Genomic DNA, 144,179 nt, shown 5'->3' on the forward strand with positions numbered 1-144,179 from the left:
TGTGGGACCCTTGGGTGCATATTGAGTGTTTTAATTGTAAAAGAAAATATGAAAGTCTGCCACACCTCTGATATCTGCTTTGTGCCTGGGGGGCTGAGAGCTGACAAAAGTAAGATTTGTGTTCTTGCTATAAAGTGCAATCGTGTACAATTGAGGTTACAATGAAATGGAGTAATTCCAGCAGTAATGAAATAGTCAAAAAGAGCCCTTTAGAATGTGGTGACCCACTGGTGCAACCTCAGAGCCATTCCAGGAAGTAACCTAAAGAAAAGTGATTTATTAAAAGATTGCAACCCATGGTAACCCCCTTATTGATTGGACAGTGGGGAAAATAGCCTGTGAATGGTACTTTAAATAAAAATACAATGTTACAAAGACTTGTATGAGTAAGATCTTCATGTTCATTTTTAGTCTTTCTAATACTTCAAGGGGTTCTAGAAGAGTGAGTGAATGTAGACTATTCACAAAACTGTGACCACTAACTTCATGTTCTCCTCTTTACATGTTTTTTATTTCTAGGAACTCAACACTTACAATCTGAGAAATTGTCAGAGACTATGCCATATTTTCTTTAAATTTCTCAAGGTAATGTTTTGTGTAATTGCACTTGGTGTGGGTTTTCCGAGGATGTGTGACGTTCTCCTGTATTTCTTTCTGATGGAGTAAGATTGAATAATCATGCGCTGCAAAGGGAGTGGGTGGGAGTGGAGAAGGAATATTCCCCCTGGAAGGCACAGTTTTCCAGGGCTTAACATCTATGCTGTCTCAGGGCCAGAATTAGTACTGACAGAAATGGTCTGTGCCTGAAGAACTATCATAGTTGTAAATTCCAGGGGATAAAGTGTTGGATTACATCCCAAACTGTAATGGCTAAAGGTAGGTGGTCCTGCAGGGGCAGCTGAGATGAGACCTCCTTACAAGTACACAAAACAAGGTAAATCCCAAGGGCTTGGCAGCAACAAAATGTGAGTGGGCTATTACTCCAAGAGGGAAAACTGCTCTCAGAAGGAAGTCAGGCTAACATTAGTCTTTAAATGACTACTTTTGTGCTTTGGAAAAGGAGTAGCGGGTGATTGAGGCTTCCTTTTTGATATATTATTTTCTGTGTTCCATGGAAGGCATTTTTAAAACCAATTTGATTCAACATTTGTAAGTGGATGAAGTACAGCTTGTTAAACAGCCAGCAGTAATCTCCTGATATGTCTGGCTTAGAAATGAGACTTGAGCTCATGCTTATTAATGACACTGAGAAATCAAGCTGCTTCATTATTGCTAATGAAGGTGGAAAGGTTAAATTTAGATCTAGAGTAAGCCTCTGGGAAGAAACTGCATGGGTTTCTTTAGTACATGTTATATGAGAGCTATACGAGATGTTTTTTTGTTGGGGGGGTGTGGATTTGGGGTTTTTACCCCCTTTTAAATACAATTTTCCTGATATGTTATCTAGTTTATTTCCACAAACTGTTCAAAACAAGGGAGATGGGGGTTTGGTTCTCACATAGTGTTCTTTTTCTCTCTGCTAGTATGTTCAGAGAACTTTTCAATGAAGAGAGAAGAATTTTAGAGATGTAAATCCCAAAATCTTAAGACTGTCCTATAAATAACTTGCCTTCTGACTTATGTGACTCAGACTCCAGTGATAAATACCACCACCATGAATGGTGAAATTGAGGTTTTTGTTGTCATGAGTTGAACATATTTTAGGTTGCAAATCTGGAATCATAGCAAGATATTACAATGAATATTTTAGCTCATAAAGTGTACTGATTCTGAAAGTGAACAAAATGAGTGTGTTTGTACTGCTCCTTTGAAATGGTAGAAGTGAATTTGTGCAGTGGTGTAAAGTACAAGACACATACTCTGTCCTAGCAAAATCTGACCACTCAGAGTTTTAAAAAGTGTCTCAATTTTATCGATGCATTTCAACCAATCTGTTTATTATTATATTTTTAACTCCATTTCACAAATAAGGAAGCAGAATGAGACAAGACAGATGTTTAATCAAAACCATCGTACAGATCAGTGGGAGATTTAGAAATAACCTTTTGACCAAGAAAGCCAACAGGGATGGTGTGATAAACAACTGTCTTTATACTTTATGTAGGCGTTCTTTTGCTTGAGAATGGACCAGCCTCTTTTGTTCCTTGAGGACACAAAAACCTTTGTAAATACATATTTGTAAGTCTATTGCATAGTTGCTTGTTTATCTAAAGTCTGTAGCTTACATAATATTCAGAAAATAAATGAGGACAGGCAAAAACGATAATAATTGGGGAAAAAAGAAAAAAGGAGCAGTTGATCTTAAAAAAAGGGATGGGGATATAAGTGCCATGTAAATGAGCACTGGGAGAGTGGTATATGGGTTTTACAGTCAGGAACATGCAGGTACTTACTACAGAGTAAAGGAGATAATTCCTCATGGCTGGCCCTCATGGCAGCCGTGGTCAGAAATCTGCATGACAGGCTGTCAGTTTTTACAGCTGGTTTATTCAGAGAATGAGGTGTACAGAAAAGTGATTGAGATTATCTGCCAAATGTATGCCTTATCATATCAAGGAACACTTAAAAGATTTGTTTGGCTTAGACTGGGTAAATAAAGGATAAGAAAAGATGATTTCTGCTGAAGAAATCTGTCAGAGCAATAAAGTACGGAGACCAGAGTAGTAAAATACTTCATAAGCTAAAGGTCAATATTAGCAGAGTCACCAGGAGTCATTAATAAATTCAGGTAGAGAAGAAAAAGTGAGAGTCTGTGATGTGATTTTCTACAGCATCTGGAGGGTAGAATGAAAGATTTCTAATGTTGTATGCATCCTATGCCCAGTTGAGTCTCAAATTGTGGCAAGATGGGTGGGTTACATTGTCAAGGCATCCCTCTTTTGAAAGGTGTGAATCCAAGATGCAGTTCTGTTTTAGCCCATCACCATAGCAAGAGCTTCTGTCCTTAGCTTATTTTGAGAGAGCTGTGTAAGCTATGTCCCATGGCTCAGAGATAAATTTCCTTCAAATATTTGAGAAATTTACTCACTTCTAAATGAAACATAACTTCTACATTTTTTTTAAATCAAAAGGCAGAAGGAAGTGGGACTCATTTAGTGAAGGTGAATGAATGTGTGACTGCCTAAGTTTTGCAAATATGGAGTAAGCAAATCCAGGGAGCTTAGCAGTCATGTGTTACTGCCTGCACCTGGCTGTTGTGTTTCTTGGAGAGGCTGGGTCTCAGTGCAGAGGAGGGATCACAGCAGCACACTTTGCACTCTGGGCTGTGCTGGCCTTTGGTGTTTCATGTGAGCAGCCTGCTCTGGACAACTGAGCAAACCCAACTCTCCTAGGTATGCATGGAGGTTATGGAAGTGTTTTCAAGCCACTGGCAGTTGCCTAGGGAGTGAGTTACCTTGCTGCTCTCCCCTGATAAATGTGGTTTAATAATTAATGTCCATCTGGAGAAGATGTTACTTCTCCAGCTTGTCTAAGCCTGGACAAGGAATTTGCTGACCCAGGTGTACATTAGAGAAATAAGCTTCATTACTGCTAATGAACCAGTTAAAGACATATTGCCAGGAGTCTTTGTTTTTTGCAAGAGATAATTCATTGTAAGTTTAGGTGTGTAGCTGCACAGTATATTGTTTTTTCCTCTATATTATGCACATGACACAAAACTCAGAGCCTCAATTTTGAAGTGTAGAAACCATAATTAGAAGGAAAACTGTTATAGCAGCTACTACTACAAAGGGAAAATGTTGAGTATTATTAATAGGTTGTTTATCCTAATGGGGCAAGTATTATTTCAAATTTTATTTTCACTGTATGAAGTTTCAGTGTTTCCTGTAAGCTATGGAAATGTCTTATGTTCCAGATTCTTCTGACAGTCTCATTTACTTCCAAAATGGTGAGGGAACAAAGTTTTTTTGGGTTTGTTTTTTTAAAAGGGTAGATTGTAATTGTTTTTCTGCCCCTGAACAGCCTGTGGAAGTGATTCCTTTGCCTACAAAAGGCACTTGAAGAAATGGAAAGAACTTATTTACAGTGTAAGCACTGCCAGTTTAAAAGATGTTTAACAAAACCAAAAGGAACACTTGAAAGTTGCTCTATTTTATTCAAGACTTTGTGGAACACTTTACTTTCAAGGATCCTTACAAGGATTTACTTGACCTTTAAAACAACTTAACAAGATTTATGATGAAAAAATAATGTGTGGGAATCCAGGGCTTCCCTCTGGCTGCCATGGCAGGCCTGGGACCGTGGCAGGGGGTCAGGAACCCCCCTGGACAGAGCCCCAGAGACACTGGCTGTGATCTCTGTCCATGGAAAAGAGTTTTCAATCTTACAGGATGAATTACCAGCTCTGAGTGTTTGATATGAGTAATAATTAAGTGTGGCACAGGTGCAAAAGTAAAATTTTAGGATTCTAGATTAGGGGTCCAAAGGGGACAAGATGGAGGAAATTGGGTGTGTCTTGTCCTTTTTCTCCTCCTTCATGCCCTCCATGTTTCACTGTAGTGTTAACATTTTTCTATTAGTTTAGGTTGGGGACACACTGTTCAACATAGATAATAAATATTAGCAAACATAGATAATAAATATTAGCACATTATTATAAATATAACACACGTAGTTTTTAAATATAATGTTTGTAACATCCCACTGAAGTGCAGAGCCCCACATGCTGCCCTACAAAACAGACCTACAGCAGGGCAACAAAACATGTTAGTAATAAGCAAGAATAAACAACCTTAAAAACCAGCACAAACAAATTATGACTTCTTCTTTATCAACAAGGCAAAAAGACAAAGAGTTTTTGCAATCTCAGAATCATCAATACCACAGATTTCAACAATAATGGTTCTGGGACAGGGCATCAGGTCAAACAGGAGAAATCCCCATTTGTTCTGGAATTTATTTAGCACAAGTGGGCTTGTGTAAGTTCTGGGGATACACCACAGTCTCAGATAGAAAGCCCTGGTAACTCTTCATTTCTCAGTGTTGTTATTTCCTCTCCTGTGAAACACAAACTCACTTATCTTTAGTGTTCTGTAATCAAATACAGTGAGTTATCTTTCCCTAGTTCTTTGAAAATACTCTATAAAATCTTCTGTGCATATTTTCTAAGTCTAGACACAATGAACCTCAAGTAGTTTCATTCTTAACATGCTGTATATGCCTTAGCCTTGATGAAATTTCAACTTGGATGACTTTGATTTTATCAGCCTTGTGGAAAGAGCAGTGTTTTTTGTGATGTGAAATGAGTGAGATTTGATGGTGGCTTTGACAAACTAATCTTTAAAATTTTGACTGGATTTGGAGTTAGGTTGTTAGTCACTGTGGTGGGAAGAACTATATTTAATTTTTTTCCTATGACATGAAGTGATGAGGAAATTGAATTTATTATATTTTCATGATAAAATATAATATATTTATGCCTATAAATGAAGGAGAAGTTCTGCATAACCCAGTGTCAATGGTGACCTAGATTTCAAGCCCCCTATTTGTAATCATACTAGGAAACTTTTGGTCTCTCTTTTTAAAAAAAGTTATTTTCAATTTCCATCTCTCAAAATTCAAGAATTCCTGGCTAAGAATATACTCTTTATTCTTTCTTCCAGTTATATTTGAATCTTATCTTGATTTTAGTTTGCCATGTGTGCCAAGCAGTCTGTGTGCTCACAAAGCGAAGTCTGTGTGAGATTATGCAACAGACATGTGCTTCAAGTGTCTCCAAAGAGAATCCAGTGTTCCTAAATCCAGCTGTGTAGTACAGTACTGACTTTATTTTCTGTTTTCTACAAGCCCTAAGTTCAGATTAGTGGAAGTTTGACTCCTTGCCTGTCACTGCGTTTTATCCAGAATGGAGCACGGTGTTGAAATTCTGAGATATTTGACCATATTTTTCCATGAAGTGGAGTCTGAGGGGAGCTTTGCTGTGTAACTTGAGGCTTATGTCTGTCTTCTGTTAGAGCAGATGTTTTGCATTACTTTTTTTAAAGATACTACCAGTTACTCTAAACCAAGCTCTCCTTCCTAATCATCATCTGTCACTGCAAAGGAAGGAAGGAACATCCCCACTGGAATAAAGGTGAAGTAGGAGTAGGAGCCCAGCTCCTACTGCTCATTCCCATTGTTCTTCACAGTCTGTTATTGATTTGTTGGTATGATGAATAAGAATACTCCAGTAATGAATACTCCAATAAAGTCATCATTCTGGATGTTGAAATAATCCTCAGAAATGGATATGGACAATTCTAATATCTAAGGGAGGATGGAAGAGGGAAGCATTACAACTTCATTCAAAGAATTGTCAAGTATATGTAGACCCTGCATCTCTGGGATGGTGATAGAGGGCTTCTGAGATAAATGTTGGTAACAAAATGGCAGGTTTTTACTTTAACAATATGTAAAGGTCTCTTTGAATTGCTTTAACCTCTGGTCTTTTTTATTTTTTTTTTTTTTAAGGAACAAGCACTGAATGACAGTACTTGGGTAGATGGCTTTCTTCTTAAAAATCTCAATTTGTAGCATTTGGAGGTAAAGTTACTTTCCATTCTGCAGCAATTAATTCCAGAAAAGTAAGCTAATTATGAGTTGGAGCTAAGGTTATTATGTCTGCTGCTTCCTTCTGGTAAGCATAAACTTAAATTAAGAATGTATTATTCTCAGGGTTTGACAAGTACTGAGGATTTATCACAATAAGAACACTGCCTTCCTATTGTTTACAAAAAACACTGAAACAAGGCCTCTAGATTATAATTCAACTCCCTTACAATTTTCAGGCTGTCACTTTATAAAAAAGCTATTGAAGGAACCCTCATTAAGAGTGCGTTCAAAGCACCTTTGAAATATATGTGTGAAAAGTAGTTCAAAATACATTGGTGAGCATTACAAGAAAAAGGGTCCATGTTATTTACAGGGACCCTCATTCCATATTATGCAAGAAAGTTACTGAAAGGAATTGCAGTGATGCATTTAAATTATTGGGGGAGTGAGGTGGTAATCCTGAGATCTGAGCATATGTTAAGTGATACAAGTGAAACTTTCAATGTCACTTAACTTATATTTGCTGTGAACAGATGGGATTTTTGTTTTCTAATTCTCTGAGTTGCCTTTAGGAATTCCATCCTAGACCAAGTCCAAGATACTTTTTTTTTCCTCAGTCACTTAGTCACAGAAAAAACTGAAGGTGTGAGGATATATTGAAAGTTGTTCTCTTTTTCACTTCTTGCTTGTAGTTATTAGTGATATTTTCTAACTGGAGGAACTGTAATTAAAATCAGATGGCAAATATATCCTGAAATTTTTATGCATGAGAAACTTGCCAGCACTTCCAGCTGCTGATGCCATTTCAGAAACATAAGGGTTTTTTTGCTTGTTATATCTCAATGGGTTGTTGTGGAAGTTTATTTTCAATCTCAGCCTAATTCTGGGAAAAAAAATAGATAGAATACTTAGAAATATAGCTCCAACAATTTCCTCATTTTCCTCCATGCTTTAGAAGACAGAATATTACAGCTGCAGTTGGATGTTGCTCATATATTTTTAAACAGTAGTGATGTGTAATCACACATCATGAGCACATACCATGATGTTAATGATATGCAATTAGGTAGTCTGTAAAACCCCAAACCCAAAACTATTTGATGATCAAAAGACCATGTTCCACCAGGTCAGATAAGCATATTTTGACTACTGTTTCCAAGAAATTCAGTAGCTGGAATTTGGAAATGCAGTCTCTATAGAGGCTCAACTTAATTGCCTTTAATGATTTTGGGCCTTCTCTCACTGTACTGGAGGTGATGCATTGCTGTGTGTGTGTGAAGGAAATACTTCAGGTGGAATTAAACTGAGCATCCTCAAACAATGACATTTCCAGATCCTCAGACTCTGTGTGGAACTTAATTCACACAGAATGTGATCAGGTGCACTTCAGTGTTGGCAAATCTTCAACTGCAATCAATAAATCAGCCTGGGCAGGGAGAGAGTAGGCGAGTCAAACATATACTGTGGTGTTTGCTTTGGTAGCCTTTTTGAGAGGTCAGATAATGGAGACATCAATTAAAAGCAGGATAAACAGCAGGGTTCTTCCAGTGCAATAGTGTTTCCCTTTCTTAAATGGGAGTGTGAATTTGGCTTTAGAGAAAGCAGCCAAATCACTGGTTGTGTTTAAAGGCAATATAATCCAGACATGGCAGGTGAAAACTTCAGTGCTCAAACTTCTTTCATAGAACACAGAGTGTAGATTTGGAGCGAATATGTCAATGTCCAAGTCTTCTTTATAGAAAACAGTGGTTTGGTTTTTTTCAACCTCATTAATTTTCCAGTGTTTTTTTCCCAGTTATTTTAGCATTACTTCAACACTCAAAATGAAAGCTCATTGTGGTGCACATATGTGTGAAGGAAAAAACTTCAGTTTGGATAAAACTGAGCAAACTTCAATGTGTCACTTCCAGGCTCTAAAGGAACCTAAGTGTGTTATTTCCTAAATGTCTTTGCCAACAATGACCTTTTTGATGGTAGGTGAGACTTCAGTATTTATCCATTGACCTTTATTATTAATATCCTCTTTTCCTCCACTGTCTTATAATCTAACAGACTTGATAAATACCATGGTTTTATCTCTGGTTTTATTGAGTGTATATTTTGGCTTCCAGTCATGTTTCACAGGCCCCAAGCAATGATGTCTTCAGTAGGTAGAGGTGCCTTTGCTGAGACTGTTGTTTGACAGGAAAAGAAAGTGCTGAATCAGAACATCTGTTGAGAAGTGCTTTGGCAGGGAGTTTGTCCTCAAAACTAGGAAGTAGGTTGTTCTGACTCCAAGAGCTAATCTTGGGTTTGCAGAGGAGAGAAGTACCTCTTTATGGGGTTGTGTTCTGCTCAACAACAGATGTGTTCAGTTGGCTGTAGTTCAGAGGACTTACAGGAACCTTGTTAGAAAAGTGAGCTAAAAGACAACATACTCTGGTAGTTGATGGTGATTTCTTACATTGCACTGGATACTGCACAATAATTTTGCAAGAAGGCAGAGCCAGTTGTGAGATGGATGGAGCCACATGTTTCCACACCCAAGAGAGAGGTTTGTGTACAGAATTAAATCAGGAATAAGGCTGAGTGAAAGATATCAAAGGTTATTCCCACAGAGATGTCTGGATTGGTAGATAAACTCACTTAGATTGGTCATTTTTGTGTTAACTTTCTGACTATAAAATAGTTTTATTGCATTTAAGTCTATAAAGCAGTAAATAGTGAAAAAGTATTTGAAGATTATTTCATTCTGAATATTCATTCAAGAACCTTGCATGACTTGTGTTTGTGGTATCTTTCCAAAACTTGAAATGGTCATACCACTGTCTTCCCTTTTCCCCAATGGCACAAAACTGAAAAAAAAGAAATAAAAGAGAGAGAGAGAATGTGGCATTGAGGTATAGGTGCAGGGAGTCTAACCAGTGAAATTCCAATTTTCCATATAGAAGGGTGAAGTTACTAAATGTTATAAGAGACAAAAATAGTAGGACAGCTTTTGGGAGGTTCTAAATTTACAGAGAATTCAGGGTGAAGTGGGGCAGCTAAGATCTGACCTGACGTATTGCTTATCCTCTTTTCTTGGCATTTACTTTCAGATAAAACCAGCTGGCTTCAGAAAAGTGGTTCAGTTCTAAGTGCTTCCATGACCTGGAACTGGAGCTGTTCCAGGTCATGGAAGCACTCAGCAATTCCCTTTCATGTATTTATTTTAATAAACAAAGTCCTTTTCCTATCAGGGATGTTTTCAACTTCTCTAGATACACTGTTTTCATCAATATCTGTGTCTGTCCTGCTTGGAGCCCTTTGGACTCTGCACCATTCCTATTCACATGATGATCTAACATTCCTCCTGGAGACAAAAATATGTGCTCATGCAGCTAGAGAGTGGAAACTTACTGATTGTACAGAGCTTGGCAGGAGCTCCTGTTCCAGCCTCCTGACAGGAGCAGGGACAGGCTGCATTTCTCTAAGCCAGTCAAAGCCTTCTTGTCTCTGCATTGTCTCTGATGCTTATTCTCTCCCTGTTTGTTCCTTTCTCCATTCTTATGACAAGTATGCAAAGCAAGAAAGCTGCTTTTTTCTGTGCCTATCAGTGTTGTAGGCAAGGTTTGGAGCAAATGCAGACCCATTTGTAACAACATTTCTGCAAGAACCCTGCAAGTGGAAGTGCCTACAGCAAGAGCACAGATTCTTTTATGTCTGACACATCCACCTTTTTAGATATTAGAGCAGAAGATGGAAAGGTTCCCTTGGAGTCCCCAAATGAATTAGCAGTGCAAACTGGCTTTCTACTGCCCAGAGCTCTGTCTATGCTTCTTGTTTTAACCCTTTGCTAGCCAAAATCCAGACCACAGAGAAAACTGCAGTAAATTATGAAGTTCCTTAACTGTATGAATGTATGTTTTTATTGTAGTAATAATTTACATAAGCTACTGCCTGCAGTGGAAGTGTGTTGCAAAAGCAGCATCTATGTGGGGCTATATCGGAAGAGAATAGCTCAATGCATAATATTTTTTCCTATTTTCCTTTTTGAAGCATTCATACTAGCAAGCATTAAGGAAGTGATTCAAGCACATCTGGTGACCCCAAAGCCATAACTGTGCAGATGCTTTAGGGGAAGGTTTGGTGACTTACTCCTGAAGGTTCAGAGCAAAGGCAGCCTCTTTCTGCCCTTCCTTCCACTGCTTGATGCCCTTTTCATGAACTCTTATGAAACATGCATTTTGAATGGGTAATGTTATGGGCACTTAGTCAGGACTTCACATTGATTTAATGACCAGCATTAAAGGTATGTCTTCAAATTTTCATCAAAATATCCAAGCCTTGCTTTGCAACTGGGTTATGATAAATTTTATTTTGCAGGCATGCATTTGTAGCCAGTATGCCTGAATTTCTGGTATATTAAACCTACCAGAACAAAGACTTAGTTATCTGTAATTGTATTATTAAAACTGCCAGTCTGATATTTTGAAATTTAAGTCTAAAAGCAAATATTATAATTCTCACAGGTTCTAAAGAGTAAGGAGTTCTAAAGAGCTAAGTCTGAGTTTGGCTAGGCTGTAGTGCAGTACTGAGAATAAGTACACTGTCAGTAGATCTCTTGTAGGTATGAATGCCAAGGGAGAAGAGGATTAGTTATGAGTTATGTTGAGATGTGCTTTGAAGAATGAGAAAAACGATTTTTTTAATCAGCAAAACCCATAAGGCCTGGGTTCAGTGACAAGTTTCTAAGAAATATTTAAAACCCTATTAAGCACAGAGAACCAGCTTGTGCTTCCAAGAAGATAGGACAGATGAGATAATACCTTTTCCCTCCCTATCTTTCTGTTATCCTACTTGGCTGCTGACTGTGGCTATGCTGTGGCTCTTCAGCTGTTGTGCATGGGGAGCATTTGGACTGGAAGTGAATGTGGGACAGGTGAGTGCTTGGGGACTGTCCTCACACTCATCAGTCAGTTCCTTCCTCAAGGAAGTGCATAGCAACATGAGAACGGTCACTGCATGCTCTGCTGGACCTAAAGTTCAGCCATGTGTTCAGAGAAAGAAGGCACCAAGCTCGGAAGGTTTTCCAGCAGGACATTGATAAAACGTTGATTTGTTCCGGATTTTCCCCTTGCCCTTGCTGCTTTCCCTCTCCTATCCACACAGTCATTGCCTTGAGTCACAGTGCATTTGTTATTACCATCTGTGCTGCAGCACTTCTCTAAAAGGCAGTTTTCCCTGCTAGTACTTCTGCCGAGAACCCCAAGACTTTATAGACTGCAGTAATTTCTAAGTGGCAGAATTGCCAGAACATGCAATGATGAAGAGGCCAGCTTGGCTAAAGCTGGGTAGGATCTGGTTAAAACCTCTATATCTCAAATAGGAAGAGAGAAAATGTCAAGTAGAGAATGGACAGGAAGTCAGACAGCTTAAAGCTCAAGATGTTGGGTTTTTACTAGCACTGAGTATTTTCACTTTTATTGAAGATTGGTGGTTTTGGTTTTTTTTTTTTTGTCGTTGTTGGGTTTTTTTTTGTTGTTTTCTTCCTATTGGTAAATTACTTTTGCATTGTTTGATTTTTAAGAGAGAATTTTTTTTTTCATGGAAAGCAGTGAGTGGCATTTCAATTCTTAACACAAACCAAACTTGTTTTATGGACCAATATGAGAGATTATATTCAAAGTGTTTTCTTTAGCTGAAAATCCTGAGAACAGATAAATTAGCTACTCTTCAATGCAAAGAGTAGCTAGAGGCCTTGTATTGGTTGACTTGTTTGATTTCAAAATCAAAGAGAGATTTATGGAGAACAGTAATGATATGGAGACAGTTGTTTGAACTTTGGATTTGCTAACACTAACAGCTGCTGATATCCTTGAGAGGAAGATCCCTGCTAGCAGTGCAAAACAAGCTCACTGCTTCCATTTGCATTGGAAAAGCTTGGCTGAAAATATCACTACTGTGAGAAAGGAGCAGAGAAAAGGAGTGGTTCTATGGACTGCCTGGAAAAGTCACAGAGGTGAAGGACAAAATGTTCTCAGTCTGATAGGGACGAAGTTAAGAATAAGATTGATTGGATTTGATTGCCCTGTGGTGTGGTGAGTTCCCTCAGGTGTTAGACTTCATATTTATGTAAAGCTTGTATTTCATTCTGAAGTTAGATGGAAATGTTTCTCAACTGATATATCTTAGAGAAACTTCCTTATCTAGGAAAAACACATAGAGATTATAGGAAAAAATGAGTTTTTCAAAAAATTGCAAAATGGGAAATCAGAAGTCCTAGTTCAGGCTAGAACTAATGTTAACAGCTACTGTAGTCTTCCCCTCCTTTTGATATGTAGAAGGATTTGGATTTGGCCTTTATGTTCTGCCCCTGTTTGACCTGCAACAGCTCTGAAGAGAATTGTTGTGTTGACAGCTCATGATAAGGCAAAGCAGAACTTGTGCTGGGAAAGAGTGTTTTCCAGGCAGTTACCAAATTGTAGCTTTTCATCAAAGCAAATGAATCTACAGCAATATGAATTAAATATGGTAGTTGATCCTGAACTCTTTAACTGCCACCAGCACAAAGATACTGCCATATACTCTTTTGCTGATGTTATTAAATCCTAATGTACTTTCCCCACCCTTCCATGTTGCTTTTGAGTTCCTCTCTGCCAAGCTTTGAGCTGTGTTTAACAACCCATTTTGAGCCCAACTTCAGCTGGAAGCAAGTCCAACCTTTGGTGGAAAGGGCCTAAAATTAATTTGTTGTAGTAAAGATGTATTTGACCAAAAGCAGACAGGCATGTGCTTTATTGGTGTTTCATGGTGCCTTTCAGCAGGGCAGAGCTGGAAACTGCAGCCTTTTTAAAAGCAGTAATGCAATTATGTGTTGTATAAATTCTTTAAAAATCTTTTAATGAAAACCAGCCAGTTGTGTTGTTATCAGCAATGCTGGGGAAGGGAGTGTGAAAGCACAAAATGTTCTATTGCAAGGCTCCTCAGCACTGAGGTGAGTAAAACAGAAACACCAAGACCCCTGAGATTGGTGTGTGAGGTACATATTGAACAGATAGCTACAAAAGCATTGTAACACCACCTTCTGGTTACTAAATATGCATTTAAAAAAAATCAAATTACTCCTATTACAGTATTGCTAATACTACCACTATTAAGCAGGTCTGATCTCAAGGGTCTAGCATGTGTGGCCTTTGGAAAGTTGCTGCTTGTTTCTGCCAATGGCTAAATATGTGTACAAGCCAGAGTTATTTGACAGCATATTTTAAGACATTTGACCCATAATGCACATTTAGATGCTGTAAAAACAGTAGTTTCATCTATATGCTAACTTTGCTTCAAAAAAAGTCCCCTTTGAAAGGGCTGCAAAACTGTGCTCTCTGAAGTCCACCTGGAGTCTGTGCAGGCTTGCTTCTGCTGACTTCACAGGGCTTTGAGAGCAGAGCATATATGAAATGGAATTTGTATATTCATTAGTATTACTCACAGAGACATCTCTACAAGAAATTGGAAAAAATACACAGCCTCTCTTAGTCTGAGTATTTTTTATGTAAAAATGGAAACAGGCTTTTTTTTTTTTTAATAACCTCACAGTTAATTTATAATATTAGTAACAAATTATATAAACCCTCTTGTGTGAGTTATAAAGAAATCTGGATCAAAGATGTAATTTATCAAACAATGGCTGCTTAGATAGCTTTTATTCATGTGCTATCCATGCTTTTTCTGAAGATTTTGACTCAATGTAACCTTAATACCAGAATAATCAGATGCTACATAGTGTCCAAATATCAAATAGATTTAGCAATGGCTGGAATGAGAGAAACTTATCTTTTGGCAAGAAAAAAAGTTACCAACCCAACTCTGACTCAAAACATGCCTTGCATCACAAGCCTTTAAATTTTAAAAATCTAAAGCAATACTGCATGAATTTTTTGCCTTCAATCAGAGCAATACCAGCATTTGTAAGATGGTGTTACTGTGGGTTTCTAGCCAGACATAAACTAAGGCAGATGCAGCTGCTTTTGGAAAATTTCCTTGGCTTAGCCTGAGATCTGTCCAACTTGCTCAGTTCTTGACTGAGTTAAGAGCAAGGCAAGGAAAAAGAGTCATTTTGGTTGCTCAAAAATGTGCAGCTTGTGCTTTTCCCCTTCAGTCCTGTGGGGAACGTGCAGAAAGGAGCAGGTTGGTGCTGCTGATGAGTGCAGGCAGTGTATTTGCTGGAGCTGTTTGCTGGCCACAACAGCAGGGAAATGTAATAGTGCAGCTGGTTCTCAGTGTTACCAAAATAGACCCACACTTCACTGATCTCCAAGGCACTCTGAAATTGCTTTGATAACATCAGTTCTGCTTTCTGGTATAATTAATTTTCACTCATACCTGGTTTTATTTATATCACAAAGGTACTTCAGGTGCAAAAATGTGCTGCTGTGATGGCATTACCTGGCCAGCAGATTGGGAAAGAAATCAACCCTTGATAGAATATAGGTATGGGAAGATGGTATTATTTCAATTACATTTTTAAGAGATTATTTTTTAAAACTCTAGTTCCCTCCTCTGTTCTGCTAGAAATCAGAAAATATGTTTGAGGACAGGTTCTCTTTTCACTTGCTCTGATCAGCAGGTCTCCTTGCACAATAAAGACAGTAGCATAAATAGTATGAATGAAAACAACTACCAAGATTTGGTCTTTGAAGCAAAAAAGTTGTGTATGTAAACCTTATTCTTCTTAACTTCCACTGCAAATTTTCAGCATTCCCAGGTGCTGAGGTTGTCTTGTCTGTTTTATATCATAAATTAATGGAGAATGGTCAGAGAGCCACATTCTCAGCTGTTTCAGATCTCTACTAACTTTGGAAGCTATGCCAAGTTCACAGGGCTGAATTTGGCCTACTCCTATAATTCTCAGTTTTGCATATTAATTTGGCTACTGCTGAAGGGGGGCTTAAAAACTGAGTCACTGAAATAAATTCAGTTAGGAGGATGGACATTCTAAAAGCAGTATATGACTGATGCCATGGGCCCTGCAAGCTCAGGGTTATTAGGTTTCATACTTCCCTTCTACAGCTGAGCTGTTGCCTAAGGGACAGCAGAATTTCCTCTAGTGTTTATAAATTCAGTCCTGGCTGCAGAGTCTCTGGACCATTCACTTGGCAACTTCCCAATATTTTGTTTTCCTGCTTCTTTAATACAGACCCTAAAACCTTACAGATATTTTAATTAACCACAGCCACCTCCTTTAAATCAAGAACATCAATTATTTGACTTTCAGAAGTAATCAGACCTTCTCAGACTTTCCTTTACTTTTTTCCCTAGAAGTAAAATAGAAGTGTCTTTAAGAAAGGTTATAAATTTAGCAGAACAATTCCTTTCTGTGAAGAGCACTCATCAGGGAAGAGTTTGTGCCAGCTCTGTGCAAAGCCACACACTTGGGTGCAGAGAGGAACAGAGACAGAAAATGGTAATGCATTGAGGTAAGGCATTGAGAAGGTCTTGAAGCTGGATCTCACTTATATGTACAGAATCCACTGCTCTGTGGGAGACTCTTTCATTTCCAATACCCAGCTTTAAAAAGCAGAGTCAGATTTCTTCAAATAAACATGTAGAATGCATATTCTAGAGAAAGTGAGAGCCTGTTCAAAATCAAATCAGTGGCACTCAGTAAGACTTCCATGGGAGTGGCTTTCAGCTCAGCCACAGTTGTATTTCCTGTCCTTTTTCTATCTGAGTAATTAATATTAAATAATGTAATTTATTTGAAAATAATTATAGGGATACTGTTGGTTCAGGGAAAAAATCCCTTTACTCCAATGTTATTTCCCCCTTAGAATCTCCTGTTCTTTTTAATTGATTTAAGCTAATAAGATCCAGTTTTCATGAAGCAGCCACACCAATTTGAATCAATCACAGGCTGTCAGGCACCATCCTTGAAAATACACTACACCAGGGAAACTACATAAATAGGACAGAGAAAGGGAAGGAATTAGCAAAGTTAAGGTCAAACTTATGTGGGAATACTTTCCTTTTATCAAGCAAGGTAGCCAACAATCCTCCCTGCTGTGTTAAAGAACAGAGGACAATGCCACTGGTTCTAGAAACTGTACATGATCACTGTAGTTCTAGGAATTATGCACACCTGGGAAATATGCACTCATCTTTCTCATCTATTTATTTTCCCTTATATTTACTTCCTGTTAATTAATTTGTATCCTTGGGATGCAGAGACCATAACTGCATGCTGTACTTAAGATATGGGTAAGGCAAGGATTTCTACAGCAGCGCTATGATACTTTTCAAAATGTTTTCTCTTTATATTGACTCAGATATCAGAGTCCAGATGTTTACACAACCTTATTTCCTATGATTCAGATATAGGAAGCAGAAAAGCATCTAAAGATTGACTCAGATTGAATTAGGCAGCAGTTATACCTCGTGTTGCAGGTCTTACGTCAGTAATTGCAGGAGGAGGTGAAGCAGCAGCTGCATTTTTGCTGTACTTGGAGTGAGTAGTTCCTCATGGGTGCCAGTGCTGAGATCCACTCTGAATTGCACTATTTCCCAGCAGGGCAGTCCATCTCATGAGGTATCTAGAAGATAATATTTTTTATTTTGGTGAAAGTATCCCACATAAAGACGACACCTAGGTTCATGGCTGTTCTGTGATGTTGAAGCAGCAGCCAGCACTCCTAGTGTCAAGAACTGGACCACTGAAAGTACAAGTCATCCCTGTCTGCACAGCCTTAATGGAGATGTGCATCAGTTATCTCACTGATCTGGGTATGAGTGATACAGTAGAAAGGAGCTTAGTACCATAAATTCCTGAGAAATCTGCCAGGGAATTATTAAAACCTGTGTTTAATTAAAAGATGGACTCAATCTCATGGCCAGAGAAGCTCAAAGTAGGACGTGTGAATGACTGAGAGCCAGTTCAGACCAGTTTTCTCAGAACACCACTCACAAAAGTGCTGGTAGGGGAATTATTCTAGCAACACTGCTTTGTAAAGTGAAAGAAATCCCATTTTTTCTTACCAATGGAGGGCCTATTGTTTTGAAAGAGTTTCTGAAAGCTCTTAGACCATTTTATGGACTAACATGATTAAACACATTGGATACATGCATGTTATTATTAAACACATCAGATATAGTTTATTTTTCCTTTACCATTACTACAGGAACCAATTTAAATGTAAAACTTTACTAAATTGGATTAAATAGGACTTCTTCTCAATCCAGTCCTCCTCCCTATGCTGCTACATCCAAACTTTCATTCCAACTGATCATTTGAGCTCACTCTTTTACACAAAAGCCATGTGGGAGCACCTGCATGAGTTCCAGGCCACTTTCCTTTGAGAAGAATTCTTCTATCACTTTTTCAGATGCAAAACATTTATTTAGGTTAGAATTTTTCTTTCTGTCTTTTTCCCCCCCTCCCCAGTATTTAGGATGGAGAAGGGTAAAAGATTGCCCTTAATGGGCAGCTCTGAATTTACTTTTACATGTGCAAAGTCTCTGTAGAACTTCATGTGTGGGCACAGAGAAAGTAAATGTTTAAGAAAGGAAATTAATTCTAATGACTAAAATTTCTGTATTGGTTTTATGTTGGTTACAGAAAATGAATGAAAAAACTATTTAAGGAGGACTCAAACCTTAAAACTATGATAAATTTTCTAGGTAGTACTGGAAGAAAATTTTTCAGGTGGTAAGTGTTGACTTACCAAGTAACACTGATTTCTTACTACTTCTGTTGAATCCTTAAATATTAATTGGCTTATCCTCATCTGGGGAGAATTCTTTGAGGCAAAAATATAGGTGAATTCACATTTCACTTTTTGATGCTGCCAAAATGCCACACATTAACACAATCACTGGTGGAGTCAATTGGTCTCTGTAGGTGAGGACAGCCCTTCTCAGGTGCTGAGAGAAAGGGGAACGTCAGGATGTCCAAGCACTCCTGGTCTGCATATGTGTTAATGGGAAAGCAGGAAAAACCCTTTCTTCATCTATTCTGGCCCTTAAGAAAATACTTAATAATGAAAGGAAAAAATCTCCTTACATCTGTGCAGATTTGATTTAGACTCTGCATTAACAGATAGGAATTGTGTGTAGGAGCTCTGTTTATTAATGGCCTATTGATATTTTGAGCATTAAGTCATTAGCAAAGAACAAAATATAGTGTACTAAAACTATTTTCCTGAAGTTGAGACAGACATGCATCCAACAGGGCATCGTTATTTGTTTGCAGTTATAGAAGAATTGTATTCTAATTTGATAACTCTAGAATAACTGAAAAATGCAGACAGAGGATCTCAGGCTAAAGACGACACATGGCTTTCAAATATACAATTCTATTTTGTCTAAATTTTGGGGACTGTAATATCTCTCTTTCCTATTTTTGTAATACTTTTTTTTTCAGGACTTTTTGTACTTTCAAAATTAATATAGTGAATGCACTTTTTCTGTCTTTTTAAACAGTTCTGTGAGAGCATTTTGCCCTCTAGTGGTGCAGAGAAGTGAGATTGAGCTCAGTCCTTGCAAGACCTGTCAAAAATATTAAAAGGTATAACACTGAAGATTCAGCTCTATAGATCATCACCTGTTTGAGCTATGTTTCAAGGACAAGGAGAAATAATGAGTTTTGAAAATGTTCTAAATACAGTTGATTGTTTTATGCAATCAATTGTGAATGTTGATGTATAATAATGAAAATTGTTCTAAAGTGTTCAAAGTGCTTCAGTATCCACAGTAATTTGTTTTTCTTCTTTGTTATAAACCAAAGGGAAAGGCTAATAATAAACAGCCTTTAACGTATCCTAGAAAGAAAACATGCATGATATACCAGTGTTGAAAAAAAGGCTATAGGTTGGAAAAGGAGAGGTTTAATCAAATTGTAGCCAAAAAAATTATAAATACTTCCTTTGAAAAGCCTTGCCCTGAAAGATTAATATGTTAATTTAGAATAAATTTAATTTAATTAGTCGAGCTCAGAATTCAGCTAATTTACACTACAATGCTTCTTACTTTATGTGGCATTTTAAAATATCTCTTCATAATCAGAGAGGCATTAGAGAAACTCCAGCATTACTGAAATGCTTTTTTTGCCACTGATGATGCTCCTGGCCTCCACAACATCCTTTGGCTTATTCCAAAATATTCTCAGGCTTGAACAAGTCCAAAGAACGAATTGCTTGGGCAGTCCGATTTCCTCTAAGCTGTGAGGACACGTTGTGATGTGCCAGGACAGCAGTAACCACAGGGAGGCAGGGCACACCAGCGTTAGTGAGCAGGGAAACTACAAAATGCCAAGTGTTTCTGCACTTACCACATTCTAAACCACAAAAGGTGGTCCTCTTCCTACTGATGGCACATTTTGCTTGTGCATTTAAGAAAGACACAGAAAATGGTTGTAGACAAGTGATCAGAGGTCTACTGAAGCAGTGAGATGCTTGATTTTAATTAATTAATTAATTTATTTATTTATACAGAGCTGAACAGTAGCTGGTGTACAAAGGAAATGACACATATGAAGCAATGGTGATGTGCACTGTGGTTTGGACACCACAAAACCAGTCCTATTCAGTTTTTCCATGCCATGACAAGCATTTAAAATTTACATGCAAGGAGAGGCAATCCCAAGGGAGCTGGGGCCTGGGAAGAGTTCCCCCCTGTGCAAGTTTTTATTTCTTTTTTAAACTGTCTGCTCAGTATTGCTGAAGCAAACAGCAAGGTTCCCTCTCACACATCATAAAAATAACTGCTTTTACAAAGCACAGTTTACTCTAGCTTCCCCTTAGCTAAATTAGCTATAGCTCTAGTGTTTCCAGTTTTAAATTAACTAAGGCCAAGATCTGCAGCACATTGCCCTCATGACAGTAAATCAGGTGCCATTGAAATACAGCCTCTTCCAGAGCAGCTTCCCTCACTCTATTGGGAAATGACAGCCCCATCTAATATTTTTGAGGACAGTTCTGTGCCATGGTGCAACAAGGGTTTTCACTTGCAAACAAAGCAGAATCAGACAGAATTCAGAGTGGCCTTCAGCTGCTTCAGTTTTCCCTGCAATTTGCTTGTTGGGCTGAGAATATGTAAGTGTTTGCCAGAGGGATGTTATTTTTGGGAATCAGTGCTGGTGGTTGTGACGGGTCCTTCTACCTATATTAATGCCATGGAAATTAATTTTTCACTTTTTTCCCCTCGGCTTGATATACAAAAGGCTTGAGTTGAGATTCTTATCTCACTAGTCAGTTTATGTTATATGTCTAAATTTATTTTATTCACACTGAATGATGGGAGGGAAATAAACTGTTCATATGAAGGAATCCTATGAAACTTCAGGCAACAGGGCAGGCTAAGCTGTACAATTAGAAATTCAGTTTTGATTTGCCAGAGGATTGAAGGAATGGTTCAGTTAAGTTTTGCTTATGTATTCCTTATTGTTCAGTGTTTTTCTATAGGCACAGCACCATCTTAACCTGTCTCAGTCATAGTGGACTAGGGAGGTGTTACATGAGGATTGCTCTAGAGAGTGTCACTGTCCTCCAAATCTGGGGGTGTGTTAAACTGCAGTGGTAAGGAAAATTTCCTCAACATCTTGACTGTTAGAGTACAATTCTTGAAACTGTTTGGACCGGCTGCCTCAGGCCTTTCTGATCTGGTAAGATTTGTGGCAGAGTTCTAAGTTGAATGACCAGGATGCTAGTATTTTTTTAAATCAGAGAAATTTCACTTCTACAACCTTTTTCTGAAGCTGGCAATTGACTTTCATTCACAGACTTTAGCTACCTTGGAAGTAGCATGAATCCTCTTAACCGCATAGAAAACCAACCCACCAAACAACAAAGACCAAACTAACCAAGAACAATGTAAAATATTGCCTGAAACCTACAGTATTTGAAGATGAATATTTACTCCTGTGAAAAAAAATTCACCAGTCAGAAGCTGAAAATACTTCTTACAAACACTGAGTGGTAGATTTTTCAATATATGTTTACAATAAATAGTCTTTTTAAGCCTTTTCATGTATCATTTAGTTCCAGAAGTGCTTCTTCATGTTTACCTTTGCTTACTTAACTGAAGTTAAAATAGAGTTGCCAGGTGAATAAAATTTATTTTACAATGAAATATCAGTGTATTAAGAGGGCCACAGAAAATACTGCTTTTCTTACTTTTCCTGGTCTGATAACTTCAAATTCCAGTAGTTGTCCATAGATATGCCAGCTTCTAAAAGAAAAGGTGTTTCCTACCTCAAGGGAGGATAAATAGTAAGGAAAATGGACAGAATTGTGGTTCTCATTTCTTTTTCTGACTTACTATCTATTCAAATTGGTCTCACTAAGGAAGGCCACCTACAATCCCCTCTTCTATCCATATCCACAGTGCAACAGGACATTTTTATATTTGTCCTTTAGAGCCAATTTCCTCATAAACCCCCTTCTCCCTCTTTCATCTCATCTTAAAAAATGGCTACTTCCTCATTTTCCAGAGAAATGTTTCTCTTGGTTGAAAACCAGCAGATTGGCTTTCACTTCTGGGAAGAAGTTGTCAGACTGAGTAATTTACCTCTCCAGCAGCTTGAAGTGGTAGCACAGAAGCTGGCAGCAGGGCCATGGGAGGCTGTCTCCTGTGCTGAAGGAGACTGGGGTTAGCACAATCCAGACATTGCCCCAGCTGAGGGAGAGGGTGCTTTGGGAAATGGGCAGACACCTTCCTCCTGGCCCCACTTTATTCTCAGCTCATAGAGCAAGCCCCAGCTCCTCTCAGGGCATTGCTGGTAGAGGAGCAGTGTTGTTCACAGAACAGCACAGAGAAGAGCAAAGAGATGGAGCTCCAGGAGAAGCATTTTTCTTACTCGAGTCATTAAAAGCCTTCTACAAACCCCAAAAAACTTGCTGATGACAGAGCACTTGTCTGAAAACTTATGGGCTGATGCTGCTGTTCACAGTTTTCAAGCTTATCCCAAGGTCCCAAATGAATCCTTTTTCATTTTTCATTTCCTGTTAAACCCTACTGACCATTTCTGTTCTCTTGGCCTTGTCTTATTGCCACCCCAAACCAGCTTTATGACAGCACTGAGGCTTTGCTGCTCAAAGGGGTTTTGGGCCAGCAAAATAATCTGTTCTGTTTTAGGGAAGTTTTGAACCTGCTCTGACCTGTAAGAAGCACTGTCTCCTGGAATAACCCAGCTCTGCCCAGGTGGCTATTCAGGCTGTTACACAAAGGAGAGGCCATTGGCAGATAAGTGTGATCTGTATGTTCCATGCAGACTTCCATGTGTGCTCCCCAGGCGATGCTCCTTGCTCAGCTTGCCATTGCTGTGGAGGAAGCCATGGTTCATGTTTGCCCTCACCAGTGATGTAGCAGGGATGTGTCTGTGTGACCCATCCAGCCCTGCACATTACTAGAAACGTGTCACATTCATGGGGCCCCTGCTCTCTTCAGGAAAGAAAGGCACAGTAAACAAGGAAAATACTTCACAGGGTTTTTTTCTGCTTCACTTTCGGCCCCTCTACTCTCAGAACTGTTCTGCCCTAGAAGAACAATTTGCTCAAATTCAGAGTTCCTGTTTTCTGCTCTGTTGGCCCTCTGAGAGACTAAGACATAACACAACTGTCATTTCTGCTCATTTCCTGCTTATAGTACTGAGACCTTTCAGGTTCAATATTCACATTTGCCTAAAGTCATTACTGCATCTGCTAAGTAGTGAATAATGAGGTTGCCAATAGAGCAGCACTTTACTCATTTCATCAGGAAAATCTGCACTGACACTTAGCTGGGAGTCTATTTGGAATTTTTCTGATTATTGATCTCCATTCTGAAGTGCACCCCAGACCTTCTTGACCTGACCATAATTTTTAGTCCTTCATTTACAAAGAATTAAAAAATCATTTCCAGTAAACCCAAGTGTCCCCCTGGAATGTTGCCTAATTTGCTGGAAAGTAGTGTAACTGCTGTTTGCAGAAAGACATTTGCACTTACAGCCTGAAACCAGAGACTTAGGGCCAAATACTGTCTTCAGCTGTGCCACAGTAATTCTAATCTAATTATTCTGCTTGTAGTGAAGCTCCTCTCTTGTCATCCTCTTCCTGTTTGGGATTTACAGAGTATTTTTCAGGATTAGTAACAATTTCTTCTGAAAGATCTCCAGGAAATGGTCAGGATGACAAATCTTACATGAGTCCACAGATTGGCCAGTGAAAAGATGGAAAAAATCAAGTAAATTATTACTTGGCCAAGGTAAGTGCTGTGTAGAGTTTCTCAGAAACTAGAAAAATATCTGGCATTTCTCTAACTCTAATTTTAGCAAAGAGGCTCTTTCTTCACCCTCATTAAATTAATCCCAAGCAAGAAACTCTGTCTTCTCAGAGAAGGAAAGGAAAAAGGACAGTTGTAGGCATATGGTTGGGATATCAGGAAGCACTGCACCTTGGCTGAACAGAGGGTGACTTAGCACAGATCCTTAGCTGTCTTTTCAAGGTAAGTTACTTGGAGAGTGAAGGGAAACAGGGTGCCAGTGCAGAGGGCACTGACAAGCCAATGCACTCATTAGAATTCCAAGCACTCCTGTGTGCCTTCTGTCCCTTTGAGAGCAGGCCACAGATGGCTTGTAAAATGTACTTCAGCCTTTGGAATATGAATTTAGAGCTGCCAGCTGATGCCTTGCTTCCTGCTGTTGGTTGCAAAATCTGGTTGGTGGAGATCAGACAACATTACAATGTCAAATTGCCTGATATACCTCCACCACATGCTTGCTCTTTAAAAAATACCCTCAAAAGCACTGATGTAAAAGTATCATCACATATTCCCTGGGCTAAATCATTGCAGTTAGTGAGCATGGCTAAGAGATCAACTTGAAGAGTTTTGTTTTCCCTGTCAGAAACACTATTTTAATTATATCTCCTGTGGCCAAGCAGCACCTTGAATACTGCCTTTAAACAAACATGTCAATTGAGGGTTTTAAACTAATGCTTGTAAGACTATTTTGGCTCACTCCCTGGCATTTAAATATAGGGTTTGCTCTGATAATGTTTCTAAGTTTTGATCTAAATCCTTGAGAGCTTGAAAAGATCAGAAATGCATTAGCTAGGTCTGGAAATCTGGAGGACCCTGGAACCAACTTAAATTTACATTACTGCCTATGGATGAAATACTCCATCATCTTTTAGAAAAATACTGCAAATACAGTAAAATTGGACACAGAAATTTAATCTTCCTCGTAACAGGAAAAAGAGACTGCATTGACAGAAAGAAATGGGATGAGACTATAACAAAGAAAACCAACCTCTTTACACATGACATGGAAGTGGGCTAAGGGAAAGGGCTTGTTCTTAGGGAGGGAACTGTGCTGCTGGGGAATGAAGCACCCAGAGGGGCAGAAGAGATTTCATTGTGCCCATCCATCATAGGAACCAGCCTGGCCAAACCCAGTCTATTGTAGTCTAGGCAACAGCACAGGGTTAGAGATAAAGCTGCCTAAAATCCTGCTCTGTTGTAGCTTACCCCACCTTGGAATAGGAGTAAAACTAGTTAGTGGCTGTCCCTGCATGGATGAAGGTGAGATGCCAGGTGAGATTAAAATAATTTACGAGATGAAAATAATAGTAAACAGCATTGAGAAAAACTGGCAGAAAAATTCTTTTTTTTTCTCCTACATGTGATAAAGTGGGCCACACTAAGCCCCTTATTTCCTCTGTGTGCCTTGCACCATCCCTGACCAGTCCCAGCCTGCAGCAGAGGCCTGGCTGTGCCTGGCACCTCTCACATCTTGATGCCAGTCTGGAAACCTTTGAGTGCCTCACACAGAGTCCTGGCTGCTGTCTGCTTGCTTGGTAGGGAGGGCAGTTGTAACCTATACAAAACCAATTACATTCTCTAGGTTTGGTTCAAGTTGTAAGATTTTTTTTTTTTTTTAATTTGGGATGGGGAAACCATTCAGTTGCATAAGGGAGGAGGTGATGCCAAGACATCAGCTGCACTTCAGCATTTGGTTTTATCAATGCAACTGAGAGGTAGGCATCTAAAAATTCCAAACTAGCAAACTAGTCTTGTTTGTGCTTTTTGTGTTAGAAATTTCTGATAATTTTTAGATCTGCTGTTTTAAAGGCAGCACTGCAAGTGGATCTGTGTACCAATGCCTGTCTTTTCATTCCTGGCTGTCTAAAACCAGTGTTCTGTACAGCTGCAGCCCTTGCACTTGCTTTGTTGTCTTCTCTCCCCACAATCCCCATCTTGCTCCTGCCTTGAGAATGCCTGCAGAATACCAGTTAAAATGAAGAGTACTAAAGAGGTAGGAGCCACTTCTAATAAAACTGTTACAATTTTGTGGTGTGGAATCCAACAAGATTCAGCCAATAATGCTACAGCTTACACTTCCCATAGATGGCAAAGTTTAAAGCAAATTATATGGTCGAAATGGACTGAGCCACAGAAACACATTTTATTCTTTGCTATTTTTATAGAAAAAATAAAATTAAGGTCATTTTGGGATGTAAAACTAAATTGCATCTGGCAATTAGGAGAATTAGAGGAATGGTGGAGGGTCTGAAAGAAGGTCAGTCTGATGGTCACATTCTTTACTGCTTTCATTTGCTGCAGTTAAGGAGATTGGAACACAGCTGTGCTTAGCACTTGTTTACCAACTCAGATCCAGCTGGGGAAATGCAGTCAGTGCTCCCATAGAATGAGAGGTAAAGTTTCTGATGTTGATATATATTCTCTTTGCTAGGTGTTGAAGGTCTAAAATGCCACCTCTGCAAGGTATTTTCTGTTTTTCAGGTGTATTGAAGATTTTTGACATTCTTTTGAAGGCTTCCTGCAGGAAAGATGAAATTTCAGACCTGTATATTTCCTGAACCTTGATCTCATCCTGTCTGCTATTGAGATATATGACCCAAAAGTGCTTCCCTATGAATTAGGCACTCATCATGCATTTTAACCTTCTTGGAGAAAATTATGCAGGTCTCTGAGTTGCCTGCATGAGTTATCTTTTATTCATTAGAATCCTAAATGTTATTGACATGCATTCTTAATTATTCCCTGCTGGCAACAGTAGTGTTCCTGAACAAGTATTTTGCATTTGTTATGTCCTGCTGCTAGCACAGTTAATAATGTATATAATAATAAAATAAGAAACTATCAGAGCAGAATAAGAGAACTTGTTAATATGATTCAGTATAAGAAAATTGTTACTTCTGACTTTCACAGCCTAACAACATTTTCTGAATACTTCAGGCATGCAAAATCTTTGGGATAGGTCTAGCATGGAAATGACACTGCCAAAAGAAAAAAGCTGGCAAGATGTCACCTGCTGTCCCTCCAAAAGCATTAACTGAAGTAGTTCCTTCCTTAGTGAAACTCAAGGTGTTGCCAGAAGCTTTCAAAAGCAGTATTTGGACATGTGTCTGGAATTAGTGTTGTTTATTCAAACAGAAAATCCCAACCCTAAACGTTATATTTGTACCTTCAGAGTTTCCCGCCTCATCTTTTTCCATCTCCTCCTCTGTGCACACACGTATATACATTTTGCTGTATGGAAAACCCAAAGTTTTCTAAAATATTAAAAGCTGGTTGTGAAAAACTGTACAATATTCAGGGTTGCTTTCTGGTAGGAAATCTAGAAGAATCAAAAAAGTGAGTAAAAAATTACAGCCTTTTCTTGTGTTGTACACCAGGTAGAGTCTGAATGATTTGCCAGTCCATATCTTTTTCCTTCGTAATTTCCAGCTGGCTGCAATTCCTTAAATACATGGCTTTGGATTCTGTGCAATTAAATATCATCCAGTTTCTATGCTGTCATCCCAAAGATTATTCCGTTCAGTCTGCAGGATATTTCAGTCTTCTATGATGCTGATACCATGTCCCACCTTTGACATTGACAAATATCACCTTCTGCATATTTTTAATCATAATGGCAAAATTAAATATTAAAGAGATGTAGTCCTAATTTCAGTCCTTGAAAAGACCATCTATGAGCCAATTTTCAGCCTTCTCATTTTGGTACGATTTATCAGTTCCTTGGTTTAATCAGGTCCCTTGCTGCTTTATACTTGCTGCACTAAATGTTTTCCTCAGCCTGAAAAACTGAAAGTGCTATTTAATCACAGCAGGTCTAAACTACCTGGAATTTCTTATCAAAGAAAATACCAGAATTATTTCAAGGGTGTGCTACTGGTAGTCTGATACAGGATATTATCTCATTGTCCATTCATCACTTCATCTTCAGTATTTCTTACCTTTAAAATGTATCCTAAAATCTTAAAACCTCTTAAAGATAGGCCAACAGGCTCATTGTTGATTAGATTGTTTATCTTGCTGTTGTTTTCCAGCCATTTGCAGGTTAAATGTCAACAGCTCCCTGTAGCTTTTCTTCACGTATCATAGTGTCTTAAAATAATTTGGGTTTCATTGTGACCTCCAGAGGTCACCTAGGCCAACTCCCTGCTAACAGCAAGCCTAATGAGATCAGATTGTGGTGGCATCTATCCAGGTGAGTCTTTAACACCTGCAAAGAGGCAGGAACATTCCAAAGCTGCCTGGGCATTTGAAAATTTTCTGTGTAATTGCTTTTCTTATGTTCCTTCTTGTGCCTGTTGCCTTTATCCTACTGCTGTGCACTTTAAGAAGAATCTGACTCCATCTTCCCTGCACCCTCTGCTCAAGGAAGCACAGACAAGGGCATCCTGTGAGTGTTTTCTCTTCCAGCATTAACAGACCCATTTCTCTTTGCACCCCTCTTCCATCATCCCCCTAAACCATCTTGGTGGCCACTTGCTCAACTCACTCCAGAATGTGAGTATCTGTCCTGTACTGGAGAGACCAGTACTGAATGTTACATCCCAGAGAGGTCTCACAGTGCCTCGTAGGCTCCAAGGACACGCTGCTGATCAATGTGAACTTGTCCACCTGGACCTTCAGGTTTTTTCTGTGCAGCTGCTTCCCAGAGATTTGGCTCCAGCCTGTCTGGGTTGTGCGGGGTCATTCCATCCCAGATGCAGGAATCTGTATTTGCTTTTGTTGTTTAACTCCCCAGGTTCCTGTCAGCCCATTTCCCCAGGCTGTTCACGTCCCTCTGATGGGCTTCCCTGCCATCCCAAAGCTGTGTTATTTGCAAGCCTGGCAAGAGCACACTCTGTGCCATCATCCAAATTGTTAATGAAGACATTAGTGCTGATCCCAGCACTGATCCCTGAGGGACACCAAGAGTGCCTGACTGCCGGGTAGACGTTGCATCAATAGTTATTATTGATGGTTTCTCTCTTGACATGCCAGAAACCAGCAGATCTGGGGGAGATTTGTGTCTTACATTTGTAATGAGAGCACCAGTGGAAAGACAGACACAGTCCACAAAAATTACTGGTTACTAGCAGTTTCCCAGTGGAGCTTAGTTTGAGTACAAAGCTCTGGGAACACCATTCAGATAATGCAATTTATATTGTGAATAGAAAACATTGTCTATAACTGTAGTCTTTAGCCTGAAGAAGCCTTTCCAATAATGATTTCTCATATTCCATACATTAATGTGAGTTTTTTTCAAGCAAAATATGTAAAATTAAATATATTTCCATACAATTCAGCTGGAAATCATTGAAAAGATTGGAAATAATTTAAAATAAAATATCAAGGTGGGCTGAAAACAAAATATTTTTATAATTGGCAGTACCAAATGATCCTCTACCTTTGTCTTGAGAAGAAAAAGGAAAGCATTAAATGTAAGAACTGAAAGCAAACCATGTTGTGTCCCCTGTGGACACTTAGGTAACTTTTTAGATTTATTCTCATGGCCAGAATAACTGGCTGATGCTGAAATAATCCCTTGCCAGAGTCACAATAATCACTAGCCTAAAAAGATTTTTTTAACAGCACATTTTAATATCAATATTATTGGCTCTGGGAGTTGTGTTCTGTCACTGGTTTGACAAAGAAAAGAAAGCAATTATAGAGCTGAAACATGTTTGCCATCAGCTGAACTTGAAAAGCCTTCAAGTTCAGAGTGTGTATGACACCAGATTGGGTAATGTATTAAAAGATGTTTAAAATGTACAGAAATAAAGGCTGAATTAAGCTCTTTTCTTACTGCACTCTTCAACTTCAGGAAGTGGTCACATAAATCCATACTTGATGTTAAGTAGTATTTCTGCTCTGCATCCATTCACAAATTACCTGAAGGTAAAATTCTGCAAGATGATGCAGACAGGAGGAGTTTGGTGACCCTGTGAAATTCTGGGTTAACATAACAATGTCTGAGCTGTAACCCATATCAGAAGAGCAAAAATACAAAGAGAAAATGAAATAATTAGAGGCAAGGCTGAGATAGTAAGGGAAGTTTTTTTACACTGCTCTTTTAAACAGCAAATTTGTAGAACAGCTGTTTCAGAGGTACTATCTGGAATCTGAGAAGATAAAACAGTAACCTTGTGGGCAGATCTGTCTGACCTGATCATGTTCAGATTTTTAAAGCAGTCAGACAATGAATGTCTCTTTTTCTCCAGGCAAGACATGCTTCAGTATACCACTCCTGTGCAAAATTTCATCTGTGTTTTACCAGGGAGCTCGCTAATGAATGTCTTTGTGCCTATGTTCTGTTGACACTGAGGGCAAGAACTGGACATAATCACATGTGACAAACAGGCTACAACTCCAACAGGAGTTTGTCCTGTAATAACAATGTTTTGATGAGCAGAGGCATCGTAATTCAGACTCTGTGTTTGGTAGGTTAAAGTGTAATCTTTATTCAATTTCTCCTGGATTTGGGTTGGGTTTTTTTTTTGTTTTTTTGCAGGGTGGGGGCAGGATGTGTATGTGCTGATTTACAGTAAACTGTGCAACTTTAGACCAAATTTGCCAGACTGCAGTTCTAGTATTTACTGCAGTTCTAGTATTTATGCACTGCTGCTGCCTGACACAGAGCAAAGTCTTTAGGGGATGAGATTAAACACACTGTGAATCTCCATTTCTGATGAAAGCTCCATGGGAACTCCACTGGGATCCTTGCTACTTGGCTGGAGTCAAAGTTGTGTGAGCCCCGTTGCCATCCCTTTGTGCCTTAGGGAGACAGCAGTATCATGGCTACAATGAGCGTGCTCTGCTTTCATGCTTTAGGGCATTCATTGCAAAGAATAGAAATGCTTTCCTCTTGTCCTCAAAGCCACTTGTTTACCCACCTCCTTTGTTCAGAACTGAAATATTTCACTTTAAAACCAGAGAGGAAAACTGTCATTATTTTTATTTAGCAGCTGTAGGAAAGTCACACAAAATCACTGTCTCTTTTAATCAGCTTATTTGTTTAAGCATGCAGGGTGGTAAATTGACTTTCTCTTCTCTGTGTGATTTAGTACTCCACCCATTTATTGGCTGAGGACAAAACAGTCCATAACTGAGTTTTGCCTGCTGTGACAAGTGCTGAGATGAATTAGATCTCAAAGACCTGAATTATGAGATTCAGTATCACAAGGACCTAAAGTGTAGTGAACCCTATACTGACTGGACTATGAACTGCACGTTTGTCATTAGAGTGAGTAATTATATACATTTGAGAGGGAAAACAATACACCCAAGACTGTTAGTGCTAGACTTTTGTGAAATAATGTCTTTTACTGATTCTACTGCTTATTTAGCAATTTCAGTGAGGAAGCTGTTAATATACTGAAGACTGCTACAGTTAATTGACAGTTTATTCAGTGTAAAAGTTTGAAGGTGCCCTGGTTTCAGCTGGGATAGGTTAAACCACATCAGAAGGTTTACGAAAAGTCTACAGTTAAATATTTTCACCACTGCAGGGGGTTTCTAATTTGTCAGAGTAGAAAAATCCAAGCATACTTACAATGCAGTGTAAATAGGGGCCTCTAAACATTACACAGTACCCTTAGATAAACACAGATTGTTTTAGAATCTACTAAGAAACAAGTATTTGTTCCTGGTGTGCAAGTTAGCAAATAAAAAACCCACATACAAATAGTGCAATGTCATTTTACTCAGAGAAGGTTTACGTAAACCCAACACTTATTCAGTGGTTTTACTTCTATAAATACAAGCAGCCATAAAAATAGATACTAAAGTATCATCCTGTACGTGTTTTAGTTGTCCTTTTTTCCAACTGTACATGGTCTCTCTAAAGAGCCATAAAGTCTTAAAAGCATGTGCTGGATTTACCTGGCATAGTTGGTGTGTCAGGTTTTGATTTTTTTTGAGATAACTCAGGTCATCTCCATCATTCCCACCTGGCTTGGTTTTACTTCTCATGCTTGGAGGTGGGGTAAATCTGACACCAGTGTAACTGAGAATAAAATATGAGAGGCAGTTTGTGTTATATCTGAGCCCATTTAAAGGATTTTTTTTTTAATTCTTTGAACATGTACCTAATATTAGCAGAATCAGTAGAACTCAAATATGTATTAAATGTAAGAATGCTTTCTTCATTCAGAACTTGCATTTGAGTCTGGGCAAGAGGCTTGCATTACTATCTTGCTTTTTAAAAGGGCTAATTCTCCTCCTCTTAGTCATGCTGATGTAAACCTGAAAAAACCCCACTGAGGTCACTGGGGAATGACAGAGCTCTTTTTGTGTCTGAAATCAGCTTGCAAAATAAGCACAACCAATATAGACTATTTTAAAAACTCTCACAATCTACTAAGACTGACATTACATGGGGGGAAAAGAAATAACTTAAATGCTTTGAGTTCAATCTTAGCGCTTCCGTTTTTGAGGGGGGAAAATAGACAAATTTCAGTGGTTATTACTATTTTCAAGCTTCTAAAAAGAAATATCAAACTACCAGGAGTGGGGAAGGGTAATGAAATTCTCAAAATAGAAAAAAAAACTCTTCACTTGAAGGCTGTCAGGAAAACAAGCCTCTGGTTTCCTGCAGCTGCAAAAGCAGCCAGAGCTTACTGTAATGACAGTCAGTGAGAGGGAGGCAAGTTGCTCTATTTTCTCCACATTTGAGCTGCAGTTTACAATGTATGCAGATGTTTGGTGTTGGGATACACAGCAAATTCCCAGTTCTCCCACAGTACAGAGAGGGAGAGGAGGTTCCACCCTGGGAGCTGTCTGTAGACCTTTGTATAAGTGTCAGACTGAGAGAATTCATGCCCTGCCTGTCTGGTTGGTAAGGCCCTGGCATGTATTCCTTACCATGCTATGTGTAAGGAAGTATTTTGGTGGATCCCTCAGATCTTGATCCTTAGACAGCAGCTGAGAACCCTCAAGTGGGTTCCCTAATTCATTTTTGAGAGAATTCATTTCCAGCTGAATTGTATGGAAATATTTTTAATTTTACATATTTTGCTTGACAAAACCTCACATTAATGCATGGAATATGAGAAATCAATATTTGAGAGGACCTGCAGCTTTTTGTGAGTAACAGTAGTAGCAAAATTCTCCCTGTCTGTGCAATAGCTGAAAATGAAGCTTTCCAATCTGCTGCAGCTGGGTCACTCTTCACTTGAGATGTGGGATTAATCCTTCCTGACATCTCCATGCATATGAATATGTTTGTTTTCAGACATGTACTTGAGCTAATGAGCATTTGGGCTCTGTTTTTGCTAATTCTTTTCATTATGGGTAATCTGATGCCCATCCACAGGATTTGTGCTATTTAGCTACTCTGCAGTGACTATGATCAAATGGTCTCTTTTTGTCATCATGCACTGCACATTATTTGCCTTCCTTACATTTCAGACTCAATACCCTCCCATCTTTGCTTGATCTTGTCCTGCCCTTGAAACATGCTAGTTAGCTGTATGCAAAAACTAACAAGACAAAAATACCAGTTTTTCTGAAAAGGAAAAAACAAGTGAATCCTCAGAGTGACAATGACAAATAATTTACACTGGCAGGCACTCTTCATTAACACTGAATGCTGAGAATCTGCATTCAGCAAGGTAGAGGTGACCTCTAGGACCATCATTTGGCTTGATAGTTGCTCATTTAACCTAAAAAATATTACCCTGTCTTTAATATACTAAAAATAGAAAAATTACATTCCCCCTCATGATATATGCAATAAAGGGCAATCTCCGAGTAGCCTTTTTAGCATCAATAATTTTACAGAGCACTCTAAAAGTTACAGTTTTTTCCCAGCCATCATCAGACCCATTGAAGTAAACTTTGCTGCCAACACATTGCACATGCTGGTCCTTAGGCTGTGGGAAAGTGTCATTCTCCTGACCCAGGATGACATCCCAGCTCAGTATCCTGGCCCTTGCCTCTCTTGTTGGTGTTTGCCATGCTTCACATGTGTCTGCACTGATAGTGGAAATCTTGTAAGAGCTGATTGCTGAGAGCCAGGGATGCTCTTTGTAGAATATTAAAAGAGCTGATTAATACAGCACACAATTCACTGAGGAAGGGGCCTCTGTGAACAGCTGTAAACAAGAAATGTTGTTCATATGGAGAGGAAAGAAGCGTTGTGGTCCTAAGGGTGCTGACAAGCCCTAACAATGCTACCCAGCCTCACTGGTTGCCCCCACCCAAAGGCACCAGAAGATTTAGGAATTTACTGCCTAAGGGTATTGAGTAGAATGGGGGACTTTCTTTTATTCACAGAATGTACTCAGCAAAGATCTGTAAGAACAGGAGAATCCAAAAGGAATCAGACAGTGCTACAATTACAGTTTTTTAGATATTCTGGGAATACTGTCTGTTTCCTGCTTGTAACTTCTGTTCACAGCAAGTTCCTCCAGGCTGAATCAAGTATTAAAATATGGCTTTTTCACTTCCTTGTCTGAAAGCAAGTTCTCCTTAGACTGGAGCTACTCTTAAGGTTACTGGATTTGTTCCTTTGACAGACCTTAAAGTAGCAAGGAGGGAATTAATTCTTGAAATCCTCACCATATGTGGGTATAAAACAGAGAAACCTGGCTTAGCCAGACTGTTTTTCCTCTGACACACTGAGAAAATACTCCACAACTCATTCATCTCTACATTCTACACACTTCCTTATTTGTTCCTACACACTGGGGTAGTGCCTTCTCTATGTTAATGTAGAACTGAACCCTAAAAGTGAGGTGTATTCTGACATGAGTATCAAATGCAGCTAGAAATAAATTATATTGAAGCGTCTGGCTTTATAACTGCTTAGTATGTTGCTATTCTTGTCTTGGAGCAGTGTTGGTACTGGAAGTTCATCTGATACAGCAGGATGTGCATGTACGTGTGTTTAAATCTTCTGCTGATTCACAATATGTTAGTGTTAATTATAAGCAGGAAGAATTATAATTTTGGGAGGGTGGATCTTGCAGTGCTATTTATCTCTACTTAAACTAGGACATGGCTCCAGACTATATGTGCCTTGCATTCTCAGCCAATGGATTTGTGCACAGAAATAGGATGCTAAGATACTCAGATACCTAAATTATTCAGTGTTATTCATATTTCAAGTAGCAATAACAATATTCTTATTTGAAGGTGTTTTCTTCTACATCCACCCATGTTACCTGTGTTGATGTACACATTGTTTCCTGATGGAGCATCAGGTCTGGATGCCAGATAGAGCTGTACCTGCTGGCTTTGATGCAAAGTTAGTGCCTACAGCCCAAGGAGACTGACATTCCTGCTCCATATGACTTCTTTGCCTCTCTGGTGAAAAAGAAGGCAGTATGAAAAATATCTGTATGTCAACACCAGCTTCTGTGTGCGTGTGTGTGTGTCCATTAAGTTTTCCAAGGCTTCACGTTTTGGGCAGCAGTGTGGGACAAACAAGTGCCCTTGATTTTAATGGAAGAAGTTTGCATCAAAACCAGCAGGTACAGCTTCATTTGGCATCCAGACCTGGTGCTCCATCAGGAATGACTCAGGAGGAAACAGCCACCACTTTTCCATGTCTCACTGGGGTCCCTCAAGAGCTGGTTTGATGTGTATCGGAGAAGGGGTCATAAGGAAGCTGGAAGTAATGTTGTCCTTGCTGAAGACTATTTTTCCAGGTAGGTTTCCCTGATTTTAATTTTTAAGTTAGCGGTTTCCTTGAGAACTAAATACAATAAGGAAATACTATCATGTGCTTAAAATTTTCCTAACTTTATGGACAACTCTTTGGTTTTGTACTGCCCAGAAGGGCCAGAATTCTTCTCCAGCAAGATACCTGGGAATTCCTCAGAAGTCAGGAAGAATTCAGGCACTAAAGCCAGTTTTGCTGGCATCTCACCATCTGATCCTAACTCACCCAGCAACAGAAGGGCTAAGAGCTGTCACTCTGAATAACTTTACTGCCTACATCTTTGGCAAGTTGAGTCTGAATTTAACTAAAATCACAGCTTGCAGCAAGAATATTTATGAACTAGGAAACCCTCCTGTAAGTGTATAAGGGCAATTTTTTATATATATACATATATATGTATGTATATATATATATATATGTATTTTCACACCCCCTCCCCTTCCTCCTATCTTCATGTTAGCAGCTAGCAATGTGGCCACTCTGGTTGCCTAGGAAGCTGATTGCTGCTCCTAAAGGATCTGTTTAAAATTCTGATCTGGATTCTAGTCAGATATGTGAGACCCTGAGAATGGAGCTCTTGAAGTGATGGGTACTTTCCCTTTTCCCCCTGCTCCTTGGCTCCTCTGGACTGAGAGAAGGCAGCTGTGCTGCTTTGTGAGACAGAGCAGCTGGACTTGGTTACCCCTAGAACCAATTAAGTGCTGGAAGAATGGCTTGCCTTATTCCAGGGAGACAGAAGGAGCTGTTTGGGATCATAAATGACACTGGAGAGTAGCTGTGCATGCATGCAGTTATTTTAAGTGTTGTTTTTGAGGCTTTTTCTATGCACCTGCCTCCTATTTGGACATTTGTACTTTCATCTGCATTGTTTGAAATGCAAATAAAAGCAATGATACATATTCAGACAATCTGAGACCTGTGTTTCAGAGGACTGTGCTGAACCCTTTGTGGAGTTTCTTTTCAGAAGCTAATTCTACTGGAAAATTACTAAATTGAGCTTTAAATAGGTGAAATAGTAAGCTGGCCAAATAGGGCACCTATCAGAGAGGCAAGGGAGGGTGCTCTCATCAAGTTTCCATCCCATGGCCCTACTAGGAGAGACAAAGCAGGGCTTCTAAGAGGAAAGTTCCTTAGCATTTAATTTTGGCCTAAGGCTGTCCCAAAAGCTGTCTGTCACACGTCATTATATGTGCTGTTCAAATATATAGGCACTCAGAGTAACACCTGGGTAAAAGTCTATGAATACAGTTACTGATTATCAATGCAAGAGATAGTCACTAAAAGAGATCTTAGATTGTACCAAAAGTTAGAGTTTGAGTCACTTGTTTATGCTCTTAAATGAGTGTAGGTTCTCATTTAAAACTGCTTTGAAGTGTGAGTTATGAACAGGAGCCCTTTGATCAGAACTGAAGTATGATGTGGCATAAGGCATTATGCCAAAATAAAGGAGCCACTTAAGCTTTTTCTCCAGAGGCACTGAACAAAAGGAGAGTTATGGTTCCCCTACTGTGTCTCATGCTAGCAAGTCCATGCTGGAGAAATTGGGCTATGAAGATTACTGCTGAACCTCTGCAAAGTGGGAAATGGCATTTGGTTTTTTGCTGGGGAGAAATAAGAAATGTGCAATATAAGGGTTTTATTAGTGTACTTATAAAGCCTATTTCTACTGCATATATTCCTCCCCAGGTGTGGTCCCACATACTTCCTCTTTCAAAAGCTTTGACTTAAATTTGTGGTTATCTTCAAATTAAATTTGTGGTTACTGCTGCTTGCAGCAGTTTCTCCATAAAGAAGTGACAACAAGCTCTTTTCTTCAAAATATGTCACTCTGAACACTTAGAAAAAGTACAGCTGGAATGTGATGGGCAGCATTGCCATGTGGTAATTGCTGTCCCATGAGTGCTAAACTAACTTTGTAGGTAACTGTCTGCACTGCTGTTGGGTGACTTCACTGGTCTTTGCCATTCTGCCATGCACTGGCAATACTCTTGTGGCTCCTGATGGGATCAAACATGGACCTGCTGGGATCAGAGGCTTTTATTTTAATCCTATGGTTGATCTGCATCCAGCTTCATGGCAGTGGGATGTGGAGAATAAAAGGAGGAGGAAGTAATAGGCCAGATTAACTGTCCAAGTTACATTTGCCCAGAGGTCCTAATTTATTTTTTAAGTCCTGCAAATAAATCAGTAATTTTCCAGATGAAGGGGTATTATATCCTCCAGGACACAGAGTCATGAGCAAACAACATTCTTCTGTTCAGTCCGAAAAATAAATGGGGTTTTCTATAATGCTATCCAAAAGAAAGGGCAATATAGGCATGTACAGCCAGATAAGTCATATTCTTCTGCATCTTCCTTCACCTAGAAACAACGTAGAATTTGTAGTTATTATTTGGGATTTAATCAACCCATGAAAGAGTAGGGGAAAATAACGAGGTATGTGGTAATATTCCTAGTATGTACTTTAATTACTGATTGCTTGATTACTGCTGAAACTGGTGGGGCTGAGTGCAATGATATTATCAGGAACCAAAGCCTGATAGCAAGAGATGAAAACATAACATTTAATATGATCATGATATTCTGCAAAAGAGCATCTTTGAGGGTTTGGATTGAGTGACTCCCAGCAGAGATAATTTAAATACTGTAAAGCCATATATGTAGAAAAGCTGATGAATAAGATAATAGATAGCCTTTAAGGAAAACAGAAGCTCCTTTAATGCTACAGAAGGGTTACAGAAATCTCTGTGAGTGGCTCTGGCACCATATCCAAATCAACACTTACAACATTATTAAAATATTCCAGTGAGACTTAAAGTCTGGTAATTTAATGGGTAATGATATTTTCATCCTAGTAAGTTACAGGAATATAGTTCTGAAATATACATTAGCCACCAAGGTACTCAATGTGATAAAATCAGGGTAACTTTGACAGGCATTGGCCAGATCCACCACATGACACCTGGAATGACACAGGAACATGCACAAAGCAGCTGAAAGAGGTGACATCAGACTTCAGGTATGTGGTGGAGAAAAGAGGCATAAATAACTGTTTTCAAAGGGGTTTCCTTCCAGACCTGGCAGTTTCTGTAATATACTTGAAAGCAGTAGGACTGAAACAGAAAGCATCTCAGCCAGTAATTAGTAAAATTAAAATAGTGCTTGCTAAAAATGTCACCTTTTACTAGGTGCAGAGTGAGGACTCTCTGAAGCATCCAGACGTGTAGCTGAGAAGTTCAGCCCAAGTCAAACAATGGAACTGAAAGAATGCTTCAGATCACTGAAACTCCTCTGTTCCTAAAAGAAGAAAAAACCCCTACCCACAGACTTAGAGGGTCTGAAACTGTTAGTGAAGAAATAACCCTTGAAGTGAAACAAGTGCATGCAAATATTGCTTCATATAAAATATTCTCACACAATTCAAGGATACAATAGCTTAGAAGCGCCTCAAACCTTTCTTTATGCACAAAACTGGCTATAAACTTATCTATCAAGCGGTAGATGGGATCTAGCTGGTATTTTGGGTAAGATCTTTGAGCTTACTCCCTGATTCTCCTTTCTTGCAGAAGTATTAGCTGTTGGATTAAATAGAAAAATGAATTATTTTATGTTGTGAAATCGAATTGTGTACTATGTGTGTTAGAATTTGTCTGCAGGAAATTATGAACTAACCCCTAACTAATCCTTCTCCCAAGGATCTGCAATTCAAAGCTGGTAAACAGAAAGATGTGGAGCTGCTATGACTCAGTCACTAGAAATAAAGGAGAGGGAGAAAAAACCCATCTAATTGTTGGAATATACATAATTCCCAAAACAACAACATGACCATGATCTTGACAATCTAAGTAAACAATTATTTTAGAACTGTCCTCCTGTCTTGGTGTGAAAGAGAGGTGTCTGCTAAGAAAGGCAGGAGCCTCCCTTGGAATGGAAAATATAACCCCTTCCCTCTGAAACGTTATAATTTTGAACTTAAGAGGCTTTCAGGCAAAGATATGGGAAAAGGAATAACAGTTCTTGACTAGTATGTGTATGTATAGCAAGGCAAACAAACAACAGCAATGGCAGCGCCACCGAGCAGGAGCAGAAAACCCCGGCCAGTCTCTGCGGGCAGTTTCCCCTTCGGTGCAGTTCCGGGCACCGCCAGCAGGGGCGCTGCTGGCTCCCGGCCGGGCAGGGCGGGTGCGAGGCTGCCCCATGCCTGCAGGGGGCGCTGCGGCGCAGACAATGGCGGCAGGATGGGCTGCAGCAGGAGCTTCATCCTGTGGAGAGCTCAGGGACAGCTGGTCCCAGCGCTCCTCATCCTGTGGAGAGCCTCAGGGACAGCTGGTCCCAGCGCTCCTCATCCTGTGGAGAGCCTCAGGGACAGCTGGTCCCAGCGCTCCTCATCCTGTGGAGAGCCTCAGGGACAGCTGGTCCCAGCACTCCTCATCCTGTGGAGAGCTCAGGGACAGCTGGTCCCAGTGCTCCTCATCCTTTGGAGAGCTCAGGGACAGCTGGTCCCAGTGCTCCTCATCCTGTGGAGAGCCTCAGGGATGGCTGGTCCCAGTGCTCCTCATCCTGTGGAGAGCCTCAGGGACGGCTGGTCCCAGTGCTCCTCATCCTGTGGAGAGCCTCAGGGACGGCTGGTCCCAGCGCTCTTCATCCTGTGGAGAGCTCAGGGACAGCTGGTCCCAGCACTCCTCTGCGCAGCCCTGGGCTGCATCTGGGATCTTGGAGCAGCAAGCTGGGAAGGCAGGGATGAGCAGAATCCAGGAGTGGTAGATGAGATGTATCAGAAACTCCCCAGCTGTAGCTGGAACTGCAGGGTGCCTGACCAGACAGAGAGTGCAGAGCTATAATGTAACAAATACTGAATCGGTGGCAAAAACCAGCTGACATGGGTAGTCGCAGCAGGTGTGAGAAACCTTGCTCACTTCTTAAAATTGCAAAGGTTTATTAAACCTTAACAAAATACAGGAAAGGACTGAATAAGGAAAAATTACAGCGCTGGGACCATGGAACCAAGGTCCCATGTGCTCGTCCACCAAAATGGATGCTCCGCTTCTTATACCCTTGGATCTTCCCAAAATCTTCTCAGTCAACTGTTGGATTAAATTAAAAAATTACTCCTTTTCTGGCATCCATTCGTGAAGATCACTTTACATGATTGGAGATAAGGTGTTGCCGTGCGTGCTCTGCCTCCTAGTAACAAGCTTGCCTTCCCTCATATGCTCCGACTAGAGACTACAATACAAGGGGCAAGGGAAAGAGGATGATGGGGAGAGCATGCCAAAATAACATAATTACACATCTACAGAACTTCTCTTAACACACACATAATATTAATCTCTTCACTGTGAGAGCCAAGCATCACATTACCCGTTTATAACACCGAGCTCCTCCACAGCAGCTGCTGCCCACAGCCGGGGAGGTGCCCTCTGGAGTCCCGTTGTTCCCCCGAGGCACCCAGACAGATGGCACGGGTCCTTTTTTGCTGAGGTGTGGTGTTAACAAGGTCCCAGTGCCACAGCCGCTCTTCCGAGCAGGGCTCCAGTCACGGCAGGAGGAAGCAGAAGACAGAACCCCACAGCAATGCTGAAGGCTTCCCACGATGGCTGCAGCCTCCTTCCCCTCGGAATGCCGAGAGAGCAAGAGGAATAGGAGCTGCACACACCTCCATTCTCCCAGTCCTATTCTCCTGGTATCTGCCCCTCAGAGAATAAAATCTGAGGTAAGAGAGTAGCCAGCCGCGCTCTTCCCAGGGCAACTTCTGTTGTCTCTCTTTTAACTATTGGTAGTTATTCTTTCCCAGGACCTATGGGACAAAATTCCATGAGGGAGAAGAAACAGAAGGAAGGATCCTAACCCCCAACACCTTCCAGTCTGGTGGGGCTGCATTTCACCATGACCTATCATCTCTAACACAGTTTGTCAGTTTTCCTCTTGGGATTGAGGTCAGCTAGAGGAACACTGCAGTGCTCTGACCATATATTATATATATATATATATATATATATATATATATATATATATATATATACAGTGGCTTGTCTCAGCCATGGTTCGTTGATGGTAGTGAATGACCATGCACTTCTAACATCCAGACATGCTCAGGGCTACTGTCTAGTTAATGCAACAAAACTTTTGATAGTTTGTAGCTAATTCACTCTACTGAAAGAACAGAAGAGCAAATCTTGACACTATTAAATGTAATTTTCATTATCATTTGATGCATCATGGTATATATAGCAGAAAGTAGATCCATTTGACCAGAATATCAAATAAGGTGATATGGTGGGGCTGTGAGTAACTCAGAGTATGTCCCATGGACAGGACCTGCAGTTGCTTTGCCCTGTAAATACTCAGTTCATCTTCTCCAATTTTGTCTTTAAAATCCACGTGTATGTGGTTTCTGCAGAGAAATTTTCAGGATATTAACAACTTCGGAGTACACGGTAATTTATTTTAGAAATATCATAATGAATATCTCTAAAGAAGTTGATTTCTTTTGTGTGTATAAGCTAGCTATTTTAATTTCCAGAGCAAAAACATCCTGTGAAGAAAATTAAATCCTTTTATTCCATGGAGAACAGATTGACAGTTTCTGAATCCTAAATCCTTTTTGAACTGCACTTTTTTCTGGAGGGATGTGGAAATGCCACTGCCCTGGCAAACATTTGCCATCATGGCAAATCACTGTTTCCATACAGAGGCAAATGTTCTGTAAGGTATGTCTTCTGCTTTCTGGTAGGGTGTCAGATTTCTTTGTGCAAAGGTTGGGCATTTTGCTATCTGGTAAATTCCAGTCAGAGCTCACCATCCACATCTAGGAGCCCACAATTTGTCTTCCACTCCTCTAGAGCCATTCTTTTTCAGATGGTTGACACTGGTTTTATACAAAATAAACCAGCAATCAATTAGCTCTAATCTGATGTGATGCTGGTAGCAGGGAAGAACAGCTGTGCCTTCATTTGATGTACAGCAGTGGTTTGCAGGCTGCTGAGCAGCTCTGGGGATAGCTTTTGGAAAGCAGCAGTGGGTAAAGGCTCCATTCTTCTGATCTGCAGCTGAACAACCCCTTCCCACACTGCTCTGCAGTTTCTTGATTAATTCCTACTTTTTATCAGAAAATAGAAAGTTGGAGAACCTCAGCACATTTCAAGGTGAAATCATACCAGTCATACAAAAGTACAAGTTTAGCCAGGAAACCATGCTCAATATTTTTCCTGGACATGTTGGCTCTGTGGATGTGCAACATCAAAGAAAGAAAACTTGACTCCATGCTGCTGTTGGCAGGGCTGTGATCACCAGTCACTGTGACCCAAGAGCAGAGGCCACAGAGATGAATGTGTCTGCTGATCTGGCGGAGCAGTGTGACAGCACAGTTGGAAGCTGGCAGAAGTATCCAGAACTGCAAGTGGAACCATGGGCATGTGAACACCACAGACATTCTTCGAGGTGCCTCCTTACTGCAACTAAAGACGCTGGTGCCACATTTTTAGTGACAGTACATAGCTTTTTACAGAAAATCACTCTATGAAAAGGCAGTGTCCATAAAGGAGACAGAGGAGTCTTTATTCGAATAGAGGAGAATCCACTGGGGCACCCCTCCGTGCAGTTTCTCTCTCGGGGTTTTCGAGGGTGCAGCCTCTCTTTTATCCTGAACTCCTGGCCGCACATGTCTCTCTTCCCTTCCCCATCGGCTGAGCTGCTGGCAAGGTACAGCCTTCCCGAACCACCTTCCACATAGTCCCCCCTTAAAGCTGGCATTTTACCCCAAACTTCAGCCTTGTGCAGACCCTTTGTCTGTTCCAGGAGTTAAGCTGTCTGCTGTTCCGTCAAGGAACCTGCTTTTTGAAGTTGGCAGAGACATTAAGACCCATTCCAAAGACGTTAACAACCATACCTTTCCCCATCTAATTGTCTGTATAGACATTAGCACACATCTTTCCTATCACTGTTGATCACCTATCATTCCCATAGGCTGTGCATCCACATGCCAGAGTAGGTGTGTAAAGGGTATTAGGGCATTCTCTAAATCTGCAGAATTGATTTTAGGGTCTGCTTTAGGGATACATGAAAAATTGGTGTATTTGAAAGGTAATCAGCTTGCAGGATTGAACAGACACTCCCGCTAGTGGAGCAGAATTGGCTCCTGTGAGGGGACAGGCTGGTTAGCTGGGAACTGCTTTGTTTGGAGCAAATCCTGGTGAGTACCGTGCAAGTTATGGAATGAATTCACTTTTATCAGCTGCACAGGAGAAGTGTTATATCTTTGTACTGAAATCTGTGGCATTTCTTCCAAAGGGCCGTGACAGCTTCCAGCCGTACTCCCGGTGAGTCAGATAGCAGAAGAACGTGCCAGCGGCGTCAGCGGCAGTGCCCAGCTCGCCCAGCTGCGGGACGTGGTCGTGCCGCGCCTCCGGGAGCTGACAGCCATCCTCTCCAGCGCCGCAAGCTGAAAGCAGCGGGAAGTTGAAAACCAGCGCTGGGGCATGGGGAGCTCGGGCTGGGTGCCCGCTGCTGGCCCCGGAGCCTCTCGGTGCTCTCCGCAGCTGTGGCTGTGAAGGAAGGAGATTCAGAGGGCTGACACGTCCCGGCTCCTTGGCGGGCGGCAGCGGGCGCCCCGTCACAGGGCGGCGGGACCGGCCCGTGCGGAGCCCCGGGCGGTGGCGGGGCGGCGCGGCCGGCAGGGGGCGCGGGCGGGCGGCGTGGCCGGGGGGCGGCGCCAGGGTGGGCCGGGCGCTCGGCGGGCGCGGAGCCGCGGCCGTGGCGTGGCGGCTCCGGCGGCTGCGGCGGCTCCAGCTCCGGGCCCGGGAGGCGGCGTCGAGCGCGGAGACGCAGGTAAGGGGCGGCTGGGACACCGCCTGGGGAGCGCTGTGCCTGGTGCCCCGGTACGGCGCGGCCGTGTCCGCGGTGCTCCGCTCCCCCGGTAGGGCTCGGAGCAGGCGGGCGGTCGCTGCCGACGCCCGGGGTCGGCGGGGGTGCGGCCCGCGCCCGGCTCCGAGAGGGGCGGCGGGAGCGCCGCGGGAGCGCTCCGCGGCCGGCCCGGCCTGGCGGGCGGGGGCTCGGCCGGCGGCCCGTCCGCGGGGCCTCGGGGCGGGTCAGCCCTGCTGCCCTGCCCGGGCGGGAGCGCGGCCCGGACCCGGCTGTGCGAGACCCGCTGCGACCGTGTGCCGGCCGAGTGTGCCGGCCGAGTGTGCCGGCGTGCAGGGCAGGGGCTGGCAGGGCTCGTCCCCCTGCGAGTCCCCGCGTGCAGAGCCTGGCTCGCGTGTGCCCGCCTCGGCCGGCAGCGAGAGCAGCGGGGCTGGAGCGGGTTTGGAGCGGGGCTGCTCCGGCCGCCGGGACTCGCCATCCATTGTTGGCGGAACGCTGTGGCCGGAGTGGAGTAACTTCGTGAATCCACCTGTTTCCTGATGCCTCTTGTCTTTAGCGTGTCCCACAGCATCATTTTCAGCGCACGTACTTAACCCAGCTATTTCTAGGGCCTCGAACGGACTTCTTCTTGTATTTCTGTGCTGCGAGTTCCCGAAAAAATGAACCTGAACGTTTTGACAAGCGTGGGCTTCTCATTAGAAGTGTGTTCTGAGGTGGACATTGTCTTGGCTTTCGTGCAGAGTGTGGCCGGCCCTTTAAAAAAAAAAAACAAGACACAACTGTAAACTCTGTGAAAGTGTGTTTTAAAATGCCAGGAAGTAAGGAGTAAACAATGCATTTGTAAACACTGTAACCTGAATTTCTAGACCGATCACTTTATGTAAAGTCTTTGAAATTACTGGGTGGGAAAAGCATGTGTAATGACTTTACAAGTCTTTTATTTTGTCTGGCATCATAGTCTCAGATGAACACCTAACTGCAGATCTTAAATTTTCTCTTCTACAAATTTTACGAAGGTATTTTTATGTGATGAAAAAACCAATACTGAATAAGTGGCTCTATCTTTGACTAACTGCAAAAGCTGTCACATATAATAAGTTATTGTGCTAGTATTACAATAGTAATGGGATATTAAACCAGCACATTTTGGCAGTAAGTAGCTGTAATACTTATGCCCTGTTTTGACGTCTCTAGAAGGAGGATTAGCTCAGACAGAATTTGTAGTGGGAGGGTGCGAGTGAGATGAAAAGCAAAAGCTGCTTAATTTTAATCTTCTCAAAAAGGTAACTACAAGTAGTGCACATGGTTAAAGCACATATGGTGCTCTTTCTTTAATGGCTTTTAATTGTAGTATCTTGATTATGTTATGTAAACTCAGTAGTGCTGAAATACTGCTTTTTTATAAGATTCAGACCATACTGAACAAGCTCCCTGTTCTGGGGCAAAGGAAGCCTTGAGGGACAGAGGTGTCATAGGGAAGGTCTGACAACAACAGAACTGTAAAATGGCTTTGGTGTAACTGAGGCTGTGTCTGTACCTGTGTAGAGGTGTGCCTCAGGTTAGGCTGCAGCCTTTAACTTAAGTGGTTTAATTTTACTGATTGGGAACTTCATTTTCTCTAACAGCTTTCTTTTGTCTTCTGAGCCTTTTTTTTTGGTCTTGTTTTAGAGGTGGGCATCTTGGAGTGAAGAAACACAAAAAGCAATGCTTCACAGTGTGCAAAATCACTGTCTCCCATGAAGTGTGCTTCCTCCAGTGTTTTTACAAGGGGGTGTGTATTTTTACACCCTTACCATAACCTCTCTAGACAAAAGAAACCTAAGGTGTCCTGTGAGGTTTCTTATATATGTCTTTTCTTATTTTCACAATCTCATAGGAGACCTTTGAAACTAGACTTTAGATTATTTTTGATGCTTTTTCTGATGAAGTTGCAAATATTAAAAAGAAAAAAATTCTTTTACATATAAAGGCTTTGTATCTTAAGTGTATCTGCATGTTATTGCCCAAGAAATGAATGGTGGATTCATGTGGTTTTAAGTATGGCTTTTATCTGGATTTATGGTCAGTTCTAGTTGCATATTCTTGTCGTCTCTCCACAATTTTATCTTTTTCATGTTGGCAAAAGATAAAATAATAGCATGTTGGCAATTAATTAAGTGGAAAACCACTGTGAGATATGTGTTGCTCACAAGCATACATCACATGAGCATAGGAATTAAATGTTAAGCCACCTACTAACATATGCTTTATGATTTAGATTTTTGGTTTATGATGGCTGCTACAGAGGAGGTGGAGTCTTTATTTAATTGTTCAAGAGGGTGGAGTCTTCAAGCTTGCCTCTCCCCAAAGGATGAAGGCGCTCTCTCAAGGAACTTGGGAGTGTGCACAAAATGCACAGCTATTGCTTTGGGTGTTAAGAGAATAATTTGGTGAAGGAGAAGACTAAACAAGATGGGGTTTGCTATAGGGAATGCAGGAAAGATTTGGGAGTTACTGGTAGATAGTTACCAATAACATGAAGGGAAAGAAATTGTGGCAGCCTGACAGGCACTGGGGCAGCACACACAAACAGCAGCCTAAGGGTGAGAAAAGAGCTGCTTAAAAACAACCTCAGTGGTCCAAATGTTGGACCACTGAGTAGTTTGGGTCACAACTGTCCCAGCTGTGCATCACATTCAGGGAGTGTTTGAACATAGCATTTAATCTTGATTCCCTGGGAGAGGGAGGCAGTAAAGTGAGCTTTGAATCACATTCAGAAGGGTATATTAAAAAAAACTCTGGCTTGGGTGGTAAATTATATTTAAAAAACCCTTTAAATTTTGCAGCAAAAAGGAAGGAAATGTTAAATATTTGGGAGGAGACTTAAATGTAGATTTGATGCAAGATTTTTACTTGCATGGTTTTGAGTGTCATGGTAATTTTAATGTATTAAAATACTGCAGTACTGATAAAACATGGTGCTTCAAAATGCAGATTTTCTTATTTTCTTTTACGTGCTTTTGAAAATGCTTTCCGTAACAGGGAATGGAAATGCAGGTCAGTGTATGGCATAAGTTACACAGAAACAGAATGGAAACAGTTGATCATAAAGCTGTGGAAAGGATGATGATGACTGAAGGTTTCTGTAGCAGTTTTCCAGGACGATACTAGGAATGCTGTACAGACTGTGGCATACTTCATATTCTGTTAAAATCAGGCTGCACTTTGATGAATCCCAAAGTGAGTTCCCTGAAGCAAGCATTTAGCTTTGCTCCCTCTTTAGGGCAGAAGAATTTGGAAAATTTTTTTTTCTTAAATTTGTAGGGGAGGATACATGAGTCTTGACTTACTCAATATAGGAGCACATAGCTTGTTTTGTGCCATTTGGTTTAGATTAGATTTCAGAATTCATGTTCTTGTTTGTCTTGAAAATATTAGACGTTCTCTGATTACAGCTGGGTGAGGCATTTTCTTGTTCAGTGAATAAATATAAGAGTGGGAAGGTGTACTGTGACAAATGGCATTTACATTTTTTTTTGAAAAAACAGATAATGCCTGAATCATCAATGTAATGGTTCATCCTAAGCAGCAAGAAGGAGCATTTTTTTTGCATTGTGCAAGCTGATAATAGAAACATTTGCCAGCAGAGCTACAAAGGTAGATGGTAAGTGTGTGATTAGGCACTAAGTGGTTCTGATGACAGGCAGAGGATTCAGAGCATGATTGGCAGGCTATTTCATATTGATTAGAGAAGTAAACTGGGTTTTGAAAAGCTAGACAGCTGGCATATTTCTTAAAAGTAACTGATTTTTGGAAGCTGAAATAATTAGGCTTGTTTGTGCCACATGGTGAACACTTCCAGAACGGCTGTCTGGAAATGCTCATCAGTGGCTGTTTTTCAGCTGATCCATTCATACTTTCTACAGCCACCCGAAACTTTAGCATAAACCAAGAATGAAGTCAGTTTCTCCCCAAAATTATCACATTCATGGTTTCCCTTGTGAAAATAAAAGCACAGCCACCACAGCTGTGTGTCAGCGTGTGCAATAATAAATGTCCCAGTTCCCTGTGTAGTGCAGGGTGCTGTGCTGTGCCTTGCTGATGCTGGCAGTGGCTGGTGGGGACCCTGCAGACAGACAGCTGGTACCCCCAGTGGTTAATCATTGTTAAAAGGACAGAGTGATGCTGGCACTGGTTCTTGCACTTTGCCCTGTGTTTCTCATGCTTTATTCTCCTTCCTTCATCTGTGGTTGTGATGTTGGTTTGTTGATTGCTCCCGAGTCTGAACGCAGCCTTGTGTTTCTCTCTCTGGTACCTTCATGGGGAGCTTCTGTGAGCTGATAAGGTGTAAAACCAGCTAAACAACTAAAGCAACAAAACCAAACAAAAGAACTGTAGCCAAAGGGCCTTTCCAAGGAAATGCTGGGACATGATGTTTAATGCCAGCACTGTTTACCTAAAGCTATTTTTATTTTTCCTTTTGAAGCAGTAACTCTCCTGCCTGCACCTGTGTGTTCAGCTGTCTCTCTTTGTAGATGATGTGTTCCTAGTGGTTAATTTGTGCTGCTGCCATGAGGATCCAGGAAGAGCCAAGCATGCCCTTTTGCCAGCAGCGTGGCAGTTTTCCCAGTATGTTGCCTGTGTTATTCCCCATTCAGCTCTCAAGCAGCCAGGCAAGTTGGCAGCTGTGCAGAATGTTGTGGGGAGGGAAGGGCAGCAGAAAATGCTGACTGTGTGCTAATGCATCTGTGTAATCACCATTCTGGGGTTAGATTGCAGGAAGATGACAAAACTGCTGAATAAAGTATGTTTGATCTTTTTTTTCCCTCTCCAGTATGAGTTGCAATGGGTAATAGTAGAATGTGTGGAGAAGCACAAGTTTTCCATTTGGAACAGAAGCGAGTATCTGCCCTGTAATTTTGAATCCTTGAGATTTTATGGAAGTGTTTGAATATGGAAGTTTTGGGTGACCTGACATATAAAAATAGGATGGAACAGATCTCATGCAGGGCTATAGGCAGAAGAAAAATCTTCTGGGATGCGGGTCAAAATATAGCTTGAACACAAGAATAGGATAGAGTAGAAATGTGATGGGTAAAAAATCAATGTTATCCCTTCCATCCCTCTTGCAACACTTACCAGGTTGTTGCGCTGCTATTTTTCATATCCATAATTAAGCTAATTTAGTAAAATGGTGTTTTACTGCCTGGAAAGCTCTCAGTAGTGGCCAAATCACCAGATGCAAAATGGTGATTTTAGGGTGAGAGTGGTGAGTGGTGCATTTCCCCCTGATAGTGTGGGGGAATGGCTGGGGCACTGGGTTCAAATTCTGGCAGTGTTCCAGAGGGTGAGGGATGAAGGACCAGGTGAAGATGGGACACAAGACAGGATGGAGAGTGGGCTGAAGAGATAAAGGCTCCCCAAATCCACTCAGTTTGGATACTGTGAGCAAATCAACCTGTGTGAGCCCCTGAGGACTGGGAGTCTGTAAATTCCACCAGGAGAAAATGTATGTGTGAGCTGGGGTATAAACTGACCTAGTAAAGGTCATCTGGAATTAAAAGAAGTACAGATTTGGGAATTCAGATCACATTCTGAAATCCAAATCTAACCTGAGTGGAAGAGCTGACAAGCAGTGAGAAATACTGTCCTTAATAGTAACATTATCTTGAATATTACTTGGGATAAATTTGACTCAGTGTGGGAAAATAAGCATTTTTCTGTGTTTATGAGCTTTCTTCACTGATCTGTTTATTCAGCTTGTCTTCTGTGGTTGATCACAACTATCTTTGAGTGCATCCCTGCAATGTTTGCTTTCAAAGTTAGTGCCAGAAGAAGGTGTTTGCCTCAGGACACAACCCCTGACACTGGGGCAGAGGGAGGCAGATTCCTGCTCAAAGGGAACATGCACAAGGGAGTGTTATAATAGGAGATTGAGTTGTTCAAACAATTAAAACTGTAAAAAATAAAACCTTAACTTAAAAACAAGCCCCAAAAATCACTTAATGATTCAAGCATGTTAACTGCTTTGCCTTTGTGTGCTTTTTGGAGCTGTGGTGTTATCAGATCAGCCACTGGCTGTGATCTGGGGGTGATTAGCATCTATGCTTATAGTTATGAGCATATGGTATATGGTTTTAAAATTGTAAGTTTAAAGTAATTACATTCTGGTGCTGTTTTTAAAGAATTATTTAATTATCTCTATGTTCTAGAATGGTTTTGCTGCCAGTTAATATTCAGTTCTGGCCTGGAGCCATCAAAATCGTAAAGTTTCCTTCAAGTTTCATAATACTGTTAAAATAGAGTTGTTCAGTTTCCTTTAAGGAAGTAAAAGAATTTCCTTTTGTTTTGTTTTTACTTTCTCTGCAGTTCAGAGTCTTGTATCACTTATTATTGCATAGAAAAAGGAGTAGGAATATGGGGACATTCCTGAAGTGGATAACAGAGAGTTGGGCTTGTGACAGATTTTCCTGGATATTAAAATTTGGTTCAAGCAGAGCCTCCAAAGTGATGTGCTGGACTGATGGGTTGGTATTGACTTCAGTTTTTTAAGATTTCTACACAGTAGTGTAGAACATTGATCTTATTTCCAACCAAAAAGAGGTAATCAAAGCCAGATCAAAACACTTACTGAAAAGTTTGTCTGAACTGAAGAATCTCTTAAGCTAAGGGTTTACGTGGACCAAAAGAAACCAAAGTTAAGGACAGCTGCTCCTGGAAATATTTCATGATCTCATACATTTGCTGTTCAAATGAGAAAACCATGTGAGACCTATAAAGTCATAGCTGGAAAACCAAAGGCCAAAGCATGGGGACTTTCAACAGTTCATAAAAGGATATGAAAATAAGAGAAAAGGTTGTAAGCTAGCAAAGGGACTGCATTGGTCTCCTCAATGCTTAAGATTTGGGCATGCCACGAGGTCTGACTTTTAAACAGGGGAATGGCTTGTGATCCATTGTTATTTGAACTCTCTTGGGAGCTTTGTAATTTGACAGATTTTATTATAGATTGGATTTTATCGGTAGACTGTAGCACAGCAGTGAAGCTTCTCTGTGGTTTGAGGGAAGCAGTCCACGCTGTGTCTTGTTCTGTCCAAAATGCAGCTTCAGATTCAAACCCACATCCATCTTCTGGGGCTGTGCTGCACTCGGAGCCCTTAGAGCAGAGTTGGCTGTGCCAAACAGGCACCTCTGCTGGAGGAGCTCACAGGCTCCTGTGGGTGCTCTGTGGAGCTTTCCTCTGTGTTTTCCATGCTGTGGGGCAGAGCTCAGGCACGGAGGTTCCTACCTAGAGTTCTCCAGAGTGAAGTGATACACAGCATCAGTGGATAAAAGTATGAATCAAAAGGGAGAGGATGTGTGAGCTGGCAAGCATGAATTTTGCTGCTGACCATTGGTTTGTCCTCTGGTCTAAACAGATGTCTAAATCTGTGAGAAAGGAGAGCATAAAGGGGTCTGCAGACAGCTTGGAATAAACATTCCGTAATTGTTTCTATGTGCAGCCCTGAAACATTCCATAATAGTTTCTATGTACAGCCCTGCTTTTCCCTTTGTTTACTGTCAGAGCTAATTTAGACTTCTGTTAAGTTCCTCTGGGCAGGGCTATGTCATCCCTGTGTCCTGGCTGATGGAGCACTGGGTGTTCTGGCTAAATAGGCCAGTGAAGCTGGTAGGAGCAGAAATGCCTTTGCTGTCAGGGTGCTGCCAGAGCCTGGGCACGAAGGCAGCAAGCTGTCTCCAAGCTGAGACTCTAAAGGGAAAGTGTTCTGGGAGAAAAGGAGACTGAATTTATAGTGGTTTTATTTATTTTTTTTTTAATGAAAGGAAGTGCAGGATGTGGAAATAGTATTTGAATTGCAACTGTTGTGAACTTCTCTCACATATACTGATAATTCTAGGAATAGCAGAGCATGGAGAAGGAAAATAGTGTTCTAGGGCAATGACTTCATCCCCAAATAATCAGATATTTCTAGTACCTTATATTTTGAAATTATGATTTTAATCTCTAAATTAGTTCATGTATTTACTTATATTTTTCTTATTAATAGTTCTAGGAACCATTGATTATATAGAAAGTGCAATAATGATCCCATTTAGTGACTTCATGTCAGAAATTATTGTGCTTGGTCTTATTAAAAAACCCCTGTGTTGCTGTTCAAGTTTATGGTATTTTTTCCAAAAGTAATTGTCTGAGTTTTTAGAAGCATTTGAGTTTAGAAGTGTTTCTTTGCAAGATGATTAGTGGTCAGAGTACAGGGAGGTAAGATGACACATCTAAATGGTTTGCTGTGCAGGGGTGAAAAAAAAAAAATTAAAATCCAACACTTAATCTTTGCGTGCTTTTTTAACAGTTCCCATGCCTTTTTTTTTTTTTTTTTTTTTTTTTAACTTGGTTATGTTTGTTCAAGATAATGTAGGCATCATTTAATCAGAAAATAGATGTAAGAAAATTCCAGAAACTCAGAGATTTCTGGCTGCAGAATAAGTCAACTTCCAATGCTATGAAACTCATAAAGAAGAGTTGTAGTGTTTTAATGTTACACTGCATTAACTATAACATTAATGCACAAAGCTTGAACATAGGTGTCTCTGTGTGACTGTGTTTATTGGCCAGTTACAGGAGATTCACAGACTGCTTCAATAAAACAAATACATTCTAAAGGACTTAGACTGGCAAAAACAAATGCAAACCTGAACTGTGCAAGCACTTTTTCTGCTCACATCTCTTGGCATCTGGTACCTGAGAGAAGGCAGCTCCTAATGGTGACTGAGTAGGACAGAGCTGGCAAAAGGAACCAGCCCTCTGAAGGATGTAAGCTGGAGGTGGCTTTTCCAGCATTTCCAGTGTAAAATACTAGACTCCTGCTCAAACTTGAAAGCTACTTAGAAAAAAAAGATGTTTAAAATGTTCAGCAGTTCGTCTGCTTGTGCACTGTGAGGTTTAAAAGCTCAGATTTTGGAGTCAAGAGAACCTTGTATTTTGAGAGTAGTGGATTATCTTTGAGGGGTGTCAAAGTTCAGCCTGGCTGGTGGTCCCTTCATCACTTCTGTGTGCTCAGCACTCGGCAGGTTTATGAAATTCAGGGGTAAATCTGCTGCACAGGGAAGGTGAGTGCTGTACAGAGGGGCAGAATTGTTCAAGTAAGATCTGTTTGATCCCTTGGCTTGTGTGAAGTGGGAGCTCCTGCTGCTCACTTGAAAGACTGGGCAGTACTGCTGGGCCACTGCAGTAGCTTTGCACTTTGCAGGACTTGCTGGGCCAGTATGGGGATTTAGAGCTAGCTAAGGAAGAAGACAATAAAAATTTGGATGTGGACATTTTAATATGCTAAAATATGTATTAAACTTCAGCATCTTAGCTGTTTTTCTTTTAAAATCAGATACCTGTTGGTAAAATGTTAAGTAACTAAAAAATAAAATTATCTTATAAGTGACTGTTAGTTTTTACATATTAACATATAGCCATGCTCTATTGGACAGGCACTGCTTCTTGCTGTTTCCATGCTTTACTTGTGGAGTGGTACAGATTGCCTTTTTATCAGGGCTTACTTTATCTTCATTTAGGTGTTGGGGTTTTTTTTTTTGTATGTGTGGTTTTTTGTTTGTTTTTGTTTCATGAGGCTGTTGACCTGTTTGTACTTTCAGTTGAGTTTTGCATGTCCTGTGGTTACTGACTTCCAGTTTAACTCATGGGGTGGGTGAGCTAACACCAATAACACTACTGAGCAGGTTGTATTTAATATTTTCAATGATGAGCCAGTTTTACTCTTTTTAGAAATGCATTTATTTGCACAAAGTGTTGTCACCTATTTTTCTTAAATGCTATTAATAAAAAGAGTATGTTTCTTGTTTTTTTCAATGGGAAAATGGAGAATTGTGCTGAACAGTATCACAGGTGCTGTGTTGCTCTGTGATGCTGTGCAGAATGCACCCTCAGTGTTGCAGGGATCATATGTCCAATTTAAATTGCTGCTGCTACAGTGACTGCAGGGGTTTTGTGAGGGTTTCCTCACTGTGACAATTACAAGCATCAGTAACCAAGCAGGTCATGCTGACCAGGGAATTGGTTCTGCTGCCTGTTCCCATTTCCACTCTGTTCTGGTTCTTGCCACAGATCATTATAGCACTGGTCCATTTGGTCACGACCAGAAGATCCCAGCCACTATTTTGCATTCCTGCAGGAAAAAAATGCAAATTGCTTGAAGTGCCAAAGGAAAGGTTTGACTTGTGCCATTTGCTGACACAACTATTTTCTGTACTTGCTAATTCAAGTGTATGAGCTCACTGTCTGAAGTTGTCTGGGGGCTGGACTTGTGAGTAGATGAAAAATGTGCCTGGTAGGCTGCTGCTGCCCAATGGCTGGGGAGTGACTGGTGGAACATCACGAGTTAAAGTGAAAGTCAAGGCAGAACTTTTTGTTATAACTGTATCAGGAACTGTCACCATCTGGTACAAGCAAAAGATACATAAAAAGGGAATGATAGTTAAAATCTCTTATGCTGTGTAGAGATACTAGACTAATGGGTGGGTACCTCTGTTACTCTGTGACCTTTTCTGAAACTATCTATGAATGTTACTCAAACTCAACCTTATGTTGCCTATGGGCTTTTTGTTCTCCCTCCTGCACTCCATAAGTTTGCTCCAGAATACACTTTTCTCTGTCTGTGGCACACAGTCTGTACAGACTGAGCACTGCCATCCTTTTGGGGCAAAGTCTCCATTTGTCTTTGCTGGTTTTTTTCATTGTGACCACTTTTGCTCTTTTATGTTTCAGTAGACAATGTCATTTTGATGCAGCACACCAGATAAATACAGTAATTTTGTTGAGGCAGACTTTGAGGAGTACTATTGATTATTTATGGAGACATGCTGTTTTAATCAAGTAAATTCATTTAAACTGTCATGGTGAGTCAGTATGATTCTGTGCTTATGCTTCATGCTGGAGAGTAGGTTTGTATTATAGATGATGCTGGTGATTTAGAGGATGTAACAGCATCAGTCAATTGGCACAGGAGTTTGGCTGTGCTGGTTTAGTGTCTCATACAATCTCACAAGTGCTTTGAAAACATTGATGTACAGTTATTTTCAGGGCCTGACTTAAACAAAAGAAGTGTGGGCAGTCAAGAAATGCCTCTTCTCTGGTTTGCTGAGTTGCTGGTGCTGCCAGGGGAGGTTCTGTGTGATGCCCTGGCTGGCAGTGCCCTCCAGTGCTGAGCAGAATGTGGGTTAGAGCTGCAGCTGCTCTGCTCCAGCTGCCTCGCCTGGCCTCCAGGCTGGCTGCCTCCCTCCCAGCATTTCTAGGCAGTTACTAATTTTTCCTGACTCCCTGGCCTGGCTTCAGTCACAAGGCTGTTTTTACCTTTGTGTGAGCATGCAGTAACACCTGACACCAGAACTTGTGTGATATTAGGTGAGTACGGAGGGTGCTTTAAATGTTGGGGGTCATTCTGGCATGTTTTGATGAGTTGATTCTGGATTGTGTTACATTTTTGGATAGTTATATGGGCAGGTATGCTGCAAAAGGTGTCTGAGAAGTCTTTTACTGACCTGTATTTTAATGTAGGATGCTTTATTAATGACTATCCTTATCATTTTCTAAACCGTTGAAGTATTTTCCATTTAAAATTAGTGTCACTGAAATATTTGGCGTTGTAAAGGTCATCTTTTTCAAGTACTGCATTCACAAAAACAGAATTGTGGCATTGTTTAGGTTGGAAAAGGTCAAGTCCAACCAGTTCCTGAGCACTGCCAAACCCATGGCCAAGCCCTGTCCCTGAGCACCACATCCACAGGGCTGTTAAATCCCTCCAGGGATGGTGCCTCCACCACTGCCCTGGGCAGCCTGTGAAGAAATTTTTCCTAATATCCAATCTAAACCTCAGAGATGGGCATCAATCACTGCATTTTGGGCACGTGTCAGAAGCTGCTGCTCCTGGCACCGAGTTGCACCTTGCTGTGGTGCTCTCTGCCCTCTAAAAGCAGCGGGGGCTTCCTTGGTTCCAAACCAGGTTCCTGCAGCAGCTGCTGGTGGGATTGCCCTTTGCCGTTGATGGAGTCATCCCCTCATGGTGTGGAGATGTTGAGGCTGGGCCAGGACCTGCACTCTGGGTAACAGATCCAGATCAGCAGTGCCTGGATGGCAGGTTAGCAGGGGATGCTCTGCAGTGCTCTGTGACAGTTTGTGCTGGACACCCCAGAGGTGTTCTGCTCTGTGGGTTGTTTTGGTTCATCTGCGTGTCAGAATAGTTCTGGGGGAAGCTAAGGTTGGTTTGCTTTTATTTCTCCCCCCTCCAGGCTTTGTTTTATGTTTTTTAGTTTACCAGTGCTCACTTCAGTGAGTGCTCACAATGCTCATTGTACTGCCAAGGCAGCTCTGCCCTGGAGCTCCTCGTGTGCCAGCCCGGAGGAGCAGAGGCTCCAGGACTGTCTCACACACCTTCACCTGCTTCTCTGCAGCTTCTTGCCACGGAGGAGCTGATGGCAAATTGTGTTGAAAGGCTTTTAATTAACAGCTTCCCAGCAGGAGCTGTTCCTATGCCTCATGAGTTGCAACAGAGTGATGTTTAATTTGTTAGCAAGCCGAAGTGTATTCAAAAGAAAAATCTTTCCACTTTGTAATTTCTTAAATGATGCCTTTCACACGCAATGTTTTAAAGCATCTGATTTGCAATTAAGGCTTACATCTCATTAAGCTTACTCACAAAAACATTTTGCTTAATATGAAGTGAGTAAGATCTCCTATTTTTCAGTCTTTAATTTTTTCTCTTTTTGGCAGCTTTATTTTGTGCAACAACAGTATTAATCTGTGTAGACTGTGCACAAGACCTCTTGTTCCTGAGAGCTTTTTAAATATTTTACCTTCTCCTTCCTGCTAAGTCTATTTTTTGCTTTTTCCTGTGGTTCCTTCTGTTGTCCCATCTGTTTGGTTGCACTGCTTTATTCTCTCCTGGTGTTTCACATACACTAATCCTTTTACCTTCTATCCTTCACAGCTTTGTTAAACTGCAGTGTGTAGTTCAGTTTTGCTTCTGCCTGCCCTTCACTAGGGTGTTCCAGGATGAGCTATGATTTTTTGAAATTGAGAACTGTTAAAAATTGTTCCTTCCAACTTTCCCCCTCCCTCTCTTTTTACTTTATTTTTATTACTTCTTGCACATGCCATTTTTGGTGCTGTTAGCCTTTGGGAAAAATACTGTAATGACTCTGGTTTCTTGCTTCTCAAAATCTCCAGATCTTTCCATTTTTCCACAGTTTCCAAAAGCTGTAAAGGTAGTTGTTCAAGTAAAATAAGATGGAAAGACCTCAGTCCTGCAAAATGTATGTGTATAATGGATTTCACTTAATGTAATCACACAACTCTTTTTGAGACCAACTCCAGTGGATAAAATAAGTTCAATGATTCCTGAGACGTTTTCAAATACTAGTAATGAAATTAATTGGGGGGGGGGGGGGGGGGTGGGAAGGGAGTGGTGTAGAAAATATCAGAATTTTGAGGTTGTTTTATCAGTACTCAGAGATTAAAATCTTGCTAAGATGGTTAGTTTTTGGAGTCCAGAAGAGTTTTGGTAAGCAAATATGTGTTAATTACATGTGTACATAAGAATTGTCATTCTCAAAAGCAGGAAAAATAAAGAGAGGCCTCTTTCTGTGAGGAAATAAGTTCTGGGGTAAAAAGAGATGGTGGAGGGGAAAAAAAGTTACTTTCTGTCAACAGGTTTGAATGTTCTGTCATAAACAGAACTCAGTTCAAAGGATCTGGGAATCTCAGAAGATTTCTTTCAAGACTGACCAATTTCCTGCAACACACTGTCAGTGCTAGGAGGAGGCATCTCTTTCACATAAGAGCAGCTGGTTGTTTAAAAAAGAAAAAAAGGCATGTAAGGGGGGAGAGCAACCCCCTCTCATCCCTTATATAGAGCAGTTTTCCACAGGAGAACATACATCTGTGAAAACAGGGCACTTGAACAAATTCTGTACTCTTCAGAATGTCATTTTGCAAGGAAAAGAATGTTTGGATGTTTTCAGGAGAGGGCTTGGGTTTTTTGTATTTGTATTTTTGCAATGAGTAACAACTACTGAGGCTTTATTACTTTTTTGTTTATTGTGTAGTGGTATTGACAGTGTTTCTTAGTCTTCATTATCTTAGGCATTGTGAATGTATTAACCCTGTGTTAGCAGGAGTGAGCTTAATTTTATGGAAAATAGAAATCTTTTTTATGTACCTGAAAGTTTTGTTGTGGAAATACAGTTAATCCTATTGTTAGGGTGAGGGCAACTTCTCCATTTTCTTGTTGCCAATTTGAATTGCCTTGTGTTCTTGCCTTTATAGGATAACTGATGCTTCCACATCTGAAATATATATTTGCCACTGTTTTGTTGTTTGCAGGAACCACAGATATCTGAAGATGAAGCCATGAAGAGCAAGCAGAGTGAATAATAATAATAATGCTTTTCCGCAACCGTTTTCTGTTCTTGCTGGCCTTGGCAGCCTTGTTAGCCTTTCTGAGCCTCAGTCTACAATTCTGTAAGTGTCCTCATGCTTTGTTTTTCACCTATGTTGGTCTGTAGGTGTGTTTAAAAATGGCCGTGATTACAGGTTGTTTAAGCATTCTTTCTTTATTGAAATACTTGGCATTTATTTTGGGTGTTTTTGTTTATTTGTAAGGATTTTTGTTTGTTTTCCAAAAAGGTAAGAAACAGTTTTGTGTAGAAATCTATACAATCTAGAGAGTTCAAATCAGGCTATTTTATTAAAAAAAACCCCTGCATTTTGTAGTGCAGTTAAGAAATTGGGTGTGATTTAATCCTTCCATGAAAGTAGACAAAAGACATTGGAGTGAAAACTGATGCAATTCCTATTTTACATTGCATCAGACCAGATGGAGTTTAGGAAACTGCTGTGAGAGGTTTGAGTGCTGGAACTTCTCCTGCTTTGTACCCTCCCATCAAGAATCTTCACGCAGCTGGATTGGTTCATCAGAAGAACCAAGAACAGATAAATTGTGTTGTGCTCAGGTGGGTCAGTGCAGAGGGCCCTGGCATCCTGGTGGCTGAGCAGGAGGTGGTGCTGAAGGCACTGCAGGTGCCAGGTGAGCACTGTGCCTGTGCCTGGTTATCACCTGCTGCAGCAGAGAGAACATTTCCTGGGTAAAGCCATATTTTGTGATAATGGGGTCTGTACTGATTAATGCACAGCAATGTAGTGAGGTGCACAGTCCATAGGATAGGATAACATTGTTTGTTGTTATTGTCATCTTTCATTGTGTTTTACTGAGCACAGTCCTTCTGGGGTGTGCTTTTTTCTGCATAGTGTAAAAACCCCCAAAACCCACAAGATTACATTAGACTGTGTCTTTTGCACATTACAGACAATTTAAAAAAAGGGAGAGAGAGAAAATGAAAGAAACTTTGTGGTTTTCTGCTGTTACTTTAGTGTGCTTAAACTCATCTGCATGTAATAAAGGGACCTGTGGCTCTGAATTGCTTTTTCAACCTCCTCTGGGCACAAACCAGGGGTCTGATTGCAGCTTGTTTTGCCCTTTAGGCTCGTTATAGCTCTGCCCTTGATGTTGGTTATGAATTGTGCATAGGGTGAAGGTCCTAGAGGAGCTGCAGCTGAAACATGAAACTGAATTGTTAAATTAATGAGTTTTATTTAGAGATGAGGAGGTAGGCATTTAGGAGAGTGAATCACATTTCATCTAAAGATAAAATGATTTTCCGCTTAATTAGAACATACCATTTCTGCTAGAGATAAGGATGTTGGAGAAGTGCTTTGAAAAGCACAGAAGCTGCAGCAGGCGGCCAAGGTGAAGCTCAGTGCCAATAGCAGAATACAGAGACCTTTACATCATGGGAACTGCAGTGCAGTCCACTGGGAGCCAAGACATTCAGATAGCCTGATACTTTAGCTTTTACTAGCTTCAGGATGTAGAGCAATTAGTCCAAACTTGGAGCAAAGTCCATCTTCATAGCAAAACCAAAACCCTCTTGGATCACCTTGTGCAGCTGTGCCAGCTGGGCAGCCTGCAGCTCAGCAGATTCAGGTGAGTTACCAGTGCTATCACTTGTTGCTTTCTTTATCAGGAGCTTTGCCACGGCCTCATCAGTGCCTGTTTCTGCCAGGAAACACTGTTTCTTCACATCCTCAGAATTTGAATTTTGGGATTGATGAGCTGGCTGGTTGCAGCATTCTTCAATACCAAAATTAGCACGAACTCCTCCTTCTCCATCCAGCACTTAAAACTCCTTTGAAAAAGGGTGAAATTTGAGCTCTTTTACCCCCACTTAGGCAGAGCATCCTGCTACAGGCCCCTCATGAAAAGACAGACTATGAGGTCTGGAGCAATTCCCCAGTGGAGCTGGTGCAGGGTTTGCAGCACAAATCTGATCAGGAGTGGCTGAGGGAGCTGGGAGTGTTTAGCCTGGAGAAAAGGGGGCTCAGGGGAATTTTATCACTCTCTACAACTACCCAAAAGGAGGTTGTACAAGGTGGGAATCAGTCTCTTCTCCCAGGTAACAAGTGATAGGACAAGAGGAAATAGTCTCAAGTTGTGCCGGGGGAGGTTTATATTGGATATTCTTCACCAGATGGGAGGTGTGGCATTGAACAGGCTGCTCAGGGCGGTGTTGGAGCCACCATCCCTGGAGGCAATTCAAAGACATGTAGATGTGGCACTTGGGGTCATGGTTTAGTGGTGAACACCGTGTGCTGGGTTAATGGTTGGTGTTGTTTTAAGAGGTCTTTTCCAAACTAAATGATTGATACTATGGTTTATGTTCATGGAGTGAAAATGAGTGTTTATACATTTAGACTCGAGAAAATGCCAAAGCCACTGATTTATTTTGTTTTGTTAGAAGGGAGGTACCTCCTGAAGCATTTGGAGTGGAAATGAATGTTTTATGCTGTTGTGAGATTGTGAATCTCTGTTAGCAAGCAGTGCACAGCTTTGTGGAGGAGGGCTGGTAATTTTAAAATATGCTTCTGCTTTTCTAAGCATGAAATGTTGAAAATGTTTGTTCCTTTCTGTGATAAATTTGTTTATAAAAGCAAAACAGTAACACTAAATGTATACTTATAAAAGTGGTACATATCTTCTATTTTCAAACTAATGCTTTAGAGCAGACCATAACTCCTCTAAGTGCTTGATATTTTATCCCTCTTACCCACATGTGGAACTGTGGCATTTGAAGCCATTTGATGTGAATTGTGGCTGACTCTGAAGCAAAGGGAGTAGTAAAGGCCAAACTCAGTTGTTTTTCTGTAGGTTCTGACTCAATATTACAAACAGCCCACACTGGGATGGCTGACAAGGTCACAGTCTGGCTCATGCTACAGCTGTGAGGATTCAGGAATTGCTTGCAGCAGTTTGCCACCCATCAAACAGAAAAGGATGCTGGTTTACTTTAATGTGCTGTGCTGGGAAGGACCTGGAACTGCTTTTTGAGCTGTGATTTCCTCAGCTGTGATGAGATGGAGGTGATGGGTGGTCGTGTGAGCAGTCCTAGTAAATCTGTCTTTGCTCAGACTCCTGAGGCAATTGTTTCAGAGCTTGTAGGTGTCACATCTCGAGTTCAGACACAAGGAGAAAAAAACAGGAAAACAACCAGGGTAGGACTTCAGAATCTTCAGTGTTGGTAAGGTGGGCATGAACCCAGGACTGACAGAAAACTGTCCCCTGTTGTGATGTTTGGTTGCTCTTGTCCCTTTCTTTTCTCTTGAGGTTTCTGAGTTCTGTAGTCTGCTTTCCTGTGCTGTTTTCACCACAAGGCTGGTGCTGTGTGTGGATACTAACAGCTCAGCTCACAGGGTAAATCATGGAGAAAGTTCCCCCCAAAGTCTCCCTCAAGAGCTCTGAGAGCCTGAAGGGTTCTCTCCCACCGGCAGCTTCAGTGGATGGACACGGAGCAGCTGGCCAGGATCCAGGTCAGAAGCTGCCCTCAGCTCTGTCCCAGGGCCAGGCCAGGCAGCTCCTGGAGCAGCTGGTTTATGTTTGTCACACGTGTGTGCTGCCTTGGCTGGCTGCAGCAAATGCCAGCTGCATCTTCTTCATCTCCGTATCCTGGGTAGAAGGAGACGTGTAAGCAGATTGCTGCACAGCTGGAGACTCTTCCTAAACTGGAACAGTCATTCTTCAGGCTGATGTGGTGCTTGGATCCTGTGAGACACACTCCTTCCTGCCAGGGTCCTCTGTCCTGTGCATTTTGGGCAATGGGGCACTTGCCTGGTTCTGCTCTTTACCTCCTTGAAGAGCAGCACAAGGACCAGGGTCTGTTGGGCTTTGTCTGCCCATGGGGCTCGCTGCTTTCCTGGCAATTTCACCAAAATAGGGGAACTTGCTTCTGGAAGTCCTGTTTTCAAGTTCTGTGTGTTTATTGACATAAATAATGCCACAGTTTTTTTTTTTTTCTTTTTTTTGAACATTCCTGGTGGATGATGGGTGAAATGCATTTGAGACACATTTGAAAAATTACTAGGATATTTTAATACCTGTTCATAGTTTTGTCAGGTTTGGTTACCATTTCTAGTAGGCACATAGAAGACTTTTAACAAAGAGTTTATACTTGCTGAAAACGTACAAACCTTAACAGTTCTAGGCATCTTTAATGTAATTGTGTGGCCTGGACTTCGAAGCTAAAGGCTGGGGCCAGATGAGCCCTCAAATTCAGTTTTGCTCTTAATGCATTGTACAGAGTTAAACCTGGAGCAATCAGCAATAGAGGGAACCTCTCTTGAATGGCAAATGCCACTGGATTTTGTACATGTTTGAATTTTTAAATAGCATAGGAAAATGACAGTGTTAAAAGCTAATACGAAGAAACGTTCCACTGCTGGCTAGAAGACTACTCTGATGTCTCTAATGGATAATTATATCAATGGAACATTTTTGTTTGGGAAGCCCATTAGACTGGAAAACTGGTTGACTTCCAACCATGACTAGCAGATTAAAGTTTTATTAGGAATTGTCTTTGTTTCTCTCTTGTTTTACATTTGGGGCCAGATCTACAGAAAAGAGTGGAGAAGTATTTTTCTTATAGTGTTTATTAGTCCACATGTGTTTCTATTTTTCTCCTCTTTGTTTATGTAAATGGTCATGGTTGTAAAACAGTTTAAAACTTTAGCATTAGAGACAAAAGCAGAGCTGGTTTTGATAGACTTGTCAGTAAGGCTGTTCTAAAATGTAATTATGTTGTTTTTATCTAAATTTTTCAGTGTTTCGCTTTGTCAGAAAAACTACAGAATGGAAAAATGACCTGTGCTAGACTGTGTATTTTTGTCTCTGAAAATATTACCTGTAATGCTGTTGACTAAAAATGGGCAGTTTTGTTCAGTACAAACATAGAGAATATATGTAGGGATACTTCATTTTTTTTTGCCAGAAGAAGGGGTTGCAGTGGCTGAGGTCTTTCTTCTTGCTCTGACTGCCTAGAGCAGTGCAAAGGGAAGGTAAATGCACTGGCTGGGGGCAATTCTTGCAGTTCAGGGACAGAGTATGGCAGTGCACCTGCACCCAAAGGATGTGTCAGAATCCAGCTGTGGTCCTGAAGCCTCAAATGAAGGAGATAAGACAGAATTTTGGACCCTGTCAATGTTAATTGCATTGGTTAGCTCAGGAATGGGAGTTTACAAGTAGGCCTAAAGAGCAGCTTTCTTTTTTCTCCAACGATTGGTACCTGAGAACCCAATTACTGGGCAAGCCCAGGCCTTTCATTACATTAGAAACATCTGTGACTGGCAGCAGAAGCCTCAAGGTGGGTCTCCTCAGGAGGTTTCAAAAATCTGTCCATGCGTTTCCTTGAATAAGCCAAATGGCAAGGCAATTTAAAAGCTATCTGTTAGGATGCCATGTGTACACTCTGTAAAATTTGCTTGACAATGATTTTTTTTTTTACTCTGTAATCAAAGGCATGTAAATTAATTTTTCCACGAAGTAAATACTTTTGGTTTTTAGGGTTTTCTTTCCTATTTATTGAAAGCCTAAGGGAAAAAGTAACACTCAAGAGAAGAGGATTAAAATGATGGTAGGAAAGCATCCCTTTTTACAGGGTTGCTTTTTCTAACCTTGTGGCTGACATCAGTTCCAGACTGCCCTTCTGAGGGCTCTGGCTCTTGGGCAGCTCTTGCCCATGGAGCTCCTCTTCTGGTTTAGAGTTTGTTTTCCTACATACTTGGATACTTTGATCAATGGCTTAGGCTTTCCTTTTGATAAAAAAGAATTTTGGTGACTGCCACTGCTTTTTAGGATGTTGACCGCTGCCCCAGGACAGTGCTGGTCCCCATGTAAAGTGTGGAAAGCTATTTTGTGGGGTTTTGGGGTTTGTAAAAATACTCTCTCTGCTTCGATGGGCCATGCTTGGGTGTTGGTGTATCAACATGTCTGGAAGTGACATTTTGCTGTTCCAGTAATAATTTCCCTCTACTTTCTGTGATTTGATTTTGCACTGGAGGTTTTGGTTTTAAAGATGAGTCATAGGAAACAGAAATTGGGATTTTCCACACAGAAGAGCAGAAGAGTTTTATTTTGTTGGCTCGAGCTTTGCCAGCAGCTCTCACTTGGTGAGGTCAGTGAGGGCATCATATGCAGCCCTGAGGTGTTTGGGGTTTAGCATGAGATCCTCACCAGGGCTTCCTGCAGCCCCTGCTGGGGGCCAGAGCCCATGGCCAGTGGCTGCATGGATGGGTTATTACATTTTGCTGGTGTATACAAGTAACTATATTTAAAAAAGCCACAGCTTTAGAATTCTTGATGTAGAGAACTTGTTTTTGTCATGTGTTACCAGCATATGAAATTAAAAGAACAGATATCTCCCTCTATGAATTTTGCCTTTGAGCTCATAAGCATGGCAAATTTTCCACTCATGAGAAGTCTCTCTGGATTTTGTTTCTTCGAAGTGCTAATTTAATCTGTATTTAAGACTAAAGAGAAAAATGACCCAGAAATAATAAATCCAAGGCTCTGTATATTTTAGCAGCCAATGAAGAGAGCTAACTGTAAACACAGAAATTTTTGTTAAGGATCCTTTTTATGTTTGTAACTGGAGTTTTAAATAACTGTTTTGTGATTTTTCAGTAGTGGTGCTATAATGCCTCAGTCCACAAAATGAACCCCTGAAGGGGAAGGAGAATGATGAATGCTTGAGAATGATAATATGGGGCAGTCTTACTTTCTCCTACAAAAGTAGATCAATCTTTTCAAAGTAGTTGCTTTAACTGTAGGTCATGTTAAATCGCTTGAGACAGGACTTGACCAACAGAAGTTACTTGTCAGGCTACAGAACTTCATGATTCTTATTTAAATCTGTATTCCGACTTCATCAATGGTGGTTAGTTGGACTGTATTTTAGCTGAGTTAATATGAAGTGTTAAAGCACATCTTTGAAGGCTACTGTACAGTTGATTCTGTAGGTCAGGTGATTTATTTATTTATATATTAGCAAATTCTGTTTTGACATGAAACCAGTTCTCTGCTTTTCCTTTTTCACAGCTCTTGAAAGGTGAGTCAGGCTGCCTTACAGGTCACTGCAGGCACATTTTAGAATGGCATGTCTGTCTTTTAAATCCTATAAAATTATTCCTAGTATTTTTCCATATGTTGCTGTATACTGGGCTACAATGTGTTTTAACAACTGAAACATTGTTTTTAAATTTGGACATTCACCCTATTTTGCTTGTAGAAATAGAAAAAAGAGAATATTGTTTCTAATGTGCAGCTGTTATATTCTCTATAAATGATGAGTCAGGGTTGGCTCACACAGGTGAAATCTGCACAGTGTAAAGCCTCATTTCTCACAAGAGCATGGCCCCTCTGTGTGGGGTTTGCATTCTAGCTCTTTTTGGGGTTTTCAGGGTAGCTGATGGCAGTGTGGGGTTTGCATTCTGGCTCTTTTTGGGGTTTTCAGGGTAGCTGATGGCAGTGTGGGGTTTGCATTCTGGCTCTTTTTGGGGTTTTCAGGGTAGCTGATGGCAGTGTGGGGTTTGCATTCTGGCTCTTTTTGGGGTTTTCAGGGTAGCTGATGGCAGTGTGGGTCCCAGTCCCCAGCCCTGACTGCCAGGGCTCTCTGGGAGGTTGGCTCTGGGCTTTGCTCACCTGTGGGTGAGGCAGCCAAGGCAGAGCTCACCTGTGTCTGGTTCTGCCCTCCCTGCTGGGTGTTCCTGTTGGGGCTGGCTGGGCACTGGGCAGTGATTCTAATCCCTGAAGTTTGCTCTTTCTATGAGCAATTTCTCAGCTGCTCATCCCCTTGCTACAGGGCTGCCTTCCCTTGTACTTCTGTTTATCTCATGTTACAGAGATGATGGCATCAGAACAAAACCTGGATGTCTTAAGCTGAGAAGGCAGACACAGCCTTGTCATTCTGCTTTGTTTTAGTAAGAGCCTTTTGGTAATCTTTTGCTGACCACTCTGATTTTTGAATGTTTTCTGAGAATTCACAGTCATTCACACTTTAGTAGCTTTATCTCTCTTACTTTACTTTTACCAGAGCTTTTAGGACAATATTATCTATTAATTGCAAATGAGTTCATCATACTTTAATAATTTGCTGTCCTTTGTTTGAGATTTGGGTTCTGCATCTTCATCAGAGAATGTTCCGACACAAATTTCCCTTCTCCTTGTGCAGTGAGCAGAGTTTCAACAGGACAGTACCAGGAAAACTACCTTAATGTCAATATTCCCTATTTCTAGGCCATGTGCAGTCTTCTGAAAGGCATGGAGGGCTACTTAAACTTCATGTTTGAGGATAGGTTTGTTTCTCTGAGCTGTGCTTTGTGCTTGCCTTAATCCCCACTGTGCTGCTGCAAATTGAGTTGAAAACCATTGGGGTTTATGGATGTGCTGGTTCCACTGTGTGTATCTGACAGAGAGATGCTTAATATACTTCATACAGTTGTTCATGTTTCTCCTTTGTCCTTTTAATTTTTCTCTTGTGAGTTGTCTTTCAGGCAGTTTTGTTCTTTTTATCGATGCTTTTTGCATTGTTGAAATGATACAGTGACTGACTTAATCCAAAGTGTCTTGTCACTTGAATGTAAAGGTTTTTGAAAAATTTATTGTGTGTTTTTGGGCATGTGGAGTTTCTGTGATTAATAAAGTCTCTCAAACTGTACTGATTTTGAAGATTTTAATGCCTATAGGCAGTTTCTTATTGCCTTTTGTTTTTTTCTAGTCAGAGTAATCTCTGTTCCCAAAATGAGTTCCCTTCTGGCTTTTCTAAGTTCATTCTCTGAGAGAAAAGCAGTGCTTGTACATACTGAATGGCATTGTGGTTTATTTTAAATGAGGTGGGGTCTAAGTAGTTTGTATTTAAAAGTCTGGGGCTTTTATGGACTTGCTGCAGTGAAATATGAAGTCTTGTAAAATAGAAGTGATCTCCCTTCATTACTTTTGTGAGATGGTTGGAATTAAAAGAGCTGGAAACATATGTGGTGTAATTTTGGGTTTACCAACTGTGCACATTAATGCTGAATGAAGACAAGAAGTAAGATTCACTGTCTTCCCCTAAGCTGTTTTATGGCAAGAGTCCCAAAGATACCAATAATTCTCTGATCCAGAGAGCACTCTTCTGAATTCCTGAGATGAATGACTGTCAAGGAAGGCTCCCCCAGCACAAAAATCTGTCAGGTTCTACTGTATTAAATATGTTTTGAAGTTTGCTGCTGGCAAATCCATGGCAACTTTCTGGTGTTGACAAGGACAAACAAGTGAGCTGGCTTGGCTTGGGTGAGCAGTGGCATATGGTGTTGAGATCACTTCCCTGAGCAGGTCAGTTTGTGGACAGAAAGCAGCTGGGATTAGATGTGAAACAGAAAAGTGCTAATTTAATGCAGTAGTGAAAATATTGATTTGAATTTGTAAGGCTTTTTATCTTGGAAGGACACTGCTGTAGGGAGGTGCCAGATGTCTGTGGGCTGTGTCTGGCTGATGCCATGAACATCTGAGGCCCCTGGTGCCTGCACAGGGCTGGGTGCTGCTCCTGCCCTGGGCTGGCAGTGCTTTGGTCTCTGCCTGCAGCCAGGTGTGGGCACAGGTGCTGCAGGGAGGGCAGGGAGCAGCTCAGGAGGCCCTCACCAGTGAGCTGACGTGGTTTGCTGCAGCCCAAAAGCTCCTGCCAAGGTGTTGTGACACCGGGGGAGCAATACTTGTGAAGATGTGGTGGGCAGAGCTAAGGTGTGGTTTTAAGTCTCTTTATTTCTTTGTTTTCCCTGTGTATTTTGGGATTCCTGTTTCAACAGCTGGATGTTCTAGTACACATCCTAATGACAGTTGACTTGAATGTCAAAAACATTGTGAATAATTTGGGATGAGTCTGAGGAGACTGAGCCTCCCCATTCTGAATTTGGGGAGAACCCTAAGGCAAGGAGGCATCCAGGATGATAAAGAAGACTAGTGCATGTTTGCCCTGTGTGCAGGGAGCACTCACAGGGCTTCAGCTGTAGGGAGCTCATGTCAGCAGCAGATTGCTGGGTAACAGAACAGGAGCAACTCTTGAACTATCTTGAACTCTGCTTTGTGGGGCATAATTTGTGTATCATGCCCAGCTGCTGTAGAAGAAAGGGTCACTGAAGCCTGGGGATTTGTAGCCCATGTTCCTGAGAAAATACATTTTGCTATGTGTTCTTCTGCTGTGCTGAGTCTTCTTGGCTGCTATGTTGGTGTTCAGTTCATGTGTGAAATCTGCCAAGCATCTTTTTTTTTCAGTCATGTTGCAATTGCTGCTGCACAGCTTCCCACTCCAGTATTTGTGTGAACCATACAAGACAAAAGGAAAGAAAAAAACAAAACCAAACAAACCTCAGTCTAAAAGCAAAGGTCCCCACCCCTGGAAAAGGATGGCAGAGGCTCTCAGGGCAGTGTATATCAGTGTAGAGCAGTTGATCTTTATTTTGGGACAATACGTGGAAATGGGAAGAGCTGCCAGCTGTTTCTGAACACAGCTGATAAAAGCTGTTTTGAAAATCTGTTCCAGGACAATTCATTTGGATTAGTTCATTTAGCTGTTGCTGAGTTCTGTAGACAGAAGCAGGACAGTGCTTTAAAATCTTACTGCAGTGCTCATGAATCTTGTTGCATAAGCAGCAGTTCCTGGATCTACTGTATTTGTAAAAATCGTGCTCAGGCCACAATTCCCCCGTGTTCAGTCTTTGTGTGTTTAAGCCTTGTTTGGTGGCCCTCAGGACACTGATTTGGTACAGCTGAAGTCTTCTCACAGCATGATGAGATGTGGCAGCTCCCAGCAATAGGAGGGACTTCTCCAGAGCGTGCTGGTTTATGGTGTTTGTTGCCCTTCTCTTTTGGGAGTCCCAGCGAGGCTGTGGTGGGCCAGGGCCAGTGTAACTGTCAGTGACAGCTCTGCTGGGCTCCTCTTGCATCTTGTCACTCAACAACCTGGAGAAGGAGCAAGATGTGACTTGAGCAATGTGTTTGTAGAGCAGCAAATGTGTCTGATTGTCTGGGTGTCTTGTAGGAACCTCCTCTACTCCCCCAGACCCAGTGCAGAGCCAAGCAATGGGGTAATTAGTGACATGCTGGGAAAGAAAAGCTTTAGCGTGCATATGGATTTCTTTTGAATAAATTAGTATATTAATTCGATGAAAATATAAATCTGATTAAAATTTAAATCTGTTTGCTGGTGAACATTGTAGAGTTTCAGTGTAGAAGGAAAATATGATAAAATACAGCAAGTAATTTTTCACTTTGGGAGGAGAAGTGGAAAATGATTTTCATCTCTAGAGGTTGAAAAGGCTCAGATTTGCAGTCGGCATTGCTGTGTTATTGCTGTCAGGCTGAAAATCCTGGAAGCTGTTTAAGTAGTGCCATATGCCCTTCTGAATTGTCCAGTGAAAAACAATGGGGGGTGGGGGGGAACCCCTAAAATGATAAAGCTCTTTTCAGAGCCGCATCTGGACTTAATAAATGCAAGCGCACATTGTATAATTTAATGTATCTGCTTAAATGAGATCTCAAACACAAGAGTGCACGGCCTGCCATGTTGTGTTTGGTGCAAAAAGGATTTTCTTAACATATTCCTTTTCCTCATGTAAGTCAGATTGTGACCTTGTAAAAAAAAATCTGCTAGCCATGCAGCTACTGCAGCTGGAAATAAGAAACCTGTGCTCTTGCAATACTGGTGTTTAAAGCTGGTAAGCTACCAGGCATGGTGGTTGTGTGTAGTTTGTTCTGTTTACCTTTGAACATGATCACACAAGTACTGAAATCTGTTTTTTTGCTCTGACTCTGATATGGAATAAGGCCCTGGGTCAGTACCTGTGAGCTATGGCACTGTGGGCAAGGGCTGCTTTTGGCACTTGGCCCAAAATAAGGAAAACCTTTAAAGAGAGTTCACAGCTTGTGAGCCAGAAAACAGGCAGACAAGCAGGCTTTGCCCCACTCCTGGAAAGGGGTAGGAGGGTTGGCTATTTCTGTCCAACTCTGTGAAAAACAGCTGAGGAGAGCAGCCTATTTATAGTAGCTCTCAGTTGTCCATAGGAACATTTGCATCTCCAGTGGAAAACTTTAGGGATCTGAAAACTAAGAAGGCTGAAAACTCAGGTGGCATTAGGCTGAAGAAAAAGCTTTTGGTTGCATTTCATTTAAGAAAATGACACCAGGATTGATTAGAAAAACTAAGATGCATTTACAAGTTGTAGCTGCAATTATATTATTGTTCTGGACAGAAAGCAGGGATTGTGGTGAGAAAACTCATACTGGGGTGTATGTGTAGGCTTCCACTTTGTTTGTGTGTGGCAGAAGAGCAGTGTTAAGTCTTGTTAAGTTTTTTTTCCTTATGTCCTAATGTCTGTGATTTTCTTCAAAACCCGCACATTAAAAATCTAAATAGAGCTCACACTTGTTCCCCCTTCATCAGATCTGACTTCCATGGGGTTAGCTGAGCTACATCTGCAGCCTCCTAGTTTCCCTGAGTTCCCATTTTCAGATGCTTCAGAAAACTTCTATTTCCTCCACTTTAAACAGACAAAGAGCATTTTAATTTCAAATTTCCCCTGGGTATTTTTCCAGTTGGAGGAGAGTGGTTCCTCGTGTTGGCTGCCCTGCTCCCATCCCCAGCCTGTTTCGGATGGAGAGTGGCTGTAGCCGAGTTCTCCAGGTGCAGAAGGGCAGGAAGGGACCTGATGCTTCAGGCTCTGTGGTGACTGAGTCTGCAAGGCTAAAAGAAAAGGGAAATCCACCTCTTTTCTTGATTAAATCACAAGAAGTCATTGGGGGAGGAAATGGAACTGTTACTTCTGTATTGTCACTATGAAACTGAAGATGTAGTTTGAGGAACTACATGAGGAAATATAAACATAGCACTTAACAGAATTTTAAAAGCAGCATTTTTCTGCTGTAATGCAGAAATGTACCCAACAAAGATGAGTGCACCAAAATGGACACACACCCTCCTCGTGCATCCAACTCCCCAGCTGTGTGAATTTAATCAATTTCTCATGACAGGTTAAAATTTCTCTGTAAGAATTTGAAATACGATGTTGTGTTTCACTAGTCTGTTGCAGCATTTCTCATGGTCTTCCAAGGTAATTTTTTTTTTTTTGCTGTAGGAAGAGAGATGCCCATGTTTATTTGATGGGATCAATAGAACTGTTCTAGTGGATTTTAATTTCTGGTGTCAAAATATGCTGTGCTGAAGGCCACAGCAGAAGTGTGGCTCTGCAGTGTGAAGTGCAGGTGTTCGAGGCTGCTGTAGCAAGCATTTTTCAGCACTTTTGATTAGAAAAACTGCCATGAAAGGCATATTTATTCATTATTTATTCATTACTTGTTTGCTACACCTAAATACTCTTTGTGAATGTTTTTTGAAGTTTGTCCTAGAATGTGACATGTAGGCTGCTGGCAATAGGATTGTGCTGTAAGAACTGCTTGAAAAGTCTCTATATTACTATGGTTTCTTTTACAGAAGGAAAAACAGCAGCAGCAGTCACAAAATCGAGTGGGTTAAATAGGTGTATGTGTCTGGGCACATGTCAGCCCATAACTCAGACTGGTGCTGAGTGTTTGCAAACTCTTGGAAACTCAGAGGGGATCTGTAGTCTCTGTTTGCTCCCATTTGGCTGCTCAATCCCATGAGCTTGGAAGTTCCTGCCTGTTCTCTCCTAGAGCAGACGAATTGTGTTGAATCACCCATTTTCAGAGTTTGGGCAGGTAACATTTCAGGTGTGTGAGGAGGGAAGGGTTTCCCTCTGCTGCCCTGCCACAGCTGCACTCTGAAAGTTGTACCTGTGTCACCTTGGAATGCACACAATTGTTAGGTTGAAATATTGTGGAGAATTTGCACTCCAAGGAGCCTTTATCTTCTCAGGGGTTTGTTAAAGCAGAGCATTTCGTTGTTGCTATTCCAGGTTAAATTTAAGTGTGTACCCTCCTCCATTCCCCACTGTTTTTCTCTTTGTTATCTGCCTCCCCCATAGCTCCTTTCACTCTTTTTCTCTGTATTGTGCTCAGGGAATTTAGCAGCACTGTTGGAAGAAAAGCTTGAAGCTTGGAGCCTGTTCTGGAATCCAAGGAGGGCTCTGGCTGCCCATGAGCACATCTGTGCTTGAGGGACCCCTTCTCCCCTTGCTCCTCAACAGGCAGGAGACACAGCAAGAGTGGAGGAAATGGAAGGGCAAGTGCTTGGTTGTGGTGAAAAAAGTAGTTAAGGGATTGAGACTGAAAAGACACTGAAGATTGTCACTTTGTAGGTTCAGTGTGCATAGATCGTACTTTAAAAAAAAGTCCTCTTCAGGTTCTGTAGGGCAAGAGGTTTGATTTAAAGTAAAAATTACTAGGGTTTTTATTTGTTACTGAAGCTACACATTCTAATAAACTAAAAGACAATAAAAGTTTAGTGGCTCCATTTATACTTTATATAAATACTAAATCTAAAGTTAGAAACTTGTGTTCACAGGCTTAGAAAGCCTTTCAAAAGACCTTTATGGTTATCTTTTTGAATAGCACTTGATAGTTTGACCAGTGTGAGGTTAAGAAGCCTTTTCTTGTTTGGGTGATTACTCACCATTCAAATACAGCACATTAGTGATGGTGGCCTTGTGCATTATGGATGAAGGCCCTTGCTATTAATACAGATCTTACCTTTGAGCCAGTCAAAGCCTTTTGTTTAGCAATGCAAAAGCAGAAAATGAGAAAGGTGGGTTGTGTGTCACACAGGCACGTGTGAACTTCATCAATACCCAAATGTGCATTTGCAGTCCAAGGCAGAGCTCTAAAACTGATCCTGGGGGATGCAGCCTGGGGATGAGGGTGGGGTTTTCTGGAACCACACCTGGGGGCTTGCAGGGATCGGACGTGGGACTTGCAGGGTCATACCCAGGGTCACAGGATGTCAGAGCTCTGTGCTCAGGTTGCTTCATTGCTCCACTGGCAGTGTACCTTCAGTGTTGCACAATGTACTCTTCAGCCCATATATGTGCCTTAGCTGTTTTTTCCAGATTGTTTTTCAGATTTTTTCCAGATGGTTTCTTCACCTTTTTTTCCCCACCTTAGTTGTTTTCAAGAATTCCTGCCTCTTTTGGGTTGTTCTTCTGTACAGTACACCTATTCTAGCTTCCCTTTTTTTCAGGGAGAGAGCATCTAGAAGAGCTGGGATGTTTGACCTGGACAAAAGGAGGCTCAGAGGGACCTTCTCTCTCTCTACAATCTAAAGGAGGTTGTAACCAGGTGCCAATCAGCCTCTTCTTCCAGTCCCATCAAGTGACAGACAAGAGGAAATTGCCTGAAGTTGTGCCAGGGGACTGGATATGAGGGAAAATGTGTGGATGTGGCATTTGGGGCCAGGTTTTAGTAGTGAATATGGTGGTGCTGGGTTAACAATTGGACTCAATGATCTCAGAAGCCTTTTCCAAACTTAATGCTTCTATGAATCTGTGAAAACCACATTCATCACCAGACTTTCAGAAGCCTGAGTGTTCTGCTCTGTGCTAGGCAGCCTTGTTACTGCCCTGGTAGGAGCAAAAGGGGTGGGGGGAAAGGTGGAAGTGGATAAATAACTTTTTGTGCTCTCTAACATGAGCGTTTGCTTTTCTTTACCCGTCAGCATAAGGTTACTCACAGTGGGCTTGCTGTTCTTCATTTCTGCTGTGTGCCTGCATTTCTGTTGGACTATTTTAAATAGTATGTTTGCATGGGGCTGAAAGAACCTCCTGTATTATAAAAGATGAAAACTTCAGCTCTCTGTTAAGTCAGAAAATTGAGACTAACATGGCTACTTGTACTGCTGCTTCTCAGGCTGTTTGGAGCTACAAGGGAAAACAGCAATGGAAACTGGTTTTGTTGCCTGTCTTTCTGATTTTAGGTAAATATTCTTGATTCCTTTCCATACATAAATGTTTCTTCTTGGTAAAGTGTTGCTACCTTTCATATCTCAAGCTGAAAGTAGGACTGCAGGAGGGAGAGAAATTGATAAAGAAGTGATTTAGTGTTTTATTTGATGTTCTTTCTGTGTGAAATGCACTTTGTGTGTTTGGTTTTCTGCTATACTGAATTTTGTCAAATTTGTGTCAGTTTTGTAGCCCTAATGTGTATCTGGCTCCCTGCTTGGGCATCTGAGCACAACAGCTGATTTGGTAAACTTGACGTTTTTCCAGAGGGGATTAGTTGCTGTGTAGGAATTGTTATGATCATTCCACTGAAAGCACTTCTGGGTCTCTCTTGCTTATCTCATATTTGGGGGTTTATATATTGGGCATTCGGGATCTCGGTGTGGGGGAAGGAGTATGGAAGTCATACAATTAACTTTTTGCTCTTTAAATGGGTCCTAATTAATGTATACTGGAAATAAGTGTTTAAGATGCCACTGGGTTTCTTCTTAAACATTTCTTAGTCAAGCTATTGAGTTCATTTTAGAATGTGGTCTTCAGGTTCTATGGTGTGATTTAAAAGAAAGGCTCCTGGAGGTTTTTTTTTTTAATTAAACTTAGTATCAGAATTTGGATTTTATTTCTTTTGAATTGTGTTGACTTAAAAAAATAATCTGAGTTTGGAGCTGCAAGAATTCTTGAAGGTGTGATTCTACAGCAGTATATAGGTGTAATCCTGTGTGGCCAGAGCCTCTCTGTCTCACAAGGCAGCAGCTGCTGTTTGACTTCCATCAGGTCTCACTTTTGCCTGATGCCAGCCCATGTATTTAGTTGTACTCCATGTTTCAAACAGTTTTACCCTGCTGGGACCCTGGGAAGAGTTGCATTGAGCTCTTTCCTTTTATGGTTTCTGTAACTTCCTACTTTTTTTCCTCACTATAAGTTTTTCAAAATTATTGTTTCAAAGTAGTTTTTATGTAGCTTCTTTAGTTATAAAAATAAGTTTATGAATATTGGGAAATAAAATGTGTTCTCTTTCCCTTTCTGTTGTCAAGCTACCTCTGTAATAATATGTCCATATTCTATATAGTTTCAGTGTTGGCAAAGCTTCCAGTTAGATGATGAAATATGTTTCAGATCTATTTTACTAACTGCTCTGGCTGTGCTAAATGCACATCAAAATAATCTGTTACATTTCTGGTTTACATTGTTGTATTCCTGTCCTAGTGAAACATGAGCTTTGAAAGGCACAACAGTGGAAAAATTCAGCTTGAAACCTCTCTTAATCATAGATTTAAGTATGACTGTGTGCATACTGGCAGACTTCTGTTTTGGGCAAGTGCATGTTACTGTGAACTAATAGAGAAATTCACATAAAATACTGCTAAGCTGTAAAAAGCAATGTGAAAAATGTGTAGCAGTGTTCTGACCTTGTAATGATTTACAGCTGGAGGAGCAGAACTGAATATGGAAAAAAAGAACAAATTTCAGCTTCATGCAAGGGACTTTTTAAAGTTTATTTTTATTTATTTTTGCCTTTCCTCTCTGAGCTGTAGCAGTTCAATACTGTTTGTAGTTTTGCCCCTTACAAACGGACCAGAAATCCCACGTGGGAGACAGAGGTGGCATTGACACTGCAGGGGAGGACTTTCAGCAGGGAAATACTTGGATACAGAGAGACAGTCAGCTCTTCAAAGAGCTTTAGAGAACTGCTCTGTGTGGTACAGGGAGTACAAAAATGAAGGACCAAATTGAGCCTTGTGTGCAAAGGGAGCTGGAGAGGATGAGTGTGTGAAGCAGGACTGGAGAGCTGGGAAGTGGATAAATGAGCACAGCAAGGGAGCATGAAGGCCAAGTACTTGAAATGAGAAGGGAGGGAGAAAAGAAAGAACATCATAAATACACGAGACATTAATAATATCCAGGGAATGGTAGGAAATAATTGTAGGAAATAATAATCCAGAAGATGAGGAAATAATTGAGAAGCAACTAAGAGCATGAAAAATACCTCTGTTGTTTCAACAACCTGGAATACAAAGGGAGGATGTGTTACTTGGGATCCTCATCCCAAAGCTCTGAAAGTGCAGCAATGTTCCAGCTTCTGAGGAGCTTTAACAAGGGCTGAGGAGGACCAGTGTGGCTGGGTGGGATCTTCAGGGTGACTGTGCTGAGCTATGGGAAGGCAGCTCCAGCTGGGATTCATCTCTCCTTGGTCTTGTGTTGTCATTCTTCCCTGTTGTCCCCCTCATCCCTCCTATCCCCATTCCCCCAACTCTGAAATACTTGTTATTTTAATGTATATGCACCTGGTGGAGATATTTAGGAGACTGCAGAGACTGGTGCCTAGTTCATGTAATTCCTTTTTCTATTTAGTTACAGTAAATAGATGACTAATGTGTTTGAGTAGGTAATTTGATTGATTGTCATTATTTTCGTCCAATATGTGTTATTTCCAGTGTGCTAAAAGCAAATACTGCTTATCATGTGTCTTTTCTTTTCACTTGTATAAGCTAAGCATATTCACTGTACCATAAGTACAAGTTTTACCAGCTATGATATGAATTCTTGATATTCTAATCTCTGAGTTCATTTCTAGTCCACAAAATAGTCTTAAGTTGTACTCATAGCTGCTGTACTGCTTTTTAAATTGCAAACATGTATTGTGGCAGTCCTGCAGGTGTTATTTTTAATATTTTATTCTTAGTGTTCAATGTTATTCTTATTATTCAATGTTATTCTTAATATTCAGCTTTAATTTTAATATTTTAAAGAGTAGATGCTTCTCTGTAAGGTTTAGTGCTTTTCCTTATTCTTAAATTTGTCTGGCAGTGTTATGGTATTTATTCAACTAGCTTGAATAAATGAAATGAGACTTGTTTTCTGCAAACAAGGTATTTGGCCTCAGGAGTCATAGATACTTGATTTTAAAAGCTGCTGTATGCATCTGTTAGCTTTTGCCCTTAATAGTCTCAGTACAAAAATGGGATCTGTTCAGGGTTTTTGTGGTTAAAACTGCCTTAGATGAAAAAAACTATGACCTTTATTTTGCTTTTAAATCTCCCAACCAAAATTTAGGATCAGAGTTAACTTGGAGTTTTTGCTGTTGGGGTATGGTTTGCCCTGTCTGCTGAAACACCCCTTAGACATGCAAAAATGTCTAAGCTGACTTGAGCTAGAAGACCTCTTGAGTACTTTAACCAGCTCTGTGTGTGTGGCATTAGGGAGCAGTAGCTGTGTTGTTTATGGGTTGCTCTAGAGAGAACAGTTGCAGAAAGCTGGGAGTTGTTGCTGTAGCCTTTTCTGGCTTGGACACTTGGCCAATAGAAGGTACCTGTAATTTGCCATTTGTGCTGTCTGTAGTGCTGTTTGTTTGCAGAGCCCAGTCACTGTTGGATGACATTCTTGGGTTTGGTACTGCAAACCTCTGGTAGGTATTGCCAAGGCTCTGTGGTACTGCCAGGGTCTTAGGCAGGGGCTTGCAATGTCTCACAACCATGTGAGTCTAAGCAAGGAGTTAAGAATTGAATCTGGCAGATAAAGGCTGAAATGGCAGCTGAGCTCCACAATCAGTGTCCAAAGTCAAAATTACAGTTTAATAGTCTCACCAAACACGACTGAAAGCAAAATCTGAAACAGCTTAATGAAAAGTTTCATGTCACTGCACTTGGCAGGTATTGGCCTTGTCAACAGCACTAGCAAGGCTGTGGAAAATGCTTGGGTTCTGGTTTTGGCAGACAAAGAGTAACCACATGAAAATATTTGAAGTGCAATGTATTGTAGTGTAAGAAGGAAGAGTTTGTGTTTATTATTGGCTATGTGTTTGTAAAATCTGTGTGTGTTTTGCTTTGGTTTGCTGTCTTCATTAGTTTTCCTGATCTGTACAACTATTTATTGTGGAACACATTCACCTCTGAAATTGGAAGTGGGAGTCAAGATGGAACTGAGGAACTGACACAGAAGAATTAGTAACGCTTTGCTTTGTAATTTGTTGTCTCATCTTTTCTTTATTTTTTTTCTCTCTCAAGATAGAAGACTAAGGGGCTAAAAAGATGAACACTTTTCCTCCTCTTTTTCACCTCTAAAGCTTCTGATTAAAATTCCAGAAAACAGAATAGAATAGATGCATTTGTTATTACAAGTGTAGTCTGATAAGATTCATAAATTAGCTGATGCACTCACATTAAGGCAGGGTCATTACAACTCTGGCCTTACATTTAGATATGTTTCAACTTTCATCTACATGTCAGAAGACTTAGCAGTGGTGTTTCTGTTAGTTTCTTCTCTGTGTGAGTTTACGGCATTTCTTTGTGTTTCATATTTTTTTGGATAGCCTCACTTTCATTCAAAGAAATATATTTTGTGGGGGTTTTTTTTGCCTTTTTTTTTTTTTTTTTTTTTGATAAGCCAGACTGTTTAAGGTTGACAAGGTGGCAATGTAAGGGCAGGGATTAGTGAGGAAAATGAAGAATAATCCAGTCCTTCAATCTTGACTGCTTTGTTTTCCCAGTGGTTTGTACCACCCTGTCTTTTGCTGATGTCCTTCAATGTCAGTTTTTAAGTTAAAATTATAAGGGACAGCCAGACTTACTGTGGCACTTTTTCTGTGATTCATGCTGAGAGACTGATAGAAAAAGTGGTTTCAAGAAGAATGCAAAACCCAGAGTTGTTCTACATCTGGGTCTGTTCCTGAAGTCTTAGCCAAGCATTGACTTAGCCAAAGAGCTCTTCTGGGCTATGTAAATCAGGAACAAAAAATCTCAATGAAGTTGTTTACTGTTGAGAGACATCCTTTCATAAAACCATAGTCTTTGTGCATAATTACTTAGAAATAATGATAAAAGCCATAATTCTCTATGTCCCTAAAGTCTCCAGAAGGTGCATGGTGTATGTTTTGTGTCTTTCAGTGCATTTAATCCCAGTAACCCCTGTCCGGGAGGATGGGTTGAACGCCAAGAGCCGGAAGCGAATAATGCCGGATTTGCTGACGGAGCCGCCAGCCATCGACCCCGTCTATGAAGCCCAGGTGTACTGCAACGTTCCCACCGTCGCTGAGCGCAGCATGGAGGGTGAGCTTGGGGAGGGCACACCTCAGCGTGCCTGCTGGCTGCTTTGTGCTCTTATGGGAAATGGTAACTCCGTGCATTCACTTCGTTGCTGCTTGGAGAAGGTGGAGCAAATGCCAGCTGGTCACTGGATTACCTTGAATCGTTCAAAACATGCTCTTCCCTTCCCTTTGTATCCTCTTCGTTGCCTTGATTTTTGGAAATTGTTCTGTGTCCAGCCAATAGTCAGGTATAGGCCTAAAACTGAAATGGTTGGGAGGGCTATAGATATTTAATATTTGAATTGTAATTCTTGTTAATGTCAGCTGCATTTCAAACAGTTGACTTGCAATTCAGGAAGAAAAACCCCACAGAAGTAATTAATTTTGGAATTACAAGCCATTAGACATGGTCAGCTAGAAGGCATATTTACATTCCTTACTCCACAGGAGCTGCAGCAAGTTTGAATGAAGTCTTTCATTAGCATATTCTACTAATGGTTATCAAATAAATCACAAACTGGTATATCAGAAAGATCCAGATTAGACATGCTGCAAAATCCATCATTATTATGGGGATCTGAAGAGAGGCATTATGAAAGTGGAATAACCTTATTGTGTTAACAGAGTTCGTTGCTTGAGTTGTGTTTTGTGTGGTTGGTGGACTTCAGATGTACTGTGGAGATATGCAAAGAACCTTAGTCTTGTATAACTTGTCTTGCAATCTGAAGTGAAATCTTTCTTGGGTTGGTAAATTGTAATTTCCTAGGAGTGTTTTCTTCGATTGCAATACCAAAGCTATCAAGCTAATCATACCTACTTTTTTTTTTAAAGAAAGTGGATACAGTTAAATTTTTTATTTCTTGTTTTCCCTTTCTTCACTTTAGGTCATGCCCCTCATTATTTTAAGCTGGTGTCAGTTCAAGTGCTGATTCGACACGGTGATAGGTACCCTCTGTATGCCATTCCCAAGACAAAGAGACCTGACATCGACTGCATGTTGGTGCCCAGCAGGTAAAATCCTTGAAGTTTGTCTTTACTAAGCTCTTTTTTTGCTTGAGAATCATTTTTTCCTCTTCAGGAAACAATTTGTGAATTGAATACCATAGTGTATTGCCATGGTTTAAAAAGCCAATCCCTGGATCAGTGGTGCACAGTATTTTCTTTGAAACAAGAGCTATTACATGTTACCAGTTCAAACCAGAGTAAGTTCTTCATATTTCTTTAAAAAGCAAAAAGCTATTTAGTTGGATATTTAAGTTGCCATTCCTCTTAGATAAATTTCTACATTTTGAAAATGTAAGTGCATTGTTTGAGATGATCTCATCCATTTCAGCTCAGCATGCTTCCCTTCATCTGAGTACAAAAAGGACTTAGGCGGTTCAGCACTACCATAAGTAAATTGATATTTATATTTTATATTATTTTTTTCTTTTACTTTTCAGAAATATAGGATATCAGAATTTTCCCTTAGTGATTTGTGTCAAAATTCAGTAAAAAATGGGAATAGTGCATTTAACTATTAAAAGACAAGTTAGCAGAAAGTCCTACCATTTGCTACTTGACAAGGACTCCTTTCCTGTAGTTACCTCTCTCTGTTTAGATCTGTCACAAGTTAGTTATTTGTGTCTAACTGCCACTAAAACATCATTTTCCTTTCTGTTTCAGTATAGTGCTTTTGTCTAACATCATGTCTTTGTAGGTTGCTGAAAACTTTTCACACCTGAATCACTTTGAGCTGCAAATATAATCTGAATTGCTTCTTTGTGGCAGAACCTTCCTTTTTTGTTTAGATTCTACTCACTGATGCAGATGAATGATAGTGTACAGCAGTAGAAAAACCCAGTGGTTATGTAATTTCTCAACCTCTGCCATGGCTTGTTTGATTAGATGCAAGTACTTTTTAGTAGGATGATGATGATTTTTCAACAGAGGACTTACCAGTGAACGTACTGAATACTTAAAAGAATACTAAGATATGTTAGCAAACCCTCTGGGCAAATCTATTCCTTCATGCTGCTGTCCCCTCAGCAGTGTCAGCTGTGGAGATTCCAGTGGCTGAGGGCTGTCTGTTGTGCTCCTGGCAAACATTACTCAGGAAAAGAGGCACAGTAGGTGCACAAAGCAATATAGATGGACCATAAATACCTTTTTTCAGGATGGCATGGAATCTTCTCTGTCTTTAATTCCACAACAAAAAAACAAGAATGTAATTTCTTGACTCACAAATGGCTTTACTCTGTTGTGCTGGAGGTGTTAATGCCACACTGAAAGTACATTTCACCTTGGTGCCTGGGAGGATCATGGAGCAGATCTTCATGGAAGAAATTTTTAGGCAAGGGCAAGACAAAGAGATGATCCAGGACAGCCAGCACAGCTTTACTCAGGGCAAATATGCCTGACCAGTGTCATCTACCTGGTGTTCTGCAAGGCTTTCAGGTGGGTCCCTCATGGCATCCTTAACTCCCAGCTGGAGAGATGTGGATTGGAAAGGTGGACTGCTGAGTGGGTGAGGAATTGGCTGAATGGCTGCAGAGGTGATCAGTAGCTCTGTGTCCATGGAGGCCCATGGTGAGTGGTGTCCCTCAGGCTCTGGGACCAGTGCTCTCCAGTCCCTTCATTCCTGACATGGACAGTGGGATTGAGTGCACACTCAGGAAGTTTGGACTGACAAGAAATTTGTGTCCAGCTTGAAAAATGGATCCATGAGAAACTCAAGAGGGTCAAGAAGTTCAAGAGGTTCACGTGGCTCAGGGCAATCCCAGACATGGGCACAGACTGGGAGGAATCACTGAGAACAGCCCTGCAGAGGACTTGGGGGTTCTGGTGGATGAAAAACTGGGCACGAGCCATCTGTGTGCACTGGCAGCCCAAGAGGCCAGACACTGGCTGCTCCTTTTCTGTGTTCACACTTCAGCTTCCAGCAAAATGCCTGTTTTGTCAAGAGGTGTCATCCAGGGGTCTGGTCCAACCTCCCTAAGGAGGAGTTGGATTTCCTTGAGAGGTACCTAACCCCAGAAGCACTTTGTGCCCACTGCAAACTGAGTAGCTTCCTGAAATTAGATGTGCATTCCTGAGACTGCAGAGAGGAGATCAAACTTCAGTTATCTCTGCCACAGAGTGAAGTGGGAGTTCTTTTCATAAAGAATTTTTCCAAGAAGATGGAAAATGAATTGTCTGCTAACAGCTATGATAACATTTTTAATGACCTGCTGTAAGGGGTGAGATTATTTTCAGCATGAAATACTAAGTAGAGAAATATGATCCACATTTCTATTGGAGTTCCTAAAGGCTCTGATCTTCTGATCTTTCTTAATATCTGTCATGTTAGAGTGTATATGAGAAAGCTTTATTGAAAAGATGTTAACTGTAAGTGAGTGTTAGATGAGTAGCTGTGTTTCACAATATTAGTGTGCCACATGGGACCTCAGTTTTGTATTTGTCAGAAAAGCTTTTATAGCTGTTTCAAATTCAGTTTCAGGCAAGGAGTACAACATGAAGGCCCTGGAGTCAGAAAAACTATCCATAGAAGACAAGGAAGTAGTGTGGCTTTGACACAGAATGACCAAGTGGAGCACTCGAGAGGGCACAGTCAGACTCTGGGGAGGCCAGAGGGGGAACACTCGTGGCTCACACGGATTTGTGAAGCATTAGAGCATCACTGTGTAAATGACACATCCCTTACCACTCACAGCCACTGAAAGACCTTGTCTCCTCAAGTACAAAATTTATGTAAAAGAGCATCTCTTCTCCTAATTTAGGGCAGAAGAAAGATTAAATGAGTTGGCTCTGCACCATTCTGTCCAGATGTGTTAAAGCTGACCTTACTGAATTAAGCTAGAATTAAGCCATTGTTTTGAGTGGAACATTCATTACTTCAGCATCAGGAAGTTATTTGCTGTGTTTGGCTGTCAGGCTTATATTCCTTTGAGATGTAAATTTAGAGCTTGATTGTAAACGTATTTATATGGGGAGTGTGACAGGATCTGTAATCACTGCCTTTGAGCTGTGGGTTTCTTGCTGCTGTGCATTTGAGCTGGGATGTCTGGTGGAAAGTCTGGCTTGTTGAAGCTTTCTGGACTTACAACATCAGATAAGCAAGCTGCTCACATGCAGGCTGCTCTTATTTGACTTGGCATTCAGCTGATGGAATTCATTAATTAAGTAGATTATGCCACAGCCCTGTGGACTTCTAATGGATATGCAAAGTAGCCTTGAGGTCACGCTTGGGTTTCGTGAATTATGGATTGTGATATATAAGTGTGGAATGAATATAAGCAAATGGATTAAATGCTTTGGAGATTTCTTCCATCTAAAACTTCAATTAATATTATTGTTACCATTTTTATTGTTCTGGATGCAAACTTCCAGAGGGAACCAAATAATGAATACTTTTTTCCTCAAGAAAATTATTCTAATGATGTTATAAAATCTATTCATTGTAGTATTTGCTTATGGGGGAAAGAAATTAATCCCACACTTTTTTTCCTTATGTAGCTCACATTTATAGTGTCAAAAGTAAAAAATATGCAGTGTTTCTTCACTGAGTTTGTATGTGAGAGAGAAGAAACACTTTTTGGAAGATGCTAAAATGATTTCAGAAGACTGCTATCATTTATAGTTAGCTGGGTTAATTAGCATATACTTGAAGACATTTTGAGAGGTGTTGATGGTAATCATAAGAAGCTTAGTAACAAATACTGAAATTTTAGGTTCAATATGCACATGTTTTGAAACTGCCACAAAAACAAGCTGGGAGGTGGGAGATGAGACAAGTATGGTACTGTGAGCTGGAGGGGGTGTGGATCTGACTTGGGGTGAGGTCAAAGTAGGATCCAGACCAGAGTCCGGTGCAGAAACGTCCCCTGAGGCCTCTGCTGACTTTAAGGAGTCAGACAGAGGTGGAGGAGATGGAATTACAGAGCCATGGAATGGTTTGGGCAGGAAGGGACCTCAGAGATCCTCTCATTCCAAGCCCCTGCCATGGGAGCGGTGTGGAGTTTGTTATAAAAATGTATCAGCTATGAGACCTTTATGGATAAATAATCCCCAACTGTGCTACTACTGCCTTAGGCTCTCTTCTGTAGACTACACTGATCTATTGCTGGGTTTAGTGTCTTTTTCCATTTATTTGTTTTCTAAAAAGCACACAGTGTAGTAGTCCTTTGATGTCACACTTTTTTTTTTTTTGTGTATTTGAACTTCACAGAAAATACATGTTGTTTTTGCTTGAAGTTCTAAAATGATGTTTTGCATTTTAAGTAAAGAGAAAGGGACTTGCTCTTGGGATAGTTTGCTGGCAGAATCTTTTATTGTGTGATTACAGAAAAGTAATGTTTGTGTGTCTGAAGCCTGGTGGGGTCACGTTTACTCAGTAAATGATGCACTGAAGGCTCTGCAACTGCTTGTGAGAAGCTTGGTCCTCTCAGCTTTTGCCATGCATTTTTGTATTAATTCCTCAAGGAAAAGGGAAATTTTATTGAAGGATGCCAGCTCTGTTCCTGGAAGAAATACGTAATACAGTTCAAATAGTTATGCAATATTTCTTTCCATGTACACTGGTTACAGTGTAGCAATAAAAGGTGATATTAAAGCATTTTAAGACCTTTGCAAATATGATATTTAAATGTTGATTAAGGATTTAAATGTTAGTCCATTTTAATGCTAGTGCATGAAAACCAGAGTATTCAATCTGGGATCTATTATTCCAGAGCTTAGGTTGTAAATAACAAAAAGATCAGCTGAATTAATTATTTGAGGGAAAAGAAGCATCCTCAGTTTTGTTACAGATAAAATGTATTCTATTGTACACAAATAAAATCATTAAAAGGCATATTATCAGGTTTTAAATAAGGGAAGCAAATGTTAAAATTGGGAAGTGTGGCTGTTGTTAGTTGGTTTAAATGAAACGCTGTTCCATTTTCTGACAAAATTTGAAATAGTTTTTATATGCTGACCTTTTGCAAATATGGTAGCTTGCCATTGTAAGGCCAGGAAAATTACAGAAGGATACGTCTTTAGTTAATTTTAATTTTCTGATTACTCTTATGGAAATAAAATGTTAAGGATAATTCAGTCTTTAAAACTGTACAACTGAGCAATTTCCTTTGCTTCCTGCTCCAGCAGCCCCAGCAGCCTCAGCCGTGTTGCCTGGATACTCCATCTCCTGCAGCATCTGTAAATTGGCCAATTCAACAGGAGGATTCATATTCTAAAAAAAAGCCAAGTCTTGGGGTGGGAGGGGGAATGCTTTGTCAGCTGGAAGCCTGAGTGCTGCTGCAGATCTTGCTGCTGAGAAAAATAGGTGTTTGTTTGCCCAGTTGTACAGGGATATCTATTTAACAAGAAGTAACCTTAGAATTTCTATTCAAAAAGATGTCCAACAGTCTATTTCATAATGCACTTCTGAAGGCATGTGCTTATCTTATGCTCACTTTAAATACAGTGTAAGTAAATTGCATCTCCAAGTTTAATATTACTAATATACTGTATTAATACACTGGAATATAAAATAATCATTTATGGTCCCTTCTCTAATTTTATCTCGAAAGTTAATTTATTTTGCCTGCCATTTTTTTTTTTTCTGAAAAATCCTTTTGCAAAGTACAGATAAATACTTTTCTTTCTTCTTCCCTTTCTTTCTTCCTACAAGTGATTGCTGGCAGTTTTATCAGCACAGATTTGATTCCATTAGAATTCTTTCAGGCTTTTGTAAGCAAAGCAGCAAAAGAAGCAGAATGGATAATGCAGTTATTTAAGTTTTCTTTCACATTTATTATTAAATAAATGAACAGAGTTTAAGGAAAATTTTGATTGTCATTTTATTCATGTGTAGAGTTTTATAACATTCAAAATTTAGAAGATTGGTGGTTCAGGCTGCTACCTATGTAATAAGCTTAAAAAGCCATTTGCTAATGGGGGTAATTTAATTTTCTCAACTTAATTCTTCCATTTTTAGATTTCACTGCTGGGCTGTGAAAATAGTGCAATGTATAAAATGTTCTGTTGGAAATTTTCATCTGGCTCTGGAGTAAGCTTCTAATGCATGGTTGTACCACAGGAAGCCTCCACTGCTTGAGAAACATAAACCAGGCTTTGTTCCTTTCTCTGCTTTGCAAATACTAATCTTCAGTTGCCCTGTTAAAATTACAATGTACAGGAGAAGCTGTGGAATTAGAATATCATTAATTGGCTGGTTTTCCTTTAATCTGAAGTAAAATGAAAAAAATAATGTGGTTTTTGATCTCATTGTGCTTTTTGTCTCATTTTGCATTTTTTCCTTATCGGCAGTTGTGACATAATTGTAACATTTTCCTGCCAGGATTATTTTTTTCCTGAAGAGCAATTAGATACTGGAAAATTCAAGTTTTATAAAGTGATATGATCTACCTTTCTATTGACAGACACTGATTCTTATGAGCCCTCCTGTATATGCAGGCTGTGAGCAGAGCACTGCAAGAGGTCCTCTCGTGTGTGAGAGTTTCTAAGTGAGCATGGATGTCTTTGTCCCAGCAAACTTCCATTCCAGACTCTCATTCCTGCTTTAGTGGTGTTATTGCTCCCTCTGGTGTGTCCTGCAAGTCAGGTTTCTTTTTAAGACTGAGATTTTTATATCAAAAATAGTTTATCCTTCTAACAAATGTAAATATGAGCAGTAAACACAAATCCCAGAGTTCTGTAAGAAATCCTTTACATAATTTATTTTATATATATATTTTTTAAGCAACATGAAAATAACTGTATTCAAGCTGAACATCCTATTCAGACAAGAACCACCTGGAGCAGAGTTGGGTTGCCAAACAGTTTCTGATGTACTTCTGCACAAAATTAGAGAGGTGACTGTGTAACCTTTGATAACTGCTGACATTTAGCAAGGATGTCTCCACTTTAGTGTAATGCATTTCTGGTGTAGGAATATGATCATGGATTTATTTTTTAAAGGTTCAGATTACCTTTGGGTTGCATTGTGAGATTTTTGGTACCTGTAGCTTTCTGTGCAGCAGTACCACAGTGAGCTGAATCCGTAGTGTATTTGAAATTTCCAGTGCAGTGTGGAAGATTTAAGTATTCTTTCACTGACTTGAACTCTGTTTCAGTGAGTTAACTTGAATATTTTAGTGAATATCTCTTCCAGCTGCATTCATTACTTCATGGCAGGGTATCTTACTTGTGTAGTGTCCAGGAGTGTTGGCCTCTTTCTTCCTGGATAAAAGTGCAGCACCCCAAACAATGATTCCAGTTTTAATGGGCCACTGGGTACTGCTTTCCAGTCCCACATAATTGAGATGACACTATTTGATTTGAGGCTGAAGGAAATAGAAATAAAAGCTGAAATTGTGGTCAGCACTGCACATTATAATATCTGAGAATTCCTTCAAGATCATCTGCTTAAGGTACTGTATTTGAACCCTTTTAGATTGTAACTGGCTTTGGCTGTGCTGTTAAAGAGCATTGGTACTTCAGAAAAGAGAGGTTTGGAGGTTTTTTAAAGGATTATTTAATATCTTTTTTCATTTTAAGTCATAACAGTGTTAGTAACTAAATTCAAAGCAACCCCCAGAAATTGCTCTAAAATACTTAGTGAAAGGTATCATAATTTTAATGTGACAAGACATGTTTCCTTACAGTTCTTTGGTGGAGAGTAAGTAGTTAGATTTCTTTTCCATACTTGCAAAAGTCCTGAGCAAGAGCAGATGTTGTCCCAGTGGGAAATAAGCTCACATCATGAAATTTCTGAGGTGACATACTTGGAATACTTGACTCTCTCGAGCTCCTTTCCCATATGCTTTTGGAAGTTTTCCCATTTTGGTTTCCATCTCTCTAGGAAACCTTCTCATCCTCAGCTTGAAGCCTTCGTTAAGCATATGTCCAAAGGGTCTGCAGCCCAAATGGATGGTTCTCTGAGCAGCCTGCCTCACTTCCCCAGCCATTCACTGTGTGAAATGGGAGAGCTTACACAGACAGGTGAGTTCCCCTAGCAGCTCTGTCTCATCCTCTGCTCTGTTAAACGAAGTCTTCTTGAATAGGGATCTTCTGATTCTCTTTATGTTGACATAAATGCTTTTTTATGGAAGCTTATCATGTTGGTCATATCCTAAGCTATGCTGGCATATGTAACTCAGCTGTAAAAGTGGCAACAGTTGTAGAAACTGTGCTTTGTCCTATAGCTTGACAGTCCTGTTACACACTGGTCAATCTTGGCATATCTTTTAAATTCTTTTGTAGCAAGTCAGAGCACCTTTCTTTCATGTGGCTTCACACCTCAGAACTCCTCTGTTACCCTTGTGACAAGCAGCCTTGATCAGTCCCTCCTGAGGAAGGTCTGGTGCTCTGTTGCTGACGGGGCTGGGATTCAAAGGGACCCTGTGTCCCCTCCAGGAGATACTGATGTAGCAGACAAACATGGTGCTTGTGTTATGGAAATGCTTCATACATCTGGTGCCTGTCAAATCCAAGTGTGTTCTGGGATCCCTTTGGAAGGAATCCTTGGCCACTGCCAAGCCTTGCAAAGTGGTGTCAGGGGAAAGCAAGGCAGGACACCACCTAAATTGCACAAAGACATGGACTGTGTCACTGAGCTGGCATCTGGGGACTCCTGTGGCATGCAGCAAGGTACATAGAGGTGTTCTAGTGCATAAGGGGTTCATGCCTATTGCTTTGCTCTTGTGTGAGAGGTGTGGATTCTGGAGTAGAGGTTTTGGCACATGAGAAGGATACACTCCTCCAGCTGGATAAAGGCAGAGCTGTAGCATAAATTATCAAACAATTTAAATGCTCCCTGAAGGAAGATGGAGAAGGAAGCTTGATGGACTTGCTACACCTCACGATTGTTTTGTGAGTTTACACACTAATTTACATTTTGTGTATTTGTGTCCTGACTGCTGGTGCTTTTATTGGCTGCCATAAATTTTCAGGGGCACAGCATTCTCTGCAGGCCTGAAAACCTGACTGGGGTGCAGTCTTCAAAAACTCCTTACTTTTATAATCATGTTAGACCCCACCAGTCTATTTTTTAGTCCAAAGAATTAATATTAAACCACTGAGGATTTAAACAAATTTTATGGAACCAATGTATTTTCTGTATTTCAGGCTAGTTCCTAGAATCTGAGAGATACTGAAGAATAGAAAATTTCTCATGTTTCAGACAGTTTTCTTAACAGTCATCATAACTGAAGTTCAGTTTTGTAAATTTATCAGTAAGGCTACTAGCTGTAATTTTTTTCAGTGTGACTGCAAAGATTCTCATCATGTGTTGTAATTTCTGTCAAAATTCAGGGGTGGTACAACACTTGCGAAATGGACAACTGCTCCGAGAGATTTACATCAACAAACACAAACTGCTCCCTAGTGACTGGACAGCCAAGCAGCTCTACTTGGAGACCACAGGGAAAAGCCGAACCCTGCAGAGTGCACTGGCCCTGCTCTACACCTTTTTGCCAGATTTTGACTGGAAGAAAATTAACATGAGGCACCAGTGGAGCACCATTTTCTGCTCAGGAAGCTGTGACTGTCCCATGAGAAACCACTACCTGGAAGAGGAGCAGCGCAGGCAGTACAGTTTACGGGTGAAAAACAACAATTTGGAGAAAATATACGTGGATATGGCAAAGATTGTGGGTATTCCCACCAGGCAGCTGAGAGCTTCTAACCCAATAGATTCTCTCTTGTGCTATTTCTGTCATAATGTCTCATTTCCATGTACCAAAGCTGGCTGCATTGGTATGGAACACTTCAAAGTAATCAAGAGACACCAGTTGGAGGATGAGAGAGAAAGACAGGAGAAGAAACTTTATTTCTTGTATGCACTATTGGCTACTCATCCTCTCCTCAACCAGACTGTCAATAGGCTGCAGCGTATTGCAGAAGGCAAGAAGGAGGAGCTGTTTGTCCTCTACTCTGCACATGATGTCACCTTGTCACCTGTTCTTAGTGCCTTGGGCATTACAGAGGCCAGATTTCCCAGATTTGCTGCCAGATTAGTTTTTGAGCTGTGGCAGGATGGGAAGAGGCCCAAAGAACACTTTATCCGCATCCTGTACAACGGTGCTGATGTCACATTCCAGACCTCGTTTTGCAAGGATCATTATAAACATTCCAGCAAGCCAATGTGCCCACTAGAAAAACTTGTCAACTTTGTCAAGAGGGATATGTTCTTAATTTTTAACAGTACAAACTACTATGATGCATGTCATAGGAGAGCACTGTAGAGAAGGGAGAAGGAAAGGAGGCAGTGTTAACTTATGTCAGTGATCTGTTTTCTGGCAGAGGCACAGTTCAGTTTTCTTCTTGTATTTTCATGTGTGAGTACAGAAGGGTAATGCTTGAAACATTCTTCAAATAGTTTTATTTTCATTCAGGCTGCAGATGGCCTTCAGTAGAAGAACAAATGCCAAGGGTTATGTGTATGTGTACGCTCACAAATGCTGTTAACTGTTGTGATAAACCATGTGGTGAATGTAACCTGGCCCTTGCTTGGTAGAGTGAGAGAGCATAGACTTTGTGTTTCTCTGTTCCAGAGCAATAATTTGATAGCCTAAGTTTAAAGCCAAAACTCCATTTTTTTCTAGCACCATCTCACTGTCACTTTAAGCACTTAATATCAGGGTCATTACGAATTCCAGGTGTCTGCATTAAGGCATTTTAAAGGAATTTTTGAATTTCTTTACTCAGAGGAAGCCTTCTAATATTATGGTCCTTAAAGCAAAGTGCATGTGTTTGTGTGAATACTTCCCTGAGCATGTACAAATGAGCGTGTGCCTTCTGCACCTCACAGACCTAGAAACCCTTGGCTATTGTTGCCAGTGCCAGAGAAGGGTGTACTGGAAAAGGGATACAAAACTCTACTCTCTGATCGCACTTTCAGCACTTTGAATAGTTCAAACACAGTCTAGAAACATGTAAAGGCCTTGTGATGTTAAAATAGATAGCAAACACTAACAGTACCACTAAACCTGAGTGGGAAATTAGAAATCAGTTTTATGGTGAAATGTTGGGCTCTTTCCCATTGTGAACATGTTCAAGCTGCTGTGCTATGGTACAAATCAGTATTTTAGGAATTTGCTATGGTGACTGCTTGAGACAGCTTGACTAAATACTGAGAAAACTTTGTAGTTGAGTTAGTATTTTTATGGACTAGGAAGCTCTTATTTTGTAAGACCAGACTTGTACATATTGTACTGTGTATATTTATAACACAGTAGATTTTTCTTACTTGTTTAGTTTGTAAAGACTTGTGGAGGTCACTTTTTAGACATTTTTTCCCCTTGATTAGGATGTTTAGACTTAAGAATAAACTGTCTGTTATGGGTAATTTGAACAATGAGTAGATACGAAAACTTCAGACTGCTTTCATCTCTGTAGGAGTAGTAAATTGAGAACCAATTTTTAATAGAATTCCTAGAAATTTTATAATGATGGAGGTTTTTTAACCTCTAGAAATAAACTAGTCTGTGAGTTGTGATTCAATGGTGCTAGTTTGTCAAAGAAAACATAACTCAGCATAAGTTCTCTGACTCTTGGCATTCCACTGTTTTCAATGCTGCATTTGAACATGTTTCTTTAAATAAAATTCTGGGGTCTCTTTGTGTTTTTGTGTGTTATGCTTGTTGTGACTTCCTTAGCTGTTTGCAGGAACAAGGTGGATATTGTTAAGCTGCTTGTTGCATTTCTAATTTCTGCACTTAATCTGTCCTGGGCCCCAGTCTGGGCAGGAGCAAGTAAACATTTCATTAATACTGAACTAGAAATCCTAATAGAATATTTGGGGCTTTTGTACCACATTGGAGTGGTAGCCTTCTGTCTAAGAGACTGCTTGTTTGCTGGAGAGCAAATAGGAAGAGAGAATCTGGAAGTTGAGCTGACTTTAGAAATTACATGAAGGGGACCTTTTGCCCAATGTAAGTAGCAAAGGCCCATAACTTTATGTTGAGGTAGGACCTCCTGGGATTGTGCCCCCACTGCCTCTTCTCCTGTCACTGGGAAGCACTGTAAATATGTCTCTTACAGTTCCCTTCAGGTATTGATCTGCAGCAATGAAAAACTTGATCCTTCTCCAGTGCCACCAGAAGAGGTAAAGGAAGAAACAGGGCTGAGATCACTCTCACAAACCCTGGACCTGGCTGTGGAGATAAAGTAATAAGCAAACTGCATTACTGAAGTCGATTAATCATTACCTTTTGAAGTTTTACCTAATTTATGATTCAATTTGTAATTTCAAGTGGATTTATATTTGGATTAAGGTAACAGGTAACTACCTGAATAATGAAAAGAGGAATTGGTGGAAATTTATTTATCTTAGAATTGATAAATAGCCTTTTTATAGGGGTGCACTGATGAATTAGCTGTACTAACTGGGAAACACTGGTGTGAACAGTTGCACAGTTTAGTCAAGTGGTAGAGCAGGACTAAAAGCTGCTGCTTTAAGGAATGCAGCTTGAGATCTTGCTCTTGGCTTGAAACCGATGTAGGAGTGGGCTGTTTTGTTGTGTGCTAAACATGGTATTCAGAAACTGATGCTTAAACATGCTGAGCACTTCTACTGTGCTCAATGAAATCCGTGCAGTGCTTCCTCACCCCATCCAGCTCATTTTCCAGCGCAGTGCTGATGCTCCGTTTCTCCCTGTGCTCCCCTCTGTTCCATTTCTAGGAAGCCGTAACAGCTTTGGTCCAGGCGCTCCTTGCCCACTGAGTGCCAGAGGGCCTGGCCTGAGCTGCCGTGCGCTGTCTGCATGAAAAGGGAGGGAAGGGCTCCGGGCGGGAATTCCCGGGGCCGGGCGGGAGCGGATCCCCGCAGCGCGGCGGGGCGGCGGCGCCCTCGCGTGGCGGCCCCGTGCGCTGCAGCGCGGCGTTGCGGGAGTTACAGCGGGAAGCAGGCTCTGGAAAAGGAAGAGTTAAAACCTGCTCAGCTGTAGATGGATTTCATCCCGCAGTTTGAGAAAAAGGCCTCCATCCCCCTGGTTTAAGTGAATAGGTGTCTCTGTGAGATGCTCAAACCCTTGTGGGATGAAGAAGGAGTAATGACAGCTGTGATGGCAATTTTGAAGTGAGTCATTCATGTTGTTGAACACAGGTGTATTCTACAGATATTTTGCTAGCCTGTGTACTAAAATCAGCCCTACACTTTTCAGCAGAATTATTTTTGAAATTAGTAAAGCCTATTCTATATGGAAGTATAAAACAGAGTATTATTTTTTTTCCTGTCAGGTTTGGTTCAGTTTGCTTGCCTTGCAGTTTTGTTCCTTCTCCCTTTTTAACACGAAAGTGGCTATGCTGCATGTGAGTACTATGACCTTATTCAAGCAGTTGAGATGTGAAGGAGTCTGAACTTTGTACATTTCCTTCAAACTGAAATCAAACACCATTAAGCTTCTTGTTTCCAAATGTTAGATAATAAACCTTCTTCTTGTGGAGAGTGTTGGTGGATTCTTAGAGTCCTGCTCGTCCCAGGTCTGGAGCAGGATGTCCCTGCAGCCTCCCCTGCCGGGCCAGGGCTCCCAGTGATGGTCTGGATTTTGGACAACAGCAGAGCTGAACAGTTCCCAAAGAAGAAGCCATATCCCCAGGAAAACTTCCTGCCTCAGTGAACAAACAAGAGCTAGCTAAAAGCAAAGACACAACTCTCCTGGCCTCACAGCAGAGAGAAATGGGAAGTCTGTGAGATCTGAAGACAAACAGGGTGTTGAGGAATTTCCCTGGCTTCCCCCTCCCAGCCCTAAGTTACAGGACCCGTGTGTGGGCATAAAGCCCACGGTAGGGGCTACAATGTCAGCATCACCCCGGGACACAGTCTTACAGATTTGTAATGTGTCTTACAGATGCCATTGTAGAATGGTCATGGGAAGATGTGAGAGGGGAAAGTTTGAGCAGAAGTTGTTGCTGTAGGTCCTTCCAAAACAGGATATGTAGGATAAAAGATGAGAAATAGATAGCAATTAGAAAATGTGGCTTTTTGCATCCTCCTTTCCTGGAGCAGGTACAGAGGCAGTGATTTGAAGCTATTCTTAACCAGGAGATTGAGGACCAACAGCCACAGCAGCTGCAGGGGTGCCTGCAGGGTGTATGTGTGAGTGCTGGGGTGTATGCAGCAGTGGCTGAAGTCACTGGAAGGTTAAAGGAGCCAGGGCCAACTACTGGACACACTGAGGGCTGTCTTACTCATGGTTGGACCTGTGTAGGCACAGCTGCAGGTACTGGATAGGCCCAAACAACTTTCTCATCCAAAGTAGAATGATCTAAGAAGGGATTTGGCAGATTTGGATGATGAGAGGGATGACTGTAATACTGTTTCATCTTTTTAGAAGTCTGTCACCAAAAGTGGTGAGTAGCAGAGATGGAATCAAGTCTGGTTCCTGATGAATCAGTATTGATCACTGGTTGCTAATTTTGTTTTCCTTTTTGAACTGATTGCATACTGAGCAATTCCAGTTATAACAGACTTTTGACCAATTCAGTGTTTTTTTAAAAAAACCAAAACTTCAATTACCAAACCTTTGTAAGTAACAGACTACAGTGCTTTTCTGCTTTGCTCATACATGCATAACTCAGGCATATCTTGAAGGATGATTAATAGCTACTGTCATTTTTAGCTGTCAAGTGGGCAACAATAATGGCTTGAGTCCTATCTCAAGCACCAGAGAGGTGTCTTTTTGCTTAAACTTCTTCCCAGGGGGATTAAATAATGTCCATGATTATGTAATAGGACTGGTGTAAGATGACATTTGTCAGCAATTAGTGAGCTCTCAGCTGTGTTCCTAACCCTTTAGCTATGAACCCAGCATTAAGTAGGTTTAGGGAGAGTTTTACATGTTAATATTTAACTTGAGTCTGCAATCTGGTAATTGGGGTTTTGGTAAGAAGGAGCACTGCATCTTGTTGAAGAGAGATAAAAACTTCTGCTTTTAAGATGGGACTGGAAGCAGGCTGTGCTGCTCTGGTGTTTATAAGGAGCAGGCATCCAGCTTAAACACAGATAGATGAGGGCTCATTAGCTGTAAGGGCTTGTGAATCTTTGCTGCTTCTGATTGGCATAGAATGGAAGGTAATTGTCCCAGCAGGACCCATGTGTCCTGGTATCCATGTGAAACCACTGGATTTGACTGCATCTCACCTTTCCACAAAGGACTGACCACTTACCATCCGTAATTTTCCTAAAGCACTTTGGTGGGACACAGACTTTCACTTTGCCCGTTTTGCCAGGAGGAAAACTTCCTGCAAATCCTGGAAGCCAATGGCAGGAGGGAAAGCAGCCTTTCTGTGTTCTCGAGAGCTCCTTGTGTGCTCCTTGTGCCCTTGGCTGGAGCTGCTGGAGCCGTGGGGTGCTGCAGTGGCTGCAGCCCTGCGCCTTCCCTGCCGCAGGTTAGATCCCATGCCTTTGCTCCTGCTCTGTAGCTGTTGCCCTTTTCACTGCTGCCATCCCCTGATATTTGCAGAGCAACACTGAAAAACGCTGCCTGTGGCCTTGCCCATAACTCGGCACACACACAGTTGTAATAGCGGTTTGCTGACCTTGGCCGTCATTGATGGTTTCAATTTTAATTAGAGGTCTCACGCAGTGTTCCTTCCTAAACATCAGATGACAATGCAAATGCTACACCTTGGGGTTTTTTTTTTTTTTTTTTTTTTTTTTTTTTTTTTTTTTTTTTGGTCAGGGAAATAGACACCTTTACTGTGTACCAGCTCCATTGGATGCAAAAAGTCGAATTTTCTAAGAGCAGTCCAGATTCTGAATTCTGCAATTCCACCTGCAAGGTTCTCTCATACCCGGGACTGTGAGGGGCACATGGGCTGTAAGAACACGGGGCTATGAGGGGCACATGAGGCTATGAGGGGCACAGGGGCTGTGAGGGGCACAGGGCTGTGAGGAGAACACGGGCTGTGAGGGGCACAGGGGCTATGAGGGGCACACGGGCTGTGAGGGGCACATGAGGCTGTGAGGGGCACAGGGCTGTGAGGAGAACACGGGCTGTGAGGGGCACATGAGGCTGTGAGGGGCACAGGGCTGTGAGGAGAACACGGGCTATGAGGGGCACACAGGCTATGAGGGGCACAGGGCTGTGAGGGGCACAGGGCTGTGAGGGGCACAGGGCTGTGATGGGCACACGGGCTGTGAGGGGCACAGGGCTGTGAGGGGCACAGGGCTGTGATGGGCACAGGGGCTGTGAGGGGCACAGGGCTGTGATGGGCACAGGGCTGTGAGGGGCACAGGGCTGTGATGGGCACAGGGCTGTGAGGGGCACAGGGCTGTGATGGGCACACGGGCTGTGATGGGCACACGGGCTGTGAGGGGCACAGGGCTGTGATGGGCACACGGGCTGTGAGGGGCACAGGGCTGTGATGGGCACACGGCTGTGAGGGGCACAGGGCTGTGATGGGCACAGGGCTGTGATGGGCACAGGGCTTTGATGGGCACAGGGCTGTGAGGGGCACAGGGCTGTGAGGGGCACAGGGCTGTGTTGGCACACGGGCTAAGAGGGGCACACGGGCTGTGAGGGGCACACGGGCTGTGATGGGCACACGGGCTGTGAGGGGCACACGGGCTGTGATGGGCACACAGGCTGTGATGGGCACAGGGCTTTGATGGGCACAGGGCTGTGAGGGGCACACGGGCTGTGAGTGGCACACGGGCTGTGATGGGCACAGGGCTGTGAGGGGCACAGGGCTGTGATGGGCACAGGGCTGTGATGGGCACACGGGCTGTGAGGGGCACACGGGCTGTGATGGGCACAGGGCTATGAGGGGCACAGGGCTGTGATGGGCACAGGGCTGTGTTGGCACACGGGCTGCAGGTGCCGGAGCTGAGGAGGAGGGCGCAGGATGCTCCGGTGAGCCGGAGCAGCCCCGGGATGCCGGAGGTGGGAGCTCTGGGGACCGGGACCACCGGGAGCATGTCCTGCCCGCTCCTGCGGCTCGGTTCGGGTACGGACTGCCGGGATGCGGTGCCCAAGCGGGGAACGCGCTGTGAAATCCCGGCGGAGTGAAGCTGCACCTGAGAGACCCCCGGGCCGGCCCTGCCCTCCTCTGCTGGAGACGGGCCCAGGACGGACGGCGCTGCACGGATCCGCACGGCTCCCCAAAAACGTGAGCAGCAGGAAAACTGCGATCACCCGGGCCTTAAACAGGAGGTATGGAAATGGCTCTAAAGAGCACATTCCCGAGCGGCTCGTGTGTAAGGTGTGGCGCTGAGGAATGGCGGGGCGTGGCCGTGTGAATGAGGCTGAGGAGCGAGTTGCTCTCCCCGCAGCCCCGTGTGTGTGTGTGTCTGTCTGTGCGTGTCTGTCTGTCTGTGCGTGAGCAGGTCTGAGCAGCAGCACAGTCTGGTGAAATGTCCAAGCCAGGGCTTTCCCTGGAGACGGGATCTTCTCTCCCTCCAGCAAATCCCCACAAATTATTTCCTCCAAATAACTGGAATGCCGCCCTAAGCAGCCTTCTGCTTCATCCAGAAATTCTGGATGCAGGTTGAGTTCATGCCCTGTGCTGATGTTGTACCTCAGCTTCAAATGCTTTTTTAATTTCCTGTATTATGCTCTCATGTATCTGTAAAGGGAGTAAATCAGCACTGGCATAATTGACAGTCATCAGCTGTTGCGTAAATGTTTATTTCCCTATAAATATGGTATAGATTTCATTCACCTTTGGCTGTTGTGAGGACATTTTGGTAGTTATGTCTTGGGCTTGGAACCTGTCTGATTGGAGAACATAGAAATTAAAAGTATGTGAATGAAATGAAAAAGTTACAGGATGTCAAATATTTACCACTGGTAACAGCAGGTGCAGGGAACAGTTTGCTTGCAAGCTCACAACTGAAATATGTTATGAAATCCCTTTGAAGATTTCTGGATGTGGCACTAAGAATATGAAGTTGGATTGATGATCCTTCAGCCCAAACTGTTCTGTAATCTTGTGTGGTTAATTTGTGGATGGAAAGATGATAGATTAGTAAATGGGTCATTGTGCACGCTTCTAACTTTAAACATACTATTGTTGCTATGGAATAGGAAATGTAGTATTTGCTTTAATTTCTTTTTTAAATGGCATTGTTTCATCAGTAGAGAATCCAGGTCATGTTTTCTCAATCCTGTGTGCTTTTAAATAATACATATGGATTGAGTATGAAGCATGTTTCATTCTCATTCTCTTAAGCTTTCAATTTATCACAGAAGCAGCCAAAATTCTTTGGCGGCTTGGAGCTCTCGAGCACATTGAAACATATTATTTCACCAGTATGAAATGGTGTTAAAATACCTGGTGCAACCTTTGAAGGTTTCTCTATATTTATTAGAAATAACTCTTAGGATAACACAAAGAATAAGTGCCCTGCAGGTTATACTAATTAAGACAAAATAAAACTATTTAGCACCAACATTGACAAAGGAGGAAGGAGGGTCTTTCTCAGAGCCTGGATGGGGCTGTGTGAGAGAGAACCAGAGCCAAGTGAGGCTGCTGCCTGGGGACTGCAGGAGGGAGATCCCAGGGAGGAAAGGATGGTGCACTAGGGAAGTGCTGTGACCCAGAGAATGCATGGAGCCATTCTCCCTCTCCCTCAGTGCTGGTGAAGGACCTGCCTCAAGCGCCAGAACAGTTAGAAAGCTCAAAGCTATGGCTGAACCACCTGGAGGGAGACTCCAGAGAGAAATCCGGAAGGGGAGAAGGGTTTAATCAAATGCAAATATTGTTACTATGAAAATAAAAAAAAGAAGGATTTGAATATCTTCTTCCTTGTGGCTAGAGCTAGAAGTAGTTATAGTTAAAAATACCAAGAATTTAAGGCATTTAAAAAAGAAATTGTGGGAGTAAGCCTGCCAGAATGGTGGGATGAACTGGTGGGAGAAGTTTGGAGTCACAGACTGTTGCTGCAGCCCCCAGACAGATAATAATTAGCATTGACTCCATGATTGCAGAAGGCTGATCAATTGCTTTATTACATCATCTTATGCTATATTATACTATATTTATTAAGAAACTCAGTAACCCTTCCAACTAGTCTAATACAGTTTTGACCTAATTAGTCAATCCATCCAAACACCATCCTGTGTCCAATTAAGAAATAACCCTTTGGTAAACAAATCTCCATAACACATTCCACATGTGCACAACAGCAGGTGCAACAAGTGGGGATAAGACTTATTTCTCATTCTTTTCTCTAATTTTCTCACAGCCTTCCCTGGGAAACTGCCTGAGAAAGTTATGCCTGTTGCTCTCTGTGGCCAGAGAGCTGCTGCCACAACAGACCTTCAGTATCTTTAAGAACAGAAGATATAAACACCTCCCAGAGCATTTATTTTGTTTTGTAACTAGGAGATGAAGAGGTGCCTTCCAAGTCTCTCTCATCCTTTATTTTTCTTTGGTTGTATAGAAATACTTCCCCAATATCCACTACTTCTGGCAAGTATAGTGGCTGCCTCCTGGCAAATGATGCATGAGTTTGGGTGTTTGGAAGCTGGGCATTTCTCCCAAGTCTTCCTTCTATGTACAGCAAGTTATCTAAACCCTTTTTATCCATCAGAATGAAGCTACATCGTTTGGCAGGGCTGAGGTTTCTCTCAGTTCCCACTGGAGTGTGCAAATGCAGATTTCACTACTGGCACCCTGCCAAGAACCTCCTCAGGGACAAATCTGTTCATCTTAATCTGTTACCTTTCCTTACTTCCGTCATGCCCATCCCCTTCCCTCACAATTTTCTCTCTTTCTAAAGAAGCTGACATATTTTTCTCTTAAACCAGTGTCCACTCCGGCAACTCCAAAATATTGATATGCATGTGTGGGGGCTTCTTTTCCAGACACAGAACTGAGAAGGTCTTGCTGCATCTCTGATCCACTCTGTTTAAGAATCTTAAAAATTCATGATTTTTAACTTCTTATTTAATCTTGTTGCAGTTTGGCTTTTTCAGAATCCAAATGGTGCCTATGAGTTCATGTGTATTTGTTTGTGTGCCTGCATATAAATACAATATCTTATAGTGGTTTCTCATAAAGCCTTTTTCACTGTTTCTTGTTTATGCCCAGATCTCAAATCTGTCAAGTCAGAATTGGGATTTAATAGAACACTTTGCTCTGTGTGCACTGTACTCTTTCCTAAGGCCCTCCTAAATGTGAATTTTTCAAAAATTCTTTATGTGATTTTCCAGCAAGGCTCCCTGTATGAAATGGAGTACTTTTAATGAGAATGCTTTCCTGCGAGAGGAGATTACAGTCCTGTTAAATATTGATCTAAAATCTAAAGCTTGTTACAGTATTTATCAATTCAGTTTCTTTCAAAACTTCTGGGATTTGTATAGTTCATCTGCAAAGACTTGGTTGTTGTCTCCTTCTGAAAATGACTTTGCCAGTGGAAGAGAGTGAAATGTCCTTATCAAACACTCTCAGCAGATGTCTCCTCTCTTGAGGAGTTTTCTCAGGCTGACAGAATGCCAATATCTACTGTTACCCTGGTGGGCCAGCTCTGTAAATCACTGATTTGTTGGATGCATGGGAGAAAAGAGCACAAAGCTTTGGTTCTCTAATCTGGTACTTGATTGAACCTGGTCTACTGGCAGCACCTTAACTCAGGAGAGAAGGGCTTTTGTGATCACACCTGGCACTGGTTTGGGGAGAGGTCTCCCCTTAGTAAATTTTGAACCTGGGTGGATTTCAACAACATATGTCAGGAATGCAGAAGTCACCAAGTTCTACAGATTTTATGAAAATATATGACCAGCAGAGGAGAGAGATTCTCTAGGGGAATTTAAAGACTGTTCTGAAGACACTGAAGGTGATCAGAGGTAAGATAAAAATGCACAGACACCAGGCTTCTAAAATCCTGAGCCTGCTTTTTTCTTTGTTGTTTTCCATCAATAGACACTTGTCCATAAATGTTGTGCAGGTAAAGCACCATTTCCAGGTTCTGCTTATATTCCCATAGACCTAGCCTGAAGAGAGAGGTTTCTGAAAGGAGAGCAGGAAGGTAAGTTCCAAATTATTTTTTTGCCATGGCACTCTGCTTTCTTGATGTCAAGAGAAGAAGCAATTTCAGATTAATCTGCTGGAAATGTTAGCATGCTATTTGCATTAAGAAATGATACATGCATCTCCCATGTGAGTGTTACTGGTAATGAGCATGGCCCCTTCACAGTTGTGAAGCAAATTTCGGAAAGGCTCCCCTGCACCCTCATTGAAAATGCTGATCTCATTACAACATGCAATACCTCTTGGGAAGCTCTACCAGAACACAATTCCTTTGTGATTTTACTGAGCACTGAAATTGGGAGTTGAGTGAAGAAATGTTAATCCACAATAAGAATGGCTGGAGGAAAATCTTTTAAATAATTTAAGTTTTACAGACTTTCACAAGAAGCAGTGAAGGGATGGCATCCTTAGGATTCTGATGAAATTCCAGACTCTAAAATTATATTGACTCTGAACTCCACCTGCAGTTTCTATATAAAAACTGCTCTGCTTCCAGCTGCAGCCTCCTGTGCAGTGATGCTGTTCAGTGTCAAACAGGTGCTAGAGCTCATCTGAGAGGGAAATGGTAATATAAATTATATAATTTTTACTGTGCTTTGTTGCATATTTCAAAATTTGTTCGAGATTCCTCTGGATAAAATGCACAACAGAAATGAGATACTATTTGAAGAGATTTTTATGAACTTGGCTGATTATTTAACTTTTTGGGGGTGCTAAATTGTTATGCTTACTTGTGAGTGTTGCCAAAACTTAAAACAGAAATGCACTAGATCACTGTATATATGCAACACCAGGAAGTGCTGAGAATTTTCTTTTTCTTTATAAACTCCAAACTATAATTGAATGTAGAACTGTTTGAAGTGACTGGAAGGCTGTGGCTGAATTTAATCAGGGCTTTAATGTATGTTATATATGAATATAAGTTTCACTCCTTCCTAGAAGTAATTAATATTCTGTTAATGCTTGTATGAGAAACACTGTGTGTGTTGGGGTGGGGAGGGGGAGAGTAAATGATTTGAGGAGAACTCCTGACACTGTGAGATGTGACTCAGTGTGAAATGACAGCCTGAGCCTGCAGGTGATGATTTAGTGTTAAGTAACTCGAGGGAAGGAATAGTTTCCAGTTTGCCTTGGGCACTGAGAACCTTTGTGCTTAATGCATCTTAGAAATTTTCTCTGCAGAGTTTTTCAGGCTGTGAGGACTTTCTAGGGGCTTCAGTGCCTTATCCTTGCTATTCATTCCTGCCTTGAGGTAAACAGTGCCTGAATGCTCCTGGAGGTGTGAGGAATAATTCCTCTTTGATCAGGCATAGTCCGAGCCATGTGCTGCTGCTGTTCTCCATTGATTTTTTTCTAAATTGGGCTGCAAACTGAGAGAAGTACCTGCAGTCTGATCATTTGTAATTTATAACAAACTTGTCATAGCACAGGAGACCGTAGTTAGAAGCTCTCCAAAAGAAAACAATGTTAGCAATGTCAAACGAAGTTCAAAATTCACATCAGTGACCACACTGACCTGTGATTTTCTCTCTCCTTGCATTCACTTTTGCATCTAATTAAGACACAAGTCAGCAGTGTCCAGGTCAGAAGCTGTCCTGCTTTCTGCACACAGCAGAGCTGCCAGCCACCTCAGGGGGGAAAATTAATTCCCCAGGTGTTTGTTCCACTGTGGTGTCTGAGGTATTGCTGCCAGTGTGAATATGCCATGTTGGAATCCAGGCTGCTCATTTGGGAACCTTGTACCTGTAAAGTTCTTTCATTTTTAAAGGCTACAGGCACTCAGGAACTCACCACACTGTCACCTATAGCCTGGTCACTGACACCACAAATCCCTGCTCTATTCACTGTTTTCTTATTCATCCACAGACAGTAGCATGTTGATTAATATTTTGCCTCTTGCAGGTATTCTTTTAATTCCATTCCTCTCATATTCATACCTATGAAGGTATTTCCTTCATAGTTTCTTTTATACATTTTACAAATGACATCCTGAGCAAATATGAGTAGATTAGTGAGAACTGCAATAATCTATAATCATGTGAAATGATGACATCTTAAAGAAGTGAGTGAAGGAAATGTGCAGAACCTGGACTTTTAGCCAAGCAAGATGACCCTTTGTTTCCATCTGAGCTATTGGAATTTTTAACTTTAGGGGGTAACCACCTGAATGGTGATATTCTGCCTGGTTCAAAGTGATGTATTTTGTGATGCAGGAAGTCAGTCCACCAATGGGATCCCCCTTGTGGAGGATCTGAATTTGAGTCAAAAATTCTGACTTATTTAATTTAGAGGTTCCTCTCTTTAGGATTCTATTGTGGCTGTTAATAATTAAATGTGAATGAGTGACTTTTCTGAAGGGTGCTCTATCTAACAGCGTCTTTGCCAGTCCAGAGAAGAGTCTTGTGTATATCAAGGAGAACCATTCCTACTTATTGTCATGATATCAAGATTTGTTGTGGTAGTTTGTCTCCAGATCCCAGGAATATCACTAATTTCCTATTCTTTCACTGCTGGAGCAGAGGAAGTGTGTCTCTTTCTCCAGGAGAGGGTGTCCCATCACTGCGTGCCAGAAAGATCTTGCACATAGACTTACACACTGCTCGGCTTTATCCCATGCTGTATCTCTCAGCCAAAATCAGCTTGGAGAAATGAAAAGAGAATAAATAAAAAAAAAAATAATATTGATAGAAAGAAAAGGTTGATGGAAAGACTCTACATATATCTCTTTCAGGTTTATTGATATTTACAAATCCTGCTGTTGAGCATAGAATATAGTTCAAGTGTCCTGGGGGAATTGTACCTATCACAATCCTTTTTCCTTTTTCCTTTTCTGTTTCTGTAACAGTCTTTCTTATATTTCATCCATCCCTTACCAAAATACAACACCTAATTTATGGGCCATATTTCTGTCCTTGTTAGATTTTTTTTTCAGAAACAAGGTGTGTTCTTTACAGCAACTACAGTGTTATAAACATCTATGTTGTGAAGTACGTTTATTTGATTTTAGCTCCTCTTCAGTGTGAATGCAGTGTGCTTCTTTCCCTCTTTTCTCTCTAAAGTGACTCATTATTCAAATGCATGGCAACTTTAATGGAAATTTGCATGGGGCTGTAGAAGTCAGGCTGGCTGATGGTTATGGAATGAATGTGTGCAAAATTTGTTTAGGACTTCAAGTTCTTTGTTATAGTTTTGGTAGTTATTGTTTTCCAAAACCCTGGCAGCTGAAGAAGGAGAAAAAGAATAAGCAGAGGGCAGATCAATAGCAGGAAAATTAACTCCTAATGTAAAATGACAGCTTGACAGTGAACACATTCAGCATGCCTTGCAAATACAGCAAAGTCTAGGAACCCTAATCTCATACTTTTTCCCCCTGATTCTATGTAATTCTTCTACAGATAGTCTTATATGTACTGTTTGCATCATAGGAGGCTTAATATAATCAATATTAGATTGCAAAAACATTCTCACTATAAGAGTCTCATGCCTCCTCAACAGAATTTTCAGTTATTTTGCTGCGATAAATGTTAATTTTGGAGGAATACACATAAATCTAAGGACTCACTTTATAAGAATAAATAATCTCAAGACTTCTGTTCTGTGGTGCTCAGATGTCATGGAAGTAAACTTAAATTGGTATTGGTATTATTAGACCTGAATCAAAGCACTAGTCCTGACTTGAATTGTGGTGGCAATCAAATCCAGGCTCAGGTCCTCTACTCTTTGGATTTAAGAGGATAGCTGATGGTAGTGTGTGTGTGGTGATTGTTTTGTGCATGGTGTCCTTGATAACTGGGGTTCAGTTGTTTCTCCAAATGCTGTATGTAGTGTTTGGGTTTTTCTCCAGCTCATTTTAGCTGTGTTAGGCCTGATCCCTGCCCTCCCTGAGCTTTGAAACAGCCAACACACCTTCCATCCTGTGTGAGCGTGTACATAGCCCCCCATGGACTTTCCTTTTGTGTTTTGGCTTTCCCAGCATTTGCTGTGTGGCAGTCCCAAAGGACCACATGTGGAATATTTCATCTGAGATCCCTAAAAACAGCTACTAATTCTCTCAGATACTTTCCACAGCTGCAAAGCATTCATTGGAACCAACTGAACTTGATTGAAAACTAGGGAAATGTCTAGTTTAGTAGCAGTAAAAGGATTAGTACTAGATGTGGTTTTGTGGCATGAGTCTGTTTTATGTCTGAAGCTTAACATTTTATAGAATGTGTGGCTGAGAGACTCACTTCACAGTGGTGTCACACATTCCTGTGCTTACATGTGTCCAGTGGAAAACATGACATTTGAGGAAAGCCAATACTTGACTGTGTTCCCTGAAATTTCCTGCAGGGACTTGGTTCCAGTCTCCTGAGAAGACTTGCAAATCCTGCGTATTGCAGCAGTTCAGATCCTCTTTCACAGCTACAAACAGACCCATCAATTATCACTCTACATCTTAAGGCAAGAGGTCATTCCCTCAGCCCCCTGCTTGGCTCCTTGGCCATGGATCACAGCTCCTGCACTCGGGCTCATATTCACTTCTTGGGCTGGTGGGGCTGAAAGATCCTCCTAGGGATGGGAAGCGTGATGATGTCTCTCTCTGCTCATTCGTGTGTGCCTGCTCCTCTGGAAGGAGCAGGGATGTTGTGTGCAGGTGTAGGAGGGGTCACAGCAACACAGAATCCATCTTCAGCAGTTCTGACTCTTCCCTGTGAGATATGAGCCCGGGATTCCCATCCTGCTTTGTGTCACACCATAGCACTGGCAGCTCCTACTGCACACCAGGAGTGTGCTCAGGCTCTCCTGGACAGAACAACCTGCAGTGAGAGAATCTCTGTGTGTGTGCTTGCACATGCCCAGAGACATGGTGGGTATTGTGCCCAGTCAGAGATGGGAATGTCAATGCATTCCACAGAGCCTTGAAGGGATAATAAAAATATTTATGAATACTAATCATAACTGTTCCACTTTTAAGACCTGCAAAGACTGGACTGATTTAAGACAGTGCAGCTCTTAAAAAATAAAAATTAAAAAAAAAAATCAAAACTTGCTACATGAAAAAGAAATTAGGGAAGTTAGAAGCTATGCATTCAAAAAACTATCTAAAAATAAAAATACAGCTATAAAGTTTAATATCCCACTGAGCAAAAGAGAAGGTTTTTCTTGTCTGACTACAAGAGCGTGTGCAGTTTTGCTGAAATGTAGTTCTCATTTTGCCTCATACAGTCTTTATGGCAGTGACTGCTATTTTTACTTTAGATAGGGGCTTTAATTCCATTTTTTATACTTTCATTAGCATCATAAAGGAGGTATTGTGACTGTTCTCTGCATTCTGCATGTTTAATTCTAAACTCTGACATGCAACAGGACTGGTTTGGACTGTGGCAGCTGGAAATTCAGTACAACTGGCATGCCATCCCCACGGCTTTAAAGGAAGTGGAGTGACAAAAATACAAACTTTGCAATAAAATAAATGAAAAAAATGCTCACAGAGACCAACTGGTGTTGTATTACACTCATATTGTGACTGCTCTCTGTCACTGTCTGCATGCTGGGTATTTTTGTATAATTTTGCTCTGTATTCTTGGGTGGTGTGGTAGGGATTCAGTGTTACAGCACAAGTGTCCAGATGTGGAATTTTGATGTCTAATCATGGCAGCCCAGGGTGTACAGTGCAGTGCTCTCTTCCAGTGACAGAGATGCACATTTTGGTAACCTAAAAGGACAGTCACTATGAGAGAAATTCTGGACGTCAGTTAAGAGAGTGAGGCAATGGAGTGAGAAGCTGCTTGTTCCTCTCAAACAGTCCATATTTTTACTGATTCTCCTGAAGGACCTTCTGTCTTGGTGAGAAAGTTTTAGCTATTCCATTAAGTCTCTACCAGAAACATGAACAAAAACTTATTAAAGTTTTGCTTCTTTTCAGAGGATTGTTAAATTACTCCTTGGCATATTTGTCATACTGATAGTCATGTAAGAACTGGCCTGTGTGAGTAGAAATGTGAAATTTAGTACTGGTTTTCTTGGATGTAGAGTGCAGAAAGGAGCAGAGGACTTTGGCTAGCCAAGATGTTCTGGCACTTGAGCGGTCCGACTTTTAGAGAGAATAAAAACTGAATTTGTTAACAACCACTGAAAATGAGATGTCAGAAACACTGTAAATAGTAGTGAACCACTTCAGGTTAAAATTTAGAATTCCAGTCCAGAAGTTTTAGCTTCATATATAAATTTAATAATACAAACATTTTAAACTGCTGCATTGACAACTTGTAGGAGACCAAATTCTTTTCATCATGCACAAAAGATGCAGTTCTCAGAAAATACCTATAATTTATTTTTATTCAAATTTTTAAAATATGTCTTCCTCCCAAGGTGATTTGAGTAGCATTAAAGAAGATATAATAAACAGAGCCTGACATCTGGATAGATTTATGTTGCTGAAATGCCTCCTTAGCCATGCAGAAAGGTGTCAGAGTGAGAGTTTGTTAATTATCACCTGAAACCAGTTTCAAGCTCTTTTTGTCCATGCCTGATTTCAGCAGTTGGTCAGGAAGACCGCAGGGAAATAAGAGTTTAAACACCAGCCTCTAATTAAATCTGTTGGAGGGTCATTTCTGGCCTTGCTTTGTGCTTGCTGAGCATCTCAAGGCAAGTATGTGTGTCTCTTGCAGAGAGGTGCTGTAAGCCATGCTTTGCAGCCCCCTGAGAGGCTGTCCCAGTGGGACTCAATGGAACAATTTGTACTTCTCTTCAGAAACACTGCCCAGACTCTGATTTTAGAATGCTTCCATGTTCAAGGTGTGTATGGACAAGTAAAGTGAGATGTGCCCCACAGAAGTGCTGTGGAAAGGTGTATTTAAGTGCTTAGGTAATGAAGTGGTGAATCCTGTATAAAAACTGTGTGTAAACAGGTAAGAACACAGGGTAATAGATAGACTTGTTGCTCTAAAGTATTTTCAGAGGTTAACTATATTTCATGCTCTCCTCATTAGTCAAAATTTCCATACATTCCTTTCATTTCCATTATTTCATCTGTCATGTGCAGCAGTAGAAATCTAAGACTGGTTTTCATACATAATTCTAGGAAAGTGCCCCTCCACTTTAGCTTGTCATGAAATACAACAGAGAGGAACATTTAAAATAAGACATCAATTATAGAATATATGCAAAAAAAATTGAAATGCCATAGGCCTTATTGAGGAGGCTTGCAGACATCTTTCCTGTTGTAAAAAGGAGTGACAAGACCCCAAGTTGGTAAAAGTTTTATGAGAAAGATGCCAGAACCTTCTGTCATAATCTCTTCTCAAAGGCTTTAGCTAACAACACACAAGTTCTGTTACAGCATAAGCCAGGATAATGTATAAATACAGAAAATTCATAATGTCTGTGTCAGGATATAAACCAGAGAGTTTAAATAAACTCCTCACTCGCCATCCCTTCCCAGTTGTCACAGTGGCAGTAGGTAGATCCTTGCTTCTATGCTTAGTTTAACTAATTTCAGTTGTTTTGTGGACTGCAAATGCCTCTAGCAGTGCCCCTTGGTCTCTCAAATGGTTTATTAATTTGTTTTCTCCATTTCTTTCAGTGTGCTTTTTTTTTTGATCCCTGTTTGAATTCAAGCTTTTTTGCTTTGTGCTGTGGCTTTTTCACTCAGAGGTCCCAAGGCCATGGCTCAGTTGCTGTTGTGCTGTGTGTGCCATCTGAGCTGCTGGGATGCTGAGGGAGAAGTGACTCCCATTCCGTGGGCTCTCGTGCAGCCCTGTCTGGCACTGGTAGGGAGGAGCTGCACTGGAGAGATGAGTATGGGCAGCTCTGGTTATTTTCACCTGTCTTTAGAAACCTGTTCACGCCTGTGCTTATGCCCATCAGTGCCTTTGCAATACTGTTATTTTTGTTTATTCCGTAGCATGATCAGAACATGACTGTTCCTCAGTGAAAAGAAATGGTAATTGGTGCAATTGCAATATTTGCAATATTCATATTGCTACTGTCCATTAGCCAGCCTCAGATTTGCTTTGTTAAACACTCATGCACGTTGAACAGAGGTATGAATTGATATATGGAGTTCTGGGGTTGGTTGGAGTTTTATTTTTTTTCCTTCCAAATGGTTGCAGTTACTTCAAAACTCATCCATTTCTGTTATTCAAATGTTGAACTGCATTAGACAAATGCAGGCTTAGGAAACATTCAGCCCAGAAAACTTCCACCTGGAAATGCAAATTACATCTTAAACCCCTTCTTCCCCATCTTCCCCATTTCTGCACACTCTGGGTAGTCTCCTCTGGAAAAGGCAATGAGATTAAAACCATATGAATGCTCTGGAGAGGGGAAAGGCCCTGAACTGAATCAAAAGCATCATTATGGGCTCATTGAGGCTGCTGATTATCAGAGAAAGCTGAGCCTTGTACCAACTTGCTAAAGGTACTTTTAAGCCATTAACACATCATCATAATACTATAGGAGTTTGGATGGGGGGAAATAAGCCACAAAAATTGTTTTCTGTGACTGTAACTCGATCTGGTGAATGACAATATGTTCTCAATGCTGTTTGTGTAGTTCTCATTTTGATTGTGGCCTTAAATAATTAGTTAATAAACAAGGCTATGGCAAAGCCTATGTTGCTGCTTTCATCATATGCTGGAAGTATTTCAGAGGTTAGGAATGAATGGCAGGGTCAATGATGTCTCTTTGAACTCATTTGCCCCTTGATTCTTCCATAATCTTTAAATCTGCATTCCATTATCTCTAAAACATTGGCTGAACATGATTCTATGTCAGTTAAGATGCATATTCCTGGGTTCAAATAACCTCCACTGCCCTCTCTTCCTCTCTGTGGCCTGCACTGGGTTCTACTTAACTGCATTTCAAGCTCTCCAAGATGTGGTAGCTATTTGGGAAAGCAAAATCATGTTATTTCTTCTTTTGTGATAATGGCTGGCTTCTTGAGTGTTTTGTGTCAGATCTTGATTTACCCCATTCAGTGTTTGTGGTATTGATGGGTCTCCTTTCTCTATTCTTTAGGAAAGAACCACTTGAATTTCATTCTTTTGTCTCACCAAACTCTGCTCAGTTCAGTGAAACTGTTGAGATTAGTAAAACGGGGGAATTTCTACATAATACTATGGTCAGTGTCTGCAGTTTAATCTGTAATGTCCTTTCATGTATCTTTTTTTCAACCTGTGTAAGTGTTGCCTCTGGGCCTATCTATTTTTTCCATTATCATGTGGCTTTTTCCTATGTTTTTTAATGAGCAGTTTTTGTTTCTTGGTTGTTTGAGGTTTTTTTTTCCTTTTCTACACTTGGGAGATAGAACTTAATGGGTTCTTAATGCATTTCTCTTATATTATTCCTTGATCATTCTTAGACTAGGACTGTGTTCTGGTTTCTCATCTCTCATTTCTTCTCCTGTATGTTGGGCATTGCATTCTCTTCCTTCTTGGATTTTCATTTGTCACCAGTCCCCGTTGTCTGATGATTGTCCTTTTCTCACTCCAGCTACACCTCTAGCACCTCCCTCAGATCTTTCTTCCTCCTTCTGAGAGTGGCACATAGAACCTCTCTTTTCTTTGCACCTTTCCAGTGAATATTCTCGTCCCTGATAAATTTTATTGGTTATAATGGAATTCAGTGGCTATCTCTTTGTTGAAGACCACTAGATGGGTCCATTTCAGATCTGATTCCTTAGGACCAAATTAAATCTTCATCTGGTCTCTCATATCTTGTGGATGTCAGCTGCATTGCAGGAACTGTGATCTGTGCATGTTGGGAGACTCTGCCCACATTTCCATGGCTTGTCTGTTAACAGAGCAAGATCTTTGCAGATAACTGAAGCTGTACATGTTGCTTTTGTTCTTCTGTTGTTTCCATTAATTTTCCTGATTGTTACAAGCTGTTTCTGCCTGTTAGTTCCATTACTTGGAGTGTTTGTGAACCTTGAGAGGGACCTTTGCGGACTCAATTGTATTTGTACTGGATTTTGTACCCATTTTAGTGTTTCTTTCTCATGCTCATTGTGCTCAGAAAGACATATTCCATTGTATTGCAATCTCTGGGACTAAACACCATGAGCTCAGAGAGTGCTTCTTTGTCACACTCTGCTATGAAAACAAGAGTTCTCCAATCCTCCATGGTCTTTCATTCTCCTCAAAAGATTAGTTGCTGGATTTTGACTTATCTAATTTCCTTTTTAGCCCTTTAATAGTTATGTTATTAGTAGAAAATATGAGGTTTTTTCATCTTACTTTAATTTTACACCTGTATATTCCTACTAGCATTGACTTTATTTACTGTAAAGTGAATGAAATCAGAATCAGGACTGAATGTATAAAACATACTTGGGTGTGCAGGTCTGATGAGCTGTGAAATGTTTAATGGCAGTTTTGAGTGCAGGCTGGTATACAATGACACACTGTTTGGTACTCTGGGGGAGCCAGGCCTGCAGGGCCCACAGGAGACAGGCAGGAGAGCTCTGTAAAAATGAGAGAGGTGACAGAAGAGCAAGTGAGAAGAAGAGAGAGGGAGAATGTGAGGACAGAGAGAAGAATGTGTAAATGGACTGATGAATGATGAGGGAATGTGCAGCTGAATTAAAGAATGTGTGAGCTGATAGATGGGAGATGGGGAAGGCAGACAGAAAACCAAATGCATTTTAGGGTATAAATAAATGTTCCAAGGAGCTATGAAAAGGAAAAGAGACTGGGGGGATATAAAGATTAAATAAAGGACTCAAAAGATAAAGGTATTCCATAGCCAGGCTGGCAAACATTACCGTGGCATGACCAGGACAACATTGCTGAACAATTAAGGAAAGGAGAAAGCAGGGAAAGGCTTGAGGGAAACATCAAAGCGACACCAGTGTGGCAGGACAAATCTAGTAGTGCTTTGAAATGCCCTCTGAAGAAGTTGGCTTTTCTTCTGGGGTTGTCCAGAGATGTTTTTAAGGCTATGTATTGTCTCTGTTCTGTGCATATTAACTTCAATGGATGTGCAAGCATATTTCTCATAATCTTACTTTGCAGCCTGGGTTGAGAGCCCACCTATGGCATTTGGTTGCTGACCTCCCAGAGCTTGTATATACTCATATATTCATGTTTCCTGAAATAATTTTGGAAATCTAAGGAACAATGTGAGAGATGTAAGCTCCTAATTTGACACTGAAATCAGTTCCCTTAGATTAGACACTGTAAACCTCCAGGTCATGATGTGCAGCATCCTCAGATCATGGAGCTGGAAGTGATCTCTTTAGTACAGCTTTAGAGAGTAGAAGGGACTGGCACCACTCTAATGAACAGTGAGAATCAGCATAGCCCTTTTCTCTATTCCTTGTCTACTTCTTTCCCTTAGAAAGCCTTAACTCATGGGAAATGCTGGTAAGAAATGTCTATGTTATCACTGTATATTTTGGCTGAAAGGCTGAGGCTGTCACTTCTTATGGAGTCTTAGCTGGAATTTACTACTGGAAACTAGTTGAGTTAAAATTAAGTGCTATTTTTGACTGGTCAGATTTTATTCTCCATCTGCTACGTAATCTGTTTTGCCATGGTGCTGCACAAATGCTTTTGCTGGGATGAGAAATGAGGTTGCTAGGGACAGAAAGAGGCAGCTGTCGAGTAAATCTGCTTTTGAGAGGGCAGTGCTACCTTAAAAGAGTATGTGAATCTATAGACAAAGATGCTTCCTATTTATAATGATTTTTAATTTTTTTTTTTTTAAATGATGTAACAGAGTTCATCGTGGGGCAAAAGAGGAGGGTGGAGCTTTCTTGGACTGCTATCACGAAGCAGGTCCTATGTGACAGTATAAACCAGCGAGGGCATGAATTATGTGCTGGTGAGGGACTGCTGGCTGGCTTCATTATCTTTTGGACATGGTAGGAGCAGGATTTAAATAATTCTTACTCTCTGATCCCCAAAGGGAGAATGTTCATGTGTTAACTCAACATGGAACAACTCATTTTAACAAAACGCGTCCACAATACATAAATATTTGCAGTCAATACATTTATTTCTCTTTATAATTTAAAAGCATTGTTTTGCCAGAATAAATTATCTTTTTTTGAGTACTGAAGCCATCCTGATTGCTGATCTGATGGAGGAGGTGGAAGATGGATGTTAGAGGCACTGGTGAATAATCTGTATATCTTCACCAGTCATCCAAATCTTTCATGCAAGGTTAAAGGTCCTGGCTAGGTTGATAATGGTCCCATGTCCTCACTAAGTTTTTATCCAGTCTGTTGCCTGAGGATTCATATGGCATACAGACACAATTACAAGTCAATAGTGTGTTAAACTTCAGAGTTAAGTGATAGGGAAAAGGAGTATAAACTTCAACACTCCAAACCCTTACAATCTGTGTTTTTCCCCAGAGATAGTAAGCCAGAACTATCTTCTGGAGCCAGTTTAGGATTTTATAAAAAATACAAAGTCAGAGACAAGTGGATGTCTTACTGTGTATTCTTGCCAATTATTTTCTGACTATTTCTCTGTCATATTTTAGTGGGGCTGGCCTGTTGTGCTTTAGCAGCATCAGTTACTGAAAATTTTAGAATGATCTGGTGAGACTTCCGTGCCTTTTTTGATCAGTTAAAACTGGAAGAACTGCCCCTTAATCCACAGTTACAAATGTTTATGATTGGTGGACTATTTAGCAAAACATTCCAGAGAAGAGCACAGTAAAATTGTTATCTGAGATGTTTTTTCAGATTCCAAGCACAAGAAATGCACTGATTTTAGCAATTTAGGGCAAAGCTCAGCAGAAATCATGGGAAACTTTGCAGGTCTTAGAATAACCTGAGGACACCAGTGGCTCAAGGCTGATCATGTCATAACTTGTGTTGTGTGTCTGTGATAAGTGCTACAAGACAAAGCAATGTTAGAAAGTACAGGGTCAGAACAGTCACTTAAAAGCAAATGGACCCAAGGTAAATTAGGACAACATTCAGTGCACACAACCCTCCTTTTTCACAAGTTGTGGTGGGTTTATCAGTAAGCTCTGCCTCTGTGTTTCCCAGTTCCAGTGCTGCCCAGCCTTGCTCTTCAGGACACTACATTCAGGGTGTACCTGTAGAGTACCTCTGTCCTTCTTTTCCCTCCTGCCCCTTGCAGCCATAAGAACAACCCTTCCTGTTTTCTGGGGACGGATATCATTCTCCAGCATCAGCTGAGAATCCTTGAGTCAGCCCTAGAGCCAGGCTAATTAGTGAGAGCACAGCACCATGTTGACACAGCCAGCCTGCTACAGGGAGCAGAAATGAAATTTGTGTGTTGTACAGACAAGTGTGCTCTCATGGAGCTGGGATATGTATCTGTAGCTTTGTGCTGTGCAGTCAATTACCTGTCAGGCACTGGGTATGAGCTTTGGATAGCACAACTCCAGCCAAACAACAGTCAAATAAATTCAGTTGTCAAGAAAATAGCCCAGTTGTCTGTTAGGTACTATGGATTTCTCCTCTGGTCTCTGCAATATTATGTTATTCTTGTTTATCTTAGGTTTTGTCAAAAAGTCTTCCTTTAACACTAAAGACTGGCTATTCTGCTCCCCACAAAGACAGATGTAAAAGTAGCTCATGTGCTAGACCTGTGTTTCTTCCACACACCTGCAGAGAAGGGCAGTAGTCAGTAGCTAAAAAAAAAAATTATGATGGATAGCAGCAATTATAAACCAATAATATACAGGAAACAGAAAAGATTGCTAAGAATTTCCTGCCATATGCATTTAGGAGGCATCTGGACTACATCTGGGAAAACACACTCAGGGAACTGCAGCTTGCTGGAGGTGCATTTCTGTGCTATCAAGAATAATGATAAAATGGTGCTATTCATGTTTACTTCTTTGTGTGGTGAGGGGAGGCGTGGAATGCTCAATAGGAATTTCTCCAAACAGATGGAGTACAAGGCAGCATTAATTGACTGAGGAGTAGGGGAGATCACCTTGTGAGCTGTTTGTTCATTTTATTGCTTAATCATATTCAAGATGATTGATAACATCCCTTAAAAAGTGAGGTACTGTGATTGTGATTAGCATAAGTGGTGACACGTAAATATGACCGACCTTAACATTTACATTTTGGCTTATTGACCACAGGGACAAGCTGATGTGGAGGAATGCATATTGCTAGAGAGTCATTAAAAACAAGGAGGATTGGAGCCCCTCTGAAAGTTAGGCCTGCTGTGTCACCAGAGCAGAGTAATTTCTTAAAAAACAATTGGATGCCTGTTGAGAAAATTGCAGAAGGAAGAAGATTATTTCTTAACGAGTATTTTTTAATGTGTGGAAAGTTTTCAGGTGGTAATTTTTTTTTTGTCATCCCTCTCCCCTAATGAAAATGGATTATGGACCTGACTTTCTGAGGGGCTACTGAGAGTTTTGGTCAAATGATTTCTTCAGTTTATATGCATATTCCTGTAAAGAGTGAAACAACTCATAGTTGTCAGTGAGGATATTTAAAAAGAAAAGGAAAAAAACCTAAAAACCAAGTTAGGTTTCCTAATTCTACTAAAGTAAATTCAAAGAGTTTTCCCCTAGTGGACAGTGGGCTTTTATCCTGGCACACTTGTACTGTCTGTCAGAAGCAGCTTAAAAATGCCTTTACACCAGAGTACAGTAAGATGTTCAAAAGCCTCAGTGCATCTGTCTTCTGGAGGGTCATTGTAAGGGACTTCTCTTGCAGCCTTTAAAATTCCAAACTTTAGCTAATAAATTTGACTTCATGAATACACCAGGGGGACAATGATGACTTGGCTTGTCTTTTTAGACAGGTCCTAAGCTGATTCTTTGTTCCATCAAAGCTTATATGCTATGGAATATATGCAAAATATATTTGCTTGATCTTCCAAGGCTTGCAATTACTCTCATATTGTCTTTTCTTCACAAAGACTGATGCAGGCAAAAAAGAAAACGCATGTTTTAAAGAAAATTTATTTTACTGGAGATGTATCTGATGGATGAGTTTCATAATGGAATTTTCCCGAGCTTCAGACATAACTGGTAGGGGTCTAAAATTCTTGTGTGACATAGGGAACAAAATGCTGCGTGCTGCAGTTAATCCATTCTTGTCAAGAAATAGTGCAGTCAACTGCTGGATCCTTTGAAAACCAAGGTTTTACATCAGCACTAATTGCATCCAGTCCTTCTGCTCTGTAAATGTCCATCCCTGGAAGGAATTTAGAATAATTATGAACCCAAGAACCATTCCGAAGCTGAAATGGAAAAGCTTTCTACTATAAGAGCAATGTTTTTTCCAGGTCTCCCTCAGGAAAAAATATTGTTAACATCTGAAACCTTTCTTGCAGGGTTTAGAAGACTAAGCTGACATTTTTTTTTCCTTGCCAAACTAGCCTCTAAACACAAGTGGGTTTTAGCCACACTGTCAAGATTGATATTTCTTTGAGTTGTAACTGCCTGTGGGGTAGTGTGGTTCAAGAGGACTGGTAGATCTGCCTTATTACAAACCTCTGTAGGCCTTGGGGAAAGTAAATAATGTTTAAAAGCTTCTATTTCCTTGCTTCTCTCTGTGTTGTTCCCATTTGATAGAGTGTTTTCAGGATTCTGCAGCTGGTTCCTACCAGTGCTTGATTGCACCCGAATATCAGCTGTGAATGCTGGGCTGTTCTCACCTCTCCTACCCCTGCAAACGGGCAGGTTACTGGACAAGAATATCTTCTTTCTTTTCTACTCTTCTGAGGAAGAAAGAGCTTGAAAATCCTGGTGTAGTATCATAGGAATTAGAGGTACCTGGAGATTTCTGTGGGGAACGTGGACTGGTTATTCTGGCTCTGCTCCCTCTGGCTCAACACTATCTGCTGGAGGCTGCCCTGGAAATTGGTGACTGCAGATGTTGCAAGTCTGTCTAATGCGCCTCAATTCCCAAAGTGGCCTTTCTGCAGTCCCTTGGCCATGTGAAATGTGGCTGGTCATATCTAAACACAAATCTCAAAGGTATATATTGTCTGGTAACACTTTCTGTAGGGCCCAGAGAAGTGCACAAAAGAGGAGGAAACATTGCTGAAAATAAATACAAATATTATTAAAAAATAAAGTATTCTGATTAAAGTTTTCAACACAACAGGATATACAGAGTCATTTAGAGAGCAGGTGACTTATTATCATCCTAAGTGGAAGTGCTATCCCAGTATGCAGTAGAATCAATTATTTGTCCTGATTCTTCCTTTCTCTGTGCTGATAGATCCTCCTCACTCAGCTCCCTGCTGGACAATTGTCCAGATCAGCACAACCCTCTGCTAGAAGGGGCCTTAGTGCAAAGCCTTGCTGAGTGTGTAGGATGGGGACAATGGACACCCACGATCCTTTTGGGAATGGCTGTCAGTAGAACTGCTCATCCATCAGCAGAGGAGCAGGGAGCAGCTGGTTCCCTCCAGGTCCCTGTTCCTCACAGCAGAGTTAGTACAGCAGCACAGCTTGTGAGCATTCTCAGGTGTGACTTATTTCTCATTCCTGTTGCTCATCTGAATGACTCTGAATGGCATTTGCTACACTTTCTCATCCATGCTGCAGGGGTATTTTCCTGCCACAGTGTTCTGGCATTTGTTGTTTTCATTAGGGGTGAGGGGCCATTTCTGCTGCCATTAGCCATTCTGAATTGTGTGGCAAAAGCCATTCTGTGAGGAGCCCAGTCCTAGCCTGAAGGGTATGGCTGTGCCAATAACCAACCAGTATCATGTTTTCAGACCAGGAAGGACATGAGACACTTCTATACTGGATTTTCAAATCTATTGCTGTCTTAAATCTTCTATGGTATTGATTCCCTATAGAATAGATATCTTTCTGCATTGGTGAATTAAAGTAATGCTGTCTGTGAAAGCCTGGCCCTTCTTAGAGTCTGACAAAAACTTAGTAATCTCAATGGATCCAGGCTTTCACCCTGTTTTTAATTTGGAATTATATTAGAATAATCAACCACAAAACACGTATTTTGTAATCCTATATTGTACTGCTGCAATTCCAGTTGTGACAGTCTCTGCCAACATGAGAAAGAACACTTCAGAGGTCCCAGCTGGGATTCCTGGCCTCTGTGGGATGACACCAGCCACACCTTTGGCAGCACAGGCAGCACAGCAGACGGGAGCTGTTATGCATTTTTAAAAGTGTGTGTAAACAGAACCAGCAGGGAGCCATGCAGCGTTTATTGTGGTCTGTCATGAAATCATAGAAAGCTCTACTGCTCTGCCCTGACCCTCCAACAGTCTCAGAGCCTGGGCCAAGAAGCTGTCTAAGGCTATAGATAATGTGGTAACGTAGGAATTTCTAACAAAACAAAGCTAAAGATACAACCAGCGGAGAATGTGCATTGTGCGTAGTGGCTTGCAGCTGATGAGCTCAGAAGGGCCTGATGTCCCAGTCTTTAAAAGCCTTGCCAATAGTGTTTCATTTGAGCAGGTGTTGTACTGCAACAAACATAAGAAATACCATATTTTATAGCTTTAAGATTTCTTATCTTCTTTCCTTAACAGCACTATTAAAATTATAATGTTGGCTTCTAAAATAACACAGTAAAGCAGAACTTGCACAGTTCTGTTTTCTTTTGGAACTCTGGTTTTGATTGTTTTCCTTGAAGCCAAATTGCCAGCTGTTTGGTTCAGCCTAAACCCCATCAATTTCCCTGTATGAGTGTCATGGCTGTGCAGGGTTCTCTCTCTGCTTATTGCTCTTGCAAGTTGCTGATCAAACTGCTGACTCAGAGCTCAAGACTGTGGCTTTAGGAGGCATCTTCCTGAAGTAGTAGTTGCAAGCTCACATTTTTGAAAACACACAGGGACATGGACATGGTTCAGGAAGTCATCTCGGTCCTTTATGGGCCAGCAGAGACATTGTAGTTTGCATTTTAGTGGAAGACTCTGCTATTTTGTTCAATTGTAGTGTACAGTAGTCTGGTTCCCCGCTTCAAGCTCTGATAGACTTCACTTTGTTGTGAAGTCAAAGGGGTTTTGTCCTCTTGTTAAGCTTTACTTTTGAGAAAAATTATAAGGAAAGAAATGTGAAAACAGATGTGGAAATCACATGTAAGGCCTGTTTAATGAAGATGTTTGTTTTGTTTATCAAGAAACATCTTGACAGCCATCTGTTATGGCATGTTCTGAGTAAGTGAACATTGTATGAACACTCCTGCTGTTCCCTTCTGCCCACTCTGTCTCAACCCAAGGAGTATTTTTGTGCCTGCTTGTCAGCATTCAAACTGTTTTTGTAGATTATATGTTAGAGAATAATCAGGAACACATGAAACATGAAAAGCCTAATAGAATCCTAAACTAGAAACATAGAAAGGTTAGGATTGGAAGGGTTCTTTAAATGCTATTTAGTCCAATGATCCTGCAATTAGCAGGGACATCCTCAGCCAGGTCAGATGGCTCAGAGCTTCATTCAGCCTGGCCTTGAATGTTTTCAGAATGGGGCACCTGGCACCTCTCTGTGTGTTCCAATGTTCCATCCTCATTGTAAAAATCTTCCTTTATACTTAGTCTGAATCCTCCTCTTTTAGTTTAAAACCATTACAATTTGTCCTGTTGCAAGAGACCCTGCTAAAAATTGTTTCCTCATGTTTCTTATAAGCTTCCTGAAATCTGTCAAGGAGGTCTCTCCAGAGCCTTCTCTTCTGCAGGCTGAACAGCCCCAGTACTCTCAGCCTGTTCTCACAGGAGAGGTGCTCCAGCCCTCTGATCATATTTGTGCCCTTCGCTGGACTTGCTCTAACAGGTCCATGTATTTCCTGTGCTGAGGACCCCAGAACTGGAAGCTGCAGGATGAGGTCTCATGAGAGCAGAGAAAAAGAGAAGAATCACCTCCCTTATGCTGCTGTCCAGCTTCCAGGCAGAGAAGTTGGGAATCTGTTACAGTCTGCTCAGGAATGCAGAGTAAGGGCACAGGAGCTACAGTGTGTGGGTAGAATAGAAAGGATAAGTGTTTGTGTTTCCTGACATGTGCAGCTGGTTGGGCAAAATCTGTCACTGCATGGAAGCCCTGATTTGAGGTATCAATGCTGACCTGTAAAAAATTATTTTACAGTTCACTGCACTCGTTTCCCTGCTTTGATTGTGCACTGAAGCCCCTGCAAACACACTGACCTAATGTAATCCTAGTGCAGCTACAGGCTCAGGTCCATCATGATACTTCACTAGACTTGCAGTATGGTTGTGTCTTATTTAAATTCCAGTTCCCAGGTAAAGTTCACACAGTACTGCCAAATTGCCTGCCGGAGAGGAAATGAGAAAGGAGACAACCTGAGAGTGTGATATTGTGGAGTGTTTCACAGTACTGGGTGAGGACAGGAGAGCAGGTGTTGAGTGTGATCTCTATGTTGATCTGATATGCATGTGACTTCATTTGCCTTTCTTGAACCACCCCGATTACATTCCTACTATGAGCAATCAGAATGAAACTGGAACTTTCTTGGCTTCTTAGTGGGGGGATGGCCAGGATCTCTTCAGGCAGCAATGGCTTCATGTGCTGTGTCACTGTGTCAGAGCTCTTTCTGCTTTGAGGATGCATTCCACACTCAGTCTTGTGCCTTTGTCATGTGATGCAGGGTTTTTCAGCCACTTACAAGATTGAAATATACAGGGTTTTTTATGTTATGTGCTTTTTTCACTGTTGATTTTATTTAGTTTTGAGTTTTTTTAACCTTTTTGCATTAAAAAAAAAAAAAAAAAAAAAAAAAAAGCTTAAAAAATTTGCCAGAGGCTGGGCCTGCCTGGACAGTGAAGGTGTGATTCTGAACTCAGTGAAGTGGGCTGTCTTTAAGGACATGGTACCACCAGTCAGCAGTGCCTTGATCTCTACAAGGCAGAAGGTCCTGGTGCCAGCAAGTTGGAATTACTACGACAGCATTTTCAGAAAATTTTAATACCCATACCCACACCAGCTCCAGCACTGCACAAAGGAGCTTTTTCATCTGAACAATCTGGTAGCAAAACATCCAAACATCTTTTAGAAGTGTCCCCTCATCTTTGGGGCAGATTGTGAAACCACAATGGAAGCCCCAGGCTAAAATGTTGTTCAGCGTAAGGCTGGTGTTCATCTGAAGACCACAGCTGCACTGAGTGCAGATGCAGCTGGGTCAGGGCAGGATTTCTGGCACTTCTTCTAGAAGGATACCAGGGCTGGAACTGTGCCCTCCTGCTGCAGGGCTTGTGAGGAAGAAGATTCCTTCTTTGCTCACTGGTATCAGCTCTGATCATTCTTGTGTTCTGTGTGTGGGAAGAAACAGAACCCAGCATTTGTGCTTGGTTAAAATTCAGATGGTTTTGTTCTTCCTGTTCCTCCCTCCTAAAAATATTGTAATTTGCACTGATTTTTCTTTATTCACCAGGTATGCCAGCCACAGTAATTTCTGATACCTCTGTATGTACCTTGATTTCTGTCATGTTGTCCTGAAATTGATCTGGGATGCTTCTCATAGGACTTGACCTGCCAAGAATCCCTGGCTAAGTTTTATATGCTCTGTGCCACTTGTCAGCAGACAGGTATGAAGATGTGAGTGTGGACCAGGGAGTTTCAGAAGGTCTTTTGCTGTTGTTGATAATGTTGACAATGTAGATAACAAACTCAGAATTTGCAACAGAATTTTTAAGCCTATATAATCATACCTTTCTGGTCCCATCTACAGAATTACTGAATATTTTCTAGCTTATTTGAAAGAATATATATAAGTGTGTGTATATAGATATACCATACACACATAAAAGGAAGTATAAAATCAATAAAAATTTGTCTGCAACAGAATTTATGTAATTTGTGACAGTGTCCTTAAGCATAGCCTCCATATATTTAGACTTCTTGATATTAATACTGAAATAGAGAAAAAACAGAGATAAAATAATGTGATTTCAAGAAAATGATTGATATATTGCACTATTTATGCCAAATTTCACCTTGGCATGGTCCTGATATTATATGATGTTAAATTTCAAAGAAGACAGGAGACAAGTGTTTCTCTCTCACCCTTTGCAAGAAAGTGAAGGGAAAGTGGTAAAATGAATGCATCTTTATTGCTACCTGATGAGGGAATTCTTTTCCAAAATAGACTTTTTCACATTTATTGATTTACTATATATAAAATATGTTTGGAAATTTGCCTATATGCAAAATCTTTTTCAGCTAGATTTATTTTTCCTATCAAGAGACTTTTCTTTTTTGTTTATTTGATAGTTTGAAGTATGAGGATGTTTCCTCAGTGAATTCAGTAAAGCTGGGTTTTCTCTTTAGTTTCTTAAACTTGAAGAAATAAATGGCTAAGTCCTGGAAATTAAGCACCTTGAAAACATACATATCTCTGACTAGATCTGAGACTCTTAAGCAAATGCATGGAAACAAAGCAAATCCCCAGTACATTAATAAATACCTGAACACTAAACTTATTAATTAAATGATGCAATACCACACTTAAGTTCTATCTCAATAGGCAATACACTATCTATCTGTGTTTGAGATGGTCTCTTTGACACCCAGATCTAACCTCTGTAGCAGTTAATAAACTTTGAGGAAAAAATCTTTGTGTTTTGGAAGTTCAGGAAATTCCTGGTTTAGTTTTTCTGCAAAGTTCTGTGTTTAATACTTTCCACTTGGAGCAATCAGAAATTTGTTTCTGGAAAGATCCTGCCTGCATCTGTTCCCACTGTGCTCCATCTACTCCCCAGACTCAAATGTAGTGTCTTAAGGCACAGCTGTTGGCTGATGGGACTCAGAGATTTTCTGTGGATAGATGTGCAATCTACTACAAGTAATTGCTCCTGAAATAGTAGCAGCAATAGTAATAGCAGTAGTTAGTGTTTGATTCAGATCTTGGCTGGGGTTTGCACACAGCATCCCAGGTGCTGAACCTGCCCCAGTGCCTGGGTGTGTGCTTCTGGCAGCTGCACCCAAGTGTTGCCATGGAATAAGCTGGCATGTCCAAAGTGTGAAAGAGTTGTTAGCACAAGCAAGAGTGCAGGCAAAACAGCTCATGTCAACAGCTGAGCTGATGAGACTTGATTTTCTTGAGATTTATGACCTGCATGGGAGGATAATACCCTGCCTGGGCTGGAGCAGCTGATATCTAATAGCAAGCTAGGATTCCTTTTGCAGTCTTTTTCTCTCCAGAATGCTAAACCGCCCTCTCGCCTCAATCCAGCTGGGTTTGGTGTAATTCTAAGGAATTAACATCATTTGGATTCCAACCTTTTTGTCAAATTGTGAACTAAACAATAAGTCCAGCACTTACTAGTAGAGAGACAGGTAGACAAGTATATGTAGAATATGATCATAGGAAGGTGAGGTATTTCAGAACATTATCTGTGCTTTGAATGAACCAGAACTCCTCAATGTAGGAAAATTTACAGTGGGGTCTGTCTTGGATGCCATTATGAAAGAACATGATCTTGAAATTCATAAGCTCAAACTGCAGAAAGAAAAGAGCTCCATTTATTACTGGCTGTAGCTGTCATTTCCACAAGGTAATTTTTACTCCTGGTTGTATGTTGCATTATTACGAAGAGCATGATTACATGGAAGGCGATTTGAGATTAAACTTGCTTTTCTGAATGGCTTGCAATAGGTGTAATGTAAGACACTTTTCTGCCATGTAAATGGATGTTTACTTCTGGTTTATGTTTTTGCACTGCACTGAATTGTGGCAGTCACTTTAAGGATATTACATTTATGGGAGTAGCTTAGAAGTACATTTCAATTGTACATTTTTACATCATGTCTCTTAGGACTTGGGAAAATATGTATCCATGTAGATAAAAACCTTTATGCCATTCACAGCAAGTGAAAATCTGATTTTGCTTATAAAATCTTTTTCAAGGCAGAAAATACTGTAAAGTGAACACATTTTTTGAAGGCAGATCTCAAAGGCATCTGCCATGCAACTCTGAAATGACCACATCTTTTGATTTGAGAGTATTGTTTGCTTTCCACGACATCCAAACAAATGGTAATAATGAAAGATTGAAGTGATGAGATTGCTGGGGTTTTTTTTTGTTTTGTTTTGTTTTATTTTGTTTTGTTTGTTTTTTTTTTTTTTTTTTTTTGTTTTTTTTTTTTTTTTTCCCCTCTGTGGTGATTTCTTAGTTACTTTGTGTTGTTTAAAGAATGTTTCTGCAATAGTAGCACTAACTGGGTGTGTCACCCTGTTAGGACTTGTTTTAGTGCTGACCCTGCTTCTTTCAACATCTTTTATCTGTAGGTTTTGGGAAGGAACAGATATATATGGGAGAAAAAGGCTTTCAAAACACCCACCCTTTTTTTTAGCTCTTCAGCTGTGTCTAGGCTCAGTGAGGAGTGTGTTATCCTGCTCAGGGCTCGCTAGATGGCAGGACAAGATAATTTTCAGGAGCAGAGACTTTCGAGGGACTGAGACAAAAAACTGGAGTTATGGCGAAATTGAACAATTGGAAATAAAAGGGAAAGAGAAACTGAACAAGAGGCAAAAATTTTGTTTCTCCATGATTAAAAAAAATAAAATTGAAAAATAAGAATTTTAGATTCTTAAATTGACATTTCAACAAGTACAATATGATAATGGCTAAATTGCACATGCAAGTATGGAAAAGTGGAGTCTTTATTTCTGAGAGACAATGGAACACATTATAAAGCAAATAGCTTGACAGTAATTTCTCCTTGTCTGTTTTTAGTGCAGACCCATGTATTTGAATAAGAACTTTCTTCATTGTCTCTAGGAGCTCCTCTTTCAGATATGTCACATAACCTTATGGCTCTGTTGCAAGAAAATGGATCACGAGGAGAGCTGGAAATGGCCCTTGAGGGTCACATTTTTATCTGAACAACACTGGTGTTAATCCAAAGTAAGAGTGAGCAGAATCTACCCCGTTATGGAATACAGTACATTCCCTTGTCAATAGAGGATCAATTCCTGGAGTGAATTTTCAAGCTATTTGTCTGGCATAGCAGAGATGTCACTGAACAACTCATTTTCTGGCACTTCCTCTGGAGTAGTAATAACCAGACAGAGAGTGTGTCTGTGACTTTACTCCAGAAGAAAGAACCAGCCAAATGTGCTTTCTACAAACCATGTTTTTACCTCTCAGTGTGTGAACACACCACATATGTATTCCACTTTTGTATATGTATTCCACTTTTCACCTTGTATCAGAACCACTGAGAGATCTCAACTGTCTAAACAGCAAATTGCTTACCTGTATCAGTATTGCAAAATATACCAGAGCACACAGACTTAGATGAGATGATGGTATTAGACTGAATGTCTTTGGCCTTTGAAACTGAAATATTTACTGCTTCAAAAGATTTCCACAGAAATGGCAGAATTGTAAAATGGTTTGGGTGGGAAGGGACCTTATAGATAATTTTGTTTCAACCCCGTTTTCATGTGCAGCATCATCTTCCACTATCCCAGGTTGCTCAAAGCCCCATTCAACCTGGCCTTGGACACTTCCAGGGATGGGACAGCCACAGCTTCTCTGGGCAGCCTGTGCCAGGGCCTCACCACCCTCACAGGGGGGGATTTCTTCCTTATATCTAATCTAAACTCTGTCAGTGTGGGTCCATTCTCTCTTGTCCTGTCACTCCATGCCCTTGTCAGAAGTCCTCTCTTATAGAACCCTTGGGGCACTGGAAGCAGCTCCAAAGCCTCCCTGGAGGCTTCTCTTCTCCAGGCTGAACAATGCCATCTCTCTCTCAGCCTTTCTCCATTGCAGAGGTGCCCCAGCTCTCCAGCTCATCTTTGTGGCCTCCTCTGGATCTGCTCCAACAGGTCAGTAGTGCTTCATATGTTGGGATGCAGCTCTGCTGGTGGGGTCTCACAAGGGAGAAGCACAGGGGAAGAATCCCCTCCCTTGTCCTGCTGGCCACACTTGTGATACAGCCCAGGACATGGTTGGGTTTCTGAGATAATTTTGGAAATTCTTGGTCAAATTAAGACCAAGTGTTTATAGTACACTGGAGGCATAGTCACTAACGTTCTGAATGTAATGGAATAAAAATTGTGAAAATTTGGCAGTAAATTGTCTTGTAACTACCAAATAGTAAAGGTTTTAAAAGTTTGTTTATTTGGAAATGTCTGATCTGATAAATTTATTATTTTATAGTTATTTAATAATAATAATGTCACCCAGAAACCCAGTTAATAGCTGTTAATAGCTTTTATTTTTGCTGCTACACATCTATGTGGATTTCAATGTGCTTGGAAGCATAGCTCTGAACTGAGAACCTTTTGTGATTTTAGACAGACCCTCAGTGCTCAAATTGTCCAGTACTCTGAAATGTGAACTCATGCATACAGTGAGAACCGCAAATTGAAGCTAAATTAACAAATGAACATAAAAATAGATTTTAAAATGTTTTTGTCATTTTTGTTCTTGAAGTTCTGTCTGCTGCAATATCTTAGGGTCATTGAGTGACAGGACTAATCTAGCTCCAACTCTGCCCTATCTGGGACCACTCTTAAGATCTGTGGGAATATAGTTACCTTTGAAACTTCCACACCTTTTCTTTTGGGGTTAAACTAACTAGCAAACTCAAAGAATGTTTGAGGTAAGAGAGAGCACAATCACACCAGTTCTATTCTGTATATTTTCTATGAAGAAATTAGGCTAAAAACTCTAGCAAATTGATTTAAACCAGTTAAAGAAAGCAGCCAAAAAAAACAGTTCACAGTCCTTAAAGTCAGAGAATTAAAAATCATAGTCCTTTTCACTTGCTCTATTTATCCAGCTTATTTCCTAACAGAACTTCTTTTACCCTAGAGACTAACAAATGTTATCTCTGCTGGGATTCATTTGGCAACATGATCAAGCAGGAACATGGAATATTTGGTCCCAGCTCCCCCTGCTATGAAGTCCCTTAGCTCATTTGTTCCATTTGTAAAGTGGTGATAATGGTTGTGATGTTGTTTGCAAATATTTTATTTATGACAAGTCCTTAATAAACACCAAATACGATTGTAGTGTTTGTGGGATGGAACTCCATCCAGCCTTATCTGTATTTTTTGAGAAGTTAAGAAACATGTGTGAATGTAGGCACTGAGAAAATCTGCACCTCCTTCTAAAGTTTCTGTGCATGATTTTGTGATTTGATAGGGGTGTGATAGTGAAAAAAAGCCTAAATGAGAGAGCAAATCTGGTAACTGCAGATAGCTGGCCACCTGAGGTTTTACAGGCTCTGATTCTCTTGTTCTGGAATCTACTGCTTTACTTTGTCTTTCTTAAAGTTCCAAGAGGCCACAATCCATCATGGATGTCCAAGGATGTCTCCTCTAGTTGAAGTAATAAAAAAGAAAGGATCCAAGCTGCTGAAGTGGCTTTCTTCATGTGGTGTATGTTGCAGCTGTTCACAGCTGGGTGATAGATTTTCCCCACCAGGAAAACTTCTCAGTCTGAGGCTCCCTGGGCCACACTGGGCCCCAAGCGGGGGACCAAGGGGGACACTAACTCTTTCCATCTTTGCACGCATCCAGTAGTTTCTGATGAAGTTTCTGTTCACTCTCCAGGAGGTCGCACGGCTGGAAAGGAAGAGTTTGTCTCACAGCTCTATTTAGACCTAAGCCTGGTTAGTAGAAACAGCATTCCTCACAGTTGCAGGATAATGTAACATCATAAATAGAGCTATCAAGAATGTCAGGCAGCCTTTGTGGTTGTCAGAGCAGTGATGTTAAAAGAAAAGGGTTTTTTTTCCTGTCTTTTTTTTTTTTCCCCCCTAAATAGCTTTCCTCAAACTGTCAGGAGAGCACCTGGTGAAATGAAGCTTTGCTTTTGCTGTGTAGCTTTTGTTCTTAGAGATGGTTTAAGTAATAAATATGATGAAATAATTACATAGAAAAATAACAACTTCATTTCCATCAGAACACTAAGGGGTGGTTGTGATTCTTCAAAATGCCTTGAGAAAATAATTACAGCTGGGATACAGCTGAAATACTCCACACAATATCCAAGTATCTGTGGATAGCAGAGGATGTGTAGTACCTGAAAAAGCAGGGGGAGTGAAGGTTAGATGCTCATGCTAATTATTCTGGTGATGGTTGATTGGGAATGAATCACCTCATGTCTCATTAGCATTCAGCAGCACAACTGCTGGATGAAAAGGAAACAAACACTTGGGATTGCAAGGAGAGGTATAAGAGGCTGGTTTCTCTGTTGATGGTGGTTTTACAAGGAATTCACTGGAGCTTGGAATGATTTATGTGTGCTGAGGACCTGGCCTCGAGGAACCAGCTGGAACAAAATTTAGATCTTAAAGGGGCTTTGAGGTCTCCCTGGAATCAAAAGCAAGCAGTAAGTTTCTGGCTGCCAGGGGTTGTCCCACATTTTTGTCTGATTTAACAAAAATAGATCCTTTGGTTGCTTTCTACAAATGTGAGGGAAGAGGACTTACAGCGTTTGCTTTACTGGCCTTACTGTTAAATCCTCAATCCCAGCCCCTCAGCTGCTTGTCCTCAATTCTCCCCCCAGGAGGTGGTTGGTGGTTGTGGCTAAAGAAACAGCAAGGGTAGAAACAAGGTGCTTGCTCTTATTGCTAATTACTGCTGTTTATTCCCTTATTATCTCTAACTGCTGGCTTTGCATGTAATAAGAATGGTTCTCACCCACCCTAGCTCACCCTTTAATGCCACCTTCTTTCTGTTGGCAACAGAGGAGTACAAAGACAGTAGGAATTTCAAGAGCTATGTTGGAGCTGCTGTGATACCTCTGGAATAAAGGTAAAGAAAACAGTAGAATAAGTCTGTTTCTTTCCTGCTGGTGAGCAGGTTCCCGACATTGATTTCTCTTTCCCTACCTGTTGTATGTTTATAAAGGCCAGGAAAGAAAGGGTCTTCCTTGGTGGCTTTTGAATACCAATGAATGAACCTCTCACTGTGACCTGCTACTCTAGGACACAGTCTGGTATGACTCAAACCAGAAGCAAAACAAATTTCAACTGTTTCTTTTTTAATACTGTTGAATGGTATTTTTCTATTTTCCAGACTTGGCAGTGAAGCCATCTGGAAGTGTGTTTTGGGTTACTTGGAGTGGTTTTCTAGCTTGGTAACAGCTATTGTCAATAGGCTGAAGGCTAGGACAGAGCATTTATGGATAGTGTATGTTTCTATTGACATAAGATACAGAAAGGGTCTAAGTCTGGTTTATAGCATAAAGGATACAGAAGCCTCAACCACTGCCACAGAAGAGGTCTGTCCCTGTAAAATTTTGGTGATCAAGGTTTTGTTAGCAAAATATGGAATGCTTACTTACTAGAGTAAGAAAATGACTTTTTAGGAGTGTTTTGATGCTGAGAAAAGTATAATATATGTGTGTGCTTCTGTAGGAGAGTTTGTGTGTACTAAGAGAAGAGAGACAGCTCTGCTCTCATGTCAGCTGTGAAAGGTCAGGAGTAGCTGACACCCTCAGGGCTCAAATACACTTTGTAGACCAGCCTCGAGCATTTACAAAGGGCAGTAGCCCACAAAAAGGGATGAGTTACAAGATAAGTGGATGCAGTTTGTTACCTTGTGTATTGAACAGCTAAGGGGAGCCCAAATGCTTTATATTGGACTTTCTTATTTTCTCTACAGGTAAAACTAGATTTTTGTTTGCTGTCCTGATTCCCCAAAGTCAATCCTTTCTTTAAAATTATGAATAGTCCAGCTAAACATCACAGATTTGTAGGGTTAGCAGCACTGTTGGAGGTTAGCACAGATGTGTTAGGAGCTCATTAGCAGACCTATAAGTGATGTGATATGATGCCTTGGACTAACACTATAATTGCTGGAATTTGTAGTAACATCCTAAATAGAAATTATTTTTATAGGTATAAACTGAGGCCTCAACCATTTTTGGTTTCTGCTGTGAAGTTTTACAAATAGTATCTTGCTGTAATTTATGATAATGTACTAGAGTGAAAGAAATAAAATAAGAAGGCTTTTGTCCCATCCTTTTAATATGCTTCTTGCCAAGGTCAGTAAACCTGGTGGGTTTATTATTATGGCAGGGACATGTAGGAGTAAAAATATTCTGTCATATTCATGCTTTGTTACTAATTAAATAATTCAAAAGAGCCCTTTCTTGAAGAGCAGGAAATCATTTTGTGAGGATATATGTTCTCAATACAGGAGAGCTATTAGGGTATCTTTCCTCGTTCCTCTTTCTCCTTCTCTGCCTTTGTCATTCCCCCTTCATTTCATCTGAAAGCAATTTCCTCTTAATTAAAAATACTTATTTTCCAATTGAATCTATGATGTCAGTATAGCCTTGGTCTCTATTTGTTTGGGTTAGTTAACTTTTTAAAGGGAATGGAAATTTGAAGGTGACAGATATTTTAATTGTGCATTTTAAGGGATTTCAGGAGATTGAGCTGTTTGAGGTCTCTTGCTCAAAACTCCTCCCTCTTGCTTCCTGTCTGGCATAGTAAAGACTGGTTTCAGAGCAATATTACCTTTTTAACTACTGTATAAGTTTTTGGGACTGCTTACAAATAACATGGATTTGATTGGGGTGCTAGTCCATGGTCTTTCAGTCACTGTCACTGCAGCTCTAGAGCATATGTGGTGTTTGGTGGTGGCTACAGAACAGTGTTTTCCTTACTGGAAGGTGCATCCTGCTTTTTGATGCATAAGTATGTGCTTTCTTCAGAGACTTATTTGTGAATATGTGCTTGCATGAGGATCACTTCTTTCCTTAGATGATTTTTTTTTTAGTCCCATTTTATTTCTTGCCTGTGAGAATGGTCATGCACAAATGTCATGCAGATCCAGAGAACAAATGATCTAACCAGTTGCATGTCATGTACAAAAAAGCAGTATATGTGGTAACACAGGAACCCATGCATGAGAAGTCAGAAAACTAAAACACTGTTTTAACATTAATTGGGTTAGTCTGCCTTTAAAAAGGGACACTGCTTGCACAGAAGTGGCTAACAATGACAGATAAATTGATCATTGCAAATGCTTGCCCTGCTCTAACCTTATTTTCTTGATCATGTAGCTCCCATTAATGAATTTTTATGAAAACTTAGTGCACATTTATAAATGAACATACTGTTTGAACCAAGGGGCTGTATCTTTCATCAGGAAGTCATCCCTCAGTTTCAGAGTCAGCTCTGAGCAGCTCTCTTTATAAGATTAAATTATTCTCATTTCTTTATTTATCAATCTGCACATTCTGTGCTGGTAGAACTCTGTTACCCCACACAGGGGTAAAAAGGAGGAAACTGAAATTGACTGCTAAAGGTGTTACTTTATTGATGGGAAGCAGCAACTTGGATTCCAAACCCTGACTATCTTAATATTTTTTTCTGTATGCAATATCTACTGCTCTTTTAAGCCACTTGGGGAAGTGAAGAGTGGTGGATATGGAATTTACACTGGATCCAAGCTGTTTTGAAATAATAGGATGTGCTGGTATGAGGAATAGGGTATCAGGGTGAAAACAGGGAGATGGGAAGGTATTTGTCTTTTGGACTTGCACTGGAGGTGTGTGTTGTGATCTGTGAGGTTTAGTACCCAAGTAACAGACTCTGTTGCCTTTTACAGCAGTCAGCTCTGTGATGTGCAGGGTTGTGGTCTCACTGTTGAAGCCTGGAATTAGCAAATAGTGCCTGGTCAATACTGAGGCTCTGATTTAGTCAGTAGCCTCCAAGTCAGTAAAGTAAATATACACTCATTCTTTCCCTATTATGGTTAAACTATTGCCAGAGGGGCTATCAGCTCCTGTTATCTAGGTGTGATTGCATTACAATAAGCTGTGAAGCACATAATCTAAATTTCTGTTTACTTGTTGATGTTCTTTTTTTTTATAAAACAATTTAGTGTTGTAATTAAAACTGTGAGGAGAGAAATAAAAATATTGTAATTCTGCAGATATGTGGAAAGCTAGAAACATTTCACAGTGTAAGTCACTTTGAACTGACTCAATTTTGTTGCTTGTGGATTTTGCTGAGCTTGTCAGATAGAGAGAAATGACGTTTGAAACCTTAATGCTGAAGCAGCTGGGAATTGCTAGGCAATGAAGTAGTTCCCTACATACAGTGTCATAGCATTGCAATGGCTTTTTCTATCACAAATATCTTTAAAGTATTCACCAAACTAATTTTGGAGTTCCAAACACAACCTCAAATCTGGCAAGACATCTTTTTTTCGCTCTGATAAAAAAAAAAAAAATCTGTTTTATATTAGTAATGTAGATGAGTACTTACTGTCTTTTGGGGAAGATGATATCCTTTCCTTTTTTTATTTCTTTTGTGGGACAGGGGAGTGCTAATAAAACTTGGTTTACACACTTGATAAATATGGTCTGAGAATAAAAACCAGGCACTGAATGCAGCAAATTTTATGCTGCACTTGAAGAAATATATAATGACTCCTGAGAAGGGTGTGAAATGAAGCATGGTTGGGTGGTCAGCTAAAAGAATTTAGTCAGTACTCTTTAATCTCCATTTCACAGTGAAGTGACTTTTTCTCTGACCTTGGGTCATTTGCTTGGTTCATAACAGTAGATATTTGGAGACTCTAGTCCTTCAAGTTCATGCATATTGACTGACCCCTGCAGTGTCACAGGGCCACACAGTGTTAGTCCTCATGGCATAAATGTGCAGAAAGGTGTGTATTTGTAGGATTTCTTACTGTGGCACTGCTGTGAGTCAGTGCTGCCCATGCTGACATTGCACTGTCAGCAGTATGCACTCAAATAAGGAGGCAGTGAGTGAGAAGGGGAAGAAACCATTAATACTCAGTTATAATGGGCTTAGTGTCTTAAAGTTTACACAGTTTTGATTTTTTATATACATGTTTCCTAGTTTCTGGGTTGAACTAAAAACACTGGGTTCAATTAGGATGGAAAAAGTAAATGGAATTTCTTTTGTAAGCTTTGGGAAGCTTCACATAGACTGCTTCACAGAGAAGGTGTTCTAAAGCTGTGTGTCCAGGATTTTTTGAGAGAGTTCAGGTTCTCTTCATATTCAGTGATCAGAGCTGAAGCCCCATATGCAAGCTGGGATGGGACAGATGAATAAATATCAAGCTATTGAATCTTTAAATCTTCTTGTTTCATCATTGACTTAGACCTTGTCTGTGTGGGAGGAAAAGCAGCAACTACATTAAACTTTCATCTCTGACTTGAGCTCCACATTTTACAGCAGTGGATCCCAAGCTAAAAGTTAACACCAGTCATTTCAGAGATGGAGGTGCTAGAAACGGATCAGAGGCAGGTGCTAAGAGGACAAGCTCTGGTGTAGCATGACTGCAGGCTCCACTCTGAAAAGGTAATGAAATCTGGGGTGGAGAGCACCACACTGCTTCATTCCTAGCATGTGCTGTGGAGGGAAAATGAAGAAGGTCTGGGAAGAGAGACTGCTAAGAATTGCTGTTTTAAAGGAGGCACTGCATTTTCATTTTCTTGCTAGGACATTTGGAAATTATGTCATTACCTGCCAGGTATTGCCAGTCATTTGCAGAAGCACCAAACTTTCAGTTCTGACTCAAACGTTTTCATAACTTCAGCTCCTCCAGCGTCATAAGAAATGTGTTAAATGTATGGAAGGGTCAGTGTTTGAAAACACATACAGAGAGCACCATAATTATCTGAAGGTAAACTGCCAGATATTGTGATGGAGTGTTTTAGCAGGCTGAATTCCTGAACTGACACACTTATGTTGCTGATCCCATTTATGTGAGCAAAAAATCTAAATGACTGTCTCCTGTCCAAATTTACACAACCGGAATTTTGTTATTTTAGAAATGTGCTGTAAGGTCCCCTAGGGCGGAACATGATTAAGCTTTGTCCTTGAGTAAAACACAAAGCACTATTATCTCCTCTTTGAAAGGTTTCACTAATCTCAGGACTTCAGCATTGAACTAAATTTAGAAAGCTTGGATGCCAATGGAGGCGTTTCACGTTTTCTTTAGACAGTGACAAACAGTATATTCTCAATCACTCCTTCAGGTCAGAGTTCAGCTTTCATCTTGCCTCTGGTCAGAGACTGGATGACATCCTGAACAACTGACTCCTTGTAGTTTATGATGGCAGTGAGTAGTTTATTATATGATATACAGCCTTTAATTTTCTGGAGGGACATGGAGTTGATGTTTGATAAGCCATTCAGGATAAAAGAATAACTACTACAGATAAATGAAGAAGAGGCAACACAGGCACAAATAGATGTGTTTATTCTGAGTGCTCTAACTGCTTTTTGAGTCTGGTCTAAATGTACATGGTGAAAAGAATGAGAGAATAGGAACATCACTGCCATAGTATAGGTTTTATCAGAGGGGAAACTCGGCTCATCTGGACTTGTAGATTAAAGCACTGTGCTGAAATTGAGTGCTTAGAATCTCATTAATTAACTTTCCTAGTATGAGCAATCATGTATGTATACAAGTCAATAAAGAGAATCAGCTTTTGCATTGTCTTTTATAAGCATGAGCTAAACCTAGCAGCTTTATAAAGTGAAAGCTAAGGCAAAGATGTTACATTTCCACCACCCTCTGCTTCCAGGAGTATTGGTGTCAAAATCAGTGCCAAGCAACTTGTTTTCAGTCTCCTCTATAGTGTCCTTGACTTCCTTGTTATTCAGTCTGCCCTCTTTAGAACAAGAGGCTATGCTGACTGCTCAGGAGACAAGCTAAACATCCACAGGCCAGCAGAGAGCTTGCAGTAATTGTAAAAACAGCCACAGCAGTCCCTGAAATGCTTTTGCTGAACTTGACACAAACTGGGCTTCAGCTGTAGGAAACCTGTGACCTCCATCAGTTGATTTATAAAATCAGAGGGCAGATGTTTAAACAGATACTGAAAAAAAAAAGGTATGAGAGGATTTCAGACTATGGTGTTCTGGGATGATCTGCATGTTTGTAGGGGAATCCTAAAAGTGTTAAAAATCAAGTATTGTGTGTAAAATTAAAATATCACTGGAAGTTGATAAGTGGAAGTGAGGATAGGAAGCAAGGTCTGCCTCCTGTTGCTTAACAGAAGAATTAGATTTCCACTAGTGAAGATATTGGTTCTTAATTGTAAATCCTCCACAAGTGGTTCAAGGATATTTTACCTGTTCCTAAGAATTGCCCAATGGCTCTGACCTCCCACTGGGAAATCTGGTTACAAACCAGAGAGAGGTGGAATGAGATATGACTGGTAAATCTTTTGGATTTATAGCTTGTTTGCATTACCTGTACTTTGGGCAGACAGGGTCATAGAGAAGAGAAAGAATGTTGCCAGGTAGAGTAAGTATTGCTGAAGAACATCTTGAAGACAAAAGGGAGATTTTTAGCAATGATTTTTTGTGTCAGATTAGCAAGATTTAAAGTGATGTTATTACAGAAAATGACCCTGAATTGAGTTTCTTTGAAATGAGGCTCTAGTCTTGCCTTGTGTTGAATGAAAATTATTATACAGAAGAGCTGTTAAGAAGAAAGGAGCATTTACAGCTGAAGTTTAGTGGTCATAAGGCTTCTGTCCTGTTGGCCTCCCTGTTAGAGAAGTGGATTTTGTAGTATCACTGAAATGGGGTGAAATCCTGCTTTCTTCAACCAATCCTCGTAAGATACTCAGACTGAATTACACCCTTTTATCCAATATAGAACCAAAAATATAGAATACATGGATCAAAATAAGTAAGTGGTGATGTGTAGGTACACAGTTTATGGTGACTGGGAGTGGGGATGGGCTGAGCCTCATCCCCAATGGGCACAGCTGTGAGCAGCAGGTGAGCAGCATTGACAGCAATGAGCCCTGGAGTGCCCAGGGGCACTGACCAACCACCAAAGGGAACAGAGAGCTCACAGGTGCCATGCATCAACATGAGGGGATAAAAGGATGGGCTAAAGAACAAGGGGAGCAGATGTTTGCAGCCTTCTGAAGGGGAGTGGTGTTACTCTGTATGGGCAGGCACCTGAAGCCTTCTGGTGAGGTAAGGTGGTACTGTGTGTGTGTTGAAGCTTTCTGAAATAGTGTCATGGCCATCTCAACTGCTATGTGTGCTGTGACAATGATGAGTACATTCTTAAATTGTACACTCCATTGTTTATTGTCTCCCTTAGATCTGAAGGTGTATGTGGCTGAACACAGATCATAACTCAGATTTTTGTATGCAGTAAATGGGCAATGATTTTCCTTGTACCACACCAAACTTTGGCAGTTTTTGTTATGGCTGGTAGGAAAAAGGGGCTCTATAAACCTCAGGCCTGCCCAAGTTCATGCAGATGCTGAAGAGCAGAGTACTGTGCAGAGAGAGAGCAGGTCCAGAAGTTCAAACTAGCACAGGAGTAAGCAATGCTGAGATTCTGGGAATTGTTCTATTCCTGGACATTGAAAAGAGGTTGCTGGAACTAAAGGCTACCAGAGTCTCACCGCTTCTGGACCAACCAATGCTGAATAATAGGTGTACAAAATCTCAGGATGGATACAAGGTTGCTCTGTCAAGAAGCCCTTTAACTGCATCACCCTGTGCCTGCTAGTAAGGTAATTAGAAGCTGCTGAGTGGTGGCTTTAGTAGTGGGAGTTGTGTAATGTCCAGACTCGGGGATGGGTGAAAGCACTTCACCTTTGTCTTTAAACCTACCTTCCCTCACTTCTCTTCTGTGCAGTAAATTGGCCTGTATCTTCTCTTACCTTATATATCTGGAAAGTATATCGGCTGGTGTATGTCTTGAGTTTCTCTGGGCAGTCCTGTTTACCTTTCCTCTCTGTTTAAGAAAGCAGCATTCCTTCTCACCCCTGCCCCAATTTTTTGCAATCTGAGAATCTGTTTAAGATTGGAGCCAAGATCTTCAGATTCTGAATTGTTGCTATGAACAAAGCTCAGAGCCAAAGGATACTCTGGAAAGGCTGTTTTTCACATGCTTATAATTTTGGGAAAATGAGAAAGCAGCAAAACTCCAATGGAAATCATGGACAAAACTAAATTTAAAGACAGTCCCCTCTCAGAATACGAAAAATAAAACAGTGTGATATGCAGGTCAAGATCATGGCATACTTTTAACCACTTAGCAAACACTTTTAGCAGTGTTTGAGCCCAGCACTTCCAGTGTCAGTTGCACTCTTTCCCCCAGTGAATTAGAAATATTTCACAAAGGCCGGGAAGTGTTATTACTGTTTTCTACCTGAGTAAGCTGATGCTGAGAGTTTTCAAACTTGGCTGTCCAATGGGAAATCTCTTGTGGGAGCTGCAGATCTGTAAATTTCACATTGCTCCAGATGATGTTCATGCAAAACCTGCTGGCCTGCTTGAGCAGGAGAGCAGGTCTTTTACTTGTGTGTTTTATAAATATGTAGTGGCATATTCTGATAGAAGTTTTATCATTCCTGTTCAACCACTTTCTCAAATGAGCTTCATTCCTTTCCTAGAAATAGAAAAGTATTGTCATTATTGAACTACAAAAGGCTCTATTGCCATCAGACCTAAAAAGTCAGTAAAGTGGAAGATGCTTGCATTAATGAAAATCACCTGCTAGCAATTAAAACAATACTTTCTAAGCAGAATAGCTGAATGTGCCATTGATTTAATGACCCTTGGCAGTGACTGTTTAGCTGGATTTACAGGAAGCCTCACATGACATTTCATTAGTATCACAGTGAATTAACTTTATAGCAGTGTAGTGCTTAATCCAATTTAGACTTAGTATTATTAATGATGCTACCAGGGAAATAGTTTTTAAGGCAATTAAACAGCAATATGTAATGTTGCCAAGCATCACTACTGATATCTGATGGCATCACAAAAAGCCACACTTTAAAAGGGAATTGAAAATGGGGAGATAGCACTTCCTGGTGATTTAATCCTTTGCACTTGGAAGACTACCAAGTCACATAAAAAACAGATTCTAGAAGATAACTTTGGAGGGAGTGTAAGTAGATACATTCATCCTCCTGCTGGCTAGCAGCTTGAGCCACGTGCAGTGCATGTGCTACCTCCAACAAAGGGTGCTTGGGTTACAAAGGGGGTGGGATGGTGGGGGATATGTGCTCTCAACTCCAAAGCCAAATCTAATAGCAGATTATGATCAAGCAGAGTTTTCCACATGGAACAGGAAGTATTAGAATACCTAGGCTCAAACTCAAGCTGGAGTAGACTACTGATATCTCGCAGTATTTGTGTAATGACTTCATACCAGTAGATGTCTAAAGTAAATAGTGGCCTCAGATTTCAGGAGAACATTCTTGAATAAAAGACTGGCTCCTTTACTTTTTTCTGTTAGCATTGCCCAGTAGCAGGTGCAGGGCTCAACCCAAAACTCACTGACAGTGACTGGAAACATTGCTGTTGATGTGAATTCTTTGGGACCGGGAACGGGAACAGGTATTTAGATTTTGGGTTTGTTGTTTGGGCTACCTTTTCCTTTTAAAGAATTCTAGCATCAATTTACATGAAATAAAACAAAGCAACAAACAGGGCTCATTTTGATCAAAATCCCCACTCACATAAATTGTAATTTTGCCTAATATAAGTCAGCACCCATAATTATTCATAACAGCAAGGAACAATGAATTGGACCAAGTGAAGTGACAAGTGCATTTTAAGAGATCGTAAAATTCCCATTTGCAGGCATCATTGTGTTAATACCCCATGACCAATAACCCATATCATCATATACAAGAATATTATTAAGCTAAAATTTATGAGGTGGGCTGCATTGCATGGTGGGCTAGTGAGATCCTGCATTTACATGTTTTTCTGGTTTTGTTCTAATTTTGTTCACTGTTGCAAGCTTTTTTTATTTAAGTTCCAGGAAAAACACTAAGATCTGATGGCTAAATGTGTAGGACACCTTTATGTTACCATTCTAAGCAACAAGTTGTGGGCTCTGTAGAGCTAGTTTTCTTTTGTCATCTTGATGGATTTAAGTTTGATACAAATTCTGTTCCCTCTTAATGTTTGGCATACAGAGTATACAGCTGTGTTTAAATGATACATTAGTTCTGAAGATGATTCTTCCACTAATCTTACTGTTTGTTTCTCTTGGTATTTATAGCAATGGAAAAGTACCTTTAATTTTATTTTATGGCATCAAGATGTAGTAGGGAAAGGAAATAATTTGTCTGCACCCTTTACGCTCTAGTGTTTAACTGCTTACACCCATGTGCCAAGGACATGTACTGTACTGTGTGATATAATTTAATTTTATTTCCATACTGTGATTTTCCATATCGCAAGTGCCTCCTGCCTGTTTGATTTTGTGTAGGCACCCAATTTGTATGTATGGTTTTGTTTTGGTTTTTCTTCTTTAACTAAGGAACAGAAGTCGCTTTTCTATAACTTCAGTATGCCTGAATAGATCAGTTTCTGTGATGTGACTTAAATTGAGTAGCTGATACTTACATAACTGAAGTGAGAAGTTCAAAGCAAAGTGTGAGTTATTCCCATAATGTGATGTTAAACTGTGGCCTTTCTTACTGAAAGATTAAGTGACTATGAAAAAACTTATTTGGTTTAAAAAGGAGAGTCACATAATTCATGAAGACAAAACCAAATGCAAAGGAAATGCCTCAGACTGGAGAGTCCTTACTGCACAATTTTCTGTGAGCATTAGAGGATATTTCAATGCATGTTTTCCCTTTTCAGTGGGCATCTACTGTGTTTTGGACTGATTTGATCTATCAGCCTCTATAGTCTTACATTTTTTTATTATGTAGCTGGACTGAAGAGGGACTGTGTGAAATGTATTTAAGCCAAAATGAACCGAACTTACTGCTGGTGATTAATGAAACTGATAGCTCTGCTTCCTTGGTCAAAGGCCCTCTAATAAAACCTGGTACAGGCTTTGCTTACCCTGGTTCCAGAGGTCATTGTGCAAGTAACTGTGAAGAGAAGTTACTTGAAAGTTGTGGTTGGTGTAATTGATGACATATGTTCTGGACCCTAAAGTAATGAAGCCCTGAGGACATTGAGTAAAGTACTTGGGGGTGAAGTTTCTGCTTGTGAAGTAATATTAATATGAGTGGAGTTAGGTATAAAGCCCCAAGGAGGGGATGTGGGAAGAGACTGCTGCAACTGTGGACCCCACAGAAGGACTCTTTGACATACAGCATGTGTTAATGTGGGACCTGTTGTGAGGAGATAATTTTGGAGAGAGAATGGGACAAATAAGGACTGTAACAATCCCCTGTAACCAATGTTAAACTACCCCCTCTTGGGCATTAGGGCTGGGGAAAACCTTCTGCATAAAGGTGCTGGGTTTTCCATGCTAATGCCCCTTTTGTCAGATGAGCAGAAGGCTACATAGCAAAGGTTAACCTTAAGGATCATCATAATTCTGTAATGACTTCTGTTGAATGTTTTAATTTCCTTTGCACCTCTGAAAGCACAGCTTTTATTCGCATAGAAGTTGTCATAAAACGAATTGAATCCTTCAGTTATGTTAGATAAGTATTTCATTGATAATGGTCAATTAATGTATCAGTGCAGCACAACAACTGTATCTGAGTTTATATTGCAGAAACACCACTTCCCTTAGTAAAACGCTTTTGTTCTTGGAAGTCAAAACTTTTTTGTTGAAGCACTGACTGACATGCTGAACCCAAACTGTGTATCACACCCCACATTCCTGTGCTGACATCACTGGAGGGATATGGGAAGTATCTGAAGACCTGGACTCTGCACCTTATCCTCTCATAGGGTTAGTTCTCAGGTATGCTAATTCCCCTGTACTTTTCCTGGAGGGGTCTGTGGTCTGCAGCTGATTTAAGAGTGGGAAATTGTTGCAGCCTGTTGTCAATTTGGTCAAGGAATTTATGAATCTAGATTACCTAAACAGTTGCAAAGTCCTAGAAATTGCAGATGGAAAGGGACTATGAAGGCTCATTTGAACACAAGTGCCAAAGCAGGATTGTTTTCTGCAGTTAATTCTCTGGAGTTTTGTCCAGACAGATTTTGAAAAGCTGTTATATGATATTCGCAGTCGGTGCTAGGGAATATTGCATTCTGTGACATTTCAGTGTATGCTGCTTCAAACTTGTGAAAAAGCATGTATTCACATCACACATGTATGTATCATATGAATGTGACATTTTTTATGGCTTTTCAGAAAAAATAACTGCTTTCCAATACTGAAGAACTTATCCCACAGCCACTACTGGTGCTTGGAATTTAAATGATATTTTCAAATGGGGGCTTTGGAATGGATGAACACTAAAATTATATTTTTCATAGAGTATTTCAAAGACTGTATTTCAGAATTTGAACTTGTGAGCATCTCACCTTTTTTCTTCACAATATATAGTAGACTTAAGAACTAGAAACTCACAGAAAATATGCGTGGATGGAGGAGAGAGATCTGGTTATCTTCCTTTGCAGCCTTTGCCTGGCAGGTAGAAGTGCCTTTGGTACAGGAGAAGTGGATGTTTTATGAAAGCTACTACTTTGGAGTAGAAATAAAAATTCAGGGGAAATTTCTTGCACCAGTAATTCTGTTTGAATTCTGTCTGGGCACTCTACAAGTTTTTATGCCTAAATTGTAACTTGGATTTAACATTTTATCTCATTGATGGTTCTGAACTTGATAGTATCTAATTCACTGGTTTTGTTTTTTGGTACAAAGACCAGGAACTTTCTTCACAGAAAGAATATTATTCCTCTGTCATAAAAGAGGACCTGCAACTTCTTTTTTTTTGCCTGATATGTATGTATTATTTTTATTTTTTTGTCTGTTTGGTTATTCACAGTGACGTCTGATTTTCAACTTTGTGACTGAGTTTCAGACTTCAAGCCTGTTAATGTAGAACTAAGCAAGTAAAGTATTTTAAGCAGGTAAAATATTTTGCAAAGGGGCAGAAAACCCTTTCTAATTCTTTGTTTCTAGAACTAAGTGTCATTGCTCAAATGTTGATCTTTTATGCCAGAGCATGATGAACTTCTGCTTCCCAGCAGATGTCTAATCTCTCTAGATGTTGAATTAACACAGAAAAGATTGAAGATGCAGGTTGTGGATTGGAATGGGAAAACAAATATGAAATTGATTAAATTCCATTGTCTTCAACTAGATTTCAGTCAGATAATGGCTAATTGAATACACATAGCTGAAGCCAATTTTTAAATCTGGTACTATTGAACAGCTCACAGCCCAGAAAAATAAGCATCTATTTCTGTACTGATCCATGGAATACCTGAATTATTGACTTCTGTGGTTTCAAATAGACTTGCAATATTTTTTGCATAATTTTATTGAATTAGTAGGTGTTTCAGTGGAAGAGTTGTCCTTCTAAGAAAACCTTAACTTGTGAACATCTTAGAGCATGGACTTGGTAGAAAAAGTGTCATATATTAAATAGGTGGGACAATATGTATAAATCTTTGTTCTAGAGAATTGCATAAAAATCCAAGACAGTGATACCTGATGGGCTATTTCAGATGTTTCTTGCAGTGACAGCACAATTTCCTCTACTACTTTTGACTCTTGCTATTGACTGCTGTTCAAAAACAACCCCAAATACCTGTGTGGGGAACCTGTTGCTTTAAGATTTGCAAGATTGTTTGCATTCCATGCTTGAGAGGAATGAATTCCCTCAAATATTTTAAACAATTATTTAGAAGAATTAATAACTCTAGGGAACATTAAGTTAATTAGATAAGGAAAGCAATTTTTTTTGAGGACTTTTTGGCAAGAAATGTTGCAAAATAATTACTGTACTCTTTTGGTTGACTCAGCCCCATTTCTGATTTATACTGACTTCAAAGGTACTAAAGTAGTGATTAGGTTCTTGCCTGTTGCTCCTAGGAGTAGGTTAGTACCTACTTCTGGAAAATTCAAGAAGGACATGCAAACTTGAATCCCTGAAGCAAGTGAATGCTTGAGAGCAGTAAGCCTGAAGGGGGAGGAGCATTTTTTTCTATGAAGGTATCCAAATATATTTTTCTTGAGTATGGAATGAATGATCTAAGTACATATTGTAAGCTTTATCATGTAAAAGAAATTTGTTGTCTCTTCATTACTTCCTTGCCAGTCTGTTTGCTCAATAGCATGTTCAGGTGAATAAATCTTTGAGGCAAAATTCTCTCCAGTCTTGCCATATTATAGGATCATTCTACCTAAGACTCAAGTCTCTGCACAGAGTTAGATGTAAAACACAAATTGTATTTTGTGCACCTGCTCTAATCTCCTTGGATTCAGTAAACTCTATCTTGGAGAGGAAAAGTTTTGAAAAGTTTTAACATCTTCTTGCATCTTGTACCTAGTCAAGAAGCAGGAACGAAACTGAACTTGACAGTTCAGACATCACCCTGAACTCTAAGTGCACCAAGCTCTATGAAAATGCCATTGAATAAGGTAATTGTTTGTAAAAATAAGGGGCTATGTATTCCCCTTTTCAGTGGGGGAAATCACTTGCTACAAAAATACTATAATTTGGAAGTGACAATAGATGGTCACTGTTATTGAGGATGAGACAAATTAAATTGGAAGCTCAGTGCTTACCCTGGTTTTGGGGTGACTGAATTAAAGGCTGACTTCTCTTAAGTGTTTTTGGATGATGGCACAGTAGATACCAGAAATCAGCAAGAGTGGTTCTAGGCTTGCTTTTTTTCCCCTGCTACCTAAATGAGTGAGATGTGACACAACTATCCTGATGTTTTTGACACTTGGATAGAGCAATTATTTTCCACTGTGAGTCACCTTTGTGGTAGATTGTAACAGCATCAACTTTGTCCCTAGTTAGCTATGCTGAACCAGCCATATTCACAACTTTAATCCATTTCAGTATCAAGCTGTTCTATTTTCTGGGTTTGATCAACAA

General features: G+C 40.8%; 1 protein-coding gene across 5 annotated transcripts; it reads left to right on the top strand.

The window, feature by feature from the left end:
• Window positions 1-26,315: 26,315 nt before the first annotated feature.
• Window positions 26,316-92,188, top strand: PXYLP1 (2-phosphoxylose phosphatase 1). Of its 5 annotated transcripts, none has more exons than XM_021553705.2 (8): window positions 26,316-26,442; window positions 58,641-58,778; window positions 73,826-73,923; window positions 74,491-74,557; window positions 79,466-79,627; window positions 80,490-80,616; window positions 88,427-88,566; window positions 89,878-92,188. In XM_021553705.2, the coding sequence occupies exons 2-8, from the start codon at window positions 58,700-58,702 to the stop codon at window positions 90,807-90,809; spliced, it is 1,605 nt and encodes a 534-aa protein (XP_021409380.1). In that variant the 5' UTR covers window positions 26,316-26,442; window positions 58,641-58,699; the 3' UTR covers window positions 90,810-92,188. The 5 variants fall into 5 exon arrangements, with proteins under 5 accessions (XP_021409380.1, XP_021409379.1, XP_021409381.1 ...); XM_021553704.2 differs by lacking the exon at window positions 26,316-26,442 and adding an exon at window positions 44,139-44,242; XM_021553706.2 differs by lacking the exons at window positions 26,316-26,442; window positions 73,826-73,923; window positions 74,491-74,557 and adding an exon at window positions 44,139-44,242.
• The last annotated feature ends 51,991 nt before the right edge of the window (window positions 92,189-144,179 follow it).

Source organism: Lonchura striata, chromosome 10 (assembly GCF_046129695.1).
Source record: "Lonchura striata isolate bLonStr1 chromosome 10, bLonStr1.mat, whole genome shotgun sequence".
Lineage (NCBI taxonomy): Eukaryota > Metazoa > Chordata > Aves > Passeriformes > Estrildidae > Lonchura > Lonchura striata.

Bases quoted from the DNA above. Each gene is read 5' to 3' on its own strand.
- PXYLP1 (XM_021553705.2), top strand. From the start codon at position 58,700: ATGCTTTTCCGCAACCGTTTTCTGTTCTTGCTGGCCTTGGCAGCCTTG. The intron at 74,558-79,465 runs GTAAATATTCTT...TGTGTCTTTCAG, and splicing joins GCCTGTCTTTCTGATTTTAG to TGCATTTAATCCCAGTAACC. The intron at 88,567-89,877 runs GTGAGTTCCCCT...GTCAAAATTCAG, and splicing joins GGGAGAGCTTACACAGACAG to GGGTGGTACAACACTTGCGA.